Source organism: Rhipicephalus sanguineus, chromosome 1 (genome assembly GCF_013339695.2).
Source record: "Rhipicephalus sanguineus isolate Rsan-2018 chromosome 1, BIME_Rsan_1.4, whole genome shotgun sequence".
Taxonomy (NCBI): Eukaryota; Metazoa; Arthropoda; class Arachnida; order Ixodida; family Ixodidae; genus Rhipicephalus; species Rhipicephalus sanguineus.
This window is the reverse complement of record NC_051176.1, coordinates 117,129,825-117,274,003: the sequence shown is the minus strand read 5'-3', so window position 1 is coordinate 117,274,003 and position 144,179 is coordinate 117,129,825. Positions and strand designations below refer to the sequence as shown.

Genomic DNA, 144,179 nt, shown 5'->3' with positions numbered 1-144,179 from the left:
TAGTGCTGCGTTTGAGAACATCGCAAAGAAAGGAATTTCTTGTTTGTCTGGTGATATCACATTAATGTAAACTTAGTAAAAAAACGTAGAGGTTTCTTTCATTTTTGTAAAAAGACCAAAAAGCAGTAGATTCCGTCACCTTTTCACTGAGTCAGCAGAAATTACAAACATCGGTAGAGCTACTGATAAATCAGCAGTCATGGCAACGAGGACCGCACGTGGATACATGCCGTGTGTCGCGGACAGTTTGTTTTGGAGTTTCGAGTGCTGGGAAGAGCCACGCGTCTAGCATACGGCCCCCGCGTCCGTGGCCTTGGAACATTGAAAGCGCGCCTGACTGAAACCGCTACTGTTCTCCCCTCCGAAGTGGGCCATAAAACGGGGGACACGTGCACCAGTGTCCATGGGCGTAGGCAGGGGAGTGCAAAAGGGGCACTTGCCCCCCTCAAGCCACACCGGCACTTGCTCCCCCCCCCCCCCCCCACCCAAGCTATGCCAGCTCTCTCTCTCCCCCCCCCCCCCCCTACCCCAGACGCGATGTAACACGGGTTTGCACCCCCCAAGGCAAAATCCTGCCGACGCCCATGCCGGTGTCGGTGGTTGTTTTTGAGTGTGTGTGTTTGTGGTGCAAGGAGGAGAATCAGGCGGATCCCGGGACCCGGGAAAACATCAGTCGCCAGCGAACCTTTTGAGCTGCGTGGACGTTTCCTATTTTGGTGTGTCAGTAAATAAGTTCGTTTTGTTTTAATAACCGGCTTTGTTTCACTTTTGGGTGTTTCAGGACTAGAGAAATCGAGTCGTCGAGACACTACACCGTGTATGTGTGAGCGAGTGCATGTGCCGCGGCAGGCGTGAGAACTGTTCTTTGTCTTGCGCCGTTGGCGCCCAATGTCATCGAAGTGCCTCGTTACATACGACGACAGAAATGCCGTCATCACTTTCGACGAGCCGTGGACGGGGGGGGGGGGGATTCAATGGAACATATAAAGGAGTTGGACATGTTCTCTGAAGTTGACGTCTCCACCATCGGCTTAACGGTGAGTGCTTGATCGTCATGTTGTAGCGGTTGCAGCAGCGTTTGTCATCGATTACTGCAGCTTTGTGTTACATTTTTGAGCATCGTCCATTTTATATAAAAATCCGACAGCGCTAAATTTTACGTTACTGCCAAATTTGGTCCCATCTAAGCCTTGATGACAACATTGTTGCACCGAATTTAGCCCTCACTTCTTTCATCATAGAAAACGTGAAAGGTATTTCTGTTGAGTAGGATATCCTTCTTCGAGGCCACGCAATGCGTCAATTCCAGTAGTGTTCGGCATCTAGCGCTGCTGCACGTGTATGAGTAGCCGACACTGTCAGTAGTCGAACCTCGTTATAGTGTGTTTTAATTTTAGATGTAGTAAAATGTCGCGCTTGTCACTTGCTATGGCGGAAATTTGGGATATATAAATAGTATGAATGCTTGTGGCAACAGTAGGCTGTGAATCTTTGTTGGCCAGCATTGCAACCATGGCACTTCCGAACTTTTCATCCGTGTGTTACGTAGTTCCCTTCTGAGTTCTGGCATTCTTATTTTTATAGCGTTTCGACGAAGACTTCCAAGTGTCTGTAGACATTAGAGAAGTGGACGTGATCGAAAATAGAGCAAGAATAAATGCTCGAGTGACCAGCCAGGTCCCGTGAGTAGTAGTATCGTTATCAAACCACTTAGTCTGCTTGTTGCGCACCGCTTTGAGAAAAACTTTAGTTAGATGGGGAAAAACAGCTAAAAAAAGACGAGGACGCAGGAACACAGTAGACTGGACGAGCGCTGAACTTACAACTGACATCTTTATTGCACCAACCGCTCGTTTTTACAGCGCATCAAGCCGAGCACGCCATTCCAATCAAACCGCCAATCAAAATCATCAGGTATGCAAACTACACTGTCACTGAAAGCTATCACATGTACATGAATTACACCGTGCGCATGAATCTTTCACACTCAGATAAAATGAACAAACCAGTTCCTAACAAGGATGAACAAGCAACAAAAAAAACACAAAAAAACAACAACAAACAATCCATGTTCAAGGCGCAGGCTCACTTACCGCGATAACAATGATTGAGAGTTAGTCGATGGAAAATTGGAGGATGACCAACAAAAAACACAGTAAAGAAAATGATTTACATGAAACCTTTGAGATATTGAATCTCAGCGTCAGTGAGCAAAATAGATGGCTTGCTGATGCAACTGCAGTTGCATCAGCAAGCCATCTATTTCCATGATTTCAAATTCTGTTTTGAGAACACACAATTTTTAAAGAAGGCAAACGGCAAAACAGAACGTGAAATTCAAGTACATGTGATAGCTTTCAGTGACAATGTAGTTTGCATACCTGATGATTTTGATTGGCGGTTTGATTGGAATGGCGTGCTCGGCTTGATGCGCTGTAAAAACGAGCGGTTCGTGCAATAAAGATGTCAGTTGTAAGTTCAGCGCTCGTACAGTGTACTGCGTTCCTGCGTCCTCGTCCTTTTTTGCGCTGTTTTTCCCCAGCTAAGCATGTACCAACTCGCCCAAATCGAAGTCTTGCTCGTAGTTAGTTTCTTTATAAAACAGGCCTCTCAAATGGATAAGCCTCTTTGCTCAGTTGCTAGTTGCACCTTCAACCGATAAGCCTCGCCACGGTGGTCTAGTGGTTATGGCACTCAACTGCTGACCCTGTCATTCGATCTCGCGACCTTCGGGTCGCGGGATCGAATCCCGACTGCAGCGGCTGCATTTTCTATGGAGGCGAAAATGTTTGAGGCCCGTGCACTTAGATTTAGGTGCACGTTAAAGAACCCCAGGTGGTCGAAATTTCCGGAGCCCTCCACTACGGTGTCTCTCATAATCATATCGTGGTTTTGGGACGTTAAACCCCAGATATTATTGGGTCATTCCATGCCAAGTGTCCCAGACGTGGCGCTCGCACATCGCAGATTTTTGCTGATAAAATTTGTTCCTTTTTCCTGTGCCACATAGAGTATTGTGGCAAAACATTTTTGCTCGATAAAAAATTGACGATCATGGCGCCCCCTCGAAGTTCGCTTGTATTTGTTAAACCGTGCCTAATAGAAAAATGTGTATAAAATCTATTTTTCTGTGTTCAGCTTTGAAACCACGCTGGCGCTATCGCAGAGGTCCTGTTTAGGTGTCCTATTCACTAATTCCGAAATTTTTGTGTTTCACTACCAGCTACGTATCTTCAAAAACTACAACTCTTCAATGTTCGTGATTTTTTCTTGTGCTATCTTCAACCCCCCCCCCTAACCAATATTAATAATAGTATGAGTTTCAGGAAAGTGTATTATAGCACAAAAATGTTTAGGGGTAAAATAGACTTCAAATCTTCCCGAAAAAAAAATTGTGAACTTATGCGATTTGTCGCATGTTTGACCGTATTTTTCATACTAATGCGGTCCAAGTAAAAATCCTCGTCATGCGGCGTTTGATAGAAGACTTTGTCGTTAAGTAATGAAGGTAGTCTAATCAAATCATTTTTTGTTTTAAGGAAGAAAATAATTTTTGAATTTGGCGCTCCGTAAGTGCCCGGCAATTCTTTTTGTTGCCACTTCGCCGCAAAGCACGTGGTCGCCCTTGCAGCTGAAACTCGTCACAGGCAGCGGCAAGATGCGAGATGTATGTCAGTGGCTCGTGAGTGCTCGAAAGTCTTGTCGCGTTGATCTCAGGGCGACGAGTAATCAATTCGCGTTACAATGTGAGCTTGCTTGGCGGGCCCAATGGGAAGTATGGACGCCCGAGAGCAGCTTATGGCGTCGTTGGCACAGTGTGCTACAGAGCCGTCTGCACAACTAGCATACACATACCGAAAGAAATAATGCACATTGTACACACTTTCTTTCGGGGTATACGTGTTGTGCAGACGGCCTCTGGCACATTGTGCCAACGACGCCATAGGCTGCTCTCGGGCGTCCATACTTCCCATTGGGCCCGCCAAGCAAGCTCACATTGTAACGCGAATTGATTACTCGTCGCCCTGAGATCAACGCGACAAGACTTTCGAGCACTCACGAGCCACTGACATACATCTCGCATCTTGCCGCTGCCTGTGACGAGTGTCAGCTGGAATAGCGACCACGTGCTTTGCGGCGAAGTGGCTACAAAATGAAATGCAGGGCGCGTTCGAAGGGCCAAATTCAAAAATTATTTTCTTCCTTAAAACAAAGCATTATTTGATTAGACTTTCTTCATTACTTAACGACGAAGTCTTCTATCAAACGCCGCATGACGAGGATTTTTACTTAAACTGCATCAGTATGAAAAATACGGTCAAACATGCGACAAATCGCATATTGTCTCTAATTTCACAATTTTTTCGGGAAGATTTGAAGTCTATTTTACCCCCCCCCCCTAAACATTTATTCAATCATCAATTATTCAATCATCTTTTGCAATTCACAGCCATCTGTAAGGTCACATAGTTCTAAAATGTTTTTTTGTGTGAGGTGTTGGCAAAATTAAGGCCACCAAGACCAGAGACGGCATGGTCTTCTCGCAGTCTGTTTAATTGCGGGTCATTGCTGTAGTCATGATAGCATGCTGTGCATGCTCGGTTCTTTCATGCCTCCAATGGAATCGCTTACAATAATGTTTTCGTCGATAATGCAGTTCTTAACTCCACAATTCTGTCGATTGATGAGACCATGCATGGCCGAGTGTGCCAATGCGTGCAGTGGTGGTGAAGTTTGGGAGAAAGGGCTGTGTTTTTGGTCTTTCACTGTTGCGAGACATGCGGCCATTTACAAGCCACACCAACCTGGCACTATGCCGAAAATACTGAGACCGTCATTGCTCGTGGCATTATCGCCGGTGCATCCAGTGATAATCTTGTTTATGGATGTGAAAGGATCACGACGGATGGTCGCTTCAAGATACCGTTTTAGGTGCTGGCCACCCAAAGACACTGGGTTTATTCGGAAAAAAGGTAGACTCAAGTGATCATAGTAGGAGCCACGTGGCACAATGGGTATCTAATTAGTGCAGGAAAGTAAGTCTGTCAAGTCGATAATTCATTCTAACAGCTCAACTCCCACCTACCACAATGAATTTGCTCGCATTGTGCTGATCAGATGGAAAAAAGGTACAGGAGCCAACGCTGCACTTTTTTTTTCATCTATAACCACTGAGATATGATTGTGCATTTCACTAAGACTCTCACTTTCACTTTTTTCCCCATTTCCTGGCTCCTACATTCTTTTTGCACATGCCTTGGAAAATGTATCAGCAGGGTTCTACTTGATAAAGTATGCTAGCATGAGTGCTGCCTGCAAACAGCAAAGGCCTCTGTTTTTTTCAGAACCAATTAATTGGCTTCCGTGTAAACGAGACCAGTCTCTAACCTGTGGATAAACCTGTAGCCTTACTGCAAGTTCTTTGACTTGTTAAGAATGTTCCTTCCATTGTCGAACCATGTTTTGCAAATAAGTTGCAATTTCATTTATTTGTCAGTGTGTCGTAAAGCAGGCACGTAGGCAAGGGGGGGGGGCGCCCCCCCCCCCCCGAAATTCGTCCAGCCTTCTATGTGCCTGGGCAACTTTTTTTTCTTTTTGCCGTGGAAAGACTTTTGTTATATAAGGCGTCGCTACCGACGACGGTGCTGTGAGATGGCACGCGCTTGGCGGCCGCCTCAGGGGGAAGGAAGAAGATAGAATAAACAGTGATGTCTTCGCTAATGCTGTCATAATCATTATGAACGATATAACAACTTTCTTTCGAACATTTAGGCTTAGGGCCCCCCCCCCCCCCCCCCCCCGAAAAAAAATCCTGGCTACGTGCCTGTCGTAAAGCATTAGGTTTTATCTGTTGCTACATGAAGCAGCTGCTGTAATAATGAAGCAACAAGCCTTGTGTTAAAATGTGCCTTTTTTTTTTGTAGGACCCCACCAAGACACATCATGTGCCGACAGTGACATACAGTGGAAGCTTGTTGACTTCAAGGGAATTTATTGTGCGCCTGGAGGGCCTTGATATTAAGGAGACTAGCCTTTTGGCAGCCATTGCCACACAAATCGCGCTATACTGGGCGCTGAACATTGTTTTCAGCAAGAAAGCTCAGTGGACCTTCGATCTCCTGTGTCAAGTTCTGAAAGTTCAGAGCGTCTTGCGGCCGACGTCACTCGTCCGTGTGGCTCTAACCATCTTGAGCCAGTGAACAGCCAGACTGATTTCAATAAAGTATTTTTTTTTTTCACAAATAGATCTGGATTTCTGCCCTCTCCTGGAGCATTTGTGTCAGACTTGGCGCAACCCGATGAAAATCATGTTCCTCAAAACTTTTTTTCATTTGCCAATGGGAGAGCTGGACTGCTGGTTTCTTGAGAAGCACTCAATACAAGCAAACGTTACTCCATCGAGAGGCATTGAGGATGATTAACTGCATGCTGTTCCGATGAGGAATGTTGTGAAAGAGTAACTGTCGCTCCCATGGGGTATTGAGAGATAATATCCATTCCTCCCTGCGGGACTAATGGGAAAGAGTAACGGTTACTCCATTTAGGTGTTCAGAAAGAGCAAGCATTGCTCCCGTGGAAGTATTGACAGAGAGCATTCATTCCTCCTTGTAAAGAGAAACTGTCGCTCCCCTGGGAGTATTGAAAAAGACTATCTTTTCCTCCCTCGGGAGTATTTGTAAGGAGCAGGTGTCCCTCCCATAGGAGTATTGACCAAGAGCATCCGTTCCTCCCTTTAGGAGTTTAGGAAAGGAGCAACGGCTGCTCTCTAGAGGAGTAATTGAAAAGAGTAACTGTCGCTCCTTTGGGGGTATTGAAGCAGACTATCTGTTCCTCCCTTCAGGAGTATTGGGAAAGAGTAACCGTCCCTCCCGTGGGAGTATAGAAAAAGACTATCCGTTACTCCTTTGAGGAGTATCGAGAAAGAGTAACCGTTGCTCCCGTGGGAGTTTTCACAAAGAGCATCCGTTGCTCCAGTCAGTTGCTCCCTGAAGGAGCAACTTCTACGGGGAGTAACGGTTCGTCCCGTCGCAGTTACACCCAAAAAGGAGTAATGGGTGTGGCAGGCTAGTTACTCCCCTAAAGGAGTAACCTAGACCCCCCCCCCATTTCCTCCTTTACTTTTTAGAGTGTAACATACCAACTAAGCCCAGCGTGCAGCCTCAGCCTGAATAAGGTTTCAGCTGTAAACTTAAGGGGACACTAAAGGCAAATAACAATTTATGTCAGAGTGAAAGCTCAATGTATGACAACGTCTAAAACGGCAATATTATCAACAGCAGTGCCCTACTTACCAAGAAATTAAGCTAAATGTATCACATGATGAGCGCCACGAGTGGGACATTTTGGAAATGATCCCGATGACGTACGAGAGTCTGCCTACAATTAATCACTAGTAATCAAACTAGCAGCAATAAAAAAGAACCTTCCGTGCATCAGAAAACGTAATAAAATGCTGTTTGTTCGTTTCCGTTTGATTCATGGAAAAAAGAACCTCTGTGGCGTTGCCATGGGGAACGGCGCGCGTGGTTCAAAGGTTCCGTTTTCGCCGAACGGTGTTCTCTGGCTGAACTGCGTTTCTCCCGGCACCCTGCTTCGCTCACGCGGTCGCGTCCTGCCGCGTGTGTTTTGCGCGCTCGTGAAAGTCGCTCTGACAGAAAGTTCGGCAAAATGCTGCATGCATGTGATGTTGCCGGATGCCCGAATGGTGCACGCCGCCAGTGCTCCAGCAAGGAAACCGACGTGTCTTTTCACTGGGTGCCGCGGAATGAACCCTTACGCTCGAAGTGGCTTAGTGTCATGCCATTGCGCCAGTGTGCTAAACAGTAAAAAACTCTGCGTGTGTGCTCGCTGCACTTTCGTACTGAGGATTACGAGACCAACCGCAACTTGGTCAAGGATTTCAATGTGCCCATCCGAGCAAGTCTTTGCCCCAGCGCCGTTCCATCGGTATTTCCCGAGTCCGAGAGTCAGCAGTTGTCTGTGTCCCACGACTTGCAACAACTTCTGCAGGACGACGACGCGGTGAGTTCAACATTTGCTCCTCTTGATAAAGGAAAGTGCAAGAGTGTGTATCGTAGTACGCAACGACGCCGGCACTACGAGCCCTCAGCAGCATACCGCGTTCATCGGGGCTGAAGTCGCTGAAATGGAGCCCAGCGTCGCGAGCCAATGTCTCGTTGTCAAGTTCTCCGTCCACATCCATTGCGGCGATTGCAACAAGCTTCGATGGCCGTTGTTGCTGCTGTGGGTCCCGCTACTTTCGCTCTGCTGCTACTAGTGTCGGCGGCCGCGCAGTAAAGGCGGGCAACGTTGGCCACGGCAGCAGTGACGTATTAAAGTCTGATTTCAGGCGGGTGATTTGAAGTGCGCTAACGCGATGCGGACCACTAAAACGTGATTTTATTTCAAAATAAGCACTTCCTTGGCATAAAAGTAGCACTACGAGGTTTCCGGACCGCTATTTCAACACTCAACGTCAACTTAATATTTGCCTTTAGTGTCTCTTTAGGAAACCTCTCACTGTTAACGTTTCTAACACAACACAAGCAAGCTCACTTATTCAGGATGTTTTCGAGCAATTAACTATATTTATCCCCAGGATCCTGTGTGTGGATTCTTGAGCATATATTGTGTAATGTCTTTTTCCACTTTGCCATTGACCACAGCTATATATATATATATATATATATATATATATATATATATATATATATATATATATATATATATATATATATATATATATATATATATAGCGGCGTCAAGAGTGCTGCTGGCAAAAGGGCAAAATAGTGAGAACCGCGAGGCAGCACGGCGCAATAGGCAAAGTAGTGACACCTATGCAGCTTTGCCAATCGTCGTGCATATAACCACTTTCGGTGTCGGCGCACTTCGTAGTGCATATAACATTGTTCTTTTTTTTTCTGTTTTTAACAGCGAAGCTGCTTTTGGTCAACCCTTCGCCGTCCATTGGCGTATTGAGGGCATGCCAGCAGCAGCTCTTGCAACGATGCTTGCGTTCCAGCGCAGCCGTGATAGCAATACGCGTTTTGGACGAGTGGGCGGGTGGAATGCGCCACAGCCGCACTGGAACGCTACAGTGGCGTTCCAGCGCGGCTGTGAATGCGCATATTTTCTCCCCGTGGCTTAACATACAGTGCCAAGCAGCAATGATACAACACAGAAAGGCACTTAGAAAAAGACTTGCACCACATAGAAATACCTAAAAATACTTGCAAAATGAAAACATAGAGAGGCAGAATGATACAGCACATAAATACTTAGAAAATACTTGCAAAACATATAAATACTTAGAAAGACTTGCAAAAAAAAAAGGCGAAAAGGGGGGAGAGCATCAGCTTCGCTCTTTCGACATCTTTCATGGAGTGGAGCTGGCTGCATTTTTTTTATAAGCATATGTGACGGTTAATTGGTGTATTTATGTGGGAGGTCATTAAGGGTAACTGACTGGATTCCAAGAGAGGGCAAACGCGTGAGGGGAAGACAGAAAATTAGGTGGGTAGATGAGATTAAGAAGTTTGTAGGTATAACGTGGCAACAGAAAGCACAGGACCGGGTTGATTGGCGGAACATGGGAGATGCCTTTGCCCTGCAGTGGGCGTAGACAGGCTGATGATGATGCTGATGATGATGATGATGTGACGGTTAGCTCGCTTGCCTGGTTGAGTGGAGCCTGGGACGATGGCTTTGTAGGGGGTCTCGACGCTCGGCATGTTCAGTAAAGAAAGGAGTGTGCGTCACTGTCTGCGCACCAGTTGCTGCTGGGTCGTTGCGCTCGATGCCTCAGACCGCGGAGCAAATCCAAAAGGAATGCTCATTGTTCGTCTTTACGCGTAACCAGAGAAGGTCTCTAGGCGCAACGCGAATCCGTGGGAGAGCGGCGCGCAGGAGGCACTGCTGCTGTCCGGCATTTGAATCGACTTCTCAATGGCGTCACTCTGTATCAGTATTGCCGATTAAAGGGGTCATGAACCACTTTTCCAAGTAATAATCTAATGACCTCAGTATCGGAGTTTACTGCCTCCCGAATCGATTGCCGCAAAAATTTCTCGAATCCGTCAAGAATGAGCGGAGTTACGGGGGTTTGGCGCACGCTCTCAGCGCTTTCTCTCTTTTCTCGTGCCGACGAGCGCACTGGAAGCTAGACAGGGAGGGATGGCACGAGGGTAAGAAGTTACGTCAGCGCGCGTCATGAAACGCATCGCTCTCCAGCTGTGATTCGCATGCGCGAGTGCGGCTACCGTGTAAATTTAGCAGACGGGGGAGTGCGGCGCGGGCAAGGGGCGGCACCCCGTGGCAAGAAGCGCATCTCATCCGGCTATCGGCCAATAAGCATGCTACATCTCTTGCGACGTAGACTGGCAGATCCGCGACGTCAACGTGCAAACGCCCCGCCCACCGACGAGAGTGAGAACCGGCCTCTGTTCGAAAAGAGGGCGCCTGAGGAAACCGCAACTTCGCGCTCCGCTTGTGGCCTTTACGCAGCGCGTACGACTGTAATATTTTGCGGAGCAGTCCATAGCCGTGTCAGCTTTCCACAGGATGTGTTTTTTCAACAAGCCCAAGGTGTGCTTCATGACCCCTTTAAGTATTTGAGTATTTGTCGACTCTTGCTGGACCAATTGCCACTCGCGCATGCGTGACTTAAAAATAAAATTTTGTATAGGCTGCTAGCAGAACGTATAGATGCATGATCTAGCGTTGGCTAGCGGTGCATTCTGCCCATCCGGCAATCCCCCACCCCACCCCCTACACACTTTGCAGTTTAGGTGTATGCTTTCTTACTGGACCTTTTCGTTTTCGTAATTTACTAAGTAATAATATTTCGCTCATTACCGCTTTCAGAAAAGCTTTTGAATAACATTGTGCTATAATTGTTCCTGAGAACAGCGTTTAACGATATTCCAGTTAGACCATTCCTAACAGCAGTGTATATCTTCTTCTTTAAATTAAACATTTATTTTCCTTTACTTCTTTTTTTTGTCTTCGCTTAGAGAATCAATTTTTACGTTGCACAAAAACATTCTTACACGGTTTTGAAATCAAGCCATTACCATTGCAACTCGTTAGTGTTTCCAAAGTTAAACAGCACGAAAGACGAAGACACAAGAAGACACGCAGGACCAGTACGGAACGACAGGACCAGAGCATGCACTCCATGGTCCTGTGTGTGCGTGTTTTCTTGTGTCTTCGTCTTTCATGCCGATTAACTTTGCAGATGCCGCACCAATTTGCCCAAGCCATAGCATTCGTCCACTGTATTTCCAGGGAGGCAGCGAACCCGAGTTCTCTTTGAGTGGCTATATCCAAACAGACGCGCTCAGCAAGGTGTGACACTCGACAGCTCATTCATTGTAAATAACTTGAAATGCGCAAAGGAACAATAAGGGTGCACTGCTGCAGCGAGCGCTACATAATTCTCTCTCTTCTCACACTGGGGCAGTTTTGTCGTGACTGTGTGCGCTCAGTTGACCCATTGTATCCCACGGCGAAATTCGAATCCAGTTGCGCAAGTAAATATATTTTTTTTGCATATATGCAATTACAACACATCACAAAGTGGGGATAAACCGAAAACCTGGAAAATTTAGCTTTAGTTCTAGAAGAAAACAAGTGTCCACATATGTGGGCGCTGGGAACACCATGGTTACAATGGGTCCACCATCCTTTTACATCGTACACGGGAACTTTGCTTGCCGACGGCTCTGTTTCAAAGCATTAATCATCATCACTACTTACCATAATCAACGCCTTCATCATCAGTTCAACGCGTTCATCATTAATATCATCATCAAACGTTCACGCGGCCGCTCGCTAACGGCTCTGATTCAACGCTTCCATCATCATCGCTCATTATCGCCGTCATCAAAGCGCTAATCCTCATGTTAAAACGCTTTCACCATCATTATCTTCTTTATTGGGATTCTGTCGCTTTCTTTATGAAGGACTATAGTGGCTGTGGATGCGCTGTAGATTTCTTCCATTATGTTTATATAGGCTTCGTCGATGCCTTGATTCCGCAGTGCCTGCATGACTGCTGATGTCTCCACCGAATCAAATGCCTTCTCGTAATCTATGAATGCTATGTATAGGGGTTGGTTGTATTCCGCGCATTTCTCTATCACCTGATTGATAGTATGAATATGGTCTATTGTTGAGAAGCCTGTACGAAATCCTGCCTGGTCCCTTGGTTGATTAAACTCTAATGTCGTATTAATTCTGTTAGCAATTACTTTTGTGAATAGCTTGTAGACAACGGACAGTAAGCTGATGGGCCTGTAAAAGAAGGGCGTACGACAGGGAGACACGATCTCTCCAATGTTATTTACCGCGTGTTTACAGGAGGTTTTCAGGGCCCTACATTGGGAAGAATTAGGGATAAGAGTTAATGGAGAGTATCTCAGTAACCTGCGATTCGGTGATGACATTGCATTGATGAGTAACGCGGGAGACGAATTACAGCTCATGATTACTGAACTGGATACGGAAAGTAGAAGAGTATAGGTCTGAAGATTAATATGCATAAAACTAAAGTAATGTGGAACAATCTTGGCAGAGAACAGCGCTTTGCGATAGGTGGCGAGACACTGGAAGTTGTAAAGGAGTACGTCTACTTAGGACAGGTAGTAACCGCGGAGTCGAACCATGAGAGTGAAATAACTAGAAGAATAAGGATGGGTTGGGGCTCATTCGGCAAGCATTATCAAATCATGAATGTAATCTACCACTATCCCTCGAGAGGAAGGTATATAACAGCTGCATCTTACCGGTACTTACCTACGGAGCAGAAACCTGGAGACTTACAAAGAGGGTTCAACTTAAATTGAGGACGACGCAGCGAGCGATGGAAAGGAAAATGATAGGTGTAACCTTAAGAGACAGGAAGAGAGCAGAGTGGGTCAGGGAACAAACGGGGGTTAAGGATATCATAGTTGAAATTAAGAAGAAGAAATGGATATGGGCCGGGCACGTGGCACGTCGGCAGGATAACCGGTGGTCATTAAGGGTAACTGACTGGATTCCAAGAGAGGGCAAACGCGTGAGGGGAAGACAGGAAATTAGGTGGGTAGATGAGATTAAGAAGTTTGTAGGTATAACGTGGCAACAGAAAGCACAGGACCGGGTTGATTGGCGGAACATGGGAGAGGCCTTTGCCCTGCAGTGGGCGTAGACAGGCTGATGATGATGATGATCATGATGATGATCATGATGATGATCATGATGATCATGATGACCATCATTATCACCATTCACGGCCCATTTGCTTGCCCACATGCTCTACTTCAACCAGGGGCGTAGCCAAGGGGGGGGGGGTTCAAACCCCCTCGAAAATTTTCAATTTTGCTTGCGTATATAGGCACGCACACATACAAACGCACGCACGAACATACATAAAGTATGGTTGAACCCCCCCCGAAAAAAATTTCTGGCTACGCCCCTGACTTCAACGTGTTCGTCATCGTCTTTATCGTCGTTGATCATCGTTACCAATGCGATGTTTTTATGAAATGCTGCAATAATGCGAACATTTCCAATCGATTTTAAGGCAATGCGTTGGCTAGCCTGATCCCATTTCAGTGATATGTTTTGTCCACATTGTGGACGCTGGCATACAAAGGGTTAACCCTTTGAGCGTCACCGCCTCGAAAATGGGAGAGATCATGTACATGCCGTCATAGGCGTGCGCCCAGGGGGGGCGGGGGGGGCGGAATCGCCTAAGAGGGGGGCGCAAAATCTGGCCCGTACATTGACTTAGTAGGGTGGGGGGGGGCGCTGCGATGAACCTTTGCCCCCCCCCCCCTGATGGGGAACCCTGGGCTCGCCTATGCATACCATTAGCAAAAAAAAAAAAAATACATGCTTTGCATCACCGCCGTACGCGGTCTGTATCAACTGGTCTAAAACCTGCAGTATGCGTAGGCTGTGAAAAAGGCTTGCTTTCTTTGTTTAACGCAGCACCTGGGGAGCTATGCAGGACGTCCCGAGTTTGGCGAAACTCGGAATCTCTCCGAGCTCTGGCGACACCCCCTTTTGACCGAACTAACAGTACGGAAAAGTCAAATCCGGCCTTCAGCGCGTGCCGCGTTCCATCGATTACGATGCAACGCGGTGTCACGTGGAGAGTCGTCGACAATGTTGGGGTATAGCGTCATCAAACCGGCGGCATTTTCTTTCATTTGCTCCGGCCGAGCGCCTTTCAACAGCGCGCGCCCGGTGCTGATCGCTGAGGCCACGTATAGTCTTTTGCATTTGGCAATATACCGCGATGTAACGCTACGGTTGTATAGTGAGCCATTTATCGATAATATGGCGGTGTTTTAACAACGGAGCTGTTTAAGCGCGAAGTTAGGCCGTGCAGAGTGAACAAAAAGTTTAATAATCATGATCGACCTCTACCTTCTAAGAGCGCGTTGCTCGGCTGGCGCGCGTCCTCTTCGTTCTCTTCATCTTTTAAGACTTTGCTCATTAAAGGGACATTAAAGATGAACAATGAATCGGTTTAGATCGATAAATTGTGCTCTGAGAACTCTAATGTCGTTAATTTCGCCATCATAGGTTTATTAATAGAGGAGAAAATAAGGTTCAACGTCTCATTTTTAAATTTCGCGCCGAAATCTCCCCGCGTGACGTCACGGATTGCAAAGTGTATTTATCGTATTATGGCGCCATTGGCTCAACAAAATTACCCCAAACTTGATATGCTAAGTTATAGCTAAGTCTACAGCCCCCTCAGAGGACAATGTACTTCATTTTTACCGATTAGGAACTACGTAGTCTCTAGTAGGCGCCGTGAAAATATGTGACGTCATGGCGAATGGTGCGGAAACTTCAAGGTGGCGTTGCCGCCCACATTTTGTTTTTGCGCGTTTTCTCGCTTACTAAGCGTCTTCTCAGAGGAAGCGTGATGTTTTAATATCGTGAAAGAGTACTTTGCTAATATGAGAAAAATCGTTTTGCTCTTTAGTGTCCCTTTAAGGTGAAGTAAGGTTGCTTGTTATTAAGACCTTTCTCATTAAGGACGTGCTAATTAGGACTTTGCTAACTAAGATATTGCTAATGAAAGGCTTGATAATTAAGGTCATACTAAGACCTTGCTAATCGCTATCATGCGAATTAAGATATTGCCAGTTAGTTTGTGACGCCATGCGCGTTTTTGTAGCCGTTTTTCTCAACGCTGCTTTCGCGCGCTTCGCAATGTCATCCTGTCATCATGACCGCCGTAGTGAGAGCTCGGAGCAAACTCGTTTCACGAGAAGCTCGGGCCATCCTGCATGGCACCCCTGCGGTCTCCAAAATTTTGCTCGCGACAAGCTGCAGCACGATTTAAAAAGCCCGCCTCTTAGGGAACAAAGCGCTACTTGACCAGAAGGTGCCGCTATCTCTTGACGTCCAGTCGAACCAATTTTTAGTTTTTTTTTTTTCCTTTTTTAGTCTGTGGCGTCGTGCCCCCTCCCACCCACCGAACTCATCTACAGTAGGCCGGGGAGGCATTAATAGCCCCCCCCCCCCCCTCCACGTACGCCTCTGGCTTATACCATATGTGGCGTTATCTTGCTGGTCCGGCCGCGCGCTTATGCTGCTTTTATCTACTTCCTGCCTTATCTATTGAAATGTTGCCGCGAGTTGCGTGGTTCTCTCAAGGGCGAGCCGCGCGAGCCATTATTTCGTTCACAGGTGAGCGCTCGCTAACAGACGACACCACCGCGCTTGCGAACTTTTTTTTTTCCCCTGCGTGCGTTGATTAATTAATTGTGTCTTGTTTAGTGACCTTGCAGGATTACCGCGAATTTCTCACTAGCTTGATTTTCCCAGCTGCAAATGCTAACTGAACATGCGCGCCAATGCGTTAATTTGCTCCGCACGTTTACGGCAGTTAATATAACCATGCAGTTGTATTAACTATATGACGTACGAGAGATTAATAAATATATAACTCGCGTCTACTATATACGTGAAAACAACAACAACTACTACTACTACAACAAGAACGCATTGGAGTTTACTTATGTTTGTAGAATAAGCGATATGTATGTATATATTTTCTAATGTCGCTTTTGTGAGCGTTGATAAAATTTCATTAAAAGCGCCTATCCCAAATTCTAGTCACTTTGAACGTTTCTTATGAGTATAACTATCAGTTTTGAAAAAGTCAACCATCGATCCTGGGGTTGCACAGTTCGAAATGCATGATGGCTTAAAAGGTTGTAAACACTGTCTAATTAATGCGCACATAGGATTTAAAATCATGTTTTGCTCAATTACGTAATAAGGAAGACAGGAAATGAGGCCGGAGGCAGTGCCACGTCTTAGACAAACGAGGCGTTTCTGTCGATAACGACAGCGATAGCCAGATGCGCGACGAGATTTGGAATTTCGTCTTCATTCACCTACTGCCGGAATCGAACAGTAAATTGGGCCATTCGATACGGCTCATTGGATGTCATGCTGTAAGTGATTTAAAAAAGAAAAACGAAATGAAAAAAAAAAAAAAAGTAGTGGAGGTGCGGGGTATCGATCCCCGTACCTCTCGCATGCTAAGCGAGCGCTCTACCATCTGAGCTACACCCCCGACGAGAATCGCTGTGCAAACTGTCTGCATATAAACATTTGAAGAAGACGTCTCCTATAAGTGTATATTACGACGGTCATGTGGAGGGTTCGCAAATTTGCATTTTAGTAATCCGCGGGAAATTTGAATACCGAACACTTCCGGTAGTCTAGCGACCTCGAAGAGTGCGGTACGGTGTCCTTGAACAGGAGTTTGGGTTCTGTATGGGCCGGGAGTTTTGTGGGCTAAAGGCCCATTCATTGTACTACGTGCGTACATACATTTGACGACCGTGGCGCGTGGGCACGAATCACCTGGAGGACGTTGCTCGCACAGGTTACACAGCTATCAAGGGCATGAACACACCATGGCGCAGGCGTCTCCACAATCTTTGCCGCAAGTACTCCCTTTTTACTGACCCAGTCCAGGAGGACAGTGAGAGAAAATGGGCAGTAAGAGTACGGAATAGAGTGCAGGAAGCCGAGACGTCGATGTGGCAGGCGGCTATGGAAAAGAAACCTAGCCTGGCCCTATACAGAGCCCACAAGACCACCATCTCCGCCGAACGATTATACGACAATAGTGTCGGCAGTGCGCTTCTGTTTGAGGCCCGTGCTGGAGCGCTCCGCACTCTGGTGTATCGGCGTCACTTCGACCCGTCGTTGGCTGACGGCACTGTACAGTGCAGGACATGCGGGAAGGACGAGGAGAGCATTGAACACCTGGTGCTTCACTGCGAATGTCTGTGTCCTCGTCAGACAGATGGCGCCACACTACCGGAGGCACTCGGCTTTGTGAAAGACTGTGGCGCACCGGATGGAGGCTGCAGCCGCGATACCAACGTGCACCCCCTGGCAGCGACAGCAATAACAAAAGCAAGGCTTCTACAGTGGTGGTCAGGGAGACAGTGAACAATTGTGATGTTCATGGACCTGGTGTGATTTTTCTTTCTCTTTTTTTAAATTTATCTGTTTTTCGTTCCGGTCAGGACACTAAAAGGTGCCCCCCCGGTATAAAGGGGAAGACCACAGACATCATCATCATCATCATCATGATCGCTAAGGTATTGCGACAACTGAAATTGCGCCAATTGAGCCCGAGGCAACACTGCAAAGAGCGCGCTCCGCTTTTGAGTATGAATAAAACCAAAATGGGAAGATCTTGACTGCAATATCTAGTGATTTTACTGCTTCACACAGGCACTGTAGTTTGCATGTAATTAGAGCGTCTAATATAGTCACGAACGCGGCCATGGAAGCGCAGGTTTCCTATTTACTCGGGTTAGGGCGACAAGTACTACGGCGCTGCCCTGAGGTGGAAAGGGGGGAGGGGGAGCGCTCCCTTTCTTCCCCCACTCCCCTTAATTCAAATTTTTGACCATTGCAATGACTAATTTGTTGTGTGCGCTTTCTTAAACTGACAGTTTGTACCAAACGACACTTCCCCTCCCCCTTCCTGGGGAAAATGGGAAAATTAATTACGCCTGCCTAAACCATGGTACAGAAGCAGTTTTGCAATCCGCCATCGTCGCATATATTACAGTGTTGTACATATGTGCTGCTGCCGCAATCTCACAAGCCGAACACCCTGACATCGTGACTAATAATTAATTTACAGTGTGGATGTGTGCATTGCGGAATGAAAACTATATTGTCCCTATAGATATTAAAGAATTTCACGCGAATTAGGTAAAGTGCGGTTTGAAACGCACTTTCTTTCCGGAATTAGTCCTGAGCGCGCTGTCTCGACACTTATGCTGCTATAGTCTCATGATTAATTCCTACTAAGTGAATGTCGGTAACCGAGAAAAGAAGCTGAGGACTTCCACAGTCTGGGTACGCAGCGCATTTGAGTTTAGAGCATGCGTACTCAGATCCCGCCGCCCATCTACACAAACGTTCCGAGACGATTGTTCATTGCACACACTAAAAGCGGCACAGATTCGATCGTCGACTCGACCGAATTCGATCGCCTTGACCCAGTTTCTCAATTCGATCGTCGCTGTTAATTTTCTTGCCTGTACAGATGAAACCATTCACAGAACACCGATTCCACATTTTCGCTAATGGAACTTTATTACGCAAGCAGAGGTCACAAAGAACAACAACAACAACAACAACAACAACAACAACACAGAGAAACCCCCGGTTTCAGACAGCCGATCACTTTTCACAAATACTACACGGTCGTGTCTACATGTCTGCCGTAACCGCGCGTCGCAGAGAGCGCGAGCCTGCAGCTGACCTCGACCGTTTGCGCCAGCTGACAAGTTTCCCACGATGCTTTCTCGGGGTTTCGATTGCACAAGCCGGTGAAAGACATCCATCAGACTGGAAAATTACAAGCGTAAATATACGCAGTCCAAGCACCGCGGTCGCCCTATGAAACTGGCGAGCTCTTCACAACTAGTTTATTTGACCGATGACTCCCTCTAATTAGGGGGAGGGGGGGAGGAAAGGACTCCAATAGTGATAGCGGCGGATATGCGAAACTATAAGATCTAATTAACTGCAATTAAGAATTAGAATTCGTTCCCACGTTGCGTAAGCTGCACATTGGTAAATGCGGAAATGATGTCCCCCTTGGCACGAAACCCGAGACTATAGCTCCGGGTTCAAGGTGTATCCCCTCAGACTTTCTCCAAGCTTTTACAATCATTTTCGTACGAACTGTCCAGCACGTAAACTCGAGGTATATATATATACTTCAGGACACATTCAATTTCGCACTTGTTACATGTACATTAATAAGAGAAACCAATTAGAAATGTTAAGTGGAGAGATTCACTTGAACGTTTCGAATAATATTGCATATGCTTCCGATTTGTGCCGCAACTACGATTTCTGAAGGGTAGATATTATTGTCTTGGGGTTCTCGAATTCACGTTTTTGTTTTAACAGCGAGGGATAATAATCACCGGCACACCTTGTATATATGAACACAAACGGCTTGGAAAGACACCTTAAGCACTTATATATTCGTTCTGTATAATTGTTATTCCTATGTAAGAGTATTACGCAAGTGTTACATATAAAAACTCTTATAAGTATATATTAAATTATTTCCTTCTTTGGAACATATATATTAAAATGAGATAGTCATGAGCCGTGTATACGTGTCGATACGAGTGACGCAGCTGTTTGGCTGCTTCAGTCGAGCTTATCCTTCATCCTATGACGCCGCGCGGGCTCGCAGCGCCCGATCCGGCCACTTCGTGTATCACATTCCTCTTCTATGACCCGTCAAAAGGAACACCCGCGAGACTTTTTGTTCCAGGTATCACGCAAGGCGCTTCGTCGGTGACGAGAACTTACTTCGTAAGCACATAAACACACATAAACTCGCACACCTGTGTTCAAATCTGTGTCACTTTCCACCACTTTCCACGGAATGTAAATAAAGTTCTCAAGGACGATAACCACAAATGGAGCAACGACATCTTGACGCTAATACTATACCACACATTTACTACCGCACGGTCAAAAAAGAAAGAAAAAAAAGGGAGAGGGGGTACGCGCATTCTTCACAGATCATTTATATTCTTGAATTCGCACGCGACAATGTGTGGCGGAACATCTGGACACGAGCGCTAGGCTAAAATGATCGAACTATAGCGAAACAAATACGTTACGGACGCACTACCACCTGAGTTAACGACGCTCACAATCGGTCCAAGAGAGACTAGACACGAAGTGGAAAGGAGGCAGAAATCGAGACTGCATGGTCATCGCAGCAGCGACGTTGCCAGCAGCTTGCGGCGCTCGGCCAGCTCGGCCGCGTCGCGACGAGCCGCGTGACGTATAGGGTGAATCGAACGCAGAGATACCGTATGTTTACCGGCATTCCAGAGTAACAGGTGAATTAAGGGGCCGCGTACGAAACATTACGGTAGCAGATTCGGCCCACAGCACCATTTACTCCTGGAGCTGGAGTGCTTTCAGGCAACGCTCGACGTGCTCGTCTAAGCCCGGTTTGCCCGGGGCACGAAGCAGCACGTTCCAGCGCGCGTCTTGGAAACGTGACGGCAGCACTGAGGACTGAACGCGCAGCTGTTCGGCGCTCAACGCTCGATCCGGCTCGGCCTTGCGGAAGAAGAGCACCTTCTTCACCGGGTCATCTTCGCCGCAGCCCCAGTGGATGTTGACCAGATCGACGACGAGGTCTTCCACCTTTGGCTTGACGTCCTCCGGAAGCGCCGCCATAATGGCCTCGCGCAGCGTCTCCTCGCTGCTACCGACCCCTCCGTCGTCGCTCTTGGGGACGCTGCCTAGGAAGCGGTACAGCGGACAGGGCTTGCGCGACCGGGTCTCGAGCGCCCTCCACAGCTGCTGCGCTCGTAGCACCTCGGGCTGCTGCTTGGCGTCGGCGCGGCGCACGGAGAGCTCAACCCAGGCGTCGGTTAGCGCGACGAAGGCTTCGACCTGCTGTGGGCTGGCGTCCGGCTGTCCGGCCTCGTGCGTCGTCCACCACAGTCGCAGACGTCCGCCGCCGTTGGCCGACGCCACCTTTTCGTCCGCCAGCTGCAGAGAGTCGCAGATCATGGCTTCGAATATGCTGATCATCTGGTGGTGGTACACGTTGTTGTGCAAAGTGCTGCGCATGCGGAACATCTCGTACACGTTGTTGAGCTCCTTGTCGCGGAACGCGATGTGCGTGAAGCCCTCGTGCTCGACGACGCGCGCGCTGCCCACGAGCCGCTGGAACTGGAAGCCACAGGCCAGACCGACGGCGTGGCAGTCGCGCAAGTAGTAGTCCCACTTGTCCACGTCCAGTCCGGAGTCGCGGTTGTTGACCACTTGGAAGAGAAACCATCGGGAAGGTTCGACGCCATTTGTGTCACCCAGTATGAGTCCCTGCACGAACTTGACGTCGTCTGCTGTCAGGCCTTGACCGGGCCATTTCGCCTCCCACGCGCTGAACGTCCGGTCCAGTCCGTTCACATCGATCAAGTGCGCGAGAATCTTGCAAGACATGGCCTCGTGCGTCCATCGAGGTTTCAGGCCTCTGTCACGAGCGCCGCGCCGGTAGAAATGCTCCCAGAAGTGCGAGAATGGGCCGTGTCCGAGGTCGTGGCACAGGCCAGCCAATTCGAGGCACAGCAATTCCTTGTCGCTGAGCTTTAGCTCAGGCTGACAATCGCGCAGATGCGCGCCCAACACTCGAGCCAGATGAGCCGTGCCGAGGCTGTGCTCAAAGCGACTGTTCGAGGCGCCCGGGTAAAGGTAGGCTACGTGCCCCAGCTGGCGAATGTGCCGCAGTCTTTGGAACTCGGGTGTGTCGATCACGGCTACGGACACCGGGTGCAACGAGATTTGGCCATGCACGGGATCCCAGAACACCTTCCGCGGAGGCAGCACGTCGGCGCGCAGGTCCGGAGTCACCGAGTCGTCCGTAGTCGCGTCGGAGCGCTCGCGACTTTCACTGCCGTCTGTGTTGCCCATCGCTTGTACTGGTTTTCGATTTAAACAAATTCAGGCTCGTTCTTGCCGAAGGACGGTTAGACGCGGCGATCGCTACCGCTGTGCTCGTTAAGAAATGCCGGACTTACAGAGCAGCAGAAAGCTGAACAGTCAGGAGAAGCAAAGCAGCTGCGATTTCGAAACAGCGTAGCAGCGCGAGTATGCCGGCCGTCTCTCCGTCTGCGACGAGCTTCTGCAGACAGATGGAGGAATAATAGCACTTCTCCTTTTAAGTCTTTCCGCGGTAGGTAGATGAATGCGCTGCGTCCTGTCCTCGAAGAGGCACGGAAGAGTATTGTAAGCCAGCGCCATCTAGGCATGATCTAAAAAAGCTCTTTCAACTTTCAAAAACGGACGCTAGGAGCACAGCGGTAAGGAGCGCGGCGGTGAATTCAAACTACAATTCAAACCATTACGATACCGAAGGACAGATCTCATAAAGCGAAACTGGCCTAAATAATATAATTGACATGACATTAGTAATTCAGTATAACTCCGTAATAGACTTCAGAAGAAATTCGGGAAGATTTCGATTGTATTTATGTTAAAGGCTCCCTCACCCGCAGACAATGAACTGTGTGCTGACGTCGAGGAAATGCATTTGCCGCAAGGCTTCTTCTTTAATTATGTTTTGATACAAATGTTGTGCATAAAGAGAGTATATGGACTCCACACATATGCTACAAAACTGTGCCGTTTGTCTTCTAAGAGAGAAGGCATAGGTGCGACGGTGTGTCTGTATGTGTGTTGAGGGAGGGGGGGGGGGGAGTGGAGGCGACGAGCGTATCATCGAACGATCGGTGTTGTGAGCCGCCTCTCGAAAACACACACATACACCAATGGAAGAAAAAGAAATCGGTTGGCGTAATAAAACAGCAGCGAAATCAACAATAACGAAAAAATAAAGGCGTAGGGGGAGGAAAGGCTAATATCTGTTCTGCTTTATGTAGTCGTAGGGGGAGGAGAGGCTAATATCTGCTCTGCTTTATGTAGTCGGCGTCAGATTAATTTTTCACCACCGTAGGCTTGCGCAGGGGGAGGGGGGGGCACCCCCCCTAGTAAACTAAGAAGGGGGGGGGGGGGCAATGTCGCCAGAATTAAAAAGAAACCGATGGCTTTTGTGGACTCAAATGTTATTTAGGAGCATTTTTTTCAATCGTGCGGAAATAATTGTTTACTTTAACTAATAACGTAACTTTACTTGAATCACTGAATAATTTGTCGACGTTTGGGAACTTCGCAATCACTGGCGTGCGCATGCATTATTTTGATTGTCACGCGTTTTTCTTTTTATTTTTTTTTATTTCGAGGACTCTATCTTCGTCTAAAGAAAAAAAATCGACCAATGGACACGTCTTAGTGCTCACAAAACGGCCAGTGCCGTTATCTGAGCACTCAGACGAGATCATCCGGGCAACTTTGCTAGAACGAAATGAGCTCAGAAAACGGCCAGCGCCGTTATCTGAGCACTCAGACGAGATCATCCGGGCAACTTTGCTAGAACGAAATGAGAACATCCGGGCACCATTGGCGTAGGCAGAAATTTTTTTCGGGGGGGGGGGGAGGGGAGGGGCACGCCCTTGATCTGACTTGGGGTCCGGCTAGGTAAGTGTGGTCGAGTGTCATTTTGTGCTATGTATACCATGGCAGAAAAAAAATTCGGGGGGGGGGGGGGTGCACACCGGGATACGCCCCTGGATACGCCCCTGCCGGGCACACCATCAAAAGTTTAGGAACACGTGGTCTCTGGCCCTCAACTCTTTGTACAGGACCACATCATTACTTACGCTAGTTACTGCCTAAGGAAACTGCACAAAATAGTTGTTCCGAGTAATGTTTGTTCGCAACATCACTGAAGTTGTAACTTCTAGTATCCTGAATATTTATTTGTCATTTCCAATGGCGATGTTCCAAAGGCAGATTGGGGCAACACACACTTGAGTGTCATCTTTTGGCACTGAGAAAGGGTTACCTGTGCTTTTTTTGACGCAAGCGGTCCGTCGGCGCGGGTTTTGCGCCGCCTCCTTCGAGATGGTGACACGCTGCGTGACCATGCCGGCAGCGTCCGGCGCGGCGCGGATGGTGTTTGGCCGAGAAGAGACTTGCAACGAGGTACAGTTCAAAGCAGATTCATTACGGCTCAGTAAGTTACAGACCTGCGTCGCGTCGAGACCGGATATTAGGTTGTTATCCAACCAGTCTGCTTTTTTGTAGCCATTTCATGCTTACATCTGCTCTCGATTGCGGGAGGGCCAGCCATTTTTTCAAGCTGACCGTAATGTCTGGTACTTCTAGTTTAGACGTGCGCGGCACCGCTGCACCCCTTTGCCGACAACACACGGCGCGCCACGTGGCCTCCGAGATCGTCTACCGGCGTGCCGTTCATGAAATCAACCAATATGTGCTGCGCACGCTTGCTGCGTAGATGGGCCTGCTCGCTGCGTAACTGATACGACATCGCGAAATACAGAGCGAGCGATTCCTGGTTGTTTCTGACACGGCATTGTAAATTTCCTGCCGTCATGCAGTGCTATGATATTTGGCTCACATGTTCACAAAAGCTTAATACATTTTCATATGTTCAGAAAGTATTGCGGAATGATTTTAAAGAACTCCAGACGACCAACATTATTCCGAAGAATAATGTCCCCCTCTACGGTGTTTCTGAAACTCCGTATATGCTGTATTGGGACGTTAAATTTTTGGAATTTAATTAGTTCCATCTGTGCATGAACGTCGAAAAGCACGATTTTTTTGGAGACCCAACCACTTGCCAGCATCGAGATGCGAAAATGGGGAGGTTTGGTCGATTAGCAACATGGTAACGAGGGAACCAAATTCTTAAAGGGGCCCTGCAACACTTTTTGAGCATGGTCAGAAATCGCTGCCGATCGGTAGTCGAGGCTCCGGAGAACATGTGAGCCAAACATTATAGCGCAGCACGCGGCCTGGAATTTACAAATAATTTTCTAAGTCAGCTATAAATCTCTCGCTCTTGTTACGATCGGCCCCTGCGCCGAGAAGGAAGCGGCGTCTCCTGTTCTTCGAACAAGGCGCCGAAGGGCTGCTTGCCTGCTGACGGCCGTTGACGCGAGGCGCCGTGCAGTCTGACATACCAAGGTTCGACGAGTCAACCGTAATGGTTTCCTGTCGCGACTTCTTCCTTGATGAGACAGCGGCGTCAGCGTGGATGACAACCAGTCCCGCTAATTGAGCGGTGAGGTGCCTCAGAGCGGCGGACCTTTTGTTGCACCCGGCGGTCCGAGCGTGTGACCCATCGCCATACGGCCTTCACATGGCAAGGAAGAACGCCTTGGTGCCACAGGTGCAGGGTGCTGTGGCCACGCCCCAGTCGAGGACTTTGACCTGGGCGGGTGCGGGTGGCACCCTCATTAGTGCTGTGTGTGACGCGATTGGACCGTCCCAACTTGGAGCAATTCCCCCTTCTAGGGATCTGGGGAAAAGAGACCTTTTAAAATGGGCCCCCGCGGGCTCATTCGACGCGAAATCATGATGTAGCACGCAATCGACATGTAGGACGAAATGTTCATCATGTAAGGAAATGCTCGCCATGTAAATAATATAAAACAAAACACGCTAAGTTTCCCTTCATGCTGCCTCTACATCTTCGTCCCGAGTCTCTGGTGCCTGCAAAGGCCGGTCGCAACACTCTTCTCTCGACAAATGATGCCATAATCCAAAATGGCCGCGTCATAAACACAAAATCCACGGCCATTGGCTGATTTGAGCATCGTGAGCCGCATATATAGTTACCGCGGCCGCCGCGGGATGCCGCATCGTGCCCGCGCTGCATAAAATCACTGGAACGGGAAAAGTACCGCGACCGTCCTGCCCGCCGCCATATTTGGTCCAGCGCAGCCGAAGCTGCGGTGGCGCGATGTTGATTTCACGCGGAGTAACGCATGTTTTACGCATTGTGTGCGCTTTTGCAGCCCCGAATGAAGCGTACCATTGTTCGCTAAGTGATTAGGAAAAAAATAGCGGCAGTTTTCACTTGCCTACACGCGCACGCACGCGTACTAACCCGATAAAGAAATGCGAACAGCGCGGCATTTATGCACTCGGCTCAGGGGCGTAGCCAGAAATTTTTTTCGGGGGGGGGGGGGGGGGTTCAACCATACTTTATGTATGTTCGTGCGTGCGTTTGTATGTGTGCGTGCCTATATACGCAAGCAAAACTGAAAAATTTCGGGGGGGGGGGGTTTGAACCCCCCCAACCCCCCCCTTGGCTACGCCCCTGACTCGGCTGTCAGCATTTATTAACTGCGAATCATTTCTTAGCGAACTTCTTCGATTTTGAACGTAGTATCTATCTATCTATCTATCTATCTATCTATCTATCTATCTATCTATCTATCTATCTATCTATCTATCTATCTATCTATCTATCTATCTATCTATCTATCTATCTATCTATCTATCTATCTATCTATCTAGCCGCCAACGACTATGTGCTCTCCTGGCCGTTTCGTTATTGGGATGTATACCAAATTTAGTATGGGATAACATGACTGTATGATGAATATAAACTACAGGTGGTAACATGAAAATAATGACATGTACGCCATGTACGGCATGATATACATGCCACGCTCATGGTGCGCTTGCGGCCACTTCGCTAGCTTGATACACACCAAAATTGATATGGCGTGACAAGAGTTTATGACGAACATGTTACTCGTCATAACGCGCAAATCATGGCAGGCATGTCATGTAAAACATTATTTACATGACGTGGTCTCGGGGCGCTCACGGTTGTTTAGTGAAATGCATATATACCAAAATTGATATGACGAGATATTTCTAAATGACGAACGTTAGTGACATGTGGTAACATGAAAATCATGACTTGCATGTCATGTACAGCATCACTTACTTGCCATGCTCATGGTGCGCTCGCGGCCGGTTCGGTAGCTTAATATACACCAAAAATTGGTATAGCGCGAGTGACTGTATGACGAACATGAATGAAACGTGGTAACATGACAACCATGGCATGCATGACGTACGGCATGGTTTACGTTACGCTGTCTTTGTGCGCTTCGGGCCGTTTTAATAACTGGATGTATACCAAACTTGGTATGGCATGACATCGGTGCGCGACGAACATGAATTACAGGTCATGCGTTGTATATACCAGATTCTGCATACATGCATGCATGACAAACATGCGATATATAGTGAACTCGATGTCATAACATGAATGTCTTCATCTGCCTCAAAGACGAACAAGGCGATATATGCAGCTCATTGCTGGCTACTTCGCATTAGACTGATTCCCACAATGCGTGGGATCTGCCGGATTGACACAAAAGGCACAATTATACAGTCACGTCACGCGCTTCCAATCTTGGTGCATATCAAGCCAGCGAACCGGCCGCGGGTGCACCATGAGCATGGTATGTAAATCATGCCTTGCATGACATGCGTGCCATTATTTCATGTTATCACCTGGTATTTATGTTCGTCATACAGTCACGTCACGCAATACCGATTTTGGTGCATATATCATGCCAGCGAACCGGCCTCGAGGGCACCATGAGCATGGCATGTAAATGATGCCTTACATTACATGCGTGCCATTATTTTCATGGTACACATTGTTGTTTATGATCGTCATACAGTCACGCCACGCAATACCAATCTGTAGCAGTCAGGTTTCATGGCGCACTGATATATGTGAGCTCAAAGGCGTGAATTTTACGCCAAACATAATTAAAAGCTGCCCGGCAATGTTATTGTGCATGAACCTTCTGCGGCAACCACGCGAAACAAGCTGCACTAGTGCAGCAGAGGCGCCAACATTACCCGAAATAACATTTGCGGATTCTCAATGAAACGCTTGCCTCAGAAAGGCGGGTATCAGTCATGGGAACAAATTTTTCGCGCCGTATTCTGTGCAGCCACACATCCCGTCGCATGGCAACCTTTTTCGCGCTCGGAATAGCAAAAACGGTTTTGCCCGTTTCCCGCCGGTTGCTGCACCCAAAAGCGCAGCACCCAGGCCTTCTTCGATGCATCAACGAGCTTGCGATGAAGTGTCAAAACGATACGGGATGTCGTAATGTTCGTGCACGCTTTTCTGAAGCTATAAAAACAATCTCCCTTCAAAGCGCCGTGCGTCGGCGGCCGGGAGACACTGGCGAGGCGAGCCGCCGAACGGGCGCGGCGGCGAAGAGAAAAAGAACGCGGTACTTTTCCCGTTCCAGTGACTTTAGCGCTGCACTCTATAGTGCTAAATTAAACACAGTATAGAATTACACTAGCGTACTCGCGATCACACTCAAAGTAAGCCGCGTGCTCAAAGGAAAAAAAAAGATGGACATAGTTGTCCATTTTTGGAGTTGTCCATTTTTGGAAAAAGCCGGAACTATCCCGGCTTGTTTCGAAGCATGGCGTCGCGCAAAAAACGTAGTTTGATGGCCTCGCCAATGCGCCTACAAATCGCCGAATGGGCTCATTTTTAAAGGAAACTTTCCGCTACATGGCATTTATGTAGTGTTTTTTCCCGCAGCAGTTGCGAGTAAGAACGGATTGCTTAATATGCAGAAAAGTAGAAACAATAGACCACATGTTCCTCGACTGCTGGGACGCTGTGTTTTTATGGGACGTACTGCAGCGTACCATCAAAAAAGATTTCCCCTTAGACCCCTCTGGAATTCGATATCTCTCTTTTGAAAGTGATGACGGGACACCGTTTGATCTAATAATGTTGATTACACTCCACAGCATATGGAAATGCAGGATGGCCATACGGCACGCTGATGTGGACGCCCATCCGGCGCGTCAATACTTCAAAGATAGCGTAACCCGTTTTGTTGAAGAACAAAAACTTCTTGAATATGTTCCCGATTGGTTAGATCGTGTAGAGCTTCTTTTACAAATGAAGGAGGTTTAGAGCGTCCTCATTAGTCCCTGTATGGCCTCTCCCTTTTTTTCTGTCGATCCCTCTCCCTTTTTACGCAACCAGTGTTTGTATTGTAAATAGCGTTTCTTCTTGTGTTTGTTTGTTTATTGTCAAAAGCAGGCAAAAAAGAAAAAAAGAAACGTCGTGGCTTTGTGGTAGGACACCTGCTTGCCACCTAAACGGCCCGGGTTCGATCCTCAATGAGACCGAAGTTTTTTATTGATTATTTTATTTGCATCTTTCTTGATTTTTCTGTCACGGACGATTTTTCTCTCACAAGCGACGTAGCGACGCCGACACCGACGGCGGCATTTCTGCGAAACGAGCTCTCTAACGCTATCGCGTTAAAAGTGCAAAAGGTCATGACACGTGCTGACGAACACACGTAGCTTTTTGCCCCTTTGATGTCCCCCCACTCCGCAGATTTCAGCGTGCTCGCTGGTACGAAAGGGGAGAGAAAGCGCTTAACACTTTCGTTACAGCACCTATTCCCATCGTTAGTATGCTAACGATGACTTCAAGTTCAAATTTTGGCCCCCTCTGAGTGCTTCTGGACAGCTCACTCCCTCAAAAGGGTAAAAGAGGAAGTACTTCATCAGTTTCGCATCTGAGTTTCTTTTTTCTGTCGCGGGGAAATTTTTACAGCTCCTTCGAAAGTCGGGGAGGTGAGCGCTCGTGCTTTCGGTTATGGCCTCGACATCGCTCGCGGGTGCTCCAGGAAAACGGCGACTTGCTACGGATTCCGATGAATCTGAGCGTCAATCCCTGGGTGATGGTAGCAGCAAAGACACGGAAGACGACTTAGATTCTTCAGACTTCAGTACGGACGGCAGAAGCGTAACCAGAAATTTTTTTCGGGGGGGGGGGGGGTTCAACCATCCTTTTTGTATGTTCGTGCGTGCGTTTGTATGTGTGCGCGTACATATGCACAAGCAAAATCGACAAATTTCGGGGGGGGGGGGGCGGTTCAACCCCCCCCCCCCCCCAGCACCCCCTGGCTACGCCCCCGACGGACGGTGATAGTGCTTCAAACCGTTCAGCAAGATCCGCATATGGTATATCCGCCGGTAAGTTTCGCTCTCCCCTAGGGATGTTTTATTGCTATCGCGCGTTGAAGTAAACGTATCCAGTGCGTACCGAAGGTCACAGCTCTTATCTGCAAGGTGTCAACTTTGTTTGGCCGGGAGCATTTGGCGCCGGCTGCATAAAGAGGGGAGCTTTCTCCGCGAAGACTGCGAGGAGTGGACGTGACCTAGCGCTCCGGAGTGCCGCGCGGCGGCTTCTTCGGGTTGTTTTTTACCGCAGAAGTTATCAGAGAGATATGCAACCACACAAATAAGTACGCGTGGATTTACATTTTCAAAAAACCAACGCACAGTTAGAGGGACGGATTCCGGAAGGAGGTCACTGAGGAGGAGATGCGCAAGTTCGTTAGACTTCTGGTGTACACGGGAATCGTCCAAGTCCCGCGCCTGCATTGCTATTGGAGTCGACGACACATATTGCCAGGCCTTCATCCACTATCAGTGATGCCACGGAAAGGTTGAAGACGTTGCTTGCCTTCTTGAGTGTCTCTGATCTAGAGAAGGCCGCCGTCGTGTTCCACGGGAAGTTTCACCGCGTGTCTTCTCTACCGTGCAACACATGAACGATTCATCCGCGCTATTTTTTTCAACCGCGTGGGAACCTTTCCGTGGATGAGAACATGGTGAAATCATAAGGTCAGCCTGGCAGTAGATGAGGGACAAAGAGGTCAAATGAGGATTGTGAGTTTTGGCAGATTCGGAAACGGGGTACAGTGTTCATACCAACGCATACACGTGAATTGCGCCTTAGGGTACCCAGCACCAACCACAAAAAATTGAAAAATACCAGAACTGCTACGAGGAAAGAAAAATTGAGCAAAAAATTATTTATGCAAAACATGTGCGAGCGTCGAGAAACTTCGCGCTGTGGCATGAGAGGCACTAGTGCTTATATCTTTGTATGTATGTAAATAACTTTTGTACTTACGGAGCTTATATTTGCAGTATTATTCTATTAGGGCCTCATGTACAAAACTTTTATTTCGAATTTTTAAAAATATTTACCCTGCGCAGAGTAGCACTCATGTTTTTATGAATTTTTTTCTTCTTGCAACATTTTCCTTTGTTTTGATAATTTCTGATAGTGTTGAAAATAAATCTGTTGTTCATAATTAATACTATTAGAAAGAACAATTCTTCCTCTATCATTTGACACCCTACACTTTGGCATCAATTATTTCTGCGGCTGGAAAAAAATATTTCCTGGACTACCCAAAAACAGCCGATTTTTTTCGGGGTCACGTGAGTGTTAAAGCGTGCGGCAATCCCTATAACTCCGCTCGTACTTGACGGAATCTGAAACTTTTTGCGGCAGTCGATTCGTGAGGCCTTTAACTTCTTTGATGAAGTCAGTCAACGATTGCTTGGAAAAGTGTTGCAGGGCCCCTTCAAGATGAATGACTAGCAAGGGAAGGGAAGGGATGTCGAGGGTGAACGTGAATTAGGCGGTGTGATTATGTGGTAAAATTTACAGGCATAACGCGGGAGTGCTGTTTCTTGGGATGGTTGAAGGTACACAGTGGGTTTTCTGCGCACCGATTGTGTCCTTGTCTTCAAACGCAACCAATCACCAGTACAACGTGAGAATCAGCTAGCGCGACCGAGGGGCCATTCAGGATCGCTGGTTGAGGCCTTGGTACTGCAGAGGACGTAATAATAGACTGATGACGACGACGTCGACGATGATGATGGTACCATTCTTCGAAAAGCGAGAAAGAACGAAGTATCGTAAACCCGCGCGGTTATAACGCATTGACCGCTGCTTCTTTTATTACTATTGTTTTTTATGTAGCATTTCAAAACGCGATCGGAGTGACAAACTGAATGTCAATCCGACGCCCGTTGTTCAAAACCGTGATATGGCAACCCGGTACGTCCGTACCTACGTGCGCAGGGCGAACCATTGTAGGTGTGCACGACACCTCTCATGATATACTATACCGGTTGGCAACGGGTGGCGTGACTTTCTTTTGTCCCTCTTTCTGATTTCCACCTTGTCATATCAGCCGTTGCAGGACGCAGGAAGAAAGTGTCTATTGCGCGGCTCATGTGTGATCGACGCATGCGCACTCTGAACGACATTTCGCTTGACGACAGCGTCGCGAAGGTATACGGGTAACATTGTGCGCTAGCACGGGAACTGGATAAAGGAGTAGGGAGAGCGGATGCAACATCTGACCACCCCTGGAAAAAAAAGAAAGGAAAAAAGAAAGGAAACTCGCGATCATTGATGTAGGCGGGCCCGCATGTGAATCTTTGGTAAAGCTAAAAAAAATCCTGTAAAATCTCGTAATTTAGTATATCTAAGTATAGCATATCGGTTTCAAGCCCGTCTTCACAAGCGTAACTTGCTTACATTGCTCACCGGACTCCACTTCAGAGTAGTGGGAGTGGTTATTGTTAGGAAAGCGCGCCTTGATTCAAATTTCGTCACTCCCTCGTTATGGGAAGTTTCGGTCTGACGTAACAGGGCGGCTGCGTTTCCTGCGCGCCGGGCACGCACAGTTTCGATATCGCCATTGAAATTCGATGATGAATATCTCAAACTATGCGCAACTTTTGTGATTTCTAGAAAAATGGGTATGCCATAAGTTGTGAAGCTCTGCAACTTTACTATATAAACAACTGCCCTGAAGACATTAATTAAAAAAGTTAATTAACGACTTTTTGTTAAGTAGTCACTTTAGCTGCGGCAAAGTTTTTCCGCCTCGACGTAGAGTTCGCGTGCAAAGACGACAGGAGCCTTACTGTCATAACATTTTACAATAAATATGCATATTGTCTTTAAAAAAATACCCTATGTTAAAGGGCGCTGCGGAAAGAAAGTGCTACCGGCCAGTGTTGCGGAGTTGCCTCCGCAATTTTAATGACTCCGGAATAATTCCACATTTTCGCGACCGCGAAATGGAATGGGGATAACGCTTGGAGGAATGGAATGGGAATGGAATGAAGCACCTTTTGCACGGAATGGAATGGAAATATATAATTACGTCTTTTTCCGAAAATAGAGCACGTTTTCGTCTACGCGCTGTTTTTCAAACTTCAAACATTAGTAAGTCACAGACTCGAATTTAACAATTTAACAACAAGACATTGCATACCTGCGCACAGGCGAACACAGAGAGTTCTTCTCACCTCATCCATGCTTGCGAGGCGCGCCTAACAAGCGTGAGTGCTGACGAGCAGTGCGGCCCAGCGTTCCGTACTCGATGCAAAGGCACAAGGTGTCCTAGCAGTGCACTGTTCCAACTAATACTAGCAGATCTAGAGGGTTTTGTTCCCCATTAACCATATTCACGACCTCTCCAGAGGCGTGGCGAAACTGCTTGGTCTTCTTGAACACTACTTTTGTCAGCATAAAAATACGCTATATCGTCATTTTAGCGTTAGCACATTTAAGCCTAAACAATAATAAAACATCACCATTCGTTCAAAGATGAGAACTGCCCCTACGGGAATTAGTCGGGTGATTGTACTCCACGTGATATGCCACCAAGCTGCTACCCCTCCACCTTGGTAACGTGTTTTGCGTACTTTTGCAGTTCTTAATGCACCTGTTGACATCAGTTTTACAGTATAGTTGTGTAGTAGTTCAGCTCGATTACTCCAAGCGGTGGACATTACTTGCGTGAGAGATCCAAATAGATAATTAGCTGAATAGAAAAATACTAATTAGCCTTTAAAATTACGTAATATGTACTTTGAATCAATTAATGTGTACTTATGTTCTGTAAAGTAAATAATTTTTAAAATTAAATACTTTACAGAGCGTATTGCAATTTGCAAATCGCAGCCGGCGAGTTCGCAACGTGTATCCACATGGAACAAATTTTGAGGGTGAAAACAGCACGCAGAAGTTTATTCCCAAAGTGTGCGACAAAACACAAAAGCGTTCCAGTTAGTTTCGCGCTTCAATGCTCAAAGCGGCATTTTGGGGCGAAAGGGGACAAAGAGTAACCGGAACAACAGCGCATCTTTGCCGTAAGTTTTATGGCTCACTTATCAATACTCACGCCGCCCTCATATTAAAATCCAAGTGGATGTGTCTTCCAAATTCGGCGGCTACAATTCGTCAATCGTTATAGGTATCGTAAAGTAATTAATAAAGTAACGCAAAGCTAGTTACTTTTGGTTATTTAGCCAATTATGCCTTTCGAATTTTCGTGCAAGCAATGCCCCCCCCCCCCCACATACACGAATTAATCGAAATATATATAACAGCTTTTGTGTAAAATATATTCGATGTGTATACGCGTGAAGAAAACCACTGCTTATACTGATGTGCTATATTTGTTAAATTAAAATATTAATTAGCTGCACCAATTTGTGGTTCCGCTTTGTGTCTTGTGTCGATGTATACTCTAGGCTTTTTTTTTGCAAATTTTTACGCGCGAACTAACGCGTACACGTAACGAATTTGTAACACATATTTTTTTTAATTTCATCAACGATGCCCTACAGATACTCGCATCCACCAGTTACACGGATCATAGAGGAATACATTGCTCTGTGGCTGGAGCTCGTTATGTAGACCATATATACTATACGGCAGGGGCGTAGCCAAGGGGTTGGGGGCGTTCAACCCCCCTTCCCCCGAATTTTTTCAGTTTTGCTTGCGTATATATACACGCACACATACAAACGCGTGCACGAAAATACATCAAGTATGTTTGAACACCACCTCCCCCCCCCCCAAAAAAAAAAAAAAAATTTCTGGCTACGCCCCTGCTATACGGTCTATGCGACGCGCACTGCTGCTCGTTATGCGAGCCCAGTCCTCCATTGTATCCTTCGATCCTGCCACGTGCAGGAGAGCGCTGCGTAGTACATGTAGCGTGGCACGTATCGATTTTCTATCCGCTGGTAGCATGGCTGTGGACTAAGACGCATCGGGGGCGCCTATACACAGTGCACACAGTGCAATAGAACGGTCAGCTGCAGTGTCGATAGAATCAATATTAAAAAAAAAAAGTGGCAGATCGTATAGACGAATTTGATCAAATCTACAGGCTCTCGACGCCGACCATGTAGCGGGGTCATGCTTTGGCCCCCAAACTCTCTTTCTTTTTATAATAAATGTTTTTCACCACCATCTGGCCATTGCGTTCACAGTCGCTATTCGGAGCGTTTTCTGATGAACATTGTACTTCAAGAGCATTCGCCGTTATAGATTGAAATATGGCCAACACAGGTGAAATTCTCGCCAATTCCCTGTTAACCTTTTCCTGCTCGGAACCGGGGGTCGTCGCCTGTATCGCTTGAACACTGTCTGTTTAAAGACGGTTTAGCAGCGTGTGCGCTTTGGAAGAAAAGCGCTCTTACAAACTTGTCCTTTGCACGCTCGTAGTAACAACGCGCAAGGACTGTATACATACACGACCACATCAATGACCTGTAAAGAACGAGACGTTGAGCACGGTTAACGCGCCCAACGTGGTGCATGCAGCATCTCGAAGCCCCATGAAAGTAGTGCTTTCCGCGATCTTCAGTGCCTGCTCGCCTGTGTGCGTCTCAACCGCTGCCACCTCTCCTATTTAGAAAGAGATTCTTTATTTGGGAAAATTAGGTGAATAGTGGGGGTAAGTGACGCAGTAACTGTCTCTCAGGCGAGGACACCAACCTCTCCTATTTACCTGCCATTCGAGGAAGCTTTCAGCGTCTTCTGGTCAAGAAGATCTTCTGGCAGAGGATATTCGAGTTCGGGTAAAAGAAATCAAGTTTAATGGCGTTCATTGATACGGTCGCAAATCGGGAGTAAAGTAAGGGGTTGAGGAAAATAAATACTTATATGGGGTAATAGAAAAAATAGTATAAGTGAGAAAAAAATCTACACCATAATATACACATTAAACTTATATATGCTACGCCGGAGCCCGAAATATGCATGACACAGTGCGAGACTTGTGAAAAGGAGTCATGGTTTCAGCCTCCAGGATGCACATTAGGAAACTGTAGGTGCAGGGAGAGATAGAGGATAATCAAAAGGCTGCTAGAAAACTATATAGCTTTAGGTGCGCATGAAAAGTGATGGAGGCATGGGGAAAGCTTTAAAAGTGCGGGAGGACCAGGGAAAAATGTTCTCCGAAAATCATGAGGAATATGAAGTAAAAGAAATAGGTGACTATGAACAGCCGCGAGCTGTTCATAGTTGGCGGTACATAGCTGGCGGTAGGGAGGTCTTGTAATGCATGTTAGAAATGTGTGTTCTAAAGAGAGATGTATGTTTGAGGAAAAGATGTGTTTAGTGAGCCCTTGGCGAGGAAGTCTTTGTGTACTTCGGTTGTACTCCTGGCACATTTTATTTTCTAGATATCTGAGGGCGTGAATCGACGGACCTCGCAGAAAGCTCATGAATCGTATACTGCGAACGCCGTTGCACCTTAGGAGAAGCAGGCCGCAGTGCAGGAGCACAAATGTTGCCAGCACCGCGGCATGATCGACACTGCTGACATAGCTTCGCACTTTAACATACAACATATACATGAGACACACGAGATCAGTTAGACAGGACATTGCATGCCGGCATTCGCCAGCATCTAATAATGCCAGTCGCTTTCTTCTTGCGTCCCTAACGCATTGGGTACCGGTTAGTACGCTCGACTGTTATGATTGTTGGTTCAAAACCTAGGTGGTTTTGGTGGGGGCTAAATGCAAGAACACCCGTTTATACACTTCGATTTAGGTGCACGCTGAAGAACCCAGGGTGGTCAAAATTAATCTGGAGCCACCCCAGCTGGGGCGTGTCTCGTAACCATATTGTGGTTTTCCCGCGTTAAACCCCAGAAATTAATTAAATCTCGCCGCGCCGAGAACATCCAGTCAACCTAGTTCTGCGGCATGCTTTGCAAACATCTCGCTCGGTTTGCGCACCGCATTCCGACTTCCTGCAGCCTGCGTAGAGCTCCCCTCTTTTCTCGCGGTGCCCTCAGCCCCGCACAGCCGCCGCAAATAGCCCCTTTAACCCCGTACCTGTGCAATGCGAAAGACACGCGGCATATGAACGCGCCGTTTCCGTTCGGCCGACCGCCCGTATATAGCGTAGTTTGAACAGTATTGTTTAAACCCTAAACAAATGCAAATCATATGCGAATATACTAGTGTAATGATCTAATAGATTAGCATAAAGGTGAGCTGACAGTCACACTCTGATGTCGAAGTCCAATATGCTGCAGAGGCATGGAGATGGACCACGCGGATTTTTTTCAACTGCCGTAATTAGGGCTTATATGTATATAGCACGCGTCGCGATATGATGTGCAAGTAAAGACCGCATCTTGCTCCTCACTAGAAGAGGCGAAATAACGTTGATACCAGAAACTCACCCGGATTCCATGCCACTCTCGAAACCGGTAGACGCCAGTCTTATTTGGTGTATATGCGCATTTACGTAGATGCATCCATTAATTAGTGTGCCGTGAGACGATGTTACATTAAAGGAGCACTGACACAAAATTTCGAAGGCGAGATAATGAGTGAAATAGATGTATGTGGAGCCGTACACAACGTCTACGAAATATCAAGGGCCAATATAGCCTAGAACATATTTAAAATCACTTTTAAAGTGCATGCCGCGCGACTGAGCGAGATGCGAGCGCTTCGCGACGCCGACATCAACGCGGCGGATGTGTAAACAAACGACGTCACGAGTTTGTGTTGGCTGGTGGCTGGTTGTGCCCTTGCGCTTGTGCCACTTGTGCCGTGCTACCTGCTATTTCTTTCTCCGTGCCTGCGGCTTTGCGTGTGCTAGTTGTGTTCTCTTCCGCTGTTCGCTCGTCGTGCCCGTTGGCAGATGTTATGGCCCGCTCACGCTAGCGGCAAGCCTGCCGCAACGGCGCGGTGCCGCAGAACGTCGGCCGTCGGCGCACGCGCGAGAGCTGTCCAACTTGCACGGCAAGCTTCGCCGGCATTCGCGCCTCCGAAAAACATGGCAGCACCGCAGCACTGCCAAAAGCGGTTGTCTATAGTGTACTATACGGTTGTCGTCCACTTCGAATCTATCAAATGGCTGCCGTGCGCTCTGTAACGTGTAAGTTCCGAACTGATGCTTCCATTTGCTTTAGATTCATGTCCTTAAGCTTCGACAGCAATGTATTCGTCCCGATTCGGCGCCGTTTTTGAGAGCCATAGTCAAATAATCGATGCTGTGTTGAAACACTACTCCAGAGTTATTGGATGTTCGAACAAATATTTCCGACTTATAACCAAACACGAATATTTCAGAAAAACAATTTTCGAATATCAAATTGAATACCGAATATTTTCGCGCTTCTAAACAAAGTGGAATTCGATATCCTGTGAAAGCTACGTAGCAAGAAAAAAAAGAAAAAAATTATATATATATATATATATATATATATATATGAGCAAATTAAAGGTTGTCTTGCCAGTGCACCATGGTAACCACAGTAATGAAGCCTCTGGTTGCGAGGACTCGTATCGATCGTGCACTTATGTCGGCCGAGATTCGCCCTGTGATGACGCAGTCTCCGAGATCGGCCCAGTTTTTTTTTTTTTTTTGCTTCTATTACAGTGTCTGTGTTATCAGCTGCATTTACTCGGCGAGAGACGGACGCCAGACTCGCGGGAAAAAGGCAGAGAATTAAGTACACGCGGGCCGCATTGGTATCTCCGTAAGCTCCATAAAATTACATAACATTTCCTTTAGATGACCTCCAACGCTAACATTTACTTTTTGATACAGTCTAATATGCAAACCTTCAGTTTTTGCGATATAGTCCAAAACAACACGTGATATCAAGTTATCGTGTCATGTCTCCGAAATGTGCATCCGAAATATCATGCCCAAAGACATGTCTTCAAGGTCGCAGCGCGTACACAGCGCATGCGCTTTTTAAAACTTGTCATGTTCGCTGCGGGTGCGGTCAGCAAAAATAAAAAGTGGAGAGAACACCTCGAAACACCTTCGACAGACTTCTCCAGCAATACATTTGTAATAAAAACGGCGCTCGCGAACACGCGAGGAGCGCGTGCTTCGATAGATCGTAGTCAAGCACGTATATACTCCAATACACGCACGTATATACTACAATACATATAATACACCTGCAGGGATTGTATTCTAGACGTTGTCAAATTCGTCATCTTGCACCTGCAGCTTTTCCGAGGCTCAAAGGGCACTCTTGGCAGCGCCCAGAATACCACTCCTGGTGACCTTGCGCACCGAGCTCAACCGCACGAGTTCGCGATCATCGCATGATTATGCCTTTCTGACCTTGCAGAGCGAATACTCGGAGACCACGGTGTACTCGCAGAAGGTACTGATGCCCATAAAGTGGTAGATGCGGTGACCCTGGCACATGAACCGTGCTGTGCCATCCGGCATCAAGCCTCGGTCCTGGGTCGTCCTGGGTCAGAGAAAGCCGTGCGCACGACGAATCCTTTAGCACCACTGCGATATATTTTTGCTTAGAAGTGTTGAATACTGGGCGAATACGTGTACGTAGCTTAATTAAAAGATATGTTTTGGCTTGGAATCAGTATATGAGCTCAACTTGAACCGCACGAACGAATCAAGGAGCATACAAAAGTAATTTGCGACACAATCTCCGGCTTACTTCCGATTGAGCTGAGTGACTCGGCGATGTCGCCCTGTGATTGTGCGTCAGCTGCGATCCACGATGAAAGATCTTCCGCCGTCCTCTGAAGAGCACGTTGGGGTGCGTACTTGTACCCACTATGTGCGCATTACAGATTTTATAGTTTAAAAGTTATTTCATCATCTTCATGTTCATATACCCTGCGTGACTACGTTCGCGACCACGTTACCTCCTTGCTCCAACTGCTTCGTGTCGGCAAATACGAAGAATCTCGCTCTAACTCAACGACATCAAAAGGAACAGGCGCAGTCTCTGTGTGTAGTCTTTTCGTTGTCGTCGTGTTCGCGCAAAACTTATTTCCTCTCGTGCATCAACTATGGCCATGTGTTTTTTGTACTGCAAGTCACATTCTCTCCTTCGTAGCGCATTTTCCCGGCGGGGAGCACGTGTAGTAGGTAAAGGTACGAGCGCAAAACTTATTTCCTCTCGTGCATCAACTATGGCCATGTGTTTTTTGTACTGCAAGTCACATTCGCTCCTTCGTAGCGCATTTTCCCGGCGGGGAGCACGTGTAGTAGGTAAAGGTACGAATACACTTGCGGCGCGGCACTTTGCCGCGCGCCGCTCACCGCTCGCGAGACGCCGCTTTTCTCTCTTTCTCCCGTGGAGCGTCAACGTTTCTCTGCAGCCAGCCGAATCGCTCCCTTTCCGGCTGCCGCGCAAGCAAGCCACCAATCAGCGCCTGGTTTTTCTCCTCGTCCTCCTCACCTGGCGGTCGTCATAGCAGCCGGACATTGTTCCCTCCCTCGCCTCCCCTCTCCGTCGGTCGAGAGGAGGCGCTGGTCGGGGTGAAGTGGTGAAGCTGCGAGCCGGCAGCGAGCCGGCGGGCGCGCGCCTCGAGATCTCCCCCGTTGTCACGTGACTCTCGCGATGGGAATGTGGACAGCGTGCCGCTGGCGCTGCTTGCCGAGCGGAGGCGCCACGGGCGGGACGCCGCCGCGGCATGCTTTCCGCCAGTGTGCACGTCTCTGATTGGATCCAAAACTATGCACAATTTTCGCATTATCCTGCATCTGTATTGTTCAGTTCAACAGCAGGATTGTCTCAAGCGGTAAGGTGTTTTGCTGCTGATTCTGCCGGCGTCGGCTGCATCGAGAACACTACTTAAAGGGGCCCTGCAACACATTTCCAAGTAATCATCGAATGGCTTCATTAAAGGTGTTTATCGACTCACGAATCAACTGCCGCAAAATTTCCTAAAATCCATCAAGTAGGAGCGGAGTTACAGGGATTTGTCGCACGCCCTATGCGCGCGCTCTCTCCTTTCGTACCAGCGAGCGCGCCGAATGCTACGCAGGAGGCGTATGACAAGGCAGCAAGAAGCTACGTCCGTTCGTCAGTGCGCGTCATGACCTTGAGCACTTTCTTTTCTTTTTTTTTTCTTCGAACGCGCGGCTTGTGAGATTGCGAGCGAGCGCGCGGGCACGTCGCGGCATCCCGTGGAGGCCGCGGTAACTATGCAGCTCACGAGTCTCAAATCAGCCAATGGCCGTGGACTTTGTGTTCATGGCGCGGTCATTTGGGTTTACGGCATCATTTGTCGAGAGAAAAACGAGCGATTTCTAGCTGACTTTGAGAATTAATTGTAAATTCCAGGCCACGTGCCGCGCTATAATGTTTGGCTCACATGTTCTCCGGAGCCTCGACTACAGATCTGCAGCGCGCTTCCTGACCATGCTGAAAAAAGTGTTGCAGGGCCCCTTTAAAAGCGTCGTGCCGTGTTAGAACTTAGTAGCTCGTACCAGGGCAGTGAAAATGAAGCGCAGCAATAAAACAACGCACCTGATCTTCGAACACAAGTTCGTACGCGGGTTCTTGCAGTAGCGGCACTCCTTGCACTGGGGCGTGGACAGGGGGATCACGTGATCTCCTGCATTGCAATTCATCGGGAGTACAAGAAATATGGTTGATCCCTCCGTCATAGGAATCGCTAAAACACGAAAATGAAATGTGTCTTTACAAAAGTAGTTCAATGTTCATTCTACATTAATAAATAAGGGCTTGCACACCGTTTTGTGTGGACCCACCTTCGTTGATCCTATAGTGACACATCTCCATCCCGACGACTAACGTCAATGATCATGGTTCAACTTTTGGGGTAGCTGAAGTTGTTAACATAATCCGGGACACAGCGTATGGTGAAACCCGCGCAAAGATGGCATCAACAAGCGCATAATCACTAGTACTCAATATGCGCTCATGGAAAGCGTCGTCATCTGAGGAGAGAAATGGCAAGATGTGCGCCAGCAATGGGTAACCTCAAAGCATAATATATATATATATATATTGAAAGACGCAGGAAGACTTCACCAGGCAGGGCCAGCAGCAGCGTTTATTCCGTGATGTCTGCCTCGGCTCAGAACAGCAACCAACCAACCCAATGGCGATGATCATGGTTATGTACAAGTGAGAACGATGAAGTACGATAAATGTGCTTACACTAATTTCTCCCCGTCTTCGAAGCGGCCAGCCTGGCCGCAACTCAAAGATCAGCCGAACGAGTAATGAAAGGCTTCATGCGTGACACGTGAACAATTTCTGTGCTGCGACGACGGTGGTCAGTGACGGACTGAAGCGGGGTGACGAGATAGTTCACTGGGGAAGTTCGTCGTAGAACGGTGTATGGGCCAACGTACCGGTGAAGAAATTTCTCGCAGAGCCCTGACGCTCGAGTCGGGGTCCATAGTAAGACCTTATCTCCGGAATGAAATGTCACGTCGCGTCTTTTGCTATCGCAGCGACGTTTTCGTTCTTCTTGAGTGGCTTCCGTGTTGCGCCGAGCAATTTCACGGCATTGCGCGACTCGAGCTGCGAACTCTTCTGGTAGAGAAGTACTGGACGGAGCTGGACCAAAGAAGAATGCCGTGTCGAAGACTGAGGATGCAGATCGTCCATACACAAGGAAGAAAGGGCTGTAGCCGGTAGATCTTTGTGTCGCGGTATTATATGCGAAGGTGACAAATGGCAAAATATTGTCCCAGTTTTTGTGATCCAGACGTAGGTACATGGAGATCATGTCAGAGAGCGTTCGGTGAAAGCGCTCAGTAAGACCGTTCGTCTGTGGGTGGTACGTAGAAGTGGTTTTATGCGTAGTTCTACAGGCCCGTAGGACTTCCTCGGGGACGTGCGAAATGAAGGCTTTGCCCCGGTCACTCAGAAGAACGCGAGGAGCTCCATGGCGCAAGACGATGGACTGCAAGAAAAAGTCGGCGACTTCTGTAGCAGTACCGGACCGAAGAGACGCAGTCTCGGCGTATCTTGTCGAATGATCGACTGCAGTGACGATCCAACGGTGACCGTTAGACGTCAACGGCAAGGGACCATACAAGCCAATTCCGACAAATTCAAAAGGTGTTGTCGGACAGGGAAGAGGCTGCAGGCTAGATGCAACAGCTACCACGTGTTCATGACCAGGGCGCAAAACACAGTCTTCGGCGACAGCCAAGTTGAATGTCATTGAAGGCGGGGCTGACATAGCTGCATCCGATGTATCCGTGATGTGAACGACGTGTTCTTTACATGATATGACAGCGGAGGCAGAATGTAGGAAGTCCCAACCCAGGATAAGTTCATGAACGCACGTGCGTAGCACAATCATCTCGATGTGGTGACGTATGCCGTCGATGAAAACGCGAGCCGTACACTGTCCATCAGGTTGGATGAGTACGTTATTTGCGCCACGCAACACAGGTCCTACATAAGGTGTTCTGACTTTACGGAGCCGCGAGCACAAGTCACTACGTGTAACAGAAGTAGCGGCACCGGTATCAACAAGCGCTTGCACAGGAACACCTTCAATAGTCACTGACAACAGGTTAGCCGGGGAAACGGGAGGCATTTTTGATGATCGACGGGACGCAGTTTTCCCTCCAAAAACTGCAATCCTTAGTTTTCCGAATGTTGTTCAAGAGTGCGGGAGAGGGGGCGAAGCGGCGATGCCGAGCGGCGGTAGGGTGATGGAGAGCGTCGTCTGGAGGAGCGGTAGTCCTGATGTTGACGCGGGGACGCTGGAGGAGACGGAGACCGGTACTGCGTGAATGAGTAGGAGTCTGGACCACAATGATCGGGTCTTCGAAACCGGTCCCGCTCGAACTCAGCATAGCCTCGTCGTTCATCCTGCTGGCGGCGACGAGATATGTGGCCTCGGATACCGCAGTAAAAACAAACAGGACGGGACGGATGCCACTGAGGAGACGATGGGTGGAGCAGGTACCGCATCTCGCACAGAAGCCAAATGGCCACAAGTAATGTCAGCAGGCCCAGATGTGACCGCAGCAGGCGGGATTGCAGATATAGCGGCATATGTGGGCAGTGTTTGAGCAACTGATGCTGTCGGTGTCGTCAGGGAGGCCACATCAGCGTATGTGGGCAGCGGGCGTGCTGGTGGAGCGACCGGCGCTGTCGGTGTTGTCATGGCCGCCAACTCCTGCTTCACAAGATTCCGCAGGTCGAACGGTGCGGGTGGAGTTGAGACGGCAGTGGACCGCTGCTGTTCCAGGTCTCGAAGTTCTTCACGGATGATGGCGCGGATAAGAGCTTTCAAATCAGAGGGAGGCATAAGGCGAGGATCGCTGTCTTGTTGAAGGCGGAGGGACTGCAATTGGTCAAGGCGTTGGCATGTGGAAATGATGTCTTCAACCGTAGTTGGATTGTTAACAGCCAAGGCGTTGAACGCAATCGTGCCAATTCCTTTAAGGATGTGGCGAACGCGCTCGGCCTCCGTCATATCGCTGTTCGCACGGCGACAGAGGGCCAAAACATCCTCGATATATGAAGTCTATGTCTCGTGTGCAAGTTGAACCCGCGTAGCCAGCTTCTGTTTTGCGGTTTCGGAACGACCTGACGAGCATCCGAAGATTTGTCGCAGCTTGGTGGCAAAGGTCAACCAATCGACGAAGTCAGTTTCGTGGTTGAAATACCACGTTTTGGCTACGCCGGTCAGGTAGAATGGGAGATAGCTCAATTTCTCCGCTTCGGTCCACCGATTGGCTGAACCCACACTCGAGCCAGTCCTCGACGTCGTCACCGCGCAGACCAGCGAATACGGGTGGTTCGCGCTGAGGGCTGGTGACAGTGGACGAAGGGAGGGCAGCCGCAGGCATCAGCGCGGTAGCGTTAGGGCTAAGTGTTGGTTCCGTTGTCTGCATAGCTGTGGGGGTGGCCGGGCGCAAGCGGCGACCGGATCGTAGCTCCAGGTGGGACACGAACGTAGGAGGACGTCGGGATCTTGACCCACCTCCACCACTCTGCAAGACTTCACCAGGGAGGGCCAGCAGCAGCGCTTATTCCGCGATGTCTGCCTCGGCTCAGAACAGCAACCAACCAACCCAATGGCGATGATGATGGTTATGTACAAGTGAGAACGATGAAGTACGATAAATGTGCTTACAATATATATATATATATATATATATATATATATATATATATATATATATATATATATATATATACAATAGATTAATTGTTAAAGGGACACTAAAGAGAAAAAAGATGTTTTATACTATGAAATTACTCTTTCACATTTCCAAACTCACTACGCTTGCCGCGAGAAGATGTTTGGTAAGTGAGAAAACGCGCGAAAAGAAATACGATGGGTAACGCCATCTTCCAATTGCCGTTCCAAACGCCGTGACGTCATAGATTGTAACGGCATCTACGCAGTTCCTTATCAGTAGAAATGAAGTACTGTCCTGAGAGGGGGCCATAGGCTTAACATGCCAAGTTTCAGGAAATTTCGTTAACAATGTTACCAAAATACGACAAATACACTTTGAAATCCGTAACGTTACGCACAGTGATTTCGGCGCGAAATTAAAAAAAAATTATACCGCGACCTTAATTTTCTTTTCTATTCATAAACCTATGACGGTAAAGTCTAAAAAAGCACTGAAAGAAAGTGGCATTTTGGAATGGATTTTAAAAAAATAACACGGGATCTAAAGCGTTAAATATATGTGGGCTCAACGCAAACAATTCAAAACAAATGACATTAGTAGACTCACTGCATCGAGAACCTCAGGCACGACAATGCTATACTTTATTTTCACACCTTTTTGCCTAAAAAAGTTGCCAAAATACATGCGTCTTTGGCATTCCACCAGACTCCTAATGCACAACTAAACGAACGAAAATTGACTGCTACCTAAACAGACCGAGGACCTTCACGCTCAGGCGCCTCGTGAGACAATATGCTGCGCCAAAAAGCTTAGTCGAACAGGATGGTGACCCGTGGTGTGCACCGTCTCGGGAAACTGTCTTGCTGACGCCCCATCAACTGAATAATCGTAATTAAATAATTATTCGGTAAATTAATTGGAGTCTTGTAATTTCCCCGCACAGAGCACTTGTGCGGCAGTACTACACTTGACTTGCCGAGGGGGGGGGGGGGGCGAGCTCCTCCTTAAAAAAATGGAGGGGCGGGGGGCCAGGCCTCCCTGGGCCCCTCCTGACTTTAAGCCCTGGGTAACCTACACTTCTGCTCATGCACTGCACACTAACGCACAGCGCTTCAGGAACGCGAGAGGCAGAGCTCGTAGCTTGAGCCGTGAACGCGCGAAGGCATTCCGCTGCCCGCTGGCGTGTCTCTCACTGCAACAAAGCAATCACTCAAACTGTATAGAAACGAAATGAAGTGGTAATCGGGGAGCCAATCTCCACTGCGCTGGGACAACTGAAGCACGTCCCGTCGGCGCTCGTTAGTGTCATCATGCAGTACTTCACTTCACCTCTCCAAGACGGCGAGACCGCTTCACGCTAAGCAAGGTCAATGTGAATGGGAGAATGTGTGGAAGATATAAGGCGCGTTTGTAAAGGCTCATGCATGAGCGTCGGTAGCGCAGTGGGTGAAGCGCCCGGCTACTCGACACGAACCGAGAGGTCGTGGGTTCGACCCCCAGGCAATCCAAGTCAGCGAGAGCGTTTCTTCTGGTTTTTATGTGTCATCTGTTCGTGTGCATTTTACCGACGTCACATCCGTGACGGAAATGATGTTAGTGAAGTCTTGGTGGACCCTGGCATAAAACACTTTGGTGTTAAAAAACTCACCATGGTGCACACTGAGACTGAATAATAATTGACTGACGCGATCACAATGTCTTAGTGTACGAATATATACGGTACGGTTTGCCGAAGACTCAATGTCTATAGCGATCACCGGTTATTGGGACCTGTATAGTCTGTGGGACTATACGCTCAAATGTTTAAAGTGGCACTGACTTTCAGCACGCCAGGGGACGACACAGTCCCATTGCGTGAGCGTTTGATGTCGTCAGGACTCATAGGTGCACCCTTAAACAAAGGGGAGGTCCCGGTTAAGACCTTGAGGTAACTCAAAAAGAGAAGCATGCTGTCCTGCACGATTTACGATAATTGTGCTGTTGTCACCAATAAGAGGAATTCCGACCAGTTATGGTTCGCTCTCCGGACCGCAATAAGATCGCAGTACGGATTCTGCTGCATCACTTCATGTTGCGTTTCGTTTTGCCACCTTCAAATGAGACATTTTCAATGGTGGTACCACCACATCCGAAAAAGTGAACAGCCGATTTTACACTATATAGAGGGAAGGCCTTTTAGGACAACTCGGGGTCCGGAGTGGCCAAAGCGGGACGAAACCGCGTTCAACATAACAACCTCGAAGAGGTACTATAAAAGGGTACTCAGATGTGTCCCCATATACATCCTAAAGCGAAAGAAGATAATGCAATTGTACCTCGTTATAACGAAGGCTGGTGTAGCGAATTATCGGTTATAACGAAACAAATGCGAAATTTGGTTGGTCACGCTAGATTCTAGCGACAGCCGCCGCGATGTCGGCTGTAACGAAGAGATATTTGGTTCGCGCGAGGCTCAAAACTCGAAAGCATAAAAAGAAATATAAATATTTACAGGCAGTTTGCAACCACATTTTTCGAAAACGTGGTTGCGACAGTAAATATTTGACGCAGGACTCTTCGTAAAATGAACTTTGTTCTGTTGTAATTTCACCTTCACATGTTCCGGTCTATTTAGTTTGAGATGCCGCAAGGAGACAGGTAAGGATTAACTCGTTTATAGCAGGTTTAAAGCCTATGGCAATCCGTTTTTGTATCTAGGACTCTTGCGCGAGCCAGATTGCCGGTTTGCTATTGGCCGCGAGATCGAGCGGAGTCGCCGCCTGGCGGCTACTGGCTGAAGCGCGCTAGTGTGGATTGCTCCATGCGTCGTCTGCTAGCCGCGTTGTGTTTGCATGTGCGCGTACGTCATGCAGGGCCTCAAAAGGCGGTTTCTTCCGTTGCGTTGGTGCAACTTTAACCGCTCGTACGTATGCCTAACAACATGTAAAAAAGCATTTGGCCTTGATCGGCTGTATATGTACTGTAATAAGATCAGTGAGTGCACTTGTCGAGAGTGCTGTGTGTGGTCGTCCGTTCACGAGAGTCATATCAGTGTAGGTGCCGCTCTGTGGTTCAAGCGCATTGCAAAGTGCACTTGGAGTTGTCCTAAAGGTGAGAAGTATTAAATCTCATGTGAATATAGCCTTTTAGCGGCTTGGTGGTTAAAAAAAAAAAGGCTCTCATGCACCTGCGCGTTGTGGTTAGGTGTATAACTTCGGGATTGTCGTTTATAGGTTACGCGACGAGCTTTAGTTGTGTACGGTAAATATTTCTGTCAAGTCACGTCTGACACTTCGGTACTTAAATTGTCCCCTAAACAGAAAAGAAAATGGAATGACACGGAAATCGCAAAACTGAGTTGCCTTGCGCAATTATAACTTGTGGGGAAATGTATACAAAGACACCCGTGTACTTGTGAGGTAGCTTATGCCTGTCAAATTTGCGCTTTGCAAGTTCAGTGTCGGAAGTGCGTCAGGCCTCAATCTCTTCCGCGAAAACCCTTAAAAAAAAAAGAGAGCGAGCGAGAAAAATATATTCATCAAGATCAGCAGTGGCGATAAACTTGCTCGCGCATTTTCATCGTTTACGTGGCGAGTGAGGGCTCATAAAACGATACCCTTTACTATGCACCAGATCATGCATACACACTTGCCGCGTTTCGGTGCACGTACTTGCCCTGCGAAATACTGAGAACTGCTCTCGCGGCCGTGTAAACACAATGGAACATGCGCGAACTACAAAAGGGCTCGGGGACTCTCGTTTAAACAGACTCATAGCCAAGCGCGAGCAAACTTTGCATTCACAGCGCAGACGGTACTTGAATGACAAAGAATAAATTCCATGAATTAATTGTCTTCTTTCTCGATCGATTCTCGCTTAATTTTCCTGCGGAAGTGTAGGAAAATCAAAGCACAGGGAAGCTTCCCCGAGCGTTCGCTTACTGCGACCGTCTTCACGCTCGTAGTGCACAGCAGCAACAAGCATATAAATGTACACATTAGCGAAGTCATCGCTGACTACTCACCATTCTTTCTCGTCTGCGAATGCACCGTCGTCGAAGTGCTTGCTGCACACCATAGCGTAATTGGAAGGCGGCCTGCCGTTACGAAGCCTAACGAGCCACAGTCGGCGACGTTCCGCGTCGGTAGGATAAAAATGGAAGCTTATCCCTGGCTCTGTGCAGTATGTGCGTCATTGTGGCACCGAACAAAACCTCACCATCGATAACGAAGTTTTCTGCGGGTACGGAACACAAAATCCCGATGTGAAAACAGAAGCCCCGTGCACTTCTACACACACCACACGAAACCAGTATCCACACTAGCGGGTGACGGTGCTGCCACCTATAGGTCGATCTCGCCGCGAATAGCTGATTTTTGTGGATGCTTGTCACAAACGAGCGCGTCAATAAAGCGCGCGCGCGGCCACTTTCAAACGGCAGCGGGATAGCACGACGCCGACGCTCGCCCAAGAAGCGCGAGCAACGAAATAGGGATGGTAAAATCGATGAACGATTAATCGATTAAAGGTCCACAATTAATCGATTAATCATAATCGATTGGTGCCTTTCGATTAATCGAATTAATCGATTAAAACTATTCGATTAATCGATTACGGCATCCCCCACTCCCACCCCCAACCTCGCCCCTTGGCCGGTGCGCATGACTGCGAGGCGCGCTATCCTGAGACGCAGACCTTGAACGCTATCCTTAGACGCAGAAAGTTGCAAAGCCGAATACAACTACTTTTTCTGGTTCTATTTGGGATGCCGTCGATCGCGCACTTCTACGCAATTGCGTTGCACTGGAGTACGATCCGATGAACTAAACGCCTTCTCAGTTCAAGACATACTATAGTAACCCTGTAGTCGATCGCTGCACCAATCAGAACCCACTTGAGACTTGGCACAGCATGCGAACTGACCTAGATCATGTGTTTGACGTTGCAATGGAGTATTTGCCAATTCCTGCAACGTCAGTAGCATCCGAGCGCCTTTTTTCGCATGTTGGATGTGTGGCGACCCGAAGGAGGTGTCGGTTGTCGCCCGAGCATCTCGGGCAACTGACATTTCTTCGCTCAGTAGAAAAAAGCATGTGGTTCGGAGCAGCAACGCCATGAAACAAAACAAAAGGGGACTGTTGAGAAAGTAAGCAGCACGTGGATTCGCAAACTTTCAAAGGAGAAGTTTATTCTTTTCTGTAAATTTCATACGTGCCAGCGCATCGTCTTGTAGCTTATTTTGTTCGTGTTTGTTTTTTGCCGCGCTGTTTCATCGTGTTGCCGCATAAACGCATGTCTGCTTACATTTGGTAAACGAGTAGTTTTCGTCACCTGTAGTGTCAATCGCATCTTTCTTTGTATTTTATTCAACCCTCAGATTTTACTCGTTTCTTGTGTAAGTGCGGCATTGTAATATGCGCTGCTTATTTACTCACTGGTTCTTAGTGCCGTTATGTTTTACTCTTTAGCAAATAAAATATTGTTTACCAATGAAACAGAGAGAGAAACTGTATTATAAGGCAGAGAGGGTGGCCTGAGCTAGTACGCCCCTGCCTGCTACTCTGCACCGGGGAAAACGCAACGGGGCAAAAAGAGTGATGAAGTAAGATGATGGGCAGATGAATAGGTAATCCGTATACAGAATAAGATACGTTTGCTAGCGTAAAGAGGACAACGACGCTAGTAACCATCTTTTATTTGCTGTATACCAACTAGCTCAACTGTCCGTCTTATAGGGTGTATATACCATTTTCATAATTGTTGAGCTAACTTTCCTACGATGCAGTTAGCCCAATTAATGGAAGCTAGTCACTTCTTCAAACAGAGTGTTCAAGCGTGGTTTGCTTGCGCTGGGACGCGGAAAGTGTAAACTCGGCTCTCTTGACACGAACACGCATAATAGACAAACGCCAGCACGTGCAACTACGACCTCGTCTTCTCTTGAAGCACGAAAGTTGCTGCCATTAGTTGAGAGAAAATGTAGTGCAGGAATGCGCACTCGCGAATTGTGAAAAGGCGCTTATAGACCCGTTATGTAATCCGGAACTTTACGCGTCGGTTTACCGAACGTCTAGCATCCAGTGCATTACTATTGAAGAAGTGACCTTGCAGCACTTAGTAATACTGTATGGTCGCATATTTAGGGAGAAATACAGCTTTCAGCTAGAGGCCCCCGTCTTCTGCTGTGGCAAGAAAGGACAGTCGCGCAATTTATGTTGTAATGTCTGGTACACTAGATAGCGCTCACAGTTCAGGATGTACGCACAATTGAAAAGGTGTGAGTGGCGCCGTGTTACGGCAAAGATCAGGTGAAACCTGCGGAGTATACTGGCGCAGCTGCTCTTTTTTCTAGCCGGGAGGCAGAAACTCATGTCTCTCTATTTCCCGCAATATTAATTAGAACTAACAGACGATAATGCCAAGGAAAGTATAGAGAATGTTATTTGTAATAATTGGGATATCAATGTGAAGAAAGTAAAGTGGACGAAAAAATAACTTGCCGCCGGCAGGGACCGAACTTGAGACCTTCGAATAACGCGTCCGATGCTCTCCACTGAGCTACGGCGGCGGTCATACCCCGTCCACTTCATAGGGTACACATGTGCATTTAAACCTAGGAGTGTTAGTCAGCGCCGATCACAGCCATGGCGGCGAGTGTGGAACACTTTTTCTGCCTTTTGGCGTCACGTAGCAAGTGACCTTTTTTTACGAGCTGGCATCTGACCAATAATCCCTCGCATACTACCTGAAGGCACCAAGTCTGCCAGAACGAGACCCTCGCTACGAATGAGGGAAAGAAGGTGACTTTTAAGGGCTCGTTTTTCTTTGTCATACACCCTTAACCTCCCCTATACTTTCCTTCGCATTATTGTCTGTTAGTTCTAATTAATATTGTGTCTAACAAAGAAAAACGAGCCCCTAAAAGTAATTAGAAGGTCGAAGGTTCGGTCTCTTCCGGCGACAAGTTATCTTTCCGTCCACTTCACTTTCTTCAGATTTATATCCCAATTATTACAAATAACACCCCCTATACTTTTTCGTGGTAATATTGTCTCTTAGTTCTAATTAATATTGTATAACAAAGAAAAACGAGCCCCTAAATGTCATCTTCTTTCCTTCTCTTTCCCGCACTTGCCTGTACGGATGGTCTGCTTGAGGCCAGTATATTTCTGTGTAATCTCTGCATAGGTGACCTCAAGAAAAAGATCGCGTCAGTCCGCAATTGTAGTATTATGTAGGGCTTCCACAATATCTAACCGACAAACCGAGAAAAAATTACTTGCTTACTAGAGCGAGCGTCTTATTTAAGTTCTCCTCGTCTCTCTTTTACCTTTCTCGGGATTTCCTCACCCTCCGCCACACTGCATGTTTCAACTGCGACTTTCCAACCAGTGTGGTCCCCGAACGCGCCTCCGGTTTCGATGAGCTCGAGTAGGCAGGCTTCGAGAAAATGCGACCTGCTGCCGAATAGTCCAGGGATGATAGCCACAGGTGCTTGAATCCGCGACATCAACCAACGACGACGGTTCCTTGTGTCCAGTGTGCGAAAGTGTGAATTTTCGCACACTGCACACAAGGGGAAAGTGGGAATTTTGGATCGTCAGCGCGTCTAATGAAAAGATTTGGGCCCATGTTAAACACGAACGATGCCTCTCAAACAAAGAGATATCGGTTTTAAAGCACCCATTAAAAATGTCGAATAATCGATTAAAAGATTCCACAGAAAGCAATTAATCGATTAAAGGCTAAATCGATTAACGATCAACGATTAATCGATTAAAAATTTTAATCGACCATCCCTACAACGAAAAAACAAGTATCAAAAGACGCCTACACGCCACATCCCCCTCACCCACTCGAGCCAGACGCCGACAACCACATCAAACGCCCGGCAAAGCCTGGATTTTTCTAGAGGGAAAGGATGACGCAACGCCGAGCAACGCCGCCGCGAGTAGAACCGGCGAGAGAAACCTCGAACATTCCTTAGCCTTGGCTGTATTGCACGCCGAAGAACGCTCCCGGCGCTTCTAGAACCCGGAGAAGAGGAGATAAAAGCGTGCCACGACGACCAGCGAGCAGTGAGTCAGTGAGTGAGGCAGTCGGCCCGGAGATGGTGAAGTTATGCTGAGTGTGGCTCCGTCAGCCAAAGAAGACGTGTTTATGATGGTGTGCGGTCAATCGATCGTCGATCTGGAAGAATCGGATGACGACGCCGTGTGAGCCGTGACAATTTACGACGACGGGAAGAACGCAACGACAGGCAGCGCTGGAGTTGGCGTGAGTATTTCCTAGAAGAGAAGCATTCAAGTACCGTCCAAGAATTGTGGACTGGATACGCCGTTTGAATAGTTGTAATGCATGAGATTGCATTTGTAGCGCGTGATCTGTCTGTTTAGTTCCCGTTGTGTTAACAGCATCCGTGTCAGATTGTGAAGTTGTAACTGGCACCAGTCGAGTGTGCATGTGTTTGTGATGTTTGTACTGCCTTAACTGAGAATATATTTCGTTTGTGTTATCGACTCTCGGCTATGACTCGGTCTTTGGACCACAACCGGCGTTCGCTGGCGCACTAAAACGACCAACTCTAAATTGTCCGCGCTTTCGTGGTGCGTTTTCGGAGGGCCGAGACCCCAGCCCTTAGAATCCGCCCGGCGATTGCCATCCCCATTAGCGGGATTAGTGACACTGCTGTTACAACGAATATTGGCTATAGTGTACTAACTTATTGTTCCGATGCTTCGTTATAAAGAGGTTCGGCTGTATAGTTATAAGGTACCGTGCTTGAAGCGTGTCACTTTAGGCCCGACGCTCTCAACGACACCGGCGCCTTCGTGGCCTAAGATGCAAGGAAAGACCCTGTCCGGGTCCAGGCCTTCGAGGGTGTTCGAGTCGACGTGGCACGTGCCCGTGTGCAGAATCTGAGAGACGGAGAGAAGGACGTTTCAGCAACACGCAGCTACTCGGGGCCCATCAACCAACAAGCAAGCACCCTACCTTGTGCGAGCAGTGAGTGCTGCACCATTAATGTCAATGTTCGATGAAGTAAGTGTATCGCAAACAATTATCGAGTGTCACTGTCATGGAAAGAAAAACAAAGAACTAAAGGAATAGAAAACACCGGAGTCACCACATGTATAAGGCATTCAACGAGGATGCTTGCGAACGTATTTAGCAAAAGAATCCAGCGAATGTCTAACCACTGTTTCGAACATTTATTTGCCTCTGTCAATTATTGCTCTTAGGAAGCGATTGTGCGGGCATCGCAATAAATCACGATGCTCAAAAAGTGCTGTCTGTACTTTGGATGCGACAGACTTATATATGGGCTTAAATATGGCAAATACCCTCCAGCATGCGCTTAATGCGTGCTATTCGGTGCGCGCTATTTATCATTTCCTTCACGGAAATATCGAAAATTACTAATATATTCAAGATAAAAGGCTTTCCACATTTATTTTACGCATTCCTAACGCGCTTGAAGTTTGTCTCGTTGGCAATTCATGGCTGGAACACTGCGACGTGACGCATACTTTGGAAAAGAAGGAATAACACACAGCGCTGACTTTAAAGTGAAGCTTATTCGAGGAAAACGGTTTAAATGCAAGAACACCAGTCACGTAGTCCTAGCCCCTCGGCGCAAAGGAAGGACTGCTATCTAGAAAAATGGCACATGTATAAAAAATACATAACTTCATTGAAAGGTCATGAGCACAAATACGAACCATGAGCAATAAGACGAACCGAGAAACCACCTTCGATTCACAAATGCAGAATTATAAGCACCCATATCTCTAGGCACCCACCAATAACACATTTTTGAGCTATGCCAAGAAGTTGAGCTCTTATGTGCTGGAGCTCGGTTGAGGTGAATCAACTCCTGAAGGAAAAAAAATTGCAGTGGTTTAGCTCGGCTATGCCAGGATATACGTAGCGTTAGCAAAGGTTCAGCTGATTATTCTTAGCTTTCCAGATTGTCTAGGATTATTAGCCTTCTTCTGTTCATTCTTCGTACGCTGAACCGCTAATTGCCAGGCAACTACTTCGGGATCCGATGAGATAAGCTTCTCGGCTCTTCTGCGCCGTTGAGCAGCATTTGCGCTCTCCTTCTCCATGGCGTTACCCACCTGCCAACGCCAGTCAGAGGCGCTATCACGCGGCTCCAGCGCTGTGTCAGACGGCGACTGCACAGCGAAGGCGAATAGCTGCGCGCGCGCTGGCGCCAGTGTGTCTACCATGGCTACGACGTCACTCCTCTCGAATGCGCAGACCAACAGCGGCGAGTCGCGCACTGCGGCGGCGGAGAGCGCGTGAGATCGCGGTGGCGATCTCACGTGGTGAGCCAGCTGTGTGACATCACTGAACCTTGCGCATGCGCAGCACGGCTCATGAGGATCCACGCGAAATCGGCTCCGGCTAGGCAAGTGTAGCTAACGCTACAAAACAAAATGTCAGCTCTGTCCACAGCCATCGCTGTACCACCATGGAAAATTTGCATAAACGCTCTATCGAATAGACTATTTTACGGACGGGTTTCTGTGCCGCCATGCTGGGCTGTTAACCTTGCCGTGTTTTATCTTGAACAACTAAGCGAACAGTGTTACGGTGGGCGTGTACACATGAAAACTGTTGGGTTGGTGCATTCGGCGTTTCCTGACTTTATCAGTTCGCGTCAGATATACAAAAATAAGAAAACATTCGTTTAACAGCCCATGATGGCGGCGCCCATATGCCTTACGTAACATAGTCTATAGCACTTACTTATTTTCGTGACGTCAAGCTCTTCTAGAGTGATGCAGATAGTTGACTTTCCCATGCAGACACACACTTGTGTCGCTGGTTTTATGTCGGAAACTTCAACGTCCTGCTAAATTTCGTCATGGATTCTGATATCGCTCTCATCCAAACGAACTGTTTTCTTTAGTAACGACGACCCTTTAATCTATATTTAAACTTTTAACCCCTTTAACCTTTAACTCTTAATATGGCCCTTTAGCTCTTAATATGCATAGTATTTATATTAGGCGAGAAAAAGTACTTACTGCTTACGCGGAAACCAGCTAGCACGACTGTCTTTCACAGGGGAAGTGCAGACGCGCCGCGGAGCTGTGGACGGAGCTTACACTTTATTGCGATAGCAATTATATGGACAGTCTCGAAGGGTTTTTGCCGTCGCCGTCATGTCCCTCCCGTATGAAATCCAAATAGATAAGATCCCCCCGCGCATCGTATGTTCTACCGCGGGTAAAAGCGCGCGAGCGGGGGCGACGAACGCGGCCGAAGCAGAGATCAAGCGAGCCGGCCCATTTCCGTCGCTCGGAGGGTGCATGCGATAACATCACCCCGCTCGGGAGGCCTGCCGTCGAAGCATACAGGATACGCCCCGCCCTTCTTTAACGAGCATGAAAAGACGCATGCACCCTCCGTCGCTCGGAGGGTGCATTCGCTCGGAGGGAGGGGGGTTGTTGCGAGGGCAGCAACTTTTAACTTTGAATCTAAGGGCGCGGTCGCGATCGCTGGCGCGCGCGCTATCTCGACAGCCATCACAGCGGGCGCCTCGTATACCATTCTACGTGCCGCGCTCTCAACGCGAAGTGACTTAATCGGAGAACATCTCTCCCTGGAGCGGCCGTATTCTCTTACACGAGCGTTTTGTAGTTACGCGAGATCGGATACAAAACAGTTAGCTGCCAGCCTCATTTAGTGTAACACTACAATTTGTTGCTATCGCATTCATTGTTTCGCCCTTGCGGTGAAACTGTGACTTTCTTCTTATTTTCCAAAGTACGTGTCAACTCGCGCTGTTCCAGACATTAACATATACCCACTCCCCCGCTTTGCCTTCCTTCGTTGCCATGCAGTGTTTCTCGCCCGTGCCAGAAAGCGTGGGATAGCTAGACCCACGCCGTGGGAGGCGCTGCGGCGCCGGGCGCTGTCAGTCAATGTGGGGAGAGAACTGGTTACTCGAGTGTTGACCCTTCCACTGTCCCCTTCAAGCTGCCTTGAAAACGCGTTGCTTTGCTCGCACGCTGCACGCGTTCTGCACGTGTTTTTGAGAACTTCGCGTCGCGCGCGGTTAGGATGTACACGCTTCTTTCCGCGTGGCAGCAATTTGGTGAAAGGTCAGCGTCTGCTCAGCCATGTAGCAGATGTGGAGCAAATGATAGCAGACGACGCCGTCCTCGTCAGAGCGAAGTGCATTTCGCAAGTGAAGGACGACGCTGTTTACGATGTGGAGTTAGCACAATGTTCTGTACGTTCATAATTATATACCTGTTTTACCCTACCATAATTATATACCTGACTGGTTTGCTGTGTGTACTACGCACTCCCTATGTTTGTTACTCGATGCATGGGTAAGGCCGCTTCTCGTGCTTTAGGTTAAGCGGCCCTGGCGCTGTGACTGCTATTAGTTGGGATACCTTAATTTACTAGCAACCATTCGCGTTATCGTGCGGTACGCAACACTCCAAAAATAAATGGTCTATTTTGGGCTCCTTTCTTTCCCGGAACAAAAATTGACATCTACCTCGCGTGTTCTTCCTTGCATTATCGCCGTTCTCATAGCCAGTACTCCGAGTTCACGAACAGCGTGCGTACTATCAACTTGACATAGCATTGTTAATAGGAACATGACGAGCGCCGCGCTTTCAGAAAAACTTTTTTGTGCAATCTGCGGGAGAAGAGCCAATTGCTGTCAAGGCATTTTATCTTGATCACTACCCAAACTACACCGTGTTGTACGGGCTGTACCTGCACACTCAGTAACAACTAGTTCACTGTCTCTCCCCCCCCCCCCCTAAAAAAAACAATGGACGTGCAACAATGGCTAATGCTTTTTTTTCTTTTTTCGTAGTTGTGGTCGTGCCCACTCAAGCGTGAGCTTCGCATCCATGCCTGTCGTCTGCTTTTTTCGTGCCATCTGTTTGGGAATCGGTAGAATTTCACTGGTGGAGCCGACCCCTTCGTGTTTGCATGGCCATTGTGACAGTTGAAGATGCAGCAGTAGTTCCCTCCTTTCTGTCGGGGTGACATCGACGAACAAGGGGAGTTTCACGTGCAGCGCGCGCTTCGCAAATGCGTGGGAACGAAAGGGAGCGGAGGGGTCGTACCACTCCGCAGTTGTACGCTTTTGCCGGCAGGGGAATGGAAAGCGCTGGCGTCGGCGGGCAAACTTGACCGGTTCTGCAATCCCGTCGCTGCTTGGATTATGCACGCGCAAACGTTCTCGTTCCATCACAGATGCGAGCTACGCGAGCATGCCGTGAGTGCTTACCTTCACCCGCACTTCTCCCTGCCTGGGCACTCCCACCTCGACTGTCTCGATGCTCAGGGGTTCCGAGGGCTCCCATGCAACGGCCGCCCGGCAGTAGATGGGCTGCACGCCGTGTACACAAGGAACGGGAAAACCCCGTGAGCCCACTTGGAAAAGCTCTCAGCGCCCAGGACGCCATGTGCGAGCTTTACTGCGCGTTTCCACTGCCACCCAGATTGCATTGGCTCAATCGTAACGATGACAGGCATACCAACATCACACAAACACGTACAGTCGAGCCTCGTTACAACGAACACTGGTATAGCGAATTATCGGTTATAGCGAACTAAATACAAACTTTCGTTGGTCACGCTTCATTTCTGCGACATGTAGCTTTTATAACAGAACCGAAAACGCGAGACCCACCGCGATATAGGCTTCAAAGAAGAAATATTTGATTCGCGCAAGGCTAGAGACTCGAAAGATAGCATAAAAAGCGAAGTGTAAATGTTTAAATAAAATTCACTATATATTTTTAAAATGTGGTTGCGACGTTAAAAATTTGGTTTAAACAGTTGCGAGAATTTTGGTCGTAAGCAGTGCGGACGCCGCGCACTTGGCCAGGAGACTAAAGGCATACTTACAGGAACTCCTGACGACTGAAATGACTGCTGAAGTAGAAGAAGCTCTCTCACGGATGGACAGTGTAGAAAACATCATTCTGCGCAGTGCTTGCGTTTTTGAATCTAGGATTTTTGCGCGAGCCAGATTGCCGATTTGTTAGAGCCGATTTTTATCTCTACCGTTACAACGAATATCGGATATAACGAACTTATGGTCCTGATGCTATTTCATTATAACGAGGTTCGACTGTAATAATAAAGGTCCTGGGACTTATCCGAACTGAGAGTTAGACATTTAAAAAATACAGTGCGCGCAGCAATCCGAATAATGGAACCAGTCATGCGCCTGGCAACCCGCCACGGTGGTCTAGTGGTTATGGTGCTCGTCTGCTGACCCAGAGGACGCGGGATCGAATACCGGCCGCGGCGGCAGCATCTTCGATGGAGGCGAAAAGGCTTGAGGCCCGTGTAGCTTAGATTTATGTGCACGTTAAAGAACCCCAGGTGGTCGAAATTTCCGGCGCCCTCCGCTCCGGAGCCCTCCTCATAATCATATTATTATTATTATGCGCCTGGCACAGCGACATATCCTGCATAATTCTGTGAACACTAGTTGGTATGAACATATGCAGGGAACGTGTCGTGGCTGTTGGGAATTTATTGGTACGTTTTGTTTTCATCTTTCTTGTATGATTTCTCGCGGACGACGTGCTCCTGCATCATATCCGTTCAGTGAGATATGTATAATTGTGTACGTATACTGCGAAATGCGTATCATAATTTATTTATGCAGCAACTACGTTTCTCATTGATGTTACCGGCAGTATATCGTTAGTGGATAAATTCCTGTGGCAACCGTCATAAGTTTGTGCATACCACTCGTATGAATGAAAGGGCTTCGCGCATAGGGGTGCGCAGGGTTCTTCATTAGGGGGGGGGGGGCAAGTTTCACCACAGCACCCCCCCCCCCTTATTGGTCCTGTCAAAAAAAAACGTGCTTCGCAGTGGATACAAAATGGAAAATCAAGCAATGATGAAAAACTTTGACTATTTGAGAAAAACACCTATTTTCACTTCTACGGGGGGGGGGGGGGGGGGGGCTACGTACCCCGTACCCCCTGGCTCGTACAGGGGGTCCAGGCCCGTACCTCCTGGCTACGGCCCTGGACCTGCCTTTGGTCCGCGGCTTTCCAAGGATAAACGTGGGATGTAAACAGTTCTTGGCATCCAACAGCAGCGGTCCTCGCCCATCATTATCGTCAAAAACCCTCATGGTCGTAACCCCAGGTACGACTGACTAAAGATGTGGGGCACGCTTGGCGTCCCCCTTCAATGATTAGGGGGGACGCCCCCCCCCCCCCGCCCCCCTCGTGCACACGGTATGGCTTCGGGATCAGCTCGTGGCTTTATGAACAAGAATCACATTCTTCCGTTCAGTCATGTCTCGCTCGGGCGCGTGCCCAATAACACAGGTTATGGAACTTATTGTAACTTCGTTTATAGCGTGTGCAGCGTCGAAACGAACAAAAGTAAAAGTAAAAAAAAAGGGGGAGGGTGAAACAAGGAAGTGATGTACAAAGAACTCCAGCTGGTCAAAAATGATCCGAAGTCCTTCACTAAGGCGCATCTCATAATCATATCGTGGTTTTGACTCGTACGTAAAACTAAAACCACAGAAACAAACTAGCAAAGTAGTGCAAATGGTTGTGCACGATATTAGTTTAGAGAGCACTTGTTATTTCGTCCATGAAGGCAGGTGACGTGATGGTAACAATCTGAGTGGGGAGGTCGGTGCAGTATCTGGCTGTGCCATGAAAAAATGATGACGAAAAGGCGATAGTATACGTGCACTTAGGCGAGCAACATTTAGTGAATGGCCAGTGCGCAGCAATACGTGTGAATGTGCACGTGGCGTTGGTGAGGCAAATCTGGTGAGGAGTCCATATGTGCGATATGCATTCGAGTTTCGTCTTAAACAGTGGTATGATGGTAATTTATCATGCTGAGCATCAATGCGGATGTTATGTGCGTTTCAGAAATCCCAAGCTCATGGTTATGCAGCTCACATCAATGACGAAAACGTTTAGGCGTCCAGAGAGAAGGGGCATCGTGGAGTAACCAATACAGACATAGTACATTGTTCCGGCCGTACACGCGCTCCATATCGTGGTACGCAGGGCCACGTGGTGACAGCGACCGATACCAAAGTTGACTAAAACAGTTTCTATAGCCGCGCGAGGATCAGCGAAAGAAAGAAATCACGCGAAACTTGCAAGCTGCAGCTCGAACATCCCTGCCTTCTTTGACGATCTCATTACAGTGGCACAGTGCAGATGACACTGGACCGGAGGCCCCGCGCCGGGACTCACCATGCCTTGCGTGGCGTCAATTGGGTCCATCGACATGGCGGGGCCGGTGTGGTCGCGGTCGCTTGAGCGTTGCACAGGAAAGCAAAAAAGGGGTGCTTGCTCTCCGACTAGTTCCACATACCATGGCGCGTACCCACTACGGGCCAAGAATCCGGAGGTTGAAACAAAGGCTCGGGAACAGACAGACAGACAATGAACTTTATTAAGATAGTCCTGAGGAGCACCGCAGCCGTTCAGGGCGGCAGCGCCGCGGGCCGCTCCCACGTGGGGACGGGGAGGCCAAGCCTCACCGTCGCGTCGTGGGCCCTCTGGACGGCCCTTAATTGGTGTAGTAGATTCGAGCTCCTTAGCTCGGAGCACCACTCTTCTTCAGTGAGGCGTTGAGGGCCCCGTAAGGCGGGACACCGCCAGAGCATGTGATCTAAACTGCTTCTCGCGCCACAATCGGGACAGGTGTCAGCTTGCGACTGCTTCTGCGCAGAGCTGATAGACGGAGCGATCAAGGCGACGGTGAGTTAAGGCAAATTTATATACATATATACAGAGGCTTTACATATTCGGCGCTGGGGCCCACAGCTTATTGGGCTCGCACAGCGGTGTGACGACGACCCGGGATTGCTTCGTTCGCTGTCTCGCTCTCTCCGCGCAGGTTGGTTCTTTTATAGCCTTGAGCGATCGCTTGCATCAGCCAGGAGCTCGAAGCCTTCAATCAGAAACCGCCGTTGGTCGCTGGCTCGAACCGGATCCGCGGATGAGAGGGCTTGCCGCACGTTGCGGGAGAGATTTCCTTCGGTTGCGTCAGACGCAGCGCCGGAGTTGCCGGGGATTGCGTAAGGCTCCCGCCTCGTTGCATCAGCTTGTGTTGACGCTGGTTGCGTCAGACGTTTTACCAGCTTGAATGCCTTGTCGAAGCAAGGAAGTTTGGGTTGGGAGCCCTGGCATAACAGCTCCCACGTGAGACCACTATATATAGAAACACAAGTTTTTTGTATAGTGCGTCTGTATGCCACCACGTAGGAGTGCAGAAGATTCCGCAAGATTTTAACAGCGGAGCTGTTTAAGCCGGCCGTAAAAACTTTGGTGTCCGCAGAAAAACACAGGTGGGTATGCGCCACAGGAATTGGGCAAGTCCCGCTACCGAGTACAGCAGGTGCGAGCGAAAACTGTTCGGTGAAGTGGAGCACGTGAAGCACGTGAAATAGAGAGAGAGAGAGAGAAAAGAAAGATAAAAATAGAGAGAAACAAAGGGAATAAAGACATAAAAATGTAGAAAGAGAGAAAAAGAGAAAGAAGCAGACACGAGAAAGAGATAGAAAAAACACAGAACAAGACAGAAAGAGAAAGAAGGAGAGAAATAAAGAGAAACAAAGAAACAGAGAGAAAGAGAAAGAAAGAAAAAGGGAAACAAGGAAGGCCACCCAGCTGCGCTCTTCCTTCAGGCTTGTGCACCACTAGTGCGAAGCTGCCATGATTTTTTTTTCACTCTTTCACATGAGCCCCGCCTTGCAAGGCCAAAATTCTTGAAATAATGTGGAATTGAAGTAACTATAGTGAAAAACTTATTGTCTTAAAGAAAAATTGCGGACAGTTTTGCACTAACTCGCGCAAAGCTTGGCACAGCGAAGCACGGACCCGTCGCCGCTCGTCGACCGACACGCCTAGTTTCAAGATGCGCGGCTTCCTCCGCGGGAGTACGCAGGTTGCGCGCGACGTTTCCGTCGGTGGGCGTGGCTGCGCATGCGCGGCTTGGCCAGGTGGTGCGGCATCTGGTCGCTAGACGACGCGATGCTTGCTTCCTCTTTCTTTCTATCTTTTTTTTTTCTCTCTCTTTCGTTGATGTTCGCTCTGTCTTTCTTTTTCTTTCTGCATTTCTTTCTCTCTATTTCTCTCTTTCTCGTTCTTTCTGTGCTACGCTTTACTATCGCGCCTCCTCCTTCCCTCCTCCTCCTCACCATCACATCTCTCCTCCTCACGCTAACTTCCCTTTCCTATCCCCTTGCTGCACTATGCTATTACAAGGCTATGCTATGCTACGCTAGCGTGCCTGGATAGCCGAGTGGTTAGGACGCGCGGATCGAGGGTGCACAGGTTCGAGTCCCGCCTCGTGAAGAATTTTTTTCGGCAAGAATTTTTCTCCTTCTCTTTCTTTATATCTTTCTTTCCATCTCTCTGTTTGTTTCTCTGTTTCTTTATTTCTCTCTCTATGTACTCGTTCTCAGGTAGCCGCACAGTGGCACATACCCGTGAAGACGATGATAGTTTTCTGCGATCGACTCACAAGGAACGATTTGCAAAACAGCTTCGCTGTTAAAATCATGAGCCGTTTATACTCTGTGAAGATGCATGACCAGCGAAGCTGTGTGGCACACAGATTTATTTATTTCATTTATTTATTTATGCGTATATTTATAATTTACTGAATTTAGGGTATGTGCCTTTCCACCTCGAGTCGCGGGGCCAGAAGTGCCGCGCGCATGTTACTTAGTTATTAATTTCATTAATTCACACACACACACACACACACACACACACACACACACACACACACACACACACACACACACACACACACACACACACACACACACACACACACACACACACACACACACACACACACACACAGTATTGCGTCTGCAAGTGTCGACAATGGAGAATCAGACGGCCTTAGGTATTTCTTTTATATATACTTCATAAATGTGTATATAATTGTAAATTGTGTATATAGTTCATCAAAATTGTAAATTAATAGAACATTGTATATATATATATATATATATATATATATATATATATATATATATATATATATATATATATATATATATATATATATATCTTCTCCGAGCCAGCTCCTCAATCATCATTCACTTCGTGGATATGGCGTGATTTGTTTTATGAGCGTGTACCGTTAATCATAAGCAGTATTCACCAGTGCATAATTCAAAAAACGCCAGGCCTGCGCGGAAAGAGCAGCACAGTCACAGCGAAAGCTGGAAGAGCGGCATTTCTAGAGCCCGTTGTAAACTCTCTTGGGGCTACTAATACAAGTACACTAGCAAGGTACCCACTACGCTATAAATCACAATATTTGTGAACTTGGGAAGCACTACAACGCCATTATTCATCATTGTGCGCAGAAGCGATGTTTGATAAAACGACGGAATAAGCACAATTACTCTTGTAATATCTTTTAAGCAATGATATTGTCCATTTGTTGAAATGGTTTTTGGTAAATAATTATGCACTTGGATTTTGTATATCCTGAACACTTCAATTTAGTGATTACACCACATTGGCTGCACATAACCATGGGTAATGCCACTGCTGTTAACTGCTGATCAGCACAGCTAGGACCTGCTCTTGTTGCTTGATAATCACCAGTACTAGATGCCACTTAACTCCTAATCATCAACCTATTGTATCCTAGCTCCAAGCAGTTCCCAACTGTAGCGCACGACAGATCAAGGTTCCATTTCGAACGCAAATGGAACCGGTTTTGTTTCCAGTACAACTGGAAGTGGTTCCAGTTCGATCTCGGCTGGAATTAGTTGCTTCTAAGCGGGTTCCCAACGAGAACCACGGCCTGCAACTAGGATCAACTTGCTTCCAGTAGAACTGAAATGATTCCCAACTGGTACCAGATGCATCTAGTTCAACTGGAAATGTCTCTACTTCAATCCCAGCTTGAACCAGTTAGTCTCCAACCGGGGGCAGTTAAACCGGAAATGTTTCCAGTTCAATCCCAGCTGGAACCAGTTGCTTCCATTTCAACTGGAAAACTTTCCAGTTCAATCCCAACTGGAACCGCTTGCTTCCAGTTCAATCCCAGCTGGAACCAATTGCTTCCCAGTTTGTTTCCAACTGGAACCAGTTGATCTCAGTTTATTCCAGTCAAAAGCAGTTGTATTCCCAGTTACCCATTTTCACCTGGGATTACACTGTGCTTTTGTGTATGCGTAAGACAATCTGTGGTGTACGCTTTCCCTCTCCTCTCTTTCCTTCCCCCTCTCGCGGTGGCGGCCCGCGCTCGCGTCGTCTCGCAGTCAGTCCATCCGCCGCATGCAGCGCGGCTACGAACTGCCTCTTACCATCCACAAACAAACGGGCTCGTAGAACTTTTCCATCGTCATCTCAAAGCAGCGCTTACAGGGCACGGTCCCCCGGCCAAGTTTCTTGAAGCTCTCCCACTCACACTGCTGGGAATCCGATCTGCGTTCAAGGAAGGCCTTTCGTGCGCCAGTGCCGAGCTTGTTTATTGGCTGGGGCTGGGTGTCTGGACTTGATACTGTTCCATTTTAGAGTTCTGTGCGTTGACGTCCTATCTTTGTCAGTCGTGAAAGGAGCGGCTCTACATTACTTATGTGCGTTTAAGAAAACCGGGTCACCAATTGTAGAGAGCATGCGGCGGATGGATTGACTGCGAGACGAGACGTTCGTGCGGTATGGTTGTTTATTCTCCGTCTGCTGAGCTGCGGCGACACGAAGCACATCCGGCTCGCCGCTTTCACTGGAGCTAACTAATCGTTCGTCACTTCGGCTGTCATGGACACGTTACCAGTAAAAAGTAACAGTGTTACAGTTACAGTTACCTAAGCCAAAAAAGTAACTCTGTTACAGTTACAGAGTTTCCGAAAGTCACTTTTCACAGTTACAGTTACGTGCAAAAGTAACGTCGTCACTTTTCCTTTACTCTATAAAATAATAGATCACAAATCAAATTATAGAATTTATTTAATAAGGGTTGCACGTCGTAAAACCTATAGACGATAGGAATTACCTAAAAGGGGGCCCAACACCTGCAATCGTTTTGAACGCCTCTTACTTGAAGTGGAAAACGTGGTTGATGTACTGGAACGACAGCGCATGCGAAGAGCAGCAGGGAGTGCATCACGATCGAGTGGGGCACTGGAGTGGGGACGACGTCCATTTGTCTGCTCCATATGTTTAAGGTGTGTCAGACTCTGTTCGGAGAGCTTCCGGTCCGCTGGACATGCAAACCGTTTTTAAGTCCCGTTATTATACCTTGGAACGTGTGTTCACGAAATCCCAAGACTGCACACCTGCGGACGATCATGGCGGTGTCTAAAAGTGCGATGCGGGGATCGGCGAAACGGGCAGGAAATGATCAAGGAGGCCTAAAGAACATAAGCGGAATGTTGCTAAAGCAGCCCATGCAACGCGTTCTAAGACCGAGCTTGTTGAGCACTGCTGGATGACAGGCCATAGCTTTGACCTAAACAATGCGACGACGCCGCGGTTTGTGAACGAAGGTGGGGGAAAAGCAACTCGTGGAATCGTGGTTCATTCGCCGCGGCTTGCAAAGACAACTTCGGCCCCCCACTGGACATTTACAAGGACATGTGTGACTAGTGGACTGGTTGACCTCGGCTCATTTTTTTTCTTTTTAGGGACGAAGCTCTTTAAGGCGGCAGCCGTTCGTCCCTCGTAGTAGTGCGTAACCAGTCGTAACGCTAGTACCAGATCTTGACCTCCAAGGTGGTGCCGGTGGGAGATTTTTCCTGTGCGTTGTTGAACAATAAAAAATTCGCAGCGTGCGCGTTAACTAAAAGCCGAATTCTTCTGTCTCTCATTCCCCATTAGCAGCCATTGGCATGTTCCAGTAGGAAACGTTAGTAGAAGTAGAAGTGTAAGTGTTAGCTAAAAGCCGACTTCTTCTGTGTCTCATTCCCATTAGCAGCCATTGTTTACCTCCAAGGTAGTGCCTGGTGAGATTTCTCCTGTGCGTGATTAAACAATAAAAGTTTTGTTCAAAACGCCGTTGATTGATGAAATAAACCAACGAAAGACGCCAGATGTTTTCTAAAAGCAAAACGAAAGAACGCCAGATGTTTCTAAAGCAAAACGAAGAGACGCCAGCTGCTTAACGAAAGACGCCAGATGTTTCCTAAAGCAATGGTTTTCTAAACAATTAAAATTCACAGCGTACATGTAAAATTAAAGTGAGCTGCAAGTCGTCATAACTCATCGAACCTTTAGTATAAACGCGCCCGATCTCACGTCGGTGATGATGTACTGGGCAGAATTCACGGAAGATTCACGGTTTACCGATGAACCTCCGCAGCTTCGCCCACTCATCATCATTCACTCCGTGGATATGCTGTGATTTTTCAGGATGCCACCTGCATTGGGGGCGAAACGTCTGTCATTTTGTTAATAACTGTTGCGTTAAGTCGTAGTAAACATTTCACAATCAGATACAAAGAAGTTTTAAAAAATCGCTTCACTAGTTCACGGAATTTCTGGCCTTAGCCGTTTCGCGTTCTGCTGTTTTCTAGCCACCTGTTAAACACTATTAGCTCGGAGCTCGGAGTCTCAGACGAGGGAGACTGTAAACATGGCATCCTAAAGGGGTACTGACACAAAATTTCGCGGCCGAGATAGCCTGCTGGATCGATTCCCGTGTACGTGCGTGTACCATCTGCAAAATATCGACATCGAATAAAGCTTAGAAGGTGAATTTTGAAGTTCGCGAGCGCGATCCAGCATTATACGCCGTACCTAGTGCATTGACACCCTCGGAGGTGACCCGAGGTGACCCCCCTATACTTCCCCTACGCAACCGTTGCAGCCAGTACAAGTTTATATAATGACGTCATAGCCGCCATTTCTGTTTTGACGCGCATCCCGACGAATCACTCCTCGCCAGCGGGTCAAACCTGAAGTGATTCGCCACGTCGAAAGTTCCTTCCGTCCCCGCCGCAAGAAAATCGACGCCATCAGACGACGATGAGCCCGACGACGACAGACCGTGCGGATATGCGTCACTGTTCTGTGTGCTCACGTGACCGAGCGTTTCACTCGCTAGGTGGTGATAGTTGCACCCGCCGGCTTGTCGTTATGTGTCAGCACACGGCCGGTCTAGAGGCGCGCGCTCGCTCGAGCGCGCGCCCGCGCGCCTCCAGACCGGCCGTGGTCAGCATCGTCTCGGCCGCGCCGCGCCGTGAAAGGAGGCGTGCTGGTATTTCATGCCGCCGCGGGGCGGCGCGCACGTCAGTACTGAGATCTGTCGAGAACACCCGCCGACCGCCGGAGCCGCACGTTTCCTCGCTTGCACGTGTTCTCGCAACGTCTGCGGCAGGGGCGTAGCCAGGGGGGGGGGGGGGGGTTCACACCAGCCCGCCCCGAAATTTTTCAATTTTGCATGTGTATACACGCACACATAAAACGCACGCGCGAAGATACATAAAGTATGGTTGAACCCCCCCCCCCCCCCCGAAAAAAATTTCTGGCTACGCCCTTGGTCTGCGGTGTGCCAATTTGAACTTGTTCGGTATCGGTATACGTACCGATGTGACCGTGCCACAGTGACGACAATGGTGTGTAAACAGCAAAGACACTGCTTTGCACCTGGATGCATTGTAAGAGTGTGTCAAAATAAATGTCTTGCTTGTACAAATAGACCTTGATTTTCGATGCGCAAGTCATAAAAGTTAGGGGTGTGCGAATATTCGAGTTTCGAATTCCAATCGAACAATACCTAACCGAATAATTCGATTCGACTTTCGAATAGCTCGTATTCAAAGTCTCGAATAATTCGACAGGACGAATATCTAAAACGCGACAAAGGTGCAACTTGGCTAGGGTGGAGTGGATAAAACTAACGCTACATCGGTACAGTAGGCCTTTCGTTACAACTTTCACCGATATCCTGGTACAAAAGCGAGCGCATGTTTATTTCAAAGGCGATCATCTAATTTGCACACGTAAAAAAAAAAAAGAAACATGAGAAAACTGTCAAGCTCTTCACAACTTCGCCTCTGAAACGAAGGCATGCACTTTCCTTGCCTAGTTCGGTCGCGTATGCCGCAGGCGACGTATTACATTCGGTCTTCGGCCCGCGAAACCCTCGGTGATTGGATTCATATATGAAAATTTGTTCCCGCTGTGCAGTCGTCACTGCCGCACCGCACCAATCGTTCAAGAACTCCCATCGCTTCGGCGCCTTTGAAACACTGCTGTTAACGAGCGCCCGAAGATTGTTGGGCCCCGAGTATGCATCGAGATAAAGCAGTATTGCACGACCACAGATGGAGCACAATTGAAGCCGTATTCCGCGACCATAGGGAAAAAAACTAGCTACCGTACCCCCTTTTTCTAGCCGTTGAGTGGGCCCCTGCTAACTGGAGTGACGGTTCTCCTATCAACATGCCTGCGCGCCCAGAAAAGCAGAATAAAAATACTCTTCCGAACAAGCACGTAATAAAGCTGCCACCAACTCGTAGCGTCCCTGATTTTTCCTTTGTCTTGCAGTAACTGGCGCTACTAGTTTCATGTAAATATACGTACTATTCGATATTTTTCGCCACTATTCGATTCGAGATGAAATTTCACTATTCGCACACCCCTACTAAAATAACACATTCAAGTATGGTTGCTGATACCTTTACCTGCATTGAGACGTCACGGAGAACACTGTGGCATCAAAGTGAAAACTGCACGGACGTTGTTTTGGTGTCAAGCTCACGGCAAGTCATTCATTTGATTCCCTATCTTCCAGCGCTTCGGGGTGCGAGTGGCAAACGTAGCTGATATACAAGAAAGTAGATTGAAATCATTAGTTTTCAGCTTTGCAGCGAGCCGCCAGAATTGTGCCAGCTAGCCTTTGTTATAATCCGCATGGTAGCGTGAAATAGTCGCAACGAAAAGCCAGAAAAGCGGCTGCTACGCGCGCGCGGGCGCGAGCGCGGGCATCTCGGAGCCGACAGCAGCGCCGCCGCATCTGGATTAATTCTCGCTCCCTCTCCGGCGCGCCGATGCTGACACCTCTCCTTCTAGCCACCATATTGTCGTTTTTGGAGCTCTGTCAAACCGAAACTGAGGCTGTGTCGGTAATGAGAAGCTTGTAATTAATTATCTGTCGCGCGCTGCAGCAAATGATGTGCCGTGTTATAAAAAAAAAAACGGACGCGAACTTAGCAGGCTGTTCAGTTGAACCATGATTGATTTACATATGTTGCGTTAATGACAGACCTCCAACCTCGGTCTTCTGTCACCTCCGAGGGGCGCCCTATTCTGGAAAGTTGAGGGGTGGAGAGGATATATGGTAAAGAAGAAAGTTCAAAAAGTGTTGCTGTTGGATAATTTTTCATAAAGACAGAAGTAACTGTAACGGTATTTTCTCTTTCAGTTACTGCAAAAAAAAAAAGTAACAGTGTAACAGTTACAAATTCCTCTAACTTAAAAGTAACTAGTTACAGTTACAAGTTACTGAAAAAAGTAAGTAGTTACCGGTAACGCGTTACTAGTAACTGGTTACTGCCCAAGACTGGATATAGAGAGGGAATCAACTTTATTGAGACCCTAGGAGGAAATGTATCATGAGGAACCCACTACGCTATAAATCATCATAATTTTTGTGAAGTAGGGAAGCAGCCACTATGCAATTTTTCGTCATTCTGGGAGAACCGCGTGGTACCTGCTAAACACCTGTAAGGCATTATGTGATGACGATGAAGAATTATGGCAGAGCCCTTTGTAATGGGTTGGAAGCATTCAACAACCCACTCGTTGCACAATTCGCATTGTGTGACGCCTGGTTACAGAATTCGCGTTGTGTGACGCTTGGTTGTTATTTTACTCTTCTAACACGCTACATTACATATATGTAATGTGGTTCCTTCCGACATGAAGCCTGTATAGGGTCGTTTTGCAAAGCAGTTTCAAGCACCGGCGTGGCTCTGAGGTAGAATACCGGGCTCCCACGCAGAGGACCCAGGTTCGAGCCTTGTTCGATCCTGGAAATTTTTTCTTATTTAAATTTTTTTTCTTATTTCGAACGATAGTGGTCACGGACGCGTATTATGATTTCCTGGCGCGTCAGCGCACGCGAGAGAGAAAAAAGAGAGAGCGAGGAGGACGCCAGCGGCTCCTCCGCGACCGCTTGCGCGCTATTGGTTCTCCTCTTAGGATCACGTGGCTGGGCACGTGAGAGCGTTTACGAACGCACGTAGGCACGGAGTAGTGTTTACGGCTGTTCCATCGTACGGAAGCACCCTCCTCCTAGCCACGCCGCAGATTCGCGCCACGCACATGGCGGACGCTCAAGTACGCGCGCCTGTTCCGAGTTGCGCTTGCCCATCTCGCGTTGAGCGGGTTTCAATAAACGTGCTTCCGAGTGACATGTTGGACACGAGTACGCCTACGTGCGAAATAAACGCCAGATCTCATAGCCCATGTAACATCGAGCAGGTTTCGATGAGCACGCGGACGTTCACGCGTGAGTTAGATGCAAGTTCTAACTGCCGATCAAACGTGAAGTGCCTTCGCGTCGACCTGTGCACGGACGGCGATGCACACGAGTGGATCGCAAGCTACAGTAGGAAAACGAACACGGCATGGATCGTCGACAGGGAAACCCGAAATCCAAAGAGGTAAGTTCACGTGTTCGTTTCTTCTACAAGTGGTGAATAGGCCAATCTAATAATAACATTTGATGATATCGACGCCAATTGCGAATATGCTAAATGCGAAAGCGCTAAATGCTCGCTCATCGTATCGAAAGGCGCACCCCGAAAAAAATTCCTGGCTACGGGCCTGCATGGCCGTATGCTAGGGGGTTAATGCTTCAGCAGTGCGTTGCTTGCGGCGCGATCCGATCTGCCACTCAAACTTTTGAACGAGCCAAACGGGCGACAGGGCCGCAAAAAGTTGGTGATAAAATATTCTGCAGTTAAGTACGGTTCAATGGACGCGGCTATTGCAGGCATGGCTTTCCAAAAATGGAAAATAATCACACAATATCACCAAAATTCACAGTGAAAACAGAGGCCTCTTGGTTTCAGTTCAAAACAACCTTTCAAGTACACTAATTGTACCAGTCATTGACAGTTTTGCCGACTTCAGGAGCGGCATTTCCATGCTGCAGCTGCGGCTTTAGTGCACAATATCATTGCAGCATTCAGTCCAAAACACAGCGTCGCGCCTTTCGATACGATGAGCGAGCATTCAGCGCTTTCGCATTTAGCCTTTCCGCCACTGGCGTCGATATCATCAAATATTATTACTGGGCCTATTCGCCACTTGTAAAAGAAACGAACGCGTGAACTTGCCTCTTCGGATTTCGGGTTTCCCTGTCGACGATCCATGTCGTGTTGTTTTTCCTACTGTAGCTGGCGATCCACTCGTGTGCGTCGCCGTCCGTGCACAGGTCGACGCGGAGGCACTTCACGTTGACACTCTGAACCACGTTGCTCATCGAAACTATCGAAACCCGCTTGTGGGCGCCCTCGGCGCGCCTATCTGCGGCGTCTCGGCGTGGCGAGGGGTGCTTCCGAACGATGGAACAGCCGTAAACACTCCTCCGTGCGTGCGGAAACGTGCTCGCCAGCCCAGCCACGTGACCCCACGAGAAGAACCAATAGCGCGCAAGCGCTCGTCGAGGGGCCGCTGGCGTCCTCCTCGCTCTCTCTTTTTTCTCTCTCGCGTGCGCTGCCGCGCCAGGAAATCATAATACGCGTCACGGACACCGGCGGGGGCGGCGGACAACTACGGCGCCAAAAACGGCCCTTGTTGTGATCTCATAACAGCTTTCGCTGTAAAACACGCTCAAGCTCTTCCGAGATTTGCTCACCACCAGCGTTAAATGGTGTATATAAATAGCTCGCTGTTATTTCGCCGGCGCAAGCATGGGACATGTTGAGTTGTCTAATGCAGCAGGCTGGGGAGCGAGGCCTGGGGTCGATGGTTTGAATCCCCGGTCGGGTGCTTTGGAATTTTTTAGATGTGAAGCATCTCTTGCTCGGGGGTTTGTCCCGCGGCCTGGTAGTCCGCACTCACACTACACATGAGCAACTCTCCTCCTTCCCTCTCTCCAACAGCTGCGCGTTACTCTCTCCACTTCTCTACCAGCATCTGCTTGCGCTTCTGAGTTCTCGCTTCTGCTCTCGCGGCGCATGCGGTACTCTCCTCCTCTAGTCTCCTCTCCTTCAAGGGGTAGAGCACTCTGCGCGTTCAGTCCAGCGCTTGCTTCGGTTGACTCTTCCGAAATGCGGGCATGCCGAAATTCTTTCCTGCGCAGAGCCGCGATGCGCGCCAGCGCATGCACGTCCCCTCCCCCTCTTTCTCCTCTCCTACGCTGCCTCCCTCTCGCGCGCCTGTCGACCGCGTTCGAAATTCTCTCCCGCGCAGCGCCGCGATGAACGCCAGCGCATACGCGTCCTCCCCCTCTCCTACGCTGCCTCCCTCTCGCGCGCCTGTCGACTGCGTTCCCCGGTCGCCCTGTGAGAATTAACGGCCAGGCTAGAGGGAAGACACGACGCGCGTAGTGTTCCTCCTCGCGTTCCACGACGCGAGGTTGGTAGCATGCCCGATGTCGGTAGCATGCCGAACGAACGCCAACGGAACGCGATCGTGCAAGTGCTCCGGCTTCGGCTCATGGTCTCCTTTAACGGGAGATGGTGTAATTTTTTTCTTCTGCTTTATTTTTCGGTGCCTTTTTTATATATATACATATACATATCCGAGGCATGACGGCGACGGCAAAAATCTGCCGAGAGTGTCCATATAATTGCTATCACAAGAAAAAGTCAACTCTAGAGCTTGTCAAATGGGTGCTGCAGTGCTACAGTTGACCTGCCGAGGGGGGGAGGGGTGCGGCGAGCCCTTCCTTAAAAACTGGAAGGGGGCTGGCGGGCCCCCCCGAGTATCATCAGTGCTAAAATAGCGAGAGCCAAGCACACGCAGCGGTACAAGATACTGAAACTACCACTGAGACGCGCAGCTCGGCGAAAACGGAACTTTTGAACCCCTCGCGCCGTTCTCCATGGTAACGCCAAGAGGTTCTTTTTTCCATGAATCAAACAGAAACAAACAAGCAGCATGTTATTACACCTTGTGATGCACGGAAGGCTTTTTTATCGCGTCTAGTTTGATTACTAGTGGTTAATAGTACACGGGACTCTTGACGTTATCGGGATAATTTCGAAAGTATCCCACTCGTGGCGCACATCGTTTCCTACATTTACCTTAATTTCTCGATTACTATAGCACTGCTGTTGATACTATTGACGCTTTAGACGTTCTCACACATTGACCTTTCACTCTGACATTAATTGTTATTTGCCTTTAGTGTCCCTTTAAGGCTTTTTCACCGGCTTACCCAATGGTTATCAGCAGTGTCATCCTCGGTGACCAAGGTTGCTCATGAGGACAAACAATTGCACTAACAAAGTAACAGATATGATGAACTCTGGGTCTTCCTTCAACTATGTTATACGTAGCGATGTTTTACAGTAAGTAAAAGATATAATGAACTCTGGGTCTTCCTTTAACTATGTTATACGTAGTGATGTTTTACAGTAAAAGTTTATGCACAAAGGGGGTGGGGCATTATCATAAATTCTTTCTTTGCAATAGCAATGTCCAAATCTGTGCAAAATGACTCAACACTAGCTGGCAGAGAGCCGTGTGCCTTTTCCTTTATTGCGAACTTTTACGAGTGCAGCTGTACAATCGCCTGGGAAGTGCAGGTGCTCGTGACAGACAGCAGCAGGTAAACAAGATGCCGCACATTGCACTGGTAAAATCTTATTCCTAGAGCATGGCAGAGGAACAATGGTGCACCCATGTTGCCTCTACCATGCAGTCGACATGCACGGTAGAGGCAACATGTCTGCATGTCTGCAAAATGAACAGTGTTATATTCGTGCAATTGCGTACGTCTGTATACAAATTACTTTTTATACGTACGGATTACACATATACTAGGTCATACACTACATAATTTTATGTCTCGTAGTGGTACTTTATTCATCACAGCCTACAAAAACATTGTTACATAGTGGTTACCATGACCATATGCAAGTAGTAAATACATGTGGCATAAATGCATACAGAAAAACATCGGATGGCACTTATAAGAAAAGAAGACATTTGTACTGCTACACTTTGTTAAACAAAGATGCTAGTTATGCATTGTGGACTACCATCCACTAGTCCCATTAATCCCAGGACTAATCCTTCCAGTCACTCATCTGATAAAATGTCACAAGCAACTTCCATTAAGTAGAGAAAAATGGCAATATACTACTTTCCACGGTCACTATGTGCCACAGACCATGCCAATTTCAAGTAAGAGTTAAGAAGGCCATCACACAGTGTTGACAGCCAAAAACAGAATGCAGTATGCTTGAGAATACTCGCAGACACCTGTGCAACTGAACTTTCTTTGTGCAGTTTCGACATCACAAAATTTGCTCAAAGAAGATTTTCACATATTTTAGACAGCTAAGCCCGAGACAAGCATTGGCATTTTAACAGTAATAACAGCAAAATGTACGGGTCCCCTTGTTTCAGCTGAACATCAGCTCGGCCACATACAGGACTTGACAGCACAACAATGATGCAGTTCCCAGCTTCTTGCTTATGGTGGTTGGCATACATTGGAGAATTGCTGTTATGAATACTGGGCTTAAGTGGATTTTTTTTGGCATTCTCACTTTTCAATATATTACAGTTTCAAACCTGTATCTAGGGGTCACAAAAACAATGAGAAATACAACAGCATCTGCTTTGTCAGACTATGCTCAGTTTCTGAGCAGATTGAAACACCAACACAAGACTTTTGAGAACACAAATGTACACCCTCAAAAGTCACCCCCTTGCCTTGGAGGTTAAGACGGAGGGACAGGAAATGCAGTAAAACAGGTGCACAGATCACAAATATTCTGCACACACTAAAGTCTGCACATGCGCTAATTCTGTAGGTGCTAGATTCTGTAAGTGCTAAAAACATGCATACAGAACATGATGATTCCACATAAAGGCTCACAGCAGTTCCTGCTCTTAGGTCACAGAACAGATAGCATGCACAAAAAAAAGTCTATCACCAAGGCAGTTCTCACTTTTGCTTCTATGCTTTTTGCACAAAAAAGAAGGAAAAGCAATATACAGATATCAAGCCAAGCCAGGGAACAATAAACAAAGGCCATAGCAAACTTACCAGCCAACATACCAGCCCCCAAAAACTATGCACTTTTACACCAACAGCAGCAGTTTCTTTCATGGCCTTCACTGGAATGTACCTCTTGCTTCCACACGTAAAAAAAAGGAACCCCAAAAGGTTTGTTCCACGAGTAACGGGCTTCATAGATACACTTTAGATATGCAAAAGTGCACATGTTGCTTCAAAGGTTAATGATGCTGTTGTCACCACCCATGCCTATAAATGCATTTAGCAAGATTTGCATGGCAAGTCATTTAAATGCTTTAAATGTAAACTCAGGCCCTTGACAAGGTAATCCATGTGTGCCTAAAACACATCAGCATAAAACATTTGTGCAACACACTATGGAGGAAACTGATACTAGCAATTCTACATGAAACATGCTTGTCATGCCTAGAAAAAAAAAAAAACCACTGAGTTATTTATAGTGCCCTCAGAATACTGCAATAAGAAATGCTCAGATTATTAACACTAACCTTATATGAAACATGAGATATGGTTTACAATCAAAACAGAAAAAAAGAAGCCTAGCTTATAGCATGCCTTCATTCTTTTTTTCTCTGGGCACATCATTGGTTGATCGACGGACTTTCAGGCAAAGTTTTCTAGAGGCATGATATTTAATATTACATTAAGTAGACACCACTGTTCAGTAACATAATCACGATGAGATTCATACTCGAGAGTTTTGACATCCCTGTGCCTTAGCATGTTTCAAACTGCACAGTTTTATTGGTCAGGCTGACTGCTGGCATGGAACCATACCTTGAGAAACTGAATGGTGGATAAAGATACAGTTATTGATAACAAGAATGAGATTCAAAGAAGTGTAAATGAAACTCCGTGTTCAGTTTCAGCTTTTCAGGCGAAGAGAAACAAGACTATCAACTAACCCACAAGAAGGATTCTGAATTTAAATAAATATATGTTGCAAGCTAGAGCTTTCTTCCCTCACAGACTTGTTTTTGATATCCTCCTTGCTAAATGCGCAAGGAATCATCATACTGGCTCAGGAAGATTAAACGCCTGAAAATTACATTGCTTACGTGAAACTTAAATGTGCAAGGAACTGTTCATAACAATGGAAAAAAAAAACATTGACACGAGTTATATTGATGCATGCCAATGTTAGCAAAACTGATGCACGTAGCTTGTGAATTTGCCCACATGTGGCGTGCAGTCATCTGTGTCAGTCTTACCTACACCAGCTCAGCACAATGTAATCTTAACTAAAACATTTTCCAATTACTGTAGGATGCAATATTGGTGCACGTGGAAGAGAGAATATCAGATTCAGCAAACTAGTGTGGTACAAACTGACCTATTATCACAGAAGTCTTTGTACACTAAATCACTGAATCGGCATGCTGGAACACAGCTTACTAATAATTAAGGTGCGTGCAATCTTATAAGCCCGTTGCTGTGAAACAAGTGAGATTCAAAAGCAGTTAAAACTGCATTTACACCTCTCTTTCCAACGTCAGTCCCAAATAATTCCTCATAAACAACCAGAAAATGCAAACACAACACTGCAGAAGCTTGTGACTTCAAGAAAATAAACATCAATGAGAGCCACTGATATTCTTTCACAGGCTAAAACACAAAGCTAAATAAACACACCTTTAACAAAGATAATACATGTGGCACTCAACTTAAATGGAAGACTTGGATTCTGTTGGCTTTCTGCAAATTCTATGAAACATAGGTTGCTAAAAGACTCACATTTTTCCTGCATACACAAATATAGGCCTTTATGACTCAGGAACATTAAGAATGCATACAAACAAAACAAAGAAAGCAACAATGGCACAGCATAAACACATGGCTTCACAGAGTAAGCAAAATAAACTCCACCACATGACATAATTAAGCCTTTTACAAAATTAGCACAACCAACAACAACCAAAAAATTGTGACGCAGTGTGTTAATAAAAATAAGGTTCACGTAAGTAAAGCAAAGGCAAGCATTAAACATGTGCCAGTTATTAAAGCCATTCTTGCTGTTTAATAAATACACCGTTAGCAAATATGGACAAAACTGTAAAAGTATTCTCGCAGAGCACTACACACATTTAAAAAAAAATACAGTAAATAAGTGTTTTAAAAGATATTTGTATCTCCTAGCTCCAAACAGACATACTCAAGATATAAGCTACAAGCTTTGTAAAAGCAAGCCTTGGTTTTTCTAAAACTTTTACGTAGCCCACAAAAATTTGTCCTTCACTGTGCTCTAGAATACAATAAAACTAGGTAAAGACATAACTAAATCATGCCCTCAAATTAAGACATTGTTGCCCAGATGAATGCAGGGAAGCATTCACAAAATGAGCGAAACACGCTGAAATTATCAGCACTGGTAATCATAAATTGCCCAGAGCAAATAAAATGCATATATAGGTTAACAAAGTGTATATGTACCCTCAAACCAGATCATTTGAGCCTATCTGTAACAGGTTGCAAAATAAAAGTGATTATGAGAGTGCAACATAACAGGGCAAATAATAAAAGCTTTAAAGAATCTTGTACATCATATATAACAGCACTCCATGCTCACACATTTCTCATCTGTCCATTATTACTTCTAAGGAGTCCACACTAAATGGGTGAGGTAACAAATGATAAATTTTGATCAATTGCTGCGACAGCTGAGTTATACTGTTGAGACTTCTTCAATGTAACAATAACAAAAATGTTCTCAGTTCCACTGAAAAAACAATTCTTCAATTGTAACAACGAAACATAGGGCACCTATGATGAAAGACAAACCTGTGGCTTGCAAAAAGTAGAGCCAATGTTTTCATATTAGAATGCCACTACTGCTGTCAGTTCCCACTAAAATGAAACACACTTGTGTCAGGACAACTGTTGAAGACAAATGCGGTCCCTTCTGACAACCACAGCCCGATATTTTTTTTTTTGTTCCTGGCCGTGAACCAGAAGAGATGAGGCCCAGACTATTGCACTTGCTATCACCGACAGAACAAGCGGGTGCATCAAGGAGAAACGGTGGTGAATCGTAAAGGGGGAGGGGCAAAGGAACAGGTGAGGCCCAAAAGGCCACGCTTTGGGAAAGATGTTCAGAAGTCCTGAATGCGGTCTCCCGATCCTTCATCTTTGTCCTTAACTTCATCACTGTCCTCTTCTGTGTCATCCTCAAGTGACTTGTCACGATTGGTCTTGTTCATCAGCGATTCTGCAAAGACACAGTTGTTCCTGAGGTACTTAGAGCCCAACCAGATTTCATATCAGCCAACACTCTGTGCAGATGGGGCTGCATTTTCAGTCGATTCTAAAAAGTATTTGCACCTGATTTCATTAATATGACTTCAATCCAAGATCAATTCAAAACAAAGAACCAAACAAAATACACTTCGCAAGCTTTAAAGGGACACTAAAGGCAAATATTAAGTCGACGTTAAATGTTGAAATAGCGATCCAGAAACCTCGTAGTGCTGCTTTTTTGCCAAGGAAGTGCTTGTTTTGAATTAAAATCACCTTTTTAGTGGTCCGCATCGCGTTAGCGCGCTTCAAATCTCCCGCCTGATAATACGACTTTCCTACGTCACTGCTGCCGTGCACAACGTTGCCCGCTTTTACTGCGCGGCCGCCGACACTAGTAGCAGCCGAGTGGAAGTAGCGGGACCCACAGTAGCAACAATGGCGCTGCGGCAAGGACTTGCTCGGATGGGCACATTCAAAGCCTTCACCAAGTTGTGGTTGGTCTTGTAATCCTCAGTACGAAAGTGCAGCGAGCACACACGCAGAGGTTTTGACTGTTTAGCACACTGGCGCAATGGCATGACACTAAGCCACTTTGAGCGTAAGAGTTCATTCCGCGGCACCCAGTGAAAAGACACACCGGTTTGCGAAACTACCACTGAGACAGGCGAGGCGCAGTTCGGCGAAAACGAACCTTTGAACCACGCGCGCCGTTCCCCATGGCAACGCCACGGAGGTTTTGTTTTCCATGAATCAAGTGGAAACGAACAAACAGCATTTTATTACGTCTTTTGATACTCGGAATGTTCTTTTTTTACTGCTGCTAGTTTGATTACTAGTGATTTAATGGTAGGCCAACTTCCATACGTCATCGGGATCACTTCGAAAATGTCCCACTCGTGGCGCTCATCATGTGATACATTTAGCTTAATTTCTCGGTAAGTAGGGCACTGCTGTTGATAATATTGCCGTTTTAGAAGTTGTCATACATTGGGCTTTCACTCTGACATAAATTGTTATTTGCCTTTAGTGTTCCTTTAAGTCTACTGAAACTCCTCTGGATATTGTCACGGGATCGTGACGTTCATGAAGGCAGCAGTCGACGTGTCCAAGATGAAACTTTTTATTTGGCCGAACTTGTGGCCTTAAAACGGAAAGTCAAACTACAGCAATGCACACTGTGCACTGATAGCAGCGAACAGAGCATTGGCCGTCAATAAACTGAACCACGGCAAGGCGCGTCGGCATTTATACATGTGGCATCGATCATTCAAGCATTATCGCTGGTGGCCGCGTTAGTTCGAGAATAAACTTAGTTCGCGTTTCCGCGCCCAAGCCTAACAAATGATCCTAAAATAATCTCAAATGTTCCCAGACATTCTGGCGCGGTTTGTGCATGGCAGCAGCTAGATGTGCAATGGGCTGGTAACATAAAACATAGAAAGGAGCGTGTGTGACAATATCTTTTTTTTCACCCACTTAATGCCTTTAATTAACTTAATACATTAATTAATTAATTAATTCTGAACCTGTTACTAACAGGTTGTGGGCAGGTCAACAACAAAAGCTTCAGATTAGGGTGTATGTAGGTTTTAAAATTGAATAGTACCATATTTACCCAAATAAAAGTGCATCTATTTCCAGAGAAAATGAATCTGAAAAGTGGCTGCATTTTACAACTGGACATGAACCCAAAACAACTTGTACAGGGTTAGCAACAGATTACCATCATAAGGGCCGGACACAATGTCATGACCACCACATTAGGGCGACAGAGCACATTTTACAGTGGGTTTGCATAGACCAGGTGTAGGTTCACACCATGCTCAAGTGTGACCTGTGTGTGTCATATGTGTTCCCAGTGGAATGCAATTGGTGATGTGTTGTTTTCACTATAGAAGCTTATTTAAAAGGATAGTTATTTTGCATGCTGAAGAGAGTGGCGACAGAGCTGCACCAACGTCTTTCTTTGCTTGCCCCAAGACCTGTGTCCCTAAGTGGAGCAAACAAAGCTGCAATAATAATATCTAGGGTTTTATGTGCCAAAACCACGACATGGTTATCAGGCAAGCCGTAGTGGAGGGCACCAGAAATTTTGACCACTGGTGTTCTTTAACGTGCACTGACATCACACACTACATGGGCCTCTAGCATTTTGCCTCCATCGGAATGCAACTGCCGCGGCCGGGATCGAACCCGCGACTTTCGGGTCAGCAGCTGACCACCGAAACCACTGTACCACCACGTTGGACAAAACAATGCGAAGTTGCTAGCTGACCAGGAAAGGTTTCCACGGGCCGAAAACTAGATGCTAACGTGACCTCAAAGACAAGCTTGCTGACTTTGACAGGCAACTCCATGTACACCACATGGCCATGATGACTGGGCTTCTCTAGACGGAGACTTGTGAATGCGCATATGTGATTGAGGCCTAACCATAAGTTATCTTAAAGCCAATAAAATCTGGATCAGAATTCGTGAAATGGGTTTTTCTCCTTCAGAGGCATACAAGAATCTACAATAAGTTGCCAGTGGCTTGTGAAGAGAAGCTTGATGCTTGTCAGCAGTTCATGCTGGCACTTCATCACAAGAATGGATATTTGTTAGAGGAAATTGTAAACATAAACCAAACACCATTTTATTTTGATATGCCTGCCAACACGGTCCACTTGAATTTTTTAAATGCGAAGCATTTCTTAGCGAACTTCTGCGAGTTTGAGCGTGTCTGTCTGTCTGTCTGTCTGTCTGTCTGTCTGTCTGTGTCTGTCTGTCTGTCTGTCTGTCTGTCTGTCTGTCTGTCTGTCTGTCTGTCTGTCTATCTATCTATCTATCTAGCCGCCTACGACTTTGTGCTCTCCTGGCCGTTTTGTTAATCGGATGTATACCAAAATCGGTATGGAATAACATGACTGTACTACGAACATAAATGACAGGTCATAACATGAAAATCATGACATGCATGTCATGAACAGCATGATTTACATTCCACGGCCTTGGGGCTCTTGCGGCTATTCCGTTAGTTTCATATATACCAAAACTGGTATGACGTGACAAGAGTTCATGGCGAACGTAATGACAGGTCCTAACGTGCAAATCATGACACGCATGTCATGTGCGGCATGATTTACATGACATGGTCTCAGGGCGCTCGCGGCCGTTTAAATGAATGGATATATAGGAAAACTGGTATGACGAGACATTACGACATGACGAACATAACTGACACATGGTAACATAAAAATCATGACACGCGTGTCATGCACGTCATGATTTACATGCCACGCTCATGACGCACTCGCGGCCGTTTGGCTAGGTTGATATACACCAAAATTGGTATTGCGCCATGTGATTGTATGAAGAACATGAATAACAGGTGGTAACATGAAAACCATGACATGCATGTCATGTATGTCATGATTTACATGCGACGCTCATGGTGCATTTGCGGCCGTTTCGCTGGCTTGATATACACCAAAATTGGCATTGCGTGACGCGACTGTATGACGAACGTAAATTAGAGGTGGTAACATGAAAATCATGGCATGTGTGTCATGTACGACATGATTTAGATGGCACACACATGGTGCGCTCGCGGCGGTTTCGCTTGATTGATATGCACCAAAATTGGCGTTGCACGATGTGACTGTATCAAGAACATGAATAACAGGTGGTAACATGAAAACCATGACATGCATGTCATGATTTACATGCCACGCTCATGGTGCATTCGCGGACGTTTCACTAGCTTGATATATGCCAAAATTGATATTGCGCGACGCGCCTGTATGACGAACATAAATGAGAGGTGGTAACATGAAAACCGTGGCAGGCAAGTCATGTGCGACATGATTTACATGCCACGCTCATGCTGCGCTCGCGGCCGTTTCGCTCGCTTAATATACACCAAAATTGGTATTGCGCAACGTGACTGTATGACAAACATATATGACAGGTGGTAACTTGAAAACTATGATATGCATATCATTTACGGCATGATTTACATGCCACGCTCATTGTCCCATCGCGGCCGTTTCGCTAGCTTTATATACACCAAAATTGGCATTGCGTGACGCGAATGTATCACGAACATAAATGACAGGTGGTAACATGATAACCATGACATGCATGTCATGTGTGGCATGATTTAAATGCCGCGCTGCGCTTACGGCCGTTTAGATAACTGGATATATACCAAAATTGGTATGGCATGACAGGAGTGCATGATGAACATAATTGACCGGTCATGTAGTGTATATACCAGAATATACGTTTCATTGACACGGTATATACCACATTGTACATGCACGCGTGCATGGCAAACATGCGATATATGGTGAACTAGATGCCATGGCATGAATGATTTCATTTGGCTCAAAAATAAACAAAGCGATGTATGCAGCTCTTTGCTGGCTGCTTCGCATTACATCGATTCCCACAGTGCGTGGGATCTGCCGGATTTTTTGACTGGGTAGAGTACAGGTGAGAGGTGCCAAGCAGGTATCCCTGATGTGGTCAAGAAATGTGAAAACCTGTGTCATCGCAATGCTATGATATGCAGCTGCAAGACTGCTGAACGCACAGAAGTTTCTGGAAGAAGCCATAGCACGAGCAAATAAAAAGGGATGAATGGACACCAACATGAGAACTGACTGAACAGACAGTGTGGCAGAAGAAGCCTTGCAGTAGCATTGAGGCTTTGTTCCATGCTTCATGCCACGCTGGTCGAGTTCCACCTTGACCAGCATGTCAAGGACATATGAAGGCTGCATTCAAACTGAGTTGATTGTGATACCTGAAGGTACCGTGTCCCAACTGCAGCCACTTAATGTGGGAATTAACAATAATGTCAAAGAGTATGTCTGTACATTGTATGGTGCATGACTACTAAATGACAGCCACACTGTTAACAACAGCCAGCAGGTTGAAATACATATACGAACTCGCCAATTGGCGAGTCCGCCACCATCCCATCCATGATGCTCGTGAAATCATTCAATAGTGTTGAATATCAATGGCAATTGATGGCATGGAGGATGGCCCACTATGGTCAGTTGACAGTGACAAAGAAATCTCCATTAGTGATGATAGCAGCAACGTATGAACTTTAACATTTTTTTTCTTGCACATTCACATAGGAAAAAGCTACCGTAAAATTCCAAGCAACCCTTACAAAAATAGATTTAGACAGTCTATAGACTGTCTAAACTCATTTTTATACAGTCTATAGAGTATCTACATACATTTTTGTAAGGGAAGTGCCCCCCCCCTCCTAGTTTTGGGAATTTGAATTTGCCGCCCACTTCCGAGCAAGCGCCCCCTATCAAAACTGGCACCCTTTCTCCGTCTCTAGCCATTGCTGGATCTAGCCATAGCCGTTAGGCTTGGTGTGTGTTAACGTAGCCAGTCAGCATTTGTTCATTGTTCCTCGTGGTCGACTTTGCTGCACGATGCCGTCGATGTGTTCTTACACTGTTGCCAAGAAAATTGAGGTGGTTCAGTGGCATCGCCAAGGTGGAAGAAATGCGCACGCGACCTCGCGGCACTTTAACATTGATCGCAGGAGGATTCGCGAGTGGGACAACAAATATGTAGCCTTGCTGCAACAAAACTTCGGCAAGTCGAAGTCACGACGCAAGCTGAGCAACAGTGCTCCCGTATTAAGCGAAGAAGTGGACGATGCCCTCTTCGAGTTTTTTTAAAGTGAGCGCAGTGCCGGGCGCGCTGTTAGCAACAGGTTGCTTGCGGAAAAGGCTGTGCGCGTAGCCAGGAGCCTGCAGCTCGGAAACTTCGTAGCGTCGGACCATTATATTGCCAGGTGGAAGGAGCGTTTCAGGATCTCCATGCGACAGGCAACGAATGGAAGCCAAAAGACGCCGGATGACTATGCAGAAGCAGCGCGTGCCTTTCGGTTGTCCGTCAACGAGCTGCGATTGATGCACGACTACAAGCCTTTCAATATGGCCAACATGGAACTGCAGTCTGAATGCTATAGCCTGTTTGACACCGACTCCAACGGGTCCTTTGATGTATTTGAGAGTGAATAAAGCAATCATCGAAAATTTCCCCATAAAGCTTTTGTGCACACTGTACATCGCTGTGAGAAGCCTTTACCATTTTTTAGAAAAAAAAAAAAAAAAAACGACCGGCCGCCATCTTGAATTTTGCAGCACTTCCGAGCAAGCGCCCCCTCCCCTTCACTGTGGCCATTATCACCACCTCTGGAGGCGGGGAGGGGGGGGGGGGGGCTTGCTCGAAATTTTACGGTAGTTTATGTTTGAAATAGTAACAAGGTTTCGTAAGCTTTAGGAACTGCATGAATAAGGTATCAACTGAGCATTGTGGCACAACATTGGCAAGATGAATTGGGTGTAGCAGTATAATTTTTATGCAAATTTTAAACAATAGAGACACTAATTTCCAAAGAACCAATGGGCGTTATCAATATATTTTATCTGCAAACATAACAATGCCTCTTTGCATTGTTTTGTAATTGTAGGAGTGCTATGCACATTGCACGTATGCAATGCTTTCCCCCTGAGCAAAAAAAAAAATGTATATGGACCAGAGATCCCATGATAAGCAGATGTTCTTTCCACCTATGAATGCAACATTTCTTTCCACCTATGAATGCAACATAAAAGACTGCACTCCAAACATGCCACTGGCCCCGCCATGGTGGTCTAGTGGTTATGGCGCTCGACTGCTGACCCGAAGGTCGCGGGATCGAATCCCGGCCGCGGCAGCTGCATTTTCGATGGAGGCGGAAATGTTTGAGGCCCGTGTACTTAGATTTAGGTGCACGTTAAAGAACCCCAGGTGGTCGAAATTTCCGGAGCCCTCCACTACGGCGTCTCTCGTAATCAAATCGTGGTTTTGGGACGTTAAACCCCAGATATTATTATTAAACATGCCACTGCAAATTTTCCAATGAATTCGTCAACTGCAGTTTGTGCACAAGAATTAAAAATAAAATTAGTTTTTTGCTTTGAATCTGTGGTTCATACACTTTTGTTCACAGCTATACATGCATAGTCATACATGAGTAGTATGACTATGCATGTATACTATGCAATGTGTGTGTGTGTGTGTGTGCGCCTGTTTTTTTTTTTTTATGAATGTACAGTGCCCTCAAATATTTCTTGCACCTCTCAGTTGTAATATTCAGAGTTGATACCACAGCAAGCACATGTAAGCAGTTAATATAAATTTGCTTCTTAATGTGATTTTGTTCTGTGCATCAGTCAGCATGTCTGAGTGTGAGATCATATCACATACAACATCTAATAACACACATTCTGTAATACACAGTTGAACTTTGACAAAATTAACAAAGGTAAAACAAATTATCAGATATAACAAAGTAGTAAATCTAAAACACATCTTGCCGATGTCTCTGTGCAGCAAATATACGATGTAACAAAATGAGATATAATGAAGGTACTTTCATGTTGGATGTGTACCATAATTTAAAGTACTGCAGCACTTCAAAAATCTGTGCTAAAGTACAGAAAATAATTTTTACACTCAAACCTCGTTATAACGAACACGGATATAACGAATTATCGGTTATAACGAAGTAAATGAAGAATAGTCTTGTAATAGCTACAGTGTTAGAAATAAACGTTTATAACGAATTTTCGGATATAACGAAGTTATTTTCGTGGCAGATGCGACTTTGTTATAATGAGGTTTGAGTGTATTATGTATAAACGGTGACTTTTCATATTTGTGAAGAAACTATATATGGCAAAGATCAATGGGCAGGTCAGCCTATAAACAGAGATTCACATGATAACTCGCATGAAACGGAATGAATGCAGTGATAAATTATTGAACCACAGTTGGCACAGGCCTAAGAACGGCACCACTAGTATTTCAGACAGATACATACTAGTGCCACAATACTTATCCTGACGTGTAGAAATGCCAGAATCAAAGCTTAAGTGTGTATTTATTTCTGAACAAAACTGGTGCACTGCAGTGTACGTACCACAGTCAGGCCGGTCTCTCCGGCGTGTGTTGGCGAACTCGGCGCCATGACGGTCAACGCACCAGCACATGCCAGCGCTGCTGTGGCACTGGGCTGGCAAGAAGTAACCCTCCTCGTCACACTGTGGGATGTATGCCCCTGCATCATTATTGGAGAGAAATATTTTGTTACATACGAGTGAATCTATAGCTCTTGGCTACTATCTCGCTATACATGCCTGACAAACACAGGTGGTTTGCTCATTCAGCTGATTTAAGGCAATGCTGTCCTCCTGAGTGAACTCTTTTGTAAAATAAATTTTCGCGACACTAGCATATGTTTACATTTTGCTAACCTTTTGCTTGTGTAAAAACTAAAGTGTGAAAATGAGAAAGGTACAGTTTGCATGGAAACTGAAAACTCGCTCTTGGAAATCATCTTACAAGCAACAAGAAGAATGCTGCTGAAACAGAAACATGAAGGTAAACACTAAGAGGACTGCAAGAGACAAACATGGTCTGTTCAGAGAGAGACAGATCAAATATACCGTAACTTTCTTCCTGTCACATATTTAGAGAATGGCACCCCTTAGTCTCGGACTCCATTGGCCGTGGTGGTGGTCAACCTCCATCCCACTGGACCACATCTGCTAAGGAGCAAGTTGCCGTCTGATAGTGCAGCCTCTCAGCTGTTCGGGGTTGCGATTGGGTTGGTGTGGGATCTTTGTAATACGCCAAAAAATGGCTGCAAACTTCACTTAAGCGTTGACTTACGTGTTGACAGTGCAGACTTCAGTTAACTCGACTCTAGTTATTTCATTTTCCTGGTTAATTTGAGCTTGATTGAAGGTCCTGGCTGGTGCTCTTTACATTTCTATGGGACCAAACTTTTATTATTCAATCCTGAAATTAGCCTTCGCTGGTAAATTCAAGCTTGGCTGGTCCTCTTGCAAGCGCCCGACCCCAATAGTGACCACAGAACTGGTTCCCGCACGAGCAACATCCGACCTAGAGGCACTTAGGGAACAAAATACACATCTAACACACGTCTTCTACAATTGATAATGCCTATTTTTTGACCTGCCCTAGAGAGATTCTAACACCAAAACGGTAGCTCATAGTGAATTATCACAGCGCTTATCCGATTCTAACGTGTGGCTTTATTTTCGAGAGAATTCATCAAAGCTTTCTCAAACAATGCAATCTCATATGAGACCAAAACTGTGTTCACAGCAATGCATGCAGAGCCAGCCTGGCTAGCGTCGCCGCCACTTCCATCCTGAGATTGCGACCACCATGGATGGTGAGTTTGCACAGCATAACGACGACAGCCGCTTTCAGTCTGATTACGAGCACACTTTCATACGTGTTCTATTACTTGTTCAGGTAGCGGAAACAAGTCGTATTGCATGTTCTCAGTGTTCCAGAGAATTGCACACGTTGCAGGATGAAACTAGCTAAGTGGTTAGTCAGGTAATGATAATTGTTGGGGTTTAACGTCCCAAAACTACGATATGATTATGAGGGATGCTGTAGTGGAGGGCTCTGGAAATTTCGACCACCTGGGGTTCTTTAACACACACCTAAATCTAAGTACACGGGCCTCACGCATTTTTGCCTCCACCGAAAATGCGCCCGCCGCGGCCGGGATTCAATCCCGCAACCTTCGGATCAGCAGTCAAGCACCATAACCACTAGACCACTGTGGTAGGTTGGTTAGTCAGGTGTGGGCTGCTTAACACATGCAGGGCATCAAAGGTGCTATCAACCATAAAGATGACGACATACTTTGTTCTTTGTAGTGATAATGTGCTGCCTGAGGGTGATGATGATGAACATTAAGTAAATAAAATTTCAATCGCTGAAGACAGACTTTGCTGGTTTAATCTTCTTCTTACTGCCAGAATTGGAGATATGCTGGAGATATGACGTAAATGTTGTTTAAGTCCTCTTATGTCATTTTGAAGCTAATTTTCCACTTTGGACAAACAAAATCTTGATGCATCCTGGGATGTGCTACAATGAAGTCTATGATTGCCAAATGAGTCAGTGATGTTTGGCCACCCGAAAAATGCAATCAATTTCGTCAGTCCCTTTAGGATCGAATAAACAGAAGTCAACTGTAGTACTTTGAATTTGTTTCCCCTGTCATTTGCATTTGTTCCCCAATTTTTGGAGTAGCAAAATGTTGCTTTTGGAGCACGAAAATACAAATTTGGAGCAGGTTATGTAAAAAAAACTCAATTTTTTAGCACGAAATTCCAAATTAGGAGCAGTATAACAAAGAAGGCTTACTTTTAGAAAAGAAAAAAGTATGCAGAAACCATTTGTAGCGTCATGCCCATGCTCCTGCTTACAGCGACACGAACACAGAGCGGTGGGCTCAGTGCACTCCCGCTTACAGCGCCTGCACTGCGTGGCACAATACGCGCGCAGTAAATATCATGTTCTCTCTCCAGCATTCATTGTGTGCTGACGTACATTCCGCTGCTTGCCTATGTGCGTCTGTCCATAGGCAACGTATATTTCGTCCTTATAGCTTGGTGACCCGAAATTCATGGGTTGAGACACTTCCCCTCGTACTGCTTGGAATACAGTCAGCGATCAAAGAAGACCTTGGGTGCATACCAGCTGAAATGGTGTATGGCCCACCACCACACTAAACCTACCTGGGGAATTCTTCGCCTCTACTGCAACCGACCTGTCACCGCATGACTACGTTGAACAACTGTGGCTCCTGTGTCAACGCATGCAACCTATTCCCGCCCGACTACCTTCCACCTATGATTTCTTCGTAAGCAAGGACCTTGCTTCATCAAGTAATGTCTTTGTGCGACGCGAAAACATCCGGCCATCACTTACGGCACAGTACGAAGGCCTATTGAAGGTGCTCGACCATGCCGAAAAAACCTTCACAGCAGCTGTATATGGCCGCACAAATGTGGCAATCAACCGCATGAAACCAGCGTACATGCCGAACTCAGATGTATCACTTTCACTTTCCTTAAGCTAAACGGTTGCATCGGCGCGAATTACGTAGCCTGAATATCCTTGCTCACAATAATAAATAAAAATAAATGCCTTCTCCTCCCCGGAGGGGAACCTTGTAGCATCATGCCCACGCTCTCGCTTACAGCGACACGAACTCCGAGCGGTGAGCTAAGTGCGCTCCCGCTTACAGCCCTTGCACCGCGTGGCGCAATACGCGTGCAATAAATATGGTCAGGAGTGCAAAAGCTGCGCCAATTGCACCAATTTGATAAAATTCCTCATTTTTGCGCCAAGCTGAGCCAAAACCGTGAACATTATTGAAATTGTGCCACGTTGTGACAGAATGTCCGACCAGTCTCAAAATTTTCCCAGTAGTGCTAGCAAGAAATGCAGGCCGCGTCAGCCACCTGCAGTTTGGGCATCATCATCCAATCCAATCCAGATGTGCAGATACTAACCCTAACCACACTGTGAAAGTAAAGAAAAAGAACAACGGTTCTAAAATTTCCTGGCCTTGTTCTATCACATGCAGAACACTTTTTAAGCCACTTTCGCCGCAATACACCAGTGCCTTGCGAAAAAGTGCACTAAGATTTAGATGCCGCAATTAGTACCGTATATTGCAGATTATAAGTCGACCCCCCAACTTGCAACCTTTTCTAGGGGAAAAAAAAGTTGACTCCGAACACAGCCTCATGCTGCGGCCATAACTCACCAATAAGTTTTTCAGAAGGGGGAGTGATCCAAAGAAATATTTATTTGCCCGTGAAACATTGCTTACGACTCGTCATCGCTTGAGAGAAGGATGCAGTCATGGTCATTGCCATCGTGTGAGCCACTGCTGCTGCTCGCCATCGGAACGGGTGCTGGTGGTTGTGAACCCAATCTCGAACCACCTCCTCAACGGCAGGGTATCATCCAGACTTCGGTCCGCGAAAGGAACGGCGTGTAGCAGCGCACGCGAAGATCTTGGTCCTTTGTTTTCTCCATTCCCTCACGCACTTTTCCAACACATCAAACTTGCGCCCTGCTTCAACGTTGCTTTCCGACTCTGCGTAGAGGATCGCTCGCCTCTTGAAAGCAGCGCTGTACTGTTGCCGGCATAGCGATGGCACCTTGGTGTCCATTTGGCAGTGTCGCAAATTGCACACACCACTGCTCACAAGCGAAGCGAAATGCAGAAATGGCGAACAGGCGTGAGCGCAAAAAGACGCGAAGACGCTTGTGGGCGCATGTGAATGGTCATGTGGTTTAGTTCCCCGCGAAGTGTTGCCAGCCCACACGGACACCGATGGTCTGTCAACAAATCGTTTCTATTGTATGAAAACAAAACTGCAGGGCGCATCGCAAGGTAAATTCCTCTTTATTCATAGAGCATCGTTCGCCCTTTATCAAAGGTTTGAAATGCTGCTTTCGAGACCGTGTTTCCCAAGCAGTTCGCATTAATGCCGCGCAGCGGTGATTTTTAAACGCGGTCCGTAGTTTCACCTCGCGTGGTTTCGCTATAGTTTCACGATCGTCGTGGCAGATCGAGAAATGTCCGGCTCCGGAAGCGGCGAGCGCGCTGGGAGATAGCTGTTGCTGCGACTCCGCTGCCTCTGCGGCTGATGTTATCGATGCGTCGAATAGCAGGAAATCCGAGGACGACGACCTTTCGTCGGACCCTGCAGATAAGTCAACTTTACGATTCCGCGTATAGGTCGACTCCGATTATAGGTCGACCCCCGAACTTTGGAAACTCATTTTATGAAAAAAACGTAGACTTATAATCGGCAATATACGGTAGTAGCTGTCATGGGGCACAGCACATTTTGTTCCTTAATTACTCATGCAGTACATGTGGGCACTTCTATTTCAACAAAAGCAGTTTGTTAATAATACGTGCCGAACTATTAATATTATTACAGTAAAAGCTCGTTAATTCGGATTTCTAGGGACCAGAAAAAATGTCCGAATTAACCGAATGTCCGAATTATCGATTGGTCGAAATAAACACAATAAATGCACGAGTTTTTTCAACATACCTTTACTTAACAAAGTAATCGCGGATGCTTGTGTTTTCGAGCAGAAATTCGCGCGGACACAATTTTTCTGAGCCCTTCAAGGTGCTCAGCAGCTCGCATGATGTCTGCAGTACCGAAAAGTTTCATCCGTCATCCACGCTTTTCGGTTGGCACGGTAATCCACGGGAAGATTGTTGATGTTCTTAAAGCAGCGTGGCTTTTGAACCTTTCCGATAACGAGAAGCGGCAAGCGCTCTGTGCCCGTCACGTTGGCGGATAAAAGTACGGTTACTCGTTCCTTGCTTCTTGCCGCCGATTGAAGGATCCCCTTTCATCACTCTTCATCACTTCTTGTCGGGAGAGCCCGTTATTCAGAGCACGCAAAATTTCTACTTTGGTGGTGAAGTCTTGGCCTCGTACTTGGGCCGCTTCGCCGGCGTTGCCATCGGCGGAGAGTGCGGTCGCACGAGAAGTCGGCACAAAAGCACCAGCAACGATCAAGCTAAAGGAGCCGTACTGAAACTTTCCTCGATAAATCGGCGATCAACGATGCAGCACACCAACGGGAACAAAGCAACAAACCCACACCAGCCCACACGCGAAAAAAAGGCGTTCAACCAGTCTCAATCCAAGCCAAGTCGATAATTGATGTCCATGGCGATGCTGCGTTTGAACTTCACTTTTGTTCCAAATTGTTCTTTTTTCGTTTTCGAGCCTCGCCAGCGGCCCGAAAGTCGCCGAATTATCCGATTTGCGGTCAAATCTGTCCGAAATAACGAGCGCCCAGTCTCATAGAGTGATGCGTATATTTACAGGGACCAGATGACGTGTCCGAATTAACCGATTTTCCGAATTAACGAGAGTCGAATTAACGAGCTTTTACTGTAATAATAATACGCGCCGTATTATTACCGAGTACTAGTATGATCGCTAGAAAAATCTGGCAATCATTCACAGCTGTGCATGATGTTTCAGCGGCCCTGAGAAACAATAAACAAGAAAATTCGCCAGTTTTCTTTTTTCACCACCCCCACTTGCTCCTTCTTTACGAATCTCCCGAATTTCGAGGTCTCCAGGTTGGCAGGTCCACAGCATTTGAAGTGCCGGTCAAATGATTTCACAGGTGCTGCAAATGCTAATCTGGACTCCGTCATTGTTTGCATTGTGGACTGGTTCAACAAACTGCTTTTGTTGAAATAGAAGTGCTCACGTGTACTGTGCACGAGTTCACAAATGTTGAATGGTATCGGAACGCAATATATGTTGCCTATAGACAGACGCACATAGGCAAGCAGCGGAATGTACGTCAGCACACGATGAACACTGGAGCGAGAACATGCAAGGGTGCAACAGCCAAAATAGGATTTCGAGCAATTTTTGGGGCAGCAAAATCTTGCTTCTGGAGCACGAAAATCCATATTTGGAGTAGGTTACGGGAAAAAACACTCAATTTCTTAGCACGAAATCCCAAATTTGGAGCAGTATAAGGAATAAGGCTTATTTTTAGAAATAAAAATATATGTACAAACTATTTAACATCAGCTAACACGTGCACAGTGCACGTGAGCACCGCTATTTCAATAAAGGCAGTCTGTTGAACCACCCCGCAATGCAAACAATATCGAAGTCCACATTAACATTTGCAGCACCTGTCAAACCATTTGACAGGTGCTGCATGTGTTATTGTGGATCTGCTAACCTGGCGACCTCAAAATTCAGGAGGCTTGTAAAGCAGGAGGGAGTGGGGGCAGCGAAAAAAGAAAACTGGTGTGCATGTCTTTGTTTATTGTTTCTCAGGGCCGCAGAAACGTCATACACAGCTCTGAATGATTGCCAGGAATTTTTTTAGATGTCAGCGACCATACTACAGTAGAATCTCGTTAATTCGGCCCCCTTTAATCGGAAATTCGGATAATTTGTCATTCCCACACCCTCCCTTCAAAAATGTTCATAGCCCTATGGCAACGAACATTCACTAATTCGACGCAAAAATGCACGCGCTGGTTAATTCGGACTGGAGGCAAGCCAAAGACGGCGAAACTGAAACTGTCTCTCGGAGGCCATAATATTTATTGCATTGCATTTTCTTTGCCACACATGTGCAAACTTATGGTCTCCCGAGATGGGCTCCGGCAGCAACGGCATAGCAACGGTGCGCTGTCGATGCCGATCGCGGAGGCCAAGGAAAATCGCATTTGTTTTCGAAAACTTATGAAAGGGGATGCAAGGTGGCGTTTTGGAGCACGCATCATCATCATCATCCTATCTTCGGCAGAGAACGGATAACAAAGAAACAACAAGGCTTCAGATGGATAGCGTGCGGACCTGCAGGCGTCGGTTGTGCTTTTTCCCCCCCTCTTCGGTGCGTTGTGACATATCGGCGTATCGGCAGTGTCGATAACAAAGAAACAAGGCCTGCGACGATATGGTGTTCCTTGGCCTGCTTCCCTCCGAAGAGGAGCTTGCAGATTACGTTACAATTGATGATGGTGTTGTCGTCGCTGGTCACTTTAACGATGACGAGATCAGGGCTGCCCTCGGTGGGACGGATGAGGCATCCGACGAAGACCCGTGCAATGAACTACGCCCGGTGCGTCGCACTGCAAAAGAAGCTGCGGACGCTCTCGTCGTTCTAGAGGAGTTTTGTTACGATGTCCCAGGCAATAGTCTTGCGCTAGAACGTTTGTCACATGCCCACAAACTAGTCCTTGCCGCCCAGCTGTCCACAAAAAAAAAAAAAAAAAAAAAAACAAACGAGCATCAAGGACTACTTCTCAAAATAAAGGTATGCGATAAAGGAATTGAAAATGTGCGTTTTTGTAATGCATCCGTTAATTCGACATTCGGATAATTCGGACATTTTTTTCACTCCCTTGAGATCCGAATTAACGAGGTTTTACTGTAGTACTCGTTATTATACAGCGCATGCATGCATGAGTAATTAAGGAAGAAAATGTGCTGTGTCCCGTGACAGCTAGTACTAGTAGCCCCCCCCTAAATCTTAGTACGCTTTTCCGCACGGTGCAGGTGTACTGTGGCGAAAGTGGCTTGAAAAGCGTTCTGCACGTGATAAAACAAGGAAGGAAATTTTAGAATCACTGTCCCTTTTGTCTTTTCTTTTGCAGTGGGGTTGGATTGCATAATGATGCGCAAGCTGCAGGTGACCAACGCAATCTCCATTTCTTGCTGAAATTAGCCCAACTGAGAAAATTTTGAGGCTGGTTAGGTATTTTGGTGAAGTGTGGCGCAATTTCAACAAATTTCACGGTTTTGGCTCAGGTTGCAGCAAAAATAAGGAATTGTATCAAAGTGGCGGAATTGGTGCAGCTGTTGCACCCCTGCAGTGTTCAACATAGCAATTTTCACCAAGGACTTCCTTACTCTCTAAAGTACACAGCGTGGAACACTAATGTAACTAAAATAACAAATTTTAGAGATGAATATATCGAAGCCAATGCTAGTTTTCGGATCATCTAATAAAGTGAATATTACTTCAGCAGTGTCAGCCTCGAACTTTGCATTTGCAACATGTACCCCTGGTAAAAAATGACAAAGGTCTTTGTAAATATTATGTAAAAGTAAGCAGACCATCAGTGATTATCTCAATGTGTTCAATGACTTGTGTAAGTCAACAAAAAAGTGTAACATCTTTATCTCTACAGCACTGCTGTCTATATCACTGACTGTCACCAATGAAAAATGCAGCTTGATGCCAGCAATGAAAGCCATCAAGAGTGTGCTAGTTTTGCCACTGACCATGTGGTATCTCTATGATTTTTCACCACAATTTTCTAACCTTTCCAAAAGTTTTGATTACAAATAAGAATTCAAATAACAGTCTGTCCTTAGCATAAATGCCTTAGTTGATGCCAGAGTGAGATGGCAAAAGCTGATCAATTCAAGTTATGTCACAGGAGTATAATATATGACTTGCTTTGCCTAAAACGTCTGCTCAAGCTAAATAAAGCAACACACAAACTGAAAAATCAGGCCTGTGTATCACGCAGGAACTAACGACGAGCATGTGCACCATCCTATTACAGTCAAACCTAGACATAATGAACATGAATTCAAGAAAGGGAAACCACAAAGATATTTTGCTGGTATGATTATGTGACAAATACATGCCTACAATGAATATATGTGCCTATAACAAACAATTCTTTTTGCATTGGCTGTGACTTTAGTATAACAGATTTACACCATAAGTAAATTAGTACATAGCCACATAATGTTGATGAAACCACTTACCCATCAGACCAGGTGTAACACGCCTCAAAGCTGCTGCACACGGTCGTTCTGCAGTGAAAATAAGCACTTTAGTCAGTTTTGATACCAGTGCTTTGACCCCTCTGCTGTAGCTAAACATGCTAAGCCCAAGGGAAGTTTCAACAACATGAGAGCAATGTACCATGGAGGTCCCAAACACATTTCATGCACTTGATACCACATAAACATACTGCGCCTCCTGTGGGTCACACCACCGAATGCGAAAAAGATGCAGGCATTAACTATTAAAAAAATATTAAGAAAATAAAGCTTGCTTTTGGATTATTTCTTTGCCCCCTGTCTATGCAATTACATATATCAAAATTTTCTTTTACTGAAGGTGCATGTTATGGTGCATTAAGAAAGATACTATCTGTCGCTGGAAACAGCAGGAAGGCTTGTGATCTGAGTATATGATGGTATGTTTGGAGGGCCACTTGGAGCAGCAAAACTTGTACAGTAGACTGTCAATAATTCAAACTTTTGGTCAACTGAAACAAATTTCAAATTTTTTGGTTGTCTCACCATGTTTTCAATGCATTTTAAAGCCGCTTAATTCAAACTGCCCCTCTGCGTAAATTTGGTAAATTTATTCTTTCTGCTTGTCTGTGCCGGAAAATATCTGCTGTCTTAGTCGCTTCTTGCTGAACATTAGCATTCATATATCACTAACAGTTGCAAATAAAGCCAACTGCCTGCCTGCAAAGTGGCCAAACTAGACAAACTGCGCTCACAATCGCATGTTAATTGAGGGGAAAAAAAAGAGAAAGAAAGTCACAGTTTCGCCATAAGGGCGAAGCAATGGATGCGACAGCAACAAATTGCAATATTACACGAAGTAAGGCTAGCAGCTAACTTCTTTAGGATTCCATCTGGATCCCAACTTTACAATACACTGGCGTAAGAGAACGCAGCCGCTCCAGCAAGTGAAGTGACCTTCGTGCTGTCTATCGCTTCAATGCGTGCTAAGATGTGAGCCATCTACCGATCTCCATTGAGATAGCATGAGACCATGCCCTTTTGTTAAAAGTTCACCTGCCGTAACCTGGGCCACTTTAATGGTTAAACCTATTTCCACCATAAATCTATTGGGCACTTCAAACTTTTTGCAACAGTATCAGTGTGTGATTAGGCAATACGTAAAAAGTAGTACAGTGCTCTGGCAGCTAGAAACAAAATGCTCAATTTTCCAAAAGCGAATCCTTTTTTTCAGGAACTCCTTATGGACATCATCATGCAGCATATTATTAGTGTCAGACGCATTGCTGGGAGATAACTTCTGAGGACACTTAAGCTTTTGCAAGACTTCATGTGACTCAGCATCGGACGTACCAACATTTACCGACGACAGCAATGCTTGTAGTGGCAGCTGCAACTGCAAGAAGCTCTGTCACCTGTACGCGCCAGCACATGCGATGCTAAGTCATGCAAAATCTTTCAAAAGTGACAGGGAACATGCACAAAGCCAACAACCCCGTGTTGCAGTTAGTCAATGCTGGTTGCTCACTGCCACTGTGAGGGATAGGCATGGGCAGGCTCTAGTAACCAGTTGCCTGTATGACCATAAGTTCATATATTCTGTTCAAAATGTTTTCCTGTGCTCATTCACTGGAATTCATCCTTCCATACTACTTCTGTGTTGTGGAGTTGGTACAGGCAGGAGAAATAAAGTGGAGGGGTACTGCACACATCAGGGGTGTCAGTAGCTGTAATTTATGGAATACTGGAAGGTTTTGGAAGTGAATGTCTGCTGTGCTGCCTCGCTCATTTGCCAAAAGCAGCTTGGTTGTTCATTATTTGCCTTGTATGAGGACTGACTGTGCAGTTCTGATGCAAATGGGAATGTGCCGTTCTCGTGTTGCCTACCAAACAGATGAAACAGGTGAGTGAACCCAAGCAATCCACAATAAAGAGCTGGCTGATAAGTTTTAAGTGCCCCAGGTAGCTGCACTAGATATAGACCTGTAAGGTGTATGTGGCCTGGACCATCTGTCAAGCTCTAAATAACCTAGCATAGTTTTCATATCTGCATTGGACCAAAGATGGTGCAAAGGAAAAGCAATCAGCTAAAGCTCCTCCGGATAAAGTGGCCAACCGATAAAAAATAAATAAATAATAAATAAATACACAGGCAAATAGTACTAAGCTAGAGTAACAGGGCTACTATCTTCAGGGGCTCATTCCTCAAAAATTCTTTCTTTCTTTTCTTGTTTATGAGAAATTTTACCAGTGCAAAAAGACGAAACACATAGGAATGAAGAAACACGCACACCGCACTGTGTGTGTGTATCTTGATCCCTATGTGTTTTTGTCTTTTTGCGCTGGTAAAATTTGTCATAAACATGAACCAACTCACCCAAGCAGCAGTTTTAGCTAAGTTCTTTTCGTGTTCCTTGTCTTGATTGTGGCAGTGGTACCTCTGCTACCGATAACTTTTGACTCATGCAATCACAAAGCCATGCTGAACGCAATTATATATTGAATTTCTTTATGTGTTTGTGCGTTTTCATTTCTCTGCATGGCATGTGCGGCAATCTAGACAGTGCAAGAATGAATGCTTGTTGCGTTATACAATATTTTTTTCTACAGGTTTCCTCATAAAATGTCTGCTACTTATAGCTACTAAATCTAATTGGCCACAACAATGTGACCACGAAAAAAAACACGCATCTCCACGAAGTGAATCATGACGAGTGGGCGAAGCTCTGGGTATCGTATGCGTGACTAACTGTACGTTACCCTAGCATTGCCCCATATGATGTAAATTGAGTGACATAAAGTGACATAAAGAGTCGACGACAAAGATAGGTCCTAAGGTCCACAATGTCTACATTGAAGTCGCCGACTAGTATAAAATGTTTGTGCTTGTAGGTGTTTTATATTGTTCTGTCACAATTATGATTGATGTTCGTCTATTGTAAACCTTTTTTTGATTCACAGGCACACATATGTTTCGACTATAGCAGCGATTTTCTATATACCGTGACAGTGGACAGTGAGAGTCGACAACAAAGCTAGGTCCTAAGGTCCATAATGTGTTCATTGAAGTCACTGACTAGTATAAAGGGTTTGTGCTTGCAGGTGTTTTATAATGTTTTGTCACAATTATGATTGATATTAGTTTATTGTTAAACATGATGTTTCGGTTTTATGCGGTGCTGTGCCGTGCGCGCGGACGTCCCACGGAAAAGCCTCAGCCTTAAGGTGCTTTGCCCCTAACAGTCCACTGCTCATGCCTGCTGACATCACTAACAACTCTGCAGAAACACGAAAACAAAGGACAGAACTCATGGCACTAGAAAAACTAAACCAAGATGCATGATCAGTATACAGGCATGTCCACATGAAAACCACCACATGACCCCTTGTCTGCAGACTGATATGGACATGCCCATCTGACATGGAAGTAATGTTACTATACATTATTCACACCTGTATGCTCTTGATTTTCTTCAAACACAGCAGTGCATGCTTTTCCCCTAGGTTTCCATCACCCAGTGTCCACTTAAAACTGAGTGACTACCAAAACCCATTGAAAGAAGTCACACAGTGCCTACTTGGAAGCGAGCAGAAAACAAATTCGAAGTGCCTGCCATTGTATGGAGTGAACACCACACTTTCATCTCTATGTTCACTCTATAAAACTGTAGGCACTTTTTGAACATTTTCCATGAAAATGGAAAAAAAGCTTCTTTCAGTTGAATCCAGCCAGGTGCAAAGTAGCTCTTTATGTACAGTTTTGTTTACAGATGGAGCTCTGCATGGTTTGTCTATCTTAACTACTATCTGCACATATTTCCAAGTGCGCTTGTTTCTTCATTTTCATGTGAGCGGGCTTCACTCACAAAAACTGCTGCACGTTACTAGCGCTCGGCACAGGCCGCACCGTAATATTTAGGAACCTTCTTGATTATTTTAGACTGTTCTGATAAGACTGTGTGCACGACGCGAGTGGTTGAGCTTATTTTAGAGCTAATGCAAGCATCAGCGATAATGCTGAAATGTTCGATCATGCATGTACAAATGCTGGTGCGTTTTACCCACTGAGTGATGACTAACGCCTGAGCTCGCTGCTATTGCAGTATTGTGAGCATTACTTCTTTTTTTGGGCGTAGGTTCACCCAATAAAGAAATCCAACCTTACTGGCTTGAGTTTTGTGTTTTTCAATGTCACAACCACGTGACAATATGCCCTGTTAGTACTGTTTGCAAATCTTTTGCTTACTTTCAGAGAAAAGTGGTGATAACCATAATGATAGAATTGTTGGGGTTTAACGTCCCAAAACCAGAATATGATTATGAGAGACGCCGTAGTGGAGAGCTCTGGATATTTTGACCATATGGGGTTCTCTAATGAGCACCTAAATCTAAGTACACAGGCCTCAAGCATTTTCACCTCCATCGAAAATGCGGCCGCCATGGCCGGGATTTGAACCAGCAAACAAGTGGTGGTAATCGTGGACTGTCCTGTAGACAAAGCATCCCTTTACAACTGATGTAAGAATAAGCAGCAACGTACAGGTCATGATATTTAGCACTGAAAATTATGCCTGCATGCTGCACACCCATCTGGGCCTCTTGCTTCAGTGGAATTCTCCTTGGCAAAGGAAGAGTATGTGTTACGTTAACTACAGTGGCATTGTTAGCGTGAATTAAATTAATGTGAAGAGAGGAAAGGCACTTACGGGACTTGTTAAAGCAAGCACACCACTCTATAGTACTGAGAAATGAGTCTCGGTTGAGGTCGCAAACAGCCAGGTATGGTTGGAGGCAGCGTTCGCGATCATCGTGCTCCAGGTCATAAAGCTCACGCAGCGTCAGCAAAAGGTTCCCATCCGAGTCGAGGTGGTGGAACATCCAGCCCACTTCTGGCTTGCACTCTGGTAGGTGATCTGAAAGCACAAAAGTGGCGCCATGGGGTCGGTAGGTATGTTGGTGATACCGCCTTGTAGTTCATCAAATTCAGTAGAATACCTAAAAACTGCAGTAAAAGGCAGGAAACGTCTTGCTTTGCATTAGAACTCTTCAGTCTAATTTCTTTTTATAAACAAATATCTTAATTTATCACCACTTCTTATAGGGCCACGAAAAGGATTCAATGATGCTAAAAGTTGAAGAGGAACAACCTCAACGGAAGCAGCGCCCTTTTCTTTCCCATACAAGATAACCAGAAGTGTTTCTTTTGCTTTGCTCTTGCAATCTTTTTGTCAAAGCAATACAGAATACAAAGACAGAAATGGTCAGTCTTTTGTCAAGGTTCTATATACATTATGAATTAAGTGACCGTGCACATAGTCCATGTTAATGAGCTCAGTATTGCTGCACTTCACACAGCACGGTGAGCAAGTTGCTTTTTCTAAATTTAGAATTTTGCAGCTGTCACTTTGGCAAATATGCATACGAAGCATGACATGCAACTTCTCTGCCGACATTCTCATATGTACATATACAGAATGTCACCAATAGAGGTGGTCTTAAAGAATGAAAGTCGCAGTTTTGCCTGAAAGGATTGATAGAGATAGCTAAGTAACCATGTAAGAGGCATACTCAACTTGGCAGGCCAAAATTCGTGTAAAAAATTCCAATGGAGAAGCAATCGCATTCAGTGCCCTGATGCCGTGTTTGGGATTCACCAAATTTTTTATAGCATACTTCTGTGTGCCACTGCTCAATTATTTCCAATGCCATGGATGGCACCAAAGATAATATGTCCACAAATGTGCATATGAACTGATTGTAAACAGTGGTGGCAGTGGAAACGAAAATGAATAGCAATGTATGCGGTTTCTATATATAAATAAATAAAGCTATTATGAAAAGTCCCCACCCAACATTTGCATGCATGCATGCACGCACGCACACACACACACAAAGCCCACTTGTTCACTCTTTCACTTGGCATGGAATTAATCTGTGTCACTGTGCCATAATTTGTGCCATATTTTATCCAACCTAATAGCATCACAGTAATAACACAACTGTACAGTAAAATTAGATTAAGAGTGACAAGAGATTGCTAAGAGATGCTTACTCAGCAATCTGCTGAAGACAGCAGAAACCATATGACACTAGAGGGAATTCAGCATGTGACTGTGGCACAACCTGCCCTATCAGTGCTTTGGCCAGGTGTTAAAGGAGTACTGACACGATTTTGAAGTGCAGCAAAACGGACGTTTTTGGTTTCCTTGGCATGTAGTTTTAACGCTCTCCCCACACCGCATCCAGGAAGCACGTATAAATATTTAAGTTTGATTTTAAAGTTTTCATCTCCCAGCATCTGCAAGGCAGCTTCACCGCATGGAGAGCCCTATGACGTTTCAAGTCAGCTCACTTGGTTTGCGAAATCTGGGTTCTGCATGCAGCCTAAATCACAGAAATCGCTGTCGGAGGCACTGGACGACAGTTCACTCATCATGAACCACGTTCGACTGACAGCAAAGGACAGCAGGTGCATATTTCGTGGGTTGCAGTCTGCCCGTGACGTCACGGGCCGACTTGACACGTCACTATGAAGCCGCCCTCTCGAAACCGAAACCGAAACTGCTGGTTGAAAGAAGCGGTATTAAAAATATATGCAATGCATCCCCAGGCACAACGACAATCTTTTTAGGGTTCTCGACACCCGTGCTTTCATTTAGAGCAACAACCCGAAAATTTTTTAAATTCATGTCAGTACTCCTTTAAAGCTGTAGACATTACATGGAAAAGTTTCGCAAGGGACTTCACCTCTGAACGGATGGCATACATGCCAAGAAAAAGGCCGGTGACTTACAGTCGGACACTCTGTGGGTCCTCCGTCTTGTGGACACTTGGGTGCTCAGTTGGTGGTCGCTCATGACCACTGAAAACCAGTCAAGCAGCCGGTCGCCCATGGCCTGTAGATCGTCGTTTGTGCACCCTGAGCAACACAAGACAGGATGGGCAAATCTACTTACCATAATTCCAATTAATCCAGGAACTACTTTCACTCGCAGAAAAGTAGATCTGAGATCATTCTTTTTATTTGCTTGTTGTCATTTCGCTAACGGTGCATCTGGTCTAAGACACTAGTCCAGAAACCAACACTGCTCTGAGATACCACAAAACAAAAAAGCAGGATGTGTAAAAAATGAAATGCCTGCAGTGTCATGGCTGATCAGCAAGTCTTACCATACTGTTTCCACAACATGGATGCTTTGAAAAATCACTTGAGGATCAGCTCCTAAGTGCCCATAAACTACCGTAGTATTGGTTTATCAACTAGTTCAAATGTATCAGCTAAGTCCAAGTACGGGAACAGGAACCAACATGCTAATGCCTCATTCACTATACTGAAGAGATGGTAATGGCCAAACGAGTAAAGCGATTCTCAAAAAATTAACAAAGGAACCAAAGTAAGAGTTAGACAAGAAGTGAGCCAGGTAATGAGTGTTATCAAATGCAAACACAATATACAGAAAACGACAATAACAAGTTTACAGTCACTTATCTCAAACTAACTTATCCTACAAGTAGGTGTCGAATCTATACCACCAATAGGGTTTCTGTCCTTCAACCTTTTCAAGATGAAAACGGTGTGCCTATAAATGAGTAACTAAATAATGATCGGCAGACCAGCTGCACAAAATAAGGAGGTACGTATCACTTATCCTGTTGTATATTTATATGAAAGTAGTAAGACATACAAATTTATATGAAATGCAAAGTTATTCCATATCTGCCATTACGGATATGAGTGGCACTAGCTAATACAGTAAAAGCTTGTGAATTAGGATACCACGAGACCAAAAAAAAAAGTCTAAATTAACCGAATGCCGAATTATCGAAAGTATCAAGAAAACATTAAGCAAGTGTCTGTTATATCAATGCATCTTCCATTTTCTTGATGAATACGTAAATCTAGTACTTATTTTGGATAAGAGCAGTGTAAAAGGGACAATTTTCATCATTGGCGGCTTTGTGCACAACGTGACCGTGGATCAAGACCCCTGTGTCTTAAGCTGAAATGTGCTCTGAATCCACTCCTTATTACGTACCGCCGCCACCAACACTACCACGCGCATGTGACGGTAATTCTTTTGGTGGAAAAATAGCCGGCAACTGATGGTTCATGCATCACAATGTATCAGACGAGTTTTATGCCAGTATGCTGTTCGCGGCTGAAGCTCTTCATCTTCAACAGCTTCCACCATGTATGAGTTTTGTGACATTGTGCACGCACTGCCCGAAGTCAAAATGAACCTACTGAGTTGACTGATTGCCACATCCGCTGTGAACAAAATGGTGGTCGCTAATAACATGATCATAGCGTCCACGGAGTTCTGAAGGCACGCGCGCGGCCCATGCCCAGAGTTGAAACGAAACTGCTAAGCACTGCATCTGATTGCGAATAAATGTCGCTCCCTAATGCACAACCATGGACGGTGACCATGCCTATCTGAAAGCCCGTGGCCATTTCAGTTGTCCACGAACGTCTTTTTTGCTCTTTTTCGTCGCACATTGGCACCACTTGGCGCGCTCCCAGGATTGTCCAAATTAACCAGGTTGTGGCCCAATATGACCAAATTAACGAGTTTTATGCCATTAAGCAATACATATGCTTGCCGCGACCAGAGAACACGTCCAAATTATGCGATTTTCCGAATTAGCGGTGGTCGAATTAATGAGCTTTTACTGTAGTAGCTCAATGGCATAATGGGAAAGACGTGGGTTCTGAACCATTCCCTGCCTTTTTTTCTTTCCTTTTTTTTGACACCTACCACAAAATGCAAGTGACGAAACAAACTGAGGCAAACATGGTAAATGCACTACCTTTGTCTTTGCTGACAGGAGAAGACGCCTTGTTTGTCAACACGGAATTATGGCTGTCTTTGTTAGTCCACGAGTCCTTGGAACTGTACTTGGACTTCAGCCTGGGTGGGAGGAGAATAATGCTTACAAAATGAAACAAGGTCCAATGCAGATAATGAAGAGAATAGAGAGGGTCACCTTTCTGGCCATCAAAAGTTTGTGTAAATACTGCTGCGCAATCATATGTTTAAAGGGACACTAAAGGCAAATAACAATTTATGTTAGAGTGAAAGCCCAATGTATGACAACTTCTAAAACGGCAATATTATCAACAGCAGTGCCCTACTTACCGAGAAGTTAAGCTAAATGTATCACATGACGAGCGCCACGAGTGGGACATTTTCGAAGTGATCCCGATGACGTAGGGAAGTCGGCCTACAATAAATCACTAGTAATCAAACTAGCAGCAGTAAAAAAAGAACATTCCGAGCATCAAAAGACGTAATAAAATGCTGTTTGTTCGTTTCCGCTTGATTCATGGAAAACAAAACCTTCGTGGCGTTGCCATGGGGAACGGCGCGCGTGGTTCAAAGGTTCCGTTTTCGCCGAGCTGTGCCTCGCCCGTCTCAGTGGTAGTTTTGGGATCGCGTGCTGCCGTGCGTGTTTTGCGCGCTCGTGAAGGTCGCTCTGACAGAAAGTTCGACAAAATGCCGCATGCGTGTGATATTGCCGGATGCCCGAATGGTGCACAACGCCAGTGCTGCAGCAAGGAAACCGGTGTGTCTTTTCACAGGGTGCCGCGGAATGAACCCTTACGATCGAAGTGGCTTAGTGTCATGCCATTGCGCCACTGTGCTAAACAGTCAAAACCTCTGCGTGTGTGCTCGCTGCACTTTCGTACTGAGGATTACGAGAGCAACCGCAACTTGGTGACGGCTTTGAATGTGCCCATCCGAGCAAGTCTTTGCCGCAGCGCCGTTGTTGCTACTGTGGATCCCGCTACTTCCGCTCGGCTGCTACTAGTGTCGGCGGCCGCGCAGTAAAAGCGGGCAACGTTGGGCATGGCAGCAGTGACGTATGAGAGTCGTATTTTCAGGCGGGAGACTTGAAGCGCGCTAACGCGATGCGGACCACTAAAAACGTGATTTTATTTCAAAATAAGCACTTCCTTGGCACAAAAGCAGCGCTACGAGGTTTCTGGACCGCTATTTCAACAATCAACGTCGACTTAATATTTGCCTTTAGTGTCCCTTTAACAAGGAAAAGGAGAAAATAAAATATTCGGTGTGACACAACACAATAGTCAATGGCAGGTCAAGAGTAGCAGGTGTGTCAGAAAAGGAACATGTACCCATGCAGCAGTGAATCACTTCATCTATAACCTCCGTCTCTTCCCTTATCCTTCATATCAACGTCCCCACCACCACTTACCTCTGGTGTTTCCTTGTCCTAAAGCCCTTTGTTCTGCTGGAGGAGCTTCTTATGCATTAGGTGTGAATATGTTCACTCAGTCTTTCTCGGTACATCTATGCCCACACATAAATGACAGATGCGGTGGTGTTTGTGAGCAATGTATCGCACGAAAAAGGGGATTACCTTTTTCCGTGCGATCCATTTATCTAGTGAGGGCTTTCTTCACTCCCAACCTTGTTGGCTGTTAGTGTGTGCTGGGTGTCACTGACCATCTGGTCATAGTTGCTGAACAGCTAGGCCTCCTCCAGTTCATGCTGTGGCATTTGTAAGAGAACTGCCTATTTCTAGAAGTGCAGGCGCATAAATGGCCAGATACCCTACACTCTTTTGGAAGGAGCCTCCCTCTTCTCTTGACTTATACTACAGTTGTATGAAAGCAAGCAACGAAAGGGAATATTTATGACAAACTCACATCGTAGCGGTCCGCTGTCGGGCCCCGCCCGACAAGGGTGTTCGTGGTTTAAATTTTGCTGTTTTCTCACCGCGAGTCGCGCGCATTTTTTGTATACATGAAGGGCCATCTCTTGAGGAATAAGTGAGCTTTGTTTGTTGAGGTTTTACTTTTTTGACACTAGGGTGCAGCACTATGATCAGCACGGGGCCTAGAGCGTACCCACTCGCGCGCGCGGTTCGCTGAGAAGCATGGCCACGTTTTCACCGCGTGCGTTTTACGGCGGTGCTTTTAGCGAAAGCGAGGATGACTTTAGTGAGGAAGAGAATTACGTGCCTCCACCAGACAGTGATGACAGTGATTCGACAGAAGTGAGTGACGAAGACGACGACGGCGGCGGTGGAAACCTGCAGTAATAACCCTGGCCTGCACACAGGGGAATGCTTTGAGCGGTATCATACGTTGCCTAAATATCACTAAAAGAGTTGCCTGCAGAATGCAGGAGCAAAAATAAATATCCTGTGCGTTTCTCTTCCACAGCTTGTGTTTTTATTCGCGGCGCCAGAAACTGGCGAAATAGTTTCGGACCGCTAGAGCCGGAAAGTGGGTAAAGGTTTTGGACCGCAAAGGGTTAAGTATGAAACACAAGTATCCATGAAGGCATCTAATCTGTTCCACCTAGTATTGCCCTGGCACATACTTGAGGTGATATGGCTATGACCATTATAAAGACTTTACAAAGGTTGCAGCCCAGAATTTATTTTGAATTTTGGAGTATCAGCAGCATCAATGTGATGTGGTATCACATTGATGCTGCATTATACTTAAGCAATATATAGTACGCTTGAAAAGCACCTACTGTAGTCTTCGTTACTAGCAACGGGAAGGCCCGAAGTACTGTGGCGATAGCTGCAGACTTGCACCTTTCCCTCTCCTCACATTAAAGGGACACTAAAGGCAAATATTAAGTCGACGTTGATTGTTGAAACAGCGGTTCAGAAACCTCGTCGTGCTACTTTTGTGCCAAGGAAGTGCTTATTTTGAAATAAAATCAAGTTTTAGTGGTCCGCATCGCGTTAGCGCACTTCAAATCACCCGCCTGAAAGCGGTCTTTCTGACGTCACTGTTGCCATGCCCAACGTTGCCCGCCTTTACTGCGCGGCAGCGTGCATTGGCGGTGTGCACCATTCGGGCATCCGGCAACATCACATGCATGCGGCATTTTGTCGAACTTTCTGTCAGAGCGACTTTCACGAGCGTGCAAAACACACACGGCAGTACGCATTACCGAAAATGCCACTGAGACGCGACCGCGTGAGTGAAACCGGGCGCCGGGCGAAGCGCAGTTAGGCGAAAATGGAACTTTTGAACCACGCGCGCCATTCCCCATGACAATGCCAAAGAGGTTCTTTATTCCACGAATCAAACAGAAACGAACAAGCAGCATTTTATTACGTCTCTTAATGCACGGAAGGTTCTTTTTTTATTGCAGCTAGTTTGATTAATAGTGATTAATTGTAGTCGGACACTATCACGTCGTTGGGATCATTTCCAAAATGTCCCACTTGTGGTGCACGTCGTGTGATACATTTAGCTCAATTTCTCGGTAAGCAGGGCACTGCTGTTGATAATATTGCCGTTTTAGACGTTGTCATACATTGAGCTTTCACTCTGACATAAATTGTTATTTGCCTTTAGTGTCCCTTTAATCACCTCATGTACCCCTCTCACTAGCCGTCGTCTTCTTGCAAATAATGCTCCGCAACACAGGCAAATCTTAATCATGTCATGTGGGGGTCCCCCGTCCCTCTGAAAAGTATTAACTAATGAGGAGCAGTGCGAGGCTGCCTTGCGCAGCTTCAAACCCAACGTCCAGGTGGCCGTCCTGGGATAGGCAGAGAGGGTTGTGGAGGATTACCGCGTGTAGCAACCTTCCCCTATTTCTATCCCTTTGCTCCTTTCCTTTGAAAAGGAAAATTAAAGTTTTTACCTGCCTACTGTGGTCTCTTACAACTATAAACTTTGTGTTTGTTACCCTGGTTGTAATACTTTCTTTATGAACCTACATGAGATTTTGTGTATAAAAATGGCCAACTTTATCTGCCCCTGTTTGGTTTTCTTGCCAAGTACTGCATCAATGGCAGTCCCACATCTGAACATAATGAACCACACAGAGTTAATATGGCTTCCAGAAAATGAATGAATGAATGAATAACTAAACAAATAATATCATAACAAGGCATGCACAAGGTTGTACACTACAGGATCTGTACAACTGCACTCGCACTGCAGTGAAGACATCCAGCAGAATCTTTGTTTCTAATGTGCAAGATCTCTCTGACATAACTATACGTTAGCTCATGTGGCAGCTGTTGAAACTATAACCACGGAACGAGTTTTTACGATTGTGCAAGGTTGCGAGGAAGGTCACCACTAACTGCAATTACGCATTAGACAGCAGTTGCCAACTTCCCCGTTTCACTTTCTTTTGAATTGAACAGCCTTATATTGAAATCTATAGTGGTAGTAAAGTGGTATTACTATTCGCCTCCATATGGTATGACTGCTTTATAAGGTGTAAAATTTATGCTTACGTCTTTGGAGGCGAAATTGACCAGAATTGTTCTTTTGTCAGCAAAGTGCAATTCTGACCAATCACACAAGGACAGTTGAATGGTTTGCTTCACGATTCATTATGAAATTGCACTAAAGCTTCAGCTGACTCATTTCCAGGCAGTGTTTTGCTTTGCCGCCAGCTTTTTGAGGCTTCACGAAGGTGGTGAAACCACACTGAGGAAATAAACAGCCAATCCAGCACTAAAGGGCAGGCATTTCAAGACCAATCGAGGTCTTTAGGAAGAGGCCAAAATGGGACGAAACACTTTCCCACACCTAAACTGTGTACAAAGGGATAATGATGGTAAATGTAAGACGTACATGCTCTGCCTAAACTGGGAAGTCTGCTTACTTTATTCATATTGCATGCACTACTTGGATTAAACTGTTGCTCCTAAGCATGCTTAGTGACAAGCAGACATACCTGTTGTTGAAGGCAGCAGGCTTGCCTGTTGCATCCTTGTTGGCTTTCTTCTCCTTGTCAATAGTATTTTGTAACTTTGCCATGTAACGGTCCCACCGGGCCTTCTGTCGACTTTCCCGTTGTTGTTCTTCCAGGCTTTTCACAGCTATAAGAAGAAAAGGTACTCTAGCTCAATACAGTGGACTATTAGAAAATTTAGAGATTTATGAGATAAAGGCTGCAATGAAGATTTGATCAATACAAAAAACTGCAGTTTGTTCTCACGTAATAGAGTCATATGGAAGTCGGCTGCTATGCTACTTTCATTTGGAGACTGCAAAACGAGCTGCCAATGCAGATTACTTTACATTTTTCATTTCGTTATAGTTAGACACTTTTATAACAAAGTGCATGTAAGCTCCAAAATTTCCCACTACACAGGACGCTCCATTGTAGCACTTGTACATTGCTCTGCTTGCAATGGATCAGGACTGACTGATAAGCATGTTCAGCAAAAGAAAACATGTATTGAACATGAATTCAAGAGATACTTAGTGAAATTGATAATCAATCTGACATATAAAGTTTGTCTCACGAAATGTGCAAAAACAGCAGACCTTATGGTATGTACCTTGGTACATAGCATACTTTGCTTTATGTCTTTGTTATGTGCACTGAAAGGTCGAAATAATGTGTGCTCAGGCACTTTTCTTTAATCTATATTTCATGCCTCATTGTTGTTATTGTTATTATATGTGCACTTCATCTGCCATAGACTACCTTACTGACAACTTGCTTACAGCCATATGAGTTGATGTATCTACACTTTTGCACTCACCTTTACAGGGGCAGAATCCCTTGCAGGAGACCTGCACTGAAGTGCGCTGGCGACAGTTGTGGTATTGGAGCCGACACTCAGATGAATATGTTTGGTTGTCTGTGCCACACACATAGTCTGCCTTGAACACGGGACATGGTGGGCAGCGCAGCTCTTCCTCTTGGCTGCTGTCCTCTTCCAGATACTGGTCGTCGTCGTCGTCGTCATCTTCCGCCTCTGCACTGCTCCATGGCTTGCTAGTGGTGCTGAGCGCTGCCGTGCTGCCAGCGCTGGCTGCAGTTGATGTGGACGGCACTGCCGTGCTTTGCTTTCTGTCATAGCTGCCCCAGCTGCCTGACAGAGATGCCTTCCTGCACAGTGCAAAGTAAGCACCCACATGAGGGTAAACCTTTCTATAAAAGAATAAGCAGTTCAATGTAATATGTTCTGTAAGGGTGCAGAATAATGACATGTCATCACAGTACTCACACGGTGCTGGATCTTACAGAAATGTGAGGCAGCCATTTATTGTGACTGATTATGATACCACAAGCAAAGCATCTGTTGAGCACATGTGGCAACAGCAACATTTAGAGGTGAAGAAAAGCCGCCCCTCATGTGACCCTGGAGAACATTCAGATGTAGCTGCAGCACCTGATGTACTCTGGAAGACACACCATACAGACGACAAAAAAGGCGGTCACACTTGCCCCGACACTATCACTGCATGCGGTGACGGCATGCATGCAGTTAACATTCCTTACATCTAACATCCCTCCCCAACTAGATAAAAATGGTACTAGCCACAATGCTGTGATGACATTCTGTTGTTGCTCCTTCTTACTGAGATATAATTAACTTTTTCTTTTGATAAAAAAAAAAGATGAGAAAAAAGAGCGCTGGGCCTAGCTTGCACTAGTGGTGCAAGGCCAAAGGCACAGCGGAGCTGATCGATTCCTAGCTGCTCCTGACCACATGAAGTGGTGCCAAGTTATACAGTGATGTCAAGTGATGCTAAGTTATATGAAATAATGCCAAGTGATTCCAAGTTCCAGTTGAGGCTAGCACGGTCGTCTCTCGTCGTTTTGGCCGTACTATGTCGTGGACTACTTTAAACGAGTCGAGTCCAGCAGTCACGCTTGGCAGTGTGCCGTGGTTCCTGGTAAGCGACTTCCTCATCGGCTGTGCGAACCTTCTTTGGTCTCAATGTCCGCGTCTGGCACCGCACGCTGGCTTTATACAGAACAAACGAGCACATGCGCAGTCGCCTGTGACGTCACGTCTGGCGTGATCGAGTGGTTGCGCACAGTGTCCAGGCAGGCAGGCTGGTGGTGGAGCAGTGTATGAGTTAGCATAGCAGGCGCACAGCTGTGCAATTGATTGCTAGGCAATGCACGATGACATCATCGTGACGTGGAGTTTTTTTTTGTTTGTTTGCGTTGGACAAATTACAGCCGGCCTAAACAGCTCCACTGCTAAAAAAAATTATAAAGAGAAAGTATTAGTGATGGGTGGGCCATTTGAGGCATACATTCATACCCGTAATGTTTCTCTGAAGGCTGCCAAAAAAAAAAAAGAAGAAAGAGCACTACAGATAAAATTATTTAAGAAAAAAGACGAGTCACTGAAAATGGAAGTTGAAAAACAAGCTATGTGTTTAAGTTTTGTGGCAAATTAGCTAAATATGCTAATTAGCTATTTACTAGAGCAGTTACGAGGCTACTGGCAATAAAGAGTTTGTAGGTACTGACAAGGTGATCCTATGTCCCTTTTCAAATAATGCAGAAATTGCTTCTCTAAGTCCTGCAGCACGAGAGAGTTTCTAACTCTCACTCAGAAACAGAATGCTTAGGAGTGCAGCAAACCATGTGTACAAGAAGTGTCATTTGTTGACACCTTATCACGTTTCTTATCACGTTTCTGCTCCTGCAAGCAGACCTGTCTTTCTTATTTTGATGCATTGTTCATGGCCATACTCTTCGCTTCACTCCACCGTCAGCACACCTGAACATTGGCCATCATCAGCTTCGCGAGTGTCAGTTGGCATAGCCTAGTGTGATAAATCTTTTTGACAGAATGATTGTGGGGCACCTTGCAGCTCAGAGTTAACCTGAAAGTAACCTTTCTTGGTAACTTTGTTACTTTGCTCAAGGCAAGCTATGCTCAGCAAAATATCAGGAACGTCCTACATCTTTTATGTGACAGTTATATGTGGTCAATTTTGTGGTTTGAAAGCCCACTGTTACACATGTCAAATCACCAAAAGCCAAAATTGGCTCCACATACTAACAAACATACTCCATTTGCAATGCATGCTAGATATTAACACAAATGATCATAAATGGCATAATTGTCATATATACCCAAAACTGGCCAGCGCACGTGAAAAAGCATGGCTCAGACATCCCGAGACTGCGTGCCACTAAGTACATCTCTTTACTTGAGCATGGCCAAGCTACTGCTGAGCTTAGTTCTGAAGCATTGACGTTAGAGAGAGGACAAGAAAAAGTATGGCTGTAAATTGCATGAGAAAATAAAGAAGAGGGTTCAGCTTTGTTAGCAGACCAAGAGACCCCAGATGCTTACATTTCTTGCACATGTGGTCCTCACGTGCTTCTCAAGAGCTCAGTTTTAGTTTAACAATTGTGGGGGTTTTATGTCCCAAAACCATGATATGATTATGAGGGATGCTGTAGTGGAGGGCTCCGGAAATTTCGACCACCCGGTGTTCTTTAAGGCGCACCTAAATCTAAGTACAAGGGCCTCAAGTATTTCCGCCTCCATTGAAAATGCGGCGGCGGCGGCCGGGATTTCAGTTTTAGTTTCCCGATGAAAAAGTGAGAAACTTTTTCGTGTTGCAGGGCCCAGGACAAGGACTTTTTGCATTATTTGAAAGCTGATACAGGATAACCATGGCAGCAGCTACAAAGTTTTAACTATCAATTGCCATGCAACTATGTTAATTAAATACCTTAATTAGTGTTATAATTAATAAGAAACTTAAAATGCATAATTTGTTCTCTGACCTCTTTCATTGCCAATATTCTGGTATTTTGGAAACTGCATTTTTACCTTTAGTTCTATGGATTTGGGAATTTTTAGCAGTCTTCAGAGACACATCTGGTATTTTCCTGTTGCTGCTTTTGCTTTTTCAATATAATTTTCTCTGGACGCTTAACAATATACCTCTATGCCACATTGGTAAGACATTGTGGGTGGAACTTAGTACGACAGAAAGCTAGCAAGCCAGTAGGGATTCAAGCCTTTTTCTGTTTAGACAGCCATCTGTTTCTGTACCATGTAGGTGAAATTGAATCTGAATAGAAGATTATGAACAGTTGTACCATCTCGCCCATTTCTGGTTCCACATACAGCCTTTCAGTCAGATAATGAGTGTGTGATAAGTACAGGCGACTTTACAAAGTCTTAAACTATGAAGCTAATCCCTCGGTTGATGTATTGCTGTCTGCTGACGACAGTGCAAAACAATGGGTGAAATGTCTTTTCCTTTGGTGCTGACAATTTTTGGGATTACAGTGTGTTTTAAGACCAGCTGAACAGCATTTGCACATCATGCCCTCATGCTACATTCATAAAAAGTGTTTTCTTTTTCCCGTTTAAGGTTCAACTTATGCTTAAGATAACACTAAAAATACAACGTGCTGCATGTACAAGCTGTCAAAGTATTGCAGACCAACAAGCACATTATCAAGCCATTGCAAGAATGACACCAACCACAATGGCATAATCACCACTTGCTTAATGCTTCATATTCCTCCTGCCTCTCTCACAAGAAAAAAAAAGGGGGGGGAAGCTTAGTCTTGAATTCATCTCCTAAAAAGACATCTCATCCGTCTGAACAAATAAATAAGACTTCTGAAAGACCTGCTTTCTAACCTAGCTTCATACTACAGCAATTTTTCTTACATTGCTTTGTTTTTAAAATGTCTGGGAAGTACGCACTGCTTCAAACTCACGCCTATATTAGGTGCCTTCCCTGTTTCAAGGCCTGGAAACTTTGTCAGGCTCACTAAAAAAGGTTTGCAAAATAGCACATGATTACCCGATCACACCAGGCAGTGTTCTTCTGCATAAATGTTAGCATGGGGAGTAAAAAAAATTGTCTTACACTGAAAATATTACCTTACCATGCAGTGTAACTTTTTTCACTATGAGACTGCGCTGCATAAAGGTCATAAGGATCAGTACAGATGGTGCGCGATAGTAGAGTCCTCTTACGTTGCAAAAAGCTTGGGACACAACTGCTCCACACACAACTTGATATTTTTTTGTCACAAGCTGTGCAAGTATGATTTATATTAATTCGTCTATTGGCCATAGATCACACTAGCACTGCAGTGGTGTGGTGGACTTTCCACTCTTGCTAGTCTTGCCTCTTTCTTATTACATCGTTGGCAACAAGTGCATCATCTCCACTGTCATTCTTTCGCTGTCCCTGCTTGCCAGTACCGCTTTAAAGGAGTGGCCCTGCAACACTTTTCCAAGTAATCATTGAATGGCTTCATTAAAGGAGTTTACTGCTTTGCGAATAGAGGAGGAGGAGGAATAAACTTTATTGAAAACCAGCAACTTGAATGGCTTGGCCTAGGCCTAGAATGCCGCACAAGTTTTTAGAATCCGTCAAGTACGAGTGGTGTTACAGGGATTTGTCGCATTCTCTTTCCATTCGTACCAGTGAGCACGATGGATGCTACGCAGGGAAGGAGGGAGGGGGGGGGGGTATGATAAGGGGGCAAGAAGGTGCGTCCTTTTATCAGCGCATGTCATGACCTTGAGAACTTTCTTTTTTTTTCCCTTCCAACACGCTGCTTACTTTCAGTGTGATCAAAAGTGCGCGCACAGGCATGTGGCTTCATCTCGCAGCGGCCACTGCAAACATATAGCTCACGATACTCAAATCAGCCAATGGCCGTGGACTTTGGGTTTATGGCATCATTTGTTAAGAGAAGAGCCAGCGATTTCCGCTGACTGTGAGAATTATTTGTAAATTCCAGGCTGCACAATAATGTTTGGCTCACGTGTTCTCAGGAGCCTCGGCTACCGATCGTCAGCGTTTTCTGACCATGGTGAAAAAGTGTTGCAGGGCACCTTTAAGTAATGCATCTTTACTGCTTTCCCAATTTCCTGTGTTCCCTAAAATGGAAGAGGTGTGGTATCACATAGACTTTTCCCTTCCAATAAGCATGCATCCAATGAAAATGATCAGAATGTGCAATAAGTAAACATGACATTTATCCAGCCTATGTACGCTTATGACTTTGATTACGAAAAGTCATCTGATTCGGCAGAAAAGCCAGCAGTCTTGAAGTCACTGCACTGTCAAAGAGTACAGCAAGCATATGCGAATACCTTAGCAAATATTTGTAGATTCAACAGCTACTTTGATTCTCAACCAGAAAAAGGTAACGAAAATAATATCTAGGGTTTAACGTGCCCAAACCACGATATTATTATGAGGCACGCTCTCAACCAGAAATATGGAAAAATAACAAGCAAGAAAAGGTCAGACACAATCTCAACAATGCTATTCGCTGCATGCTTAGATGTAGTCAAGCTAGGAAGGACTAGGAGCGAGGGTCAGTGCAAATATCTTGGCAACCTGCTGTCTCCATACAACACAGTCCTGTTCAGTAATGGTCGGAATAGTTTGGGACAAATGATTCAAGACTTTAGCTTAAAAGGCACCAGAGGGAGGTTGAAGATTAACATGCAGATGATGAAGGTACTTTTCAGTAGCCTGGCAACAGAACAAAAATTTATGACAGGCAGTCAGTTTCTAGAATCTGTTCAAGAGTATTTGTACAAAAACTGACAGGGGATCCCAATCGCGAGCAGGAAATTTTAGGAAAGAACAAAGATAAGCCACTGCCATTCTTGACAAGTGTACGATCATTACATTCTAATAGTTCTAGCATATGAGGCAGAAACTTGCAGGTTAAAGGGACACTAAAGGCAAATATTAAGTCGATGTTGGTTGTTGAAATAGCGGTCCAGAAACCTCGTAGTGCTGCTTTTGTGCCAAGGAAGTGCTTACTTTGAAATCAAATCACGTTTTAGTGGTCCGCATTGCGTTAGCGCACTTCAAATCACCCGCCTGAAAGCAGTCTTTCTGACGTCACTGTTGCCGTGTCCAACATTGCCTGCCTTTACTGTGCGGCGGCGTGCACTGGCGGCGTGCACCATTCGGGCATCCAGCTAGATCACATGCATGTGGCATTTTGTCAAACTTTCTGTCAGAGCGGCTTTCACGAGCGTGCAAAACACACGCGGCAGTACGCATTACCGAAACTACCACCGAGATGTGACTGCGTGAGTGAAGCCGGGTGCCGGGCGAAGTGCAGTTCGGCGAAAACGGAACCTTTGAACCACGCGCGCCGTTCTTCATGGCAACGCTAAAGAGGTTCTTTTTTCCATAAATCAAACAGAAACGAACAAGCAGCATCTTATTATGTCTCTTGGTGCATGGAAGGTTCCTTTTTTATTGCAGCTGGTTTGATTACTAGTGATTATTGTAGTCAGACGCTCTCACATCATCGGGATCATTTCCAAAATGTCCCACTCGTGGCGCACGTCGTGTGATACATTTAGCTTAATTTCTTGGTAAGTAGGGCACTGCTGTTGATAATATTGCCATTTTAGATGTGGTCATACATTGAGCTTTCACTCTGACATAAATTGTCATTTGCCTTTAGTGTCCCTTTAACAAAGATACTTGAGAAGTGAGGGATTGTGGGGCGAGTGATGGAGCAAAATATATCAGGCACAAGACGAAGAGACAGGAAGACAATAATGTGGACCAGAGATGCAATAAGGGCAGTCAATATCCTGGTTGACACTAAGAGGTAAAAATGAAGCTGTGTGGACCATGTAATGTACAGGCCAGGTTACCGGCGGTTTATTAGAGTTGCAAAATGGATGCCAAGGGGAAGTGCAGTCAAGGAAGGCCAAAAGTAATGTAATTTGATGAGATTAGGAAGTTTGCAGGCACAATATGGAATCAGCCTGGAGAGAACGGGGGTAGTTGGAGACTGTTAGGAAAGACATGCTCTTGCAGTAGACATGAATAGGCTGCTGCGGCAACTGATGATGGTGAGTACTAACGCAATATTTTTTATTATTTTTAGTTAAACAAAGGTCTGGGACGTCTTAAAACAGTAAAAGAAGATACTTCCAAGCATCAAAGTATACTGAATGTAATATTGCATTGTGTTCCTCCCATGTGGCCACCTTCTTTATCACGATGTCATGGTACAGTGTAACCTACAGAAATGAAATGGATATTGCCTATAGAAAAGCTATTACTAAATTAAATTATTTAAGACACTCTAAAGCTTGGCAGCATTTTTTCTATGCCTTTGACCTAGGTCCCCGTGGCTTTGAGGTCCCTTGAGGTCATTGAAAAATTAATGGTATCGCAAAAGAAAAAAGAAAAAAAAAGTACCCCTTCAAAGAAGTAGCCTCAAAATATGAGATAGTGCATATGCATGAGCCCTAAATACTCATCGAGTCACACGTATGATGTTCAGAAACAAAGACAACAGCAGATGCTGCTGTGCCAAGAGTGATGGCATAATGCAGCTTATGGACAGTTTCAGCACATTTTAACATATATGGTGACTAAGAAAGCTGGCATAGGCACAGGTAAACGCAATCATGTGAAATTAAAGAATCACATAGGAAATGTGAGCATACTCAAAGATTCCGTGAAACCCAGTCCTTGCAGTACTCTACTGCAGAAGTGCACTGCAATGGAATACCACAAATGCACATACTGTTGCAGAGGAAGTATCTGGATCATGCTACAGCAGCCAGTTTACAGTGAAACTACAAAGGACAGGTACAGAGGATGCAGAAATAATTTCCATGGAGGAGACTGCATATGTAGCAGGCATACAATTATGAAGCAGGCATTTTTAACTGTGGCTAGAAAGCATCAACTGTTTAAATTAAATTATTAATTATTTAATTATTGAAAGCAATTAGAGTACACATAATGTACTATACCCAAGCCTACCATTCACCAATGTATTTTAGTGGTGATGGGCATGCAAACCTAACGACATAGGGTGTCTCGGCCAACATTAGCCAAGCTGTTTAAGTTTTAAATGAGTTTATTTTTAATTAGATTAGCAAGTATCTAGCGCTCAAAAATTGTGATGGCGGAAGAGAATAGATGACTCAACACTGTGTATACCTCATAACTGTCTACTGTGCCAGTTTATTTGCTGTTGTTTTTAGCTAATGCTATCTGGGATACCTCGTACAGGCCATAAATAAAGATGGTCTATGGATCATGTACAGTGCAAAGCCTGACGACAGTGACACACCTGCCAGATCATGAATTAGAGTGCTTCAAAATAAATAAAATACACAAGCTGCCTCCTGTACCTCTAAGTGAATATTTAAATTGTTTTCCCTATTTCCCACGTAAGAGTAACCACTGTATTATTAATAAAAACAACAACAACAACAAAAGGAACAGTATGCCTTGTACACCTGCATGCATAATTTGTTTTCTATTTTCTCTTTCTTTCAGGCTGCAATACTACGTCCCCCGTTGGTAACAAGTGAAAATACTAGATTGTGAAACTGCAAATGACAAAAACAGCTATACTTTCAGTACATGAACAAAGCAATTAAAGCTAGAGGAATCAGCAATATGAAAAGACACTTTGAAAGAAACAGTTTGTCCTGGAGTATGTAAAAACTCCTCTTGCTTATCATTTCTTCCACTAGCAATTAGGTAGGTCTGCACATTATGAAACATTGAGGCACTATTGAAATTCCATGCGAGATACCTTCAACCTGATAGTTGCAACAGAATGTGCAGCTAACACTTGCACACCTACAAACATTATTATAATGAGATAGCTGTAACGACAGTATGCCTCTGAATATGTAGCATGAGCACAAGCTCAGGAAGAGCCACAAGCAGTGAAACAAAGAATGATGTTTAAAAGTAGGGGTGTGCGAATACCGAATAGTAGCTTTCGAATCAAATACCGAATCAAATCAAGAAAAAATGCCAAATATCGAATTGAATGCCGAATATAAAAAATTTTATTTTCACAGGCCTTGACTTTTTGAGTTCTCATACACTATAATTTTATTTGTGGGATACGGTGGTGAGCAGTGGTTTTGACTTACTTGTTTTACTTGCAAAATGGGGGAGGGGAGAGGCACAGTTGTGCAAATTTCTGTACTATTACATATGTTCTATTTTATGTTGCCGAACTAGCACGTGATTGTTAAAATAGAATAGAAATATCAGCTTTCCTTGAATATCCTCGAGCCGCGGTGCCAAGAAGCTGTTGGAGGGATCGAATTACCGAGCGGCGGCTGTATAGCACCACGTAACACCCACCCGCTTTAAACGTACTACTAGTGGTTAAAACGTAGCTGCGACAAATGCCCGATCGAGTCTCATCGAGCCTAATGTATTCGCTGACCGGTTCATCCTATACCTACCGGCTAGTGAGAAGTTGTGGGTACTGGAACCAGTAATAGTTTAGAAATGCTCCTTGGCATCGCAACTGCATGCTATCTGATGTTCGTGTGAGAGAGGACTTATTTCACGCGAAATTTTCGGGGGCACTGCATTTGTTTCTTTGTTGGTATCAGTGGCGCTCGTCTGATGCAAATCTATACTGGATGGTTAATGCGTGCTACAGTTTAGCGCGTAGTTATGAGACGTTCCCGTCAGGTAGGTAAGTGGAATCCCGATTATACGACTTGGAGGGGACCACGCGAAACCGTCGTATAATCGAAAAGCTAAGAATATGGGCAGTGATGCTAAGTCTTGCTCCCCAGAAAACTGGTACAGACTGACTGAATAAGCTCGCGAAACGACCCTGCACTTCACCAGGAAAGGTAGATTACATTATTTTTGAAAATGACACCTAACCGTTTAATTGTAGGAGGTGTAAGTGAATCGTTATCCTCAACTTTAAAAAAATTGAATCTAATGCACATCTTTACAAAACGAGTCCAATAATTGCCTGTGCTTAAAAATGAAACCGAAACCGCGTTGGCAGCAGTCTCCCATCAGAAGAGTCAGATACAGTGTCATCACCATCATATATAATGGCGACGGAGCACGTTTTGTTGCAAGTTTGCGTTGGATGATTCCGTGCGCGACTGAGCTGTGCGCATCGTATTTGTTCCCTTGTGTTCCCTTGTGAAGTGCAATTGGTGACGATAAACACTCACGTCCAAGGGAAAATTTTTTGCACACTGACGATAGTTGCGTCGCACCATTTTTGCGTGCTCGAGGCCTGTGACTGCGAGTGCCGCAAACAAAGGGAGGAGACCTTCAGTTGCATGTCGACCAGGAGAAGTTTCTACAGGCTGAAAGCGTAAAAATATCTGGATCTTGAATATGAGCTTGTCGACTATCTGAAACTTCTCTATATAGATCGAGCTTGCCTCCTAGGTAACGGCGATGGGATACTCCCGCGATCAAGGCATATCTAGAAGTGATCTTGGAACTATGTTTGTCTGTGTTCCAGGCAAACTGGATCACAGACGAACATAAACTGCTAGGAGAATAAATTCTCCATTCTACGAAGGCGTTCTCTACCTGTCTCCCTCTCTCTTTCAAGCTAGGGGCGTCGGTGCAAAAGATTATTTTTTTTTCTCAGGCGGTGTCGAAGAGTTGTCGTATGATGCGGGGTCGGCATAAAATTTCGTCGTATAACCGAGGCTTTTAATACGTTATTTTTATGGGGTTTCACCGGGACCAAGCCAATTTGTCGTAAAATGCGGGTCGTCCCACTGTTTTACCAAGTTTCGGTATTCGAAAAATCGAATAGTAGAGATATTTGCAGGGCTCCTATTTGATTCGTATTCGAGTATTCGCACACCCCTATTTAAAAGTTCAGAATTTTCAAAAAATGCACTTGGTTTGATGCCCCTCACTCACTGCACACTAAATTCCAAAGGTTAAAATACAAACTAATGTTAAGGCAAACTAGTTCTGCGGAATTCTGCAAGGTGGCGAGAAATTCATCCGAAAGAAAGAACTTGTCATCCACCAGTTTGTATTGCAAAGCCTTTTCTCCACCTTGCATTCAGGATTCATTGGCGATAATCCGCATCCGTGTGTTTTGAACTGTCGATTAATTTGCCCTCACTTTGCGATATGCTAGCCTTCTAGTAGAGTGAAAAAAAGAGAAAACATCCACTTTAACTTGAATTCCTGTTAGAAAATATGTATACACAAATGCTCAATGAATTTCAACACTAATCAACACACAATCAAGCTGATGCAACTGAGTAGTCAAGTGCAACATTGAAAACAGCCTTGATAACTTCCTCAGGGTTTACGGACGGCAACTATACCACAAGACTCCCTGTCAAGTTATAGGCACAATGAATGACTATAAAGGATCACAATAACGGTGAGCAGTAGTTTAACCACTTGAGCAGCAATTTTTCTTAGGGTCAAGGTGAAATAATAGCTTTCAGGTGAGGATAATAAAATATATGATGGTTTCTGCATGAACTACATAAGCTGCATTTTCTTTAACTTCAAAATACTGCCCACCGCTACTAACATGGCAATCATGAGCATAAAGACAACTGAAACAGTCAAGAGTTTCACAAAAAATTGTCTGGCGTGGTAAGGTCGTAGTACAAGAAGGAACTGTACACTTGCAAAATAATATAAAATGTTTACTGTTGCTCTATCACCCATACTAGCATATTGATCACAAAACAAATGCACAGCAACAGCAACAATATAGGCACTTGATCCAACGTCGATGAATAGATAATGGGGAGAGGGCCCTTTGTTCAAACAAAGGGTCTTCTCCCCGAAACCTTATTGAAGAACATTGCGTCAAGTACTTAAATACCGTAATTTCTCGCATTAAAGCACACCTCTAACTTTAACTCTACAAAAAGAAAAAAAGAGCTATGCATATAACCCCTGCATATAACCTGCACTCCCACTTTTTAGGCACATTTTTGTTTTTTTGGTGCGGATTATACATGAGAAAATACAGTAACTGTTGCTGCTGCTGCGTGTTAGTACTGCGATCAAGGTAACCTACGGGTGTTGAAAGGTCATTAAATATTTGATTTGGAAAGCATACACTTCCTTCTTCTAAAGAAACGTCTGTATGTGTGCAAAGGAGGAGAATGTTACGCATGGCTTGACAATTTATTGTGATTTGGTCTATCTAAAAAGAAATAAAATGGTCCTCAATAACTGTTGGTTCTAGTGTCGTGCAAGCCAATGCACAGTCGAACCCCACTTGTACATTCCTCGCTTACATGTTTCTGGTGTCCAGTCGCAGCAAAGAATCGACAGACACATATATATGTATTAGAATCCCCTTTTCACATGCCATTCCTGCAATGTTTCTCAATGAATTTGGTGATGTGGACTGCCACAAGACCACGGAAGTGCTCGAAAGGGGCCTGGTTTTGGAAAAGGCATGAAAGAAATGCCAGACTTCCATCAAGGAATCCGCCTTTTCACTGACGTCCCTGCGCATGCGCTGTTCCCTAGCGGAAAAGTCGCGAAACATCTCATCATCTCGGAGGCTTTGCTTCTGGCAATATCGATTGTCCTGGCCCCTACCGAACCCCTACCAAAATGGCAGAGGGCAGCACAGGAAAATGAGAGGCGGATTCTTTAAGCCTTAAAAACTAATCTTCTGAGGTAGAGCTGTGTACAATAAGTCTGTTTTTATCTAGCTGCACTTCTCGATTTTCACTGCATGTTCGTGCTATACGTTTTTCAGCTACTGCATTTTTTTTCTTCCGTGGTCCTGTGAAAAACGTATTAGAGGTATTGTACTGTACTCATAATGCTTAATGCTCTTATGATGATATTCCAATCTAAGCAAGGTGGCAGCACCGGTAAGTTCAGTCGCCCAAAATGATGAGATGGCATGAACATTGTCAGCAATGGGTGAATATTCTTTAGCATGGCTTCAAAAACTATCGCAGTGGTGCACACAAATCCATGCCCTTTAACAGCAACATTTTCTTGTTCATGGTGCTTCATACTGCTCTATGAGAGCACTGTTGCAGCACAATGCAAAACACCAACTATGTTACTGCTGTCTAGTTGTGAGGTGCATGCAAGCTTTCGAAGGATGTCAGTCAGCTTTAAAATTTTACCCTCAAATGCTTTAAGACTCCGCACTGTGAAAAGTGAACATTCCAATAACACATCTTGCTATAGTGCATTGATAAAATTAGAGCATAGCATATTTATATTTACCAACTACTTAATGCCTTCCATTCCTGCATTTCAAAGAAGATATCCATATGGCAGCAGTAAATTACAAAATTATTCTGCTTTATAACACAATATTTCCCATTATTTCCACCGACCCTTTCACTGACCACTGACTCTTCTAGCAGCTTCTATATAAAAGCCTCATTCAATGCTGTATGAAGGATGCCCTCAAGTAAGTGATGTCATTAAAATAAGTATACAGATGTTACTCTCCTATTTATAATTCATTTCAGCTATAGGCCTGTCGCTGTCGAACATAATTAACCCTACCTCTAAGCCAAAAGAGCCACAAATAAAAAGTATAGCACACATTTTTTTTTTGTAATTAGCATGTGATGTTTTTGTACTTCCATTTGGGAACGTTTAAGTGAAATACTAATGCTCATCTTTCAGTAGCAACTTCTATCTTAGCTCATCATGTTTCTGATTAAGCAATTCTTCAGTTACCAAACCAATTTTTAATAAAGAGGTGACATTCAGGTAAAAGTGATTGAAGCATGGCATAAGTGTCACACAAGAAAAAAAAAAAAAAAGATTGCCATCACCACGAATGCAAGAACGTATTAGGCTCACCTTCCTGTAACACCCTTGCAGCACTAAATTCGATATTTCAGGTAGAAAAAAATATAATCTTCGCTTGATTTCGTTTCCAGAAGCGCAGCATATGAACAATATAATTTGTGAGGCATATATATCTTGAGCGATGCATAACAACACCTTCATAAAAATGTGAAAAAGGAAAAAAAGAAATGATTAACTGTATAAATGGAAATAGATTATGCACTGGTTTATGAGGCTAACAAATAGTCATTTGTTTCAAACAGAGTAAACAGCTTTTTCAGATGAGCATAAAAGCAACACAACTTGCTGCCTAAGGAGTCACTGTTTCTACCATACAGTTTGATAGGTCCGAGTTTCCAATGACCAGCCAGAAATATACACGATATTATATATCCAGCAAGCATACACGTCTGTCTAGGTGAGCGTATGAGGGTTTCACAAATATCTTACTTCATTTTCTTGACTTTCTTTGCACTGACACAGATCGCAGTGTTTTCATCTTGAATCAAGCACTCCTGCGTCGGCTTGCATTGAACGGTGCGACAGAGGTCGGCTGCAACATTAGGGAATAAAATATTAGTGTCACACCGAAACGCAAACGCAAGAACAACTGGCATCAATCTCAATATATATCAAGGTTTCGCTAACAAATCGAAACCATTTATTTTTCCTCTGGCACTAGATCGACGGATTATGCAACTCACCATCGGCGAAAGACCAAGCGTTATATGTCGCTTTCAGATCTTTCATGGAATCCTTCTGCGTCGAAGTCTAAAAAATAAAATAAAGACACACAATGTAGCAAATATGCTGGTGCTAGCAGCTCTTCCCTCTAGCACGAAATTCCGAGAGCATTACGTCCGATCGTGACCTCGTCCGTACCTGACATACCCCTCATAAACGCGTCTGACGCGCTGTATCTGAGCGCGCCTTCAACGACCCGCTGAAGCAAAATAATAGTAAGAGGAAAAAAAAAAACAAACCGACGCGCATCTTTTCCAATCCCTCACAGCAACTGCGGATGCACCACAGGACATATGAACAATGGAAACCAGTTAACGCATCGTAAAGGCGTACGCTCCAGCAAGATCAAAAACATAACTGTAGGGACGCATATAAACGCAGGTTGTTCATGTTGTTCACAGGCAATCAAAAACTAAACACTTCTAAGATTACCACGCAAGGTTCCTTACATCTCGTGAATAAGCCGTGCCCAAGATAAAAACGCAACCGATAATAAACAGGCGTTTATTATTGGTCGCGTTCGATACACATTCCTTTCCCATCGCGCTAGAGGAGGGTGACAAGTGGAATAATTTGCTCTTGTTGCCGCAGTCACCACAACTAACGAAACTAACACGCGCAGTTTTGCCTGCGCACAAACGCCAGCGAATTGTGAAAAGCAGTGGGCGCGATAAAGTTGTTTTTTTTCCCCCGAAATACCGTCAGTCGCAAAAAAATGAAGCGCGGGAGCAGGCCAGCAACTGCTTCCTCCGCACGACTCACCTCATCCCGCGAGTGCTCCTCGAACTCGAAGTCCCATTCCTCGGAGTCTTTAGATTTGTCCTTGATGGTAGACGAGTACACCGTGCAAAGTAGAGACGCCAATACAACTACCCAGAGCCACGCCTTCTTGTCGGGATGCATCGCTCCTTCTCAGCGCCGATCGGCTGCAAGTTTAGGCCTAGACCTTTCGCAACCTCACCAACACTGGATCAAAGCGGCGGATGCGAAGAGCTCTCGACCCTTCACATTAAGTCCGTCAGCGCGTTTCTCGATCCCCTCAAAGTTTTTTGCAATCGGTTCGGACTGGATGGCGGCACCCACTGGCTTTACCGAGAAAATAAGGCTGCGAAAGAAAAGTAAAATGGGCTTTGATATTACGGACCCCTTTTCTCTCTGCACACCACGGCGACTCTCCTAAAACTCCTGCTGGCCGCTGCGTCGTCGGCTCCGCTGGCTCGGTCGTAGTTATCGGACTCTGTGCCAGAGGGCTCTGAAGTGGTGCGCGCCGGCTCCATCGATTCGGACGTCGGCCGTGCCTGTTATCGCTAACAAGCGATCAGGTAGGCGCCGCGCACACGCGCGCACAATACCACACGGGCGATTGCGTGTACTAAGCGCACCTAGAGGCTAGCGCGCTCTTGTCTTCTCGCTCCGTGTTTTGGTTCTATTCAACATCGCGCGCGCGCACGCGCGTGCTGTCTGTGAGCACGAATGACGACCTCGACCAGATTCGTGTTCGCTGTAAACGGTTGGAATAGCTTCGGACGTGTGGGCAAATAAATAAATAAATTGTTGTCGCTTTACGTGCCAAAACCACGACATGATTATGAAGCACGCCGTGACTCCGGATTAATTTTGACCACTTGGGGTTCTTTAACGCGCACCTAAATACGCGGGTATTCTTTGCATTTCGCCACCATCAAATTGCGGCCGCCGAGGCCGGGAATCGAACCCGCGCCCTCGAGCTTAGCAACGCGACACCCTATGCGCTAAGCTACCACGCACAGCGGGTAATAGCTAAGTAAATAAATAATCAAGGGTCTTAATGACTTAACGTCCCGATCTTGCAACACTGGGCATAGGCGTATCTACCGGGTGGGCAAAGCCCCCCACTGAGAAATATTAGGGGGGCGGAGCCCCCCACTTTCCACAGTGGCCAGTATCGATCTACAGACTGAGAAACTAACACGTCAGGCAAAGTTTTACTTGAACGCAGCAATAACGTAATTATGTAATAAAATTTGTCCTATGATTCTGCTGTGACGACTGTCCTCCGTGTGTCATGACCACGCACTGTAGGCTACCTGCGGTGCGGGCTGCCTATTCCACGCTTGCGCGCCTTGCGCTCGAGCATTGCAGAGGATGATATCGCTCAGCAGGGGCTCTATAACATTACAGCAATCTGTCATGATTTGATTTTGTTCTGCCTGGCCTGAAGTTTAAGTAATCGGCGACGGAAACATGGGCGGGAACCAGTAAACGTTTTATCGCCCGATCAAACGCTCTCCTTGTTCAGGAAATTCAGTTTCTTTCTTTGAAAATGAATAGCATCGCCACTGTTCCATATCCAAGCTGATGTGAGTTGATGAGTGTGCAGAAGAGTACAGTCATTTAGTTCTGCCTAGCCAGGAGAGCTGAAAAGATTCCCACTTTAGTCTCCGATTAGCCTGCTTCACCTTGCTTCATATGGTAGCCTGCAGCGGTCGCGGTGGCTTGTAACAAGGCAGTGGACTCGAGCACAGAGAAGCCCAACTTTCAAGTTTGCCCCATAACCACGGTTTTCTGGACTAAGAAGGCTGCCCACATGCAAATGATTGTGTCTATTCCTAATAATGTTTACTTTTCTCTCTACCTCTCTGTCAGCAACGATGAGTTCACAGAGAGTTGTACACGCGCAAAAACAGCTCAACATCGTTGTACTACCGAATGAAAGTATCTATTATACACATATCAATCCATCTCGCCCGCTGCTATAAGTAGCCGCTACCAATGTGATTGGTGGTCAGCTTTCTTGAATTACGTTCGGAAAGAGACACTGTCTAGCTATTAAAAAAAAAAAGTTATCGTTTAGCATAATGCGCTGTTTATTGTACAGACTTCATTTTAACGCCGCGAGTTTTCGCAGACTTGCGACGTAAGGAGGCGATCTTATAGCTCACCGAACATTTAGACGAAAAGCGAAGAACCAATGACCAACAATACGCAGTATTGAAAATAGTTTAGTATTATTTTTTTTACGCAGCCATGCGTAAGTGGTAATTACGCGGTGGATCACTTAACGCGTCATTTGTTGCGTCGTGTTACGAGCAGGCGCTGTGAGCATGACCCAGAAAACTTCGACCAATAATTAACAGCTAACGACCTATACGGAAGGAAACAATGCGGGTCAGTTGAACGTTAAAACCGCCCACATTTTTTTCAAAGAAAATTTGAGCTTACCCAGTTTAAGTAGGCTATTTACTTAGCCGGAGGGGAGGGGCCACTTCACCGCTTTCACGTCCACCCCCCACCCAAGCTGGAAAGAGTAGGATAGAGTCACTGTATATGCTACCTTTAGGTAGCAGAGTTGCGCATAGGTCCGGCTAGCAACCACAGCTATGCGGTGAAGTCGCACTTCGTTTTTGCAGGCGACATGCCTACCGTGACGCCGATTAACCTGTCTGGCGTGTCGAAGACCGGCAATAAACATTGGCTGTCGATGGCGAGTGTTAATTCAGTTCGCTGCAGCGGCGGCGTCGAGAAATAAAAAAATTGGCCCAAGCGGCAGCTTCTCCGCAATGCATGGTTGCTAGCGGCGTTGGAAGACAGATGCGCAACTCTGCTACCTAAAGGTAGCATATACAGTAACTCTAGAGTAGGAGGGCAAGGAACGACACCTAGTATATAAATTCGTAATCATTTATAATCTTATAACTATACACAACCAGCTCAATGTTGTTTCCATGAATATTAATCGACTGAACTTGGTCTTCTTCTTCAGAAAGACTTTATATTAGAGGGCTCTAACAGTAAAGAAATTGGCACGCGGCTTATCCAAGACTGCGAAGTACCTTGCTTTATCAGCCACATGTTTTGTTTAATAAGTGAGAATTTAAGGTACTAGAGTCATAGCAGGTTCTTCATACTCATCGTATTTACAACGCCAAACTGAGGCTGTGAAGTTTGCAGATGGAATGCTCAGGGATGAACAGGTTGAATGTGGCTGTAGTTTTTAAACTTCACGGTAATATGTCCAAAATGTTATTAAACACTGCTGTGTCGTCGCGGTATAGGGCGGCCCAGCCTGCACAATCTGTTTGTGCAGGTTCTTCCTTGATTTAAAACAAACAGTTTTGAAAAGCAAATCATGTAATCACCTCCATGAATATAAAAAATCACGTCAAATTCAGAGAAAATGTAGTTCTCTCTCTCTCTCTCTCTCTCTCTCTCTCTATATATATATATATATATATATATATATATATATATATATATATATATATATATACCCCTCCCCCCGTCACCCACCCCCACCCCCTCCCGCGAGCGAGTTGTTGATACGCCACTGACACTGGGTACTTTATGCGCTTCTTAAATACTCATGGTACACAAGCGCGCTTGCATTCCACCACCACCGGATTCGGCTGTCGCGAGGAGGAAATACAAACTTTAAGTGAAAACAAATTAAACCACATTGTCGGGGAAATTGGCTTTCCGTATTTCAAAAAATTTCCCCACCGTTTATGTTTTAATGCATATCATACTACATTTGGTGCTCAGCATTGCCTTTAATAAAGATAACAAAAAAAATCTAGTGCATATAAAATTTATGGAGAACCAGTGCAGGTTGCTACCCTAGAATGCGCTTGGCATGCTTTAGGAGGTCATTATTCGTGGCCCCATATCATAATATGTGCTATGGGTAAGGCCAAATTCCCCTCTCATCATGCCAGGGAACGTAATTGTTCCCAACAGGTTCCCTACACCGTATATGCCTTTCGAGCGCCACTTCCTCGAGGAAGTAAGCAATTTTAATGAAAACAAAAAGCATTACGTTCCTTATAAAGTCGTAGAATTGTTGTGCGTTGCTAAAATTCCGTGTATGCAACCATTCGCTTTTCTTTTTTTTTTTCGTAAATGGTCAGAGGTGTTTTCGACACACTGCTGCAGATATTTATGTGGCGCGTTTGCAAAAAACTTGCCGGATTCACTCTTCGAATTCATCAATACGCTTTTCGTGTTGGGTGATAAACTTGCTAGCCCACCCTATAGGAGGAACAAGTTGCTGGGCGTCAGGACTCCCTGCAGGCCATTTTAGGGGGCCACGATGGCCCAACCAGCTTCCTGGAAAATGTGTTCCGAATAACGTATATGGACCCACAACTTTTGTTGAGGACTTGAGGTCATGTCTCTGATGCCTCCTATGACATAAATTAGATATGTAATAAATTATCCGATTGTAACGAACAAAATGCTTTTGTTTTCTTAGAATTGATTAATTATTATAGAAGTTATAAAGAATTCTTTACAGGGAGTTACTTTCTGCCCACATGACATGCGGGGCAGATACTGCTCGGTGGGTCCGGTTGTCTGGTTTCAGGATGAACCTTGAACGTCTGGGCAAGTTGCAGGATATATGATGTGTCCGCTCAGCCCATATTAATATGTTCCCTCCCCGAAGGAACAAGGTTCATTTATTTAACAAAGAAAAAGCAGTTGAACTGCGACGGGTCTCCAGCTCACGCGACACAGGCTGCAGAGATCTGGCTTCATCTCTGCGATATAGGAAACTGCGGGAGTCATCACACTAAAATTTCTTAATTTTTCAACCTGTTTGTTTGGAACCCCGTCATGTGGAGGCCAGAACGACATCAGCTCGGAATGGTCTGTGCCAATGGGAAGAACTTGATAACGTTCCCCGCACCAACGGTACCACAGCATGATGGTACAACAACTGTGCGGTACCACTGGTATCAATACCGCCGCTGTAAATATACTAGCGACTGCGGTGGTATATAACAGCGCTAGACGACCCTGAAGTTTTCGGGATCGGCCCACAAGAACGGTTAAATGCAAGCACACGAAACCGGAGTTTTGACCAAGATAGTCTGTTAAAGGGACATTAAACAAAGAATCGGTTTAGATTGATAAATTGTACTTTGAGAACTACAATGTCGTTAATTTTACCATCTGATTAATAGAGGAGAAAATCAAGGACAAAGTTTCATTTTTAAATTTCGCGCTGAAATCTCCACGCACGACGTCACGGATTTCACTGTGCATTTTTCGTATTATAACGACATTGGCTCAACGAAATTTCCTGAAACTTGGTATGTTAAGTTTATGGCGCCCTCGGAGGACAATAGACTTCATTTTTACCGATTAAGGCCTACGTAGGGTCTCGTAGACGCTGTCAAAATCTATGACGTCACGGCGTTTGATGCGGAAATTTCAAGGTCGTCGCCACCCATATTTACCAAGCGTCTTCTCGCTGCAAGCGTGGTGATTTTGTCATTGTGAAAGAGTAATTTTGTAATATGTGAAAGCTCGTTCTTCTAGTTAGCGTCCCTCTAAGGTAACGTTATGGCGCCACTTGTGCAGCTGCATTACTTTGCAATAACATCTAAATGTTGCGTGCTGGGTCGAAGGATGGCTCTTATGAGAAAGAACGTGAAAATTTGAACGCCTCGAATGAAGTGTGAAAGAATAAACAAAACCTATTTGATTCATGTTCGAAACCTTGTACGTATACATGCAACACACCTGCAAGACATTGAACTGACTCTCTAACAGGATTTGGAATACGACAGCAGCGATATATGTACTTTGCCACATCCGAAAATATTCGCGTTCTCTCAGTACAGCAATATCAACACTAAAATCAGAGTGTAACGTGTTTAGTCATTCTATCCGACCCTCCTCCATCTATTGCTGATAATGAATTAGACTACAGCATGATTTAGTAAAACACAGTGCATCTTATCGATTGAGCTGGCGGTGCTTTTCCGTTAAATTATTGCAAAATTGCCAAATTCGCTGTCTTTTCAGCTCTGATTGGTTCATGGGGAAACTTTGTCTGCAGCCAGGCTCTGATTGGCTCAAAATGCCAAAGTAGCTGAATAATGCGTAATTTGACAACGTGCAGAACCTAATGCCTGGTGCGGGAGCGGAATTACCAATCATGTTCCGTTTTTCTACGTTTTCTTTCTTTGTATATAACTTTTCCCATGATAAGAATGGCCTCTGTGCTACTGCGGAATCGTTATTTATTAATAACGGCTAAATGAATAATCCTGTTTCGCGTTCATTTCGGAAAGAAAGTAACGCTTTTTTTTTTTCTTAGATCCAGTTAGCAGCCGTGACATATACCATACGCGGCGCAAGAACAAACGCCTGCGCAGTCGTTCCATGGCCAGTAAAATAAAATAAAATAAAATAAAATAAAATAAAATAAAATAAAATAAAATAAAATAAAATAAAATAAAATATCAGGGAGTGAACGAAAGCAATCTGGGGATAGAATTTAAACGTACTTGTCTGCATTGGAAAAAGGAAAAGAAAAAACTTATACCGAAAGGATTTTTACAAGATTCTATAAGCGCGACGTTTCGCGACCTCGGCAAATTGAACATGACGGAACGCACCGGAGTTGCGAAACGCTGTAAAGCTGTCTTATACCAGGGGACACTGCACATTGTATTGGATAAGTACAGTCCAATGACTGCTCTCAAAACTCACATTAATTATACCTTGCTGCCCTTTTCGTCACTTCAGGCTGTGCTCCGCACTGCTGCACCGCCAATATATTCTAAAGAATTGCCGCGCATATATATCCTGTCAGAGCTATGCTCGATAGAACTGAGGAAAGAAATGAAAGCTCTTCATTATATTTATTGTCTTAATTCATCGACCAAATACTCGAAACGTGAGAACATTAGCGAACCAGTTGAAAGTGACGCCGCAGCAACGCAATTCACCGGAATTTATGCAAACTACTGTGCGTATATACACTCCTGAACTGACTGACCTGTGAAACGTTCGTACGCCCCAGAGTTGGCTGCTGCAACCTGGGACACTTACATGGAACATGTTTTAAATGCGAAGAATTTCTTAGCGAACCTTTCGTACTTTGAGCGTTTCTATCTGCGCATCTATCTAGCCGCCTACATCTGGGTGCTGTCACTATCGCCTCTTTAACTTGGTATAGACCAAAATTGGAGTGCAAGAGGATTTGACGAATATGACTGCCGGGTCATGACATGAATAACTTGAAAATCCTGTCGCGTACGTCGTCAAACCCCTTCCTCCAGACACGTGTGGCACATACCCGTTTACCACGGGCCGCGGTGTACGGGTATGCGCCACAGGTGATTGACAGTTTATATCTACCCAGGAACAGCGAGAACAGACATTCGTAACTTAAATGGGAGAGCGTTAAGAAAAACCGACATTGGCAGCGTTGACCCGACGAAAGGAAAGAATGAAAATTAGGATCCCAGCAGGAATCGAACCCAAGCATTCTGCATGGCAATCAGGTATTCTACCACAGAGCCACGCCAGGTATATAAACCGGTTTGGAAAAAACAGCCTATGCAGGCGTAATGTCGGTGCAACGTCAAGTGTGGTTGCGGTGCTGGCTATCTAATTTTACAAGAAAGCAATAAACGCTACATATGCACTCCTACGATACAGGAGTCATATCAGATTGATGTATGTGGTTCCGATGTTGGCTCCGCTTTTATAGCAGTCTAATAAACAATACATCTGCATTCCTATGATTCAGCAAGCTATATTGAAGCATTGCTGTACCCCGAAGGAATATATTAACGAAAGTTACGTATGTACTCTGACGTGAGGGCTGACGTTACGTAGCACCATACGTTACCATTTACACGCCAGTGTAAGCCCACGATATGCACACAGCTACTACACTTACAAAAATACGTCGATTCACCTCGTAACGCTTGGATCAAAGCCATAAAATACAGCATAGAGTAATCGCTGACTGCTTCGCATGAAACCGATTCCCACAACGCATGGGATCTGCCGAATTTTTATTTCTTGTCTACTAAAAGAATGACCTTTCGAACATTTTCAAAACCTCGCCGTTGTGTTCATAATGTTGTACAGTACTCACGGATTCAAAAGAGACATCAAATTTTTTTAGTATAACGACGTGCATGCGCAATTTCTCGAGATAACCACGTCATGACGCGACGACTTTGGTCTCTAAAGATAATGTTGGCTCTGATCTACGCGTTCTAGCCGAAATTACGCCGCTCTGACCCGAACCAAAGACGGTGGAAACGAAAGGAGGTGTGTTACTTAGCCTTAAATTATGCTATTTCAATCCGTGAGTACTGTACATTCTTTTTATTACAGCATTTCGCCGATTGGCTTGCCAGGAAGTTCTTTGGGGGGGCGTATTACAACGCGTGAAAGTAGTGTTTAAATCCCACGCAGCTACTGAGTTTGAAGCGAGTGTTTTCCATTTCCGGGTTTAGGGGCGCATCTCCCTTGTCTAGGCGCATGCTCATTTTCATTCCCAGAGATCCCGAATGTAGCACGTATAGACAGTCGGTTTTGTATTTTTGCACTAGCCAATTTCTATAGGCTGCCAAGCGCATTTGACATCTGCCGTCAGACTATATCAGTCTTGGCAGCCACTGCAAACGCGGCATCGCGCAAAATACAGCTGACAAGGAACAAAAATGTTTAAAGGTTTGAGTTGGCACATTTAAAGAGAGTATTATATTTGCAAAATTTAAGCCTTCAAACTCCGCTTGGATGCACTTGACGCGCGAGTGCGCTTCTATCCCATATTTGACGCGTTTCGCGGGCTTTTCTTCGGAAAAATCAACATCGCCCATTTCAGCACGAAATAAATGCTTAACAATTCCCAGGTAATTTGATGTGGCTGACTACTTAAGAGTAACATGTTATACCGGTTAAAGCGATAAGTATTTTTTTAAAGTAAGTTACTAATCAAAACTTAGTAACAAAAAATACTGGTTGTAAGTGCACACGACTGCCTTTAATAGAGAGCTGGCACCACTGAGTTGTGCAAATCTATCTATCTATCTATCTATCTATCTATCTATCTATCTATCTATCTATCTATCTATCTATCTATCTATCTATCTATCTATCTATCTATCTATCTATCTATCTATCTATCTATCTATCTATCTATCTATCTATCTATCTATCTATCTATCTATCTATCTATCTATCTATCTATCTATCTATCTATCTATCTATCTATCTATCTATCTATCTATCTATCTATCTATCTATCTATCTATCTATCTATCTATCTATCTATCTATCTATCTATCTATCTATCTATCTATCTATCTATCTATCTATCTATCTATCTATCTATGTCTGGGCGCACTTGTGATCGTGTCCTTCGCATGTAACAAAATTGCATGGCGAACACGATTCACAGGTCATGACATGATTAATAACGTGAATTGGCTGCCGCGTACGTCACGAAACCTTTCAACTAGTCACATGTGGCACATACTCGGCCCGTGGTACGCGGTCAAGCGCCGTAGGTGATTCACAGTATATATCAATCCAGGAACAGCGTGAATTCACATAGGAAACCTCAAAGCGAGAGCGTAAAGAGCTAGTGTCGCAGAAAATCCGCTGCCTGCGTTGACGGCGTTGTCGATGAGCGAAAAACCCCGATGGAAGGAAAGAATGAAGAACACAGTTATAGCCTGAATCGAACCCAGACATTCTGCATGGAAGTCGAGCATTCCACCTTCAGAACTACACAAGTGCTTCAAACTTCAAAAGACCCTATACAAGCGTCATATCAGGGCAACTCCAACTGTAGTTGCAGGGTTGGGTATCCGCTTTTATGACGATATAATAAACATTCACTATACGCAAGCTATATATATAGTCAAGCGTTGCTCGAATACGCCGACGACCGCTACTTATCATATCCACATCATCGGACCGAAGCATGCACTTCGTGTAGATTAAACTTACATCTCTGCTCTAACGTGAGTGCCCACGTTACGTCGGAACACGAGCACTTTTATCGAATCGAAGTGTAAGCAGCGCTCGTGGGCGTATTCCTGCGGGGACGACAAACGTTAGACTACACACACCAGTGCAGTCGACGTGCCTGGCCAGCTCACGAAATGCGCACAATTACAAAATTTTCACAGACGTCGACGCAGGTAGTAATGCTCGGTTCAAAGGGCAGGCACAGGCTGCTCGCTCACTGCTTCGCATGAAGCCGATTCCCACAGTGCGTGGGATCTGTCAAAATTTTTTGTAGTCGACGATTTTAATGTAGCACACAAACTCTTAAATATGCACTCCTATGACTAAACAAGCTGTAGTCAAACGCTTGTCGTCCCCGCAGAAAAACGCCCACGAGCGCTGCTTACACTTCGTTTCGATAAAAGTGACGTCAGGGCGCTAACGCGAGTGCCGGCATTACGTCAGAAAATGAGCTACCATTTAGACGCGACTGTAGTCAACGTGCCTGGCAGGCGCACGATATGCACAGAAGCAGTGGCGTAGGCAGAAATTTTTTGGGAGGAGGGGAGGGCACCTCCTTGATCCGACATTGGGTATGGGCAGATTAGTGGGGTCGAGTGCCATATAAAAATTTTCGGGGGGGGGGGGGGGGGGGCAAGGGCCCGGTGTGCCCCCCCCCCCCCCATGGCTACGCCACTGCACAGAAGTATACCCAAATTACACAAAGACGTCAATTCTTCTCGTAAGACTTGGCTGAAAGTGCCGGCGTAAGCAGATACTCTCCGACTACGTCGCATGAAATCGATTCCCTCAGTGCGTGGGATCTGCCGGAATTTTTTCGCATACTAGAGGACTGTAGTCAAAGCAAAACCAAGAAGCTGTAGAACTGTATGCTCCGCTTCAGAAGCCGCTGTAACGTAAGTACGAAGTATCATACAAGTGACATAGACGCGCGAAGTAACTCTTGGAGCATAAGATTTACTTACCTATTTACGCGACAATGCAACTAACGCCCCAAATAACGTGGAGACATCATTTCACACATCCTTCTGCATTTGCTACTGAAGCCGGCATCCTTTGTTGTGTGTAGAAAACTACGAGCCCGTTCAGGGGCGTAGCCAGAAATTTTTTTCGGGGGGGGGGGGGGGTCAACCATACTTTATGTATGTTCGTGCGTGCGTTTGTATGTCTGCGTGTATATATACGCAAGCTAAACTGAAAAATTTCGGGGGGGGGGGGTTTGAACCCCCCCACCCTTGGCTACGCCCCTGAGCCCGTTGTCACCTCCTTTATCTTGCCGTTCCCATAGCCATTAAAAGGAGAACGCCCCACTCTTGACACACAACGAAAAAGAGCACAAAGAAAAAAAAGCTTCATTCATTCACACAACTCAGCAGCGGCCCTCTTGCTGCTTCTGCAAATACAGCAGGGCGCGAAGGTATGCTGTCTGTCCGGAAAGGCAGTGGCTTGCTTGAGGTAACATCCTGTTCCTTTGCTTGCGTAGAAAAAACACAAGTTCATACATGTCTTCTGCACGTCCACCTTAGTGTTAGCGCAGAACCTTCATGAGACCTTTATAGGATGTCGTAGGTGTCTGCCACTCGTCGACTGAGGGTAGGCGGCAGCTTTTTGCAGAATCGACGCAACTGCGTGGCCCCACCATACCATTCTTTGTGGTGGCGCATTAGGTCATTCATGCCTTGTGTCAAGTCATCCTGGAGAATGAGCCAGGAAATTATGCCCTCTAGGAAATCAATGAAGGTACGAAGATTTCCACATGGTTTCGCACACACCAACTTGAACAGAGCACGTAAGGCAAAGTCCTTCACTTTACTGTCCGGAATTTTCCCGAGTGCTGAGCTGCAAGGAGCTAGAAACCGATGCCTTGACCATGCCATTTTGTCAGGGAAGGCGTAACAAAGGTACGCGATCGTTAAAGCCGTGCTCACCCGCAAGGATTCCGACGTGTTCCGGCCGTCCACAATTTCTACCAGTTTAACACTTATTTTATAAACATGAGGTTCGACATTCGTTGTCGACGTCAAGGCGAGCTCCCTGATCGCCCAGGCTGCGTTGTTGTACAGCGGTTTTATCTCGGGATTCAAGTTCTCAACAAGCAAAGGAAGGAAAGGCGATGCGCTTGACGAGATGCTGTTGGAGCAGGCTCTGGTGAAATTTGCAAGAAGGTAAAACGTGGCCTGACGCACTTCAGGCACTGGGTCACTTGCGCACTGGACCATCAGCTCACAGATGCCGGAATTCAAGACAAAATGGTCCATGTAGCGTCCCAAGCCTTGCGCCAGTCCGCCTAGCGCTTCCAGGGCAACAATCGTGAACGGCTTTTTCGGTGTTGTTGAATGCCGCAGGCGAATTGCTTGGGCGAAGGACCCTTGCCTTCCTTGGTGAGCAATGCGGAGGCACCTGTCTGCCACGGCCGCGTGGAAGGGAAAGAATTTCGATTTAAGGGCAGCAGCTACGCTACCCAGACACCGTAGCAGACAAAACAGATTAACCTGACAGTCTGTCATGTCATCCCACTCGTAGGTTAGTCGTCTAATATGGTAGGTCATGAATTCACGCCTGATGATCCCTGAGCCCACAGAGTCTGCCAGAATTTCTATTGCATTGTACAGCATATAAAAACGACTGTGTCTGTACTTGAGGAACGCAATATGAAGGGTGTTCAGAATAGAGTCGACGTATGGCACGATGTTTGATTTTGCCTGCTCTTCAAGGGTCATAAGGGCATTGCAGGCAACTTCTTGAACCATTTCATAGTCGTCCAGTACCCACATCAGCAGTTGTCTTACCAGTGGTCCCAAGTACAAATGCTGCGGTTTCGACAATACCCAGGGGTAGTAGCGGCTGAGGGTCCAGCAGGCGGTGGACCGCACAGCGGCCTTGTCACTCCTGATGGGGATAAGGAACAACGAGATAAGGTCTGGAAGATACGGGTCCATGTCTTTCATGCAGCCTTCAGCGATCACCCCAAGGACAAAAATGCCTGATTCCATAATCACCCAATCCTTGTCCTGCAGCATCTGCCTAAGCCTAGGCAACAGCAGGGTAAGGAGTTCCTCGTTGAATACCGTGGATATCGCCTCCAGTGCCAATGCTGAGCGAGACCTCATGTTCCGCTCATAGAAGACATTGTCATCGGCAACATTCTTCGACACAAAAAGTCCACAGTTTACGTCGTCTCTTGCTTTCCACGTCGAGCCAAGTGTTCCCGGGGTTCCTGGTCCTTCACCCTCCAGTCGTCCTCTGGCAGAGTCAGAGTATTTCGTTCCCTGAACCAGAATGTTGACAAGATTCGAGAAGTGTGGAGTTAATGCCTCCTTGCAGATGGGCTTCGCCATAAAGGCGAATGCCGCACGTGCCTCCAGAGCAACGTCTTCGTTCCTGTCTTGCATCCTGATCATGAAGTAATCGGCAATGCTGCACATATGAGGAACGAGGCAATCGACATAATATTCGAGGAGTATGGCCAGAACACGGCACACGTTCTTCTGTACTTCGCAGTCGTTGTCAAACCCCAACATCAGCAGGCTCGTTACGAAGGCGTCAGCCTGGGGCATCGCGGCCCGTGTACGATTGAGAAATAATAGGCCGATGAAAGCAACGGCGTTGTACCGGACCCGGGGGTTGTCGTGTTGGAAGAAGTGCAGGCATTTGGGTATAAGAACAGTGAGCTGATCGTGGCGTTGACGTGCATTAATCGCGTTAGCAAAGTTTCGGCAGATCTTGTGTAGCGCCCCGAAAGTGCCCTCGCAGATTCTGTCGTCCTGCAAGTCTAGAAGCTCGCCGAGCCGCGGAAGCAGTTCAGGCCATTCTGTGAGGTCAATCTCCGAGTGAGTCGTGATGAAGTAGCCCAGAGCAGCCGTAACCAAAACGACGGGGTCATGGACTGTCACACGCAGAGGTGACGCGCCAGAGCGTGCATTCGCATATTTCCTCAGAACAAGCTTGCCTCTTTTTGGTGCAGCTTCGTACTGGAACTCCATTGCTGTCAAGATGTATACCATGTAGTTGTTGAAGTCGGCACACTCGCCCAGCTTCTTGACTTCTCGCCGCGCCGTTAGCCTCCGGGTTTCATTGTCGGACAGGGAATCTCTCAGCACCTTTACGATTTTCCAAAGCCGTCGTTCCTGTGGTTCCCATACTGAAGACAACGGATCGCTCTTCTCCATGAAGTGGAATCCCACGCTACGGCTGGAGATAACTGCGTCAACCTTCGAGGACAGAACGGAACTGAGAAGGCGCGAGCCAGGCGCCTTCTTTGTCTTCTTCTAATGATGCTTGCTCATACCGCGCGACGAGTGGCCGATGAGGGTTTGCCCCTGTACCGTTATCTAGATGTAGAACTTATGAGCTAATGGAACATGCCCACTTGAAGGGATTGGTGAAGAACAGGATGGAACAAAGTACGAAAATTGCGGCAGATCCCACGCATTGTGGGAATCGATGTCATGCGAAGCAGTCACCGAGTAGCTGCCTAGCAGCATTTTTTTTTCTTTTTTTGGCTTGGAGCCAAGCTTACGACGTGGATCAACGTCTCTGTGTACAGACGGATCCACTGTTAAAGGGAACACTTGCGTTTCGGGTATGTCCGGATTTCGCTCTCCTACAAAAGCATAGTGCATAACAATACTGGTGATTGATAGTTCGGAACCCTTATGATAGACTAATAACTTGCACGAACAATCTTTCCGCATCCATTAGCCGTTAAGGGGTGAACAAAATGAAAGTTGCTCATTCGAGTGTTCCCTTTAACAGTGGACCGTACTGTACATTAGGTATGATGGCACATCGCTAGCGCCTCCATGAGAGGCGCTGTTTCTGGTATAGATCGTGGAAGAAGAAGACGACGTTGATGCGAGAGACTCGCGTGCTGTTCGCCTGTGTGGCATGTTATTTCTGATGTTTAGGTAAATTATCTTTCTTTTCTACAACGTCCCGTGTATTCAACGACGCCCGAAGACAACAGGTACTTGTGGGTATATCGAGGGCGCACCAGGGTTGCCATTCTGGACATCGTCAAATTCCGCCATGTTGTTAAATTCCGCGAATGGTCAATTTTGATTGGCTCAGAGGGCTGCTATGGCCTCTCTTATTGACTTAAAATGCCGCCATTACGAAATTTGACAATACGGCGGAATTTGACAGTGTGCAGAAAGCAACCCGGATACTTCGACTACACTGGCGCCTAAAGGCTAACTTATGATCCGATGTAACGTCGGCACTAACATAACAGCACAGGCTCGAAACGAAGTTCACGCTACGATGCGATGATCTGCATATCATAAGTAGCGTTCGTGGTCGAGAAACGCTTGACTATCTATAGCTTGCTGACTCGTAGGAGTATACATGTGATGTTAATTACATTGTTATAAAATCGGGTAGCCAACACTGGAACCACAATTGACGCTTACCCGACATGTGTTTTTCGAAGCAGTTTCAAGCATTGGCGTGGCGCAGTGGTAGAATACTTGAGTGCCACGTAGAATCTCTGGGTTCAATCACAGTTCGAACAGTGATTTTAAATGCGAATCATTTAAAATCACTGTTCACCAAACCTAAGGCCCTTTGAGCGTTTCTATCTATCTATCTATCTATCTATCTATCTATCTATCTATCTATCTATCTATCTATCTATCTATCTATCTATCTATCTATCTATCTATCTATCTATCTATCTATCTATCTATCTATCTATCTATCTATCTATCTATCTATCTATCTATCTATCTATCTATCTATCTATCTATCTATCTATCTATCTATCTATCTATCTATCTATCTATCTATCTATCTATCTATCTATCAAGCCGCCTTTGTCTGGGTGCTCTCGTGATCGCCTCCTTAACTTGTTGTAGACCAAAATTGGCATAGGAGGGTGAGAGGCTTTGTCGAATACGACTGTCTGGTCATGACATGAATAACGCGAAAATCTTGTCACGCACGTCGTCAAACCCTTTCCTCCAGACACGTGTGGCACATACCCGTTTACCACGGGCCGCGATGTACGGTTATGCGCCACAGGTGATTGACAGTTTGTATCTACCCAGGAAAGGCGAGAAGACACATTAGGTATTTAAATGCGAGAGCGTTAAGAAAAACCGACATCGGCAGCGTTGACCCGACCAATGCAAAGAATGAAAATTAGGATCTCAGCTGGAATCGAACCCAAGCAGTCAGGTATTCTACCACAGAGCCACGCGAGGTCTAGAAACTGCTTTGGAAAAACACCCTATGAAGGCGTAATGTCGGTGCAATCAGCTTTGGTTGCGGCGCTGGCTATACAATTTTATAACAAAGCAATAAACACTACATATGTACTCCTACAATACAGGCGTCATGTCAGGTTAACGTCTGTGGTTCCAGTGTTGGCTCCGCTTTTATAGCAGTGTAACAAACATTACATTGATATTCCTATGATTCAGCAAGCTATATTAAAGAGCTAACTGACCCCGGAGGAATATGCCAACCAAACTTACGTATGACATTCAGATCAACGCACCGTATAGTGCACTTCGTTTCGATAATACTGACGTATGTGCTCTAAGGTGAGTTCTGACGTTACGTCAGACCATGTAATCCTTTAAGCGCCAGTGTTGTCGAATGTCGACGTGCCTGGTAAGCCCATGATGTGCACACAACTACTACACTTACAAAAACACGTCGATCCACTTCGTAACGTGTGGCTGAATGCCAAAAAATTCATCATAGAACTACCCGCTAACACTGCTTCGCATGAAACCGATTCCCACAAGGCGTGGGATCTGCTGATTTCTTTTTTTATCCTTGGCGTTCATCGTGATTTTTCGCTCACCGACAGCGCCGCCAACACCGGTACCGGATTTTCCTGAACGCTATCGTACTAAGGTTTCCAGAGTCTATTATCGACGTTCCTGCGTCGATGTAGACTGTGAATCACCTTTATTCTTCCATCTCCATGTTTTCCGTCCCCGTGACCAGTGTACTGGACATAAGGAAAAGAGCGGTACAGAAAAGCAAGCAAAGCCGAAATCGGAACCGAAGCAACATTTGGAACTTCTCTAAGAAGACCGCTTTATCATTTTATTGTAGTTCACCCCTCAGCCACACTTTCTTATGGGGGCACCTCAAGTTAGTGGCGTCTAAAGTCACTAGTGACTTCAGTGGCGTCTATATAAGTGGCGTCGTCCACGAGGAAACTCGCGCGCTCGGAGTGCTTGCCAAGTACGCAACATTTTTTAAGGAGCTATCATCGCCCAATTCAAATAATTTAAATCATGCGAGTTAATTTATGTCGTCTTGAAGCAATTCTGTGCAAAGACAGCCTCTGTAATCGGAAGTTTGCTCGCAATGCGAGAATGTATTCATGTCCAGTACACTGGACACTAAGATGCAATTGGCGCGCATCCGCGCTAAACATGGACGAAAAAAAAACACAAAAGATCTAGGAGTTAGCGTCGGGTGGTATTATTGAAGCCCAGCCATAAAAAAATGAAGCAGGAGCATCGTGGGAATTCGCATCGCAGGAGCATCGTGGGAAGCACGAGGGGAAATCAACGTCGTAGGAACTTGACTGGTGAACGCTGTAGGCGCGCTTTCTAGCTCCTAAGTCTTTTTAGGGGCGAAGCTCCTTATAGCATCAACTGGTCGGTCGTCGCTCCATCCGGCGTTCCCCCGCCGTCGCGTCTCCCGT

The 144,179-nt window shown here is 45.9% G+C and overlaps 3 protein-coding genes and 1 non-coding gene across 4 annotated transcripts in view; all 4 read right to left on the bottom strand.

Moving 5' to 3' along the window:
• The window catches only part of LOC119379030 (alcohol dehydrogenase class-3), an 83,890-nt gene extending 22,501 nt beyond the window's left edge, over nucleotides 1-61,389 (bottom strand). The window contains exons 1-5 of the mRNA XM_037648170.2: nucleotides 61,282-61,389; nucleotides 58,311-58,412; nucleotides 53,814-53,955; nucleotides 41,442-41,529; nucleotides 39,275-39,407 (exon numbers count right to left, since the gene is read on the bottom strand). Of these exons, the coding sequence (XP_037504098.1) occupies nucleotides 39,275-39,407; nucleotides 41,442-41,529; nucleotides 53,814-53,955; nucleotides 58,311-58,412; nucleotides 61,282-61,317 (501 nt within the window). The 5' untranslated portion in view covers nucleotides 61,318-61,389. The remainder of the gene's footprint in view (nucleotides 1-39,274; nucleotides 39,408-41,441; nucleotides 41,530-53,813; nucleotides 53,956-58,310; nucleotides 58,413-61,281) is intronic.
• On the bottom strand, nucleotides 16,519-16,591 carry Trnaa-agc (transfer RNA alanine (anticodon AGC)). The gene has a single exon. It is a non-coding gene; the product is annotated as a tRNA-Ala (tRNA).
• On the bottom strand, nucleotides 18,626-22,671 carry LOC119396518 (deoxynucleoside triphosphate triphosphohydrolase SAMHD1). Its single transcript, XM_037663775.2, has one exon. It carries the CDS (start codon nucleotides 22,009-22,011, stop codon nucleotides 20,485-20,487), a length of 1,527 nt encoding a protein of 508 aa, XP_037519703.1. The 5' UTR covers nucleotides 22,012-22,671; the 3' UTR covers nucleotides 18,626-20,484.
• A 13,636-nt stretch (nucleotides 61,390-75,025) lies between the features above and the next one.
• Nucleotides 75,026-126,960, bottom strand: LOC119396509 (proteoglycan Cow). Its single transcript, XM_037663765.2, has 11 exons — nucleotides 126,506-126,960; nucleotides 125,704-125,770; nucleotides 125,450-125,552; nucleotides 111,187-111,536; nucleotides 110,370-110,514; nucleotides 105,487-105,587; nucleotides 103,469-103,594; nucleotides 101,382-101,588; nucleotides 96,679-96,726; nucleotides 87,456-87,593; nucleotides 75,026-79,439 (listed from the first exon to the last, which is right to left on the bottom strand). The coding sequence occupies exons 1-11, from the start codon at nucleotides 126,644-126,646 to the stop codon at nucleotides 79,324-79,326; spliced, it is 1,542 nt and encodes a 513-aa protein (XP_037519693.1). The 5' UTR covers nucleotides 126,647-126,960; the 3' UTR covers nucleotides 75,026-79,323.
• Between the last annotated feature and the right edge of the window lie 17,219 nt (nucleotides 126,961-144,179).

Coding starts and splice junctions, on each gene's coding strand:
- LOC119396518 (XM_037663775.2), bottom strand. CDS start 22,011: ATGGGCAACACAGACGGCAGTGAAAGTCGCGAGCGCTCCGACGCGACT.
- LOC119396509 (XM_037663765.2), bottom strand. CDS start 126,646: ATGCATCCCGACAAGAAGGCGTGGCTCTGGGTAGTTGTATTGGCGTCT. Junction 110,515..111,186: donor GGGATTCTGCCCCTGTAAAG/GTGAGTGCAAAA, acceptor TTCTTCTTATAG/CTGTGAAAAGCCTGGAAGAA. Junction 79,440..87,455: donor GAGAGACCGGCCTGACTGTG/GTACGTACACTG, acceptor GTGTCTTTGCAG/AATCGCTGATGAACAAGACC.